The sequence below is a fragment of the Procambarus clarkii genome, chromosome 86, assembly GCF_040958095.1.
Source record: "Procambarus clarkii isolate CNS0578487 chromosome 86, FALCON_Pclarkii_2.0, whole genome shotgun sequence".
Lineage (NCBI taxonomy): Eukaryota > Metazoa > Arthropoda > Malacostraca > Decapoda > Cambaridae > Procambarus > Procambarus clarkii.
In genome coordinates this window covers 12,493,345-12,637,523 of record NC_091235.1, presented here as the reverse complement: position 1 = coordinate 12,637,523, position 144,179 = coordinate 12,493,345, and the positions used below count along the sequence as shown (strand labels likewise).

The following is a 144,179-nucleotide window of genomic DNA, read 5'->3' as shown; positions in this document are numbered from 1 at the left end:
AGAGAGGTGGGTGGTAGGAGAAAGGTGAAGGAAAGGACACACACACACATTTTTGGTTATGTATCTGATCTGTGTGTGTGTGTGTACTCATCTAGATGTGCTTGCGGGGGTTGAGCTCTGGCTCTTTGGTCAGAGCCAGAGGTTGTGAGTGTGTGTGTTTGGGAAGAAGCTTAAACTGCATTTAACAATTACATCATTAACCCCAACCTCCTCCTCCCCCCTCTTGCCCCCTTCGAAGGGCTACCCAAACCCAAACTACCACAACGGAAGATCCCTTGCTATATACCCCACTCAACCATCCACTAACACAGTATTAAATAATGCTTTCCCATTGTCGAGAACAGAAATCCGCCAGGTTTCTCCATGTCCCCTCTAAGCTGACCTTCCATATTGCGGTATTAATAAACAGTTTAGGAGCTCTAAAGCCCTACGAGTTCAACCACAGGTTATCAATTATGGCACACCTCGTAGCGCTTCGCAGCAATTCAAAGTCTCAGTAAGTACTAATTAAGATTCAGTGATGCAGTCAAGAGGTACAGAGCTCGTTAGTCGTCTAGCAAGCGCCTCGTAGAACCCTTTCCACTGGGATTTCTTCTCTGTCGAACTCTATACCAGGTAGAGAGAGAGAGAGAGAGAGAGAGAGAGAGAGAGAGAGAGAGAGAGAGAGAGAGAGAGAGAGCTCTATACTAGGTAAAGAGAGAAAGCTGAAGACGAGTGGCTGAGAGACGTAAGAAACACGTGATGAGAGACGCAAGAAACATGTGATGAGAGACGCAAGAAGCACGTGATGAGAGACGCAAGAAACATGTGATGAGAGACGCAAGAAACATGTGATGAGAGACGCAAGAAACACGTGATGAGAGACGCAAGAAAAACGTGATGAGAGACGCAAGGAACACGTAATGAGAGACGCAAGAAACATGTGATGAGTGACGTAAGGAACACGTGACGAGACACCAGTAGGTATGAGGAAATATGAATCAAGTTAATGTTTTAAATATATAATCTCTGAGAAAGAAATGTGAGAATAAAGATAACTGATGAGAGAAGAATTGAAAACTCAAACGCTAGGGGAAGAAAAGAATAAAGTGACATATTTTTCAGAGAAAGGATAAGAAAAGAAATTGAGAGAGATGAGAAGAGAAAGAAGGCAGAAAGAGAAGAGAAGTGCCAAGCAAATATATATTTAGTGATTTCTCTTGTTTAAACAGTGGAAGATTAATAGAAGGGCGATGAAAGATTGAAAGAGGGAGAGGGGAAGTTGAGTGTGGGAACTGCGAGACACCGAGAGGAGACAGAACAGCGTGTGTGCGTGTGCGTGTGTGTGTGTGTGTGTTTATGCAGGGTTGAGCTTCGGCTCTTTGGTCCCGCCTCTCAACTGTCAGTCAACTCTTGTACAGGTTCCTGAGCCGACTGGGCTCTATCATATCTACATTTGAAACTGTGTATGGAGTCAGCCTCCACCTCCTCACTGCCTAAGGCATTCCACTTCTTAACTACTATGACTACTGAAAAAGTTCTTTCTATCGCACCAGGCTGTGATCAACCAGGCTGTGACTCATACGTCAGGCTGCGAGCAGCCGCATATAACATTCTGGTTGACCAGTTCAGCAACGAGAAGGCCTGGTTGAGAACCGGGCCGCTGGGACGCTAAGCCCCGAAATCATCTCAAGGTAACCACAAGGTGAGGTATCGTCCTTGTGGCTCATTGGGAGTACTCAGTCTCCACCTGTGTCACCTTGGTTGTATACCACCCGTGCTAAATAGTTTGTCTTTCTCTACCCTGCCAATTACTCTGAGAATTTTATAGGTGGTGATCATGTCTCCCTCTTAACTCGTCTCTCTGCGTAAAAGGTTTAGCACCAGCATTAGTGTCATGCAATTCTTCTTCTTCTTCTTGGTTTTATTATCATATTTAAGTATCAGATTACAAGCTGAGTCAACTTCAACCATCGAGTTTGTTGAATCCAATCCATTTTCAATTTTTCAAATAAAGTAGCTTTTTCTACGACAGACCTGTTACCCTCAGGGTCTTTAGTTCCATCTATGCCCTCGCGTTCTGTTCTTCGTCGCCCTAGGCATTGATTCTTTATCTACTGTGTCAGTTCTGTTTCAAATCTTAGGTCCATAATCATATCCGTTCTGGTTCCTCTCTTCTCCGTTATTCAAGGTTCAATTCCCTCAGTCTTTTTCGTAGTTCAGTCTCTTCAGCTAAGGAGCAGATCGTGTTGCATATATTTCAGACATTAGCTAGTTATCTGTGCTTGTTCAGTTGTGGATTCCATGCTTTCGCTGCATACTCAAAAAGTAGGTCTTATGTAGGTTGCGTATAGTCATTGTTTGCGTATATATGTTAAACGTTCATTGGTTTGCCTGTGCTGATTATAAAAAGACGTGTTTTCTAACTTCACCCTTTCAGGAAATTTAAAAAGTTTGTCTGGCTTTGCAACACTACGTAGCTTAAATAAATAATTTATTCTGCAACAGAGGTGCAGCTTTTAGCGAGGTATGAGCACAAGCAAAACAATTAATCAAAAAGGGAACAGTTTCATGACGGTTACAAGCAAGATCAGAAATGTTAAAACGTTTAAAATATATAACACTAAGATTTATCAAATTCGTCAAATCAAGTAAAGATTTGACGTAAAGATTCTCCCAAAGACTCAAAAATATATAATAAAAGAAACAGAAATTAAAGAAATGTTCTAAAAAAAGAGGGCAATAAGAAATAAATTCACAGTAAACTTTCCGATAGATATGTAAAAAACGTTCACCAAAAAATTAGACAAGATTAATAATGTTAATTGAGAACGATTAATATAGTAGAAAAGATTGAGACAGTGAAAGAAGCTTAATAAGGTCTCAGAAAGAGAGTTTTAGCAAACGTCGGAACAGTAAATCAACACATGTAAGGACCTAAGGTTTAGGTAAGCCGGTACACAGCGAAAAGCCAACGCATTTGTTCCAAGGGCTCAGACACACACCTAGTCTGTTACCTCGGTCTTGCATAAACGAAGTCCTCACACATGTTCAGATTCCAGTTACCAAAAGCAGAACTATGTCGCTTGTGTCAGCGAGGCGAGACAGCTCCCTCCTGTTGTCGTGGGATGTAAACAAGGAACTTCGCTACATCCACAAATGCCACAGAAGAAAAAAATGGTAGTAGTACAATGCAGTTAAATATAGTTTTGTTAAACTGGCATTGTAGCTGGTTTGACTACGCACAGAAGATGTTTATGGTTTATGTAGTCGATTTGACTACACATAAGGCTTGTTTTTGCACTATATAGATGTTCTGACTATACATAAAGGTAGTCTATGCTCTTTCGTCAAACCCAGACAGGTAGGACAACTGCTACAAACTCAAATGTATCTTGAGGTTATCTTGAGATAACCATTATTCATCCATTAATCTGTTAATCCATTATATCTATTAATTCATATCCATTAATTCCAATTCAACCATTAATTCCAAAAGAAAGGGTTTGTCAGTGTTCATTGCCCCGCAAGTAATATAAACGCGACCACCGGAGTCTGTAGAGTATGCTAATGAGAAAAATGTGTGCAAGAACGGGAAAGATGTAAAGCATTTCCCGTTTGGGAGAAATAGAACATTAACATTTTACAAGAAGCAGTAGAAGAGTGCAGTTTATGTTGGGAGGGAATACAATGGTCAGGAAGCTCACCAAGTGTTGTCTATACCTTAGACAACACAACACTAAGACAACATGCAATATATATATATATATATATATATATATATATATATATATATATATATATATATATATATATATATATATATATATATATTGCTGCAAATAAGCGGCATGAAACTAGCAATAAGAATTATTGTGGGATATATTAATCAAATAATAATCTAATTCTACATTAATTTAATTTTTTTGCAGGTAACTGCGCACTTTATTTTACTGGAGACATTAAGTAAAGCGCAAAGTACACGAATTAAACCTTTTTCACTACGTATTTTTGAAGCCGGTGTTTATAATGTATTGTTGATGATCAATAAAAAAATGGTTATATAGAGGAGTCATGAAAAATTATTCTTATCTCAGGCTAGACTAGATAAACTTCATATATAAACTATTTCTTTAGGTATGATAACCAAATCACACATCAGAAGACGAGGAGACGACGACGTTTCGGTCCGTCCTGGACCGAAATCTTGCCAATAATGGTCCAGGATGACCGAAACGTCGTCGTCTTCTCATCTTTTGTTGTGTGGTTTGGTCAACATATCTTCAGCCACGTTATTGCGTCTCATCGTTTGCCTTTCTTAACGTATGTAGAAATTGGTCAATTTTCTTTGTGTCATGAATATATATTACAGCTAACTTTGATGGAATACCTGCGTGTGTACCTTTATTTGGTTCCTGGGATCAGTGTTTGATCCCATGAACTATTAGAGCAGGAACATATTGGGGCAATTGTTATCGCAAAATTAGGAAGATAAGGCAAGTGGAAGTAGAACTAATGTAAATGAATCATTCTCTCTCAAGACAAGATGAGGTAACTATCTGGGGAAAAACGCCTAGCCATTACGACTATATAGCACTTGGAAAGGGGTCAGGATAAGGATTTGGGAGGGAACGGGGAGAAGGAATGGTGCCCAACCACTTGGACGGTCGGGGATTGAACGCCAACCTGCATGAAGCGAAACCGTTGCTCTACCATCCACTCCCAGACCGTCGCTCTACCATCCAGCTCTCTCCCTCAAGAGCAAACCACCAAAAAACAACTGTGACCCAAGTGAGAGTCAGTGAAGATGTGTTTTTTTTGTGTTTTTTATCTCTAATTTCGATACTTGAACGGGTTCTTATTGTAGGGAACAAGGAACGGGTTATGTTTAGCCAGATTACCCTAAGGCAACGACTGACTTCTCCACGATGCAACCCACAACAGTCTCCTGCCTCCCTGTGTGTTCCTGCCATTCTTGACGTCCGTTGATAATGGTCCGAGGCGGACCGAAACGTCGTCCGTTCTATGTTTTCAGATGAGTACGTTTGGTGTCTTAAGTTTCTGCCCCGTTATTGTGACTTGGTGTCTGATTATCAGATGAAATGTTAGACCAGAAGTTACGAGGAAAACATATACAAAACAATGTAATTATGTCACGCAAAACAAAATGTAACATTTGTGATGTTTACAAAAAAGTAAGAATTATATTATCCAAATAATATAATTTATGTGCTAATTCTGTATGACTCACATATGACTAGTGTACTTACCTTAAATTGGGACTCCATACACTGTTTCAAATGTAGATGTGTTAAAGCCCATTAAGCTCAGGCAGTAGAGAGGCTGGAACAAGGAGCCGAAGCTCAACCCACGCAAGTACAATGCAACCCTTAACAAACTCTGCAGTCCTCTCTATTAACGTACCACACGGATGGTACCAAAAGCGAATATCAGAATTAATATTATTAACATCTTTATTGACAAAAATTAATTACAATTTTATCCTAGTGAGGATAATGCTGGTATTCACTATCACGGAGGACAGAGGATCATACAAAAAAATTACCATTGAACGAACAGAGAAATTTCCACTCTAGTATCATAAATTTTATTCATAATATCCTTTGTTTTGGCGACTAATAATATTCGGACAACAATTCACTCATCTCTCAACTGGTAACAAATGACACAAAATAGTTTCCTGGAACTATAATTTCTCACGAATTGAAGTGATATGTAGAGCAGCAACGATACCATTAATAATTATGGCTTATGGTCTTGGTATGAGAATATCATCATCCTCATCATGACTGCTTCATACACGTTTTCTCTACACAACAGCAAGTAAAGGTAATAAAGAAACCTGGATATCTCACTGGTAAACATTGAATGAAATAATATATGAATACAGTGTGGTTATGTCGTCTCATAACTAATATAGCCCCTAAGGACTTCATATACTGCATATACATGTATGCTATGTATACGTACCTCTTATACATCATAAGCTTCTTGCAGACTTCATTTAGTTTTCCACACAATCGTGTCTACGAACATGAAGAGAAGAACTGGGAAATGAAATTTTGACTCAATGACATGAATCTTAGAGTGTGTCCTTTATGCTCATTATACATGCTCCACGTGTCTCTCATGTTCTTCATGCTCCACGTGTTCCTCATGTTCTTCATGCTCCTCATGTTTCTTATATAGGCTCAGCCATTCCGTGTACTTCAAATTCGTTTTCCTTCGAGTTGTATTATTTTATTAATTACTCCACTTAACATTATGTGTATATATATATATATATATATATATATATATATATATATATATATATATATATATATATATATATATATAATATATATAATCAAACGTCTAGAGAGAGCTTTTTATTTGTTTCATTTATTAATAAATCAGTCTCTTTAAATATATATTATTTTGTAAAGAAAACAAATTACTTTATTATTCTTTCCAATTTACACCGTTTTTCAACACACCCGGGATATTGCCACGAGTCCAAATTTATATGTTAATAAAGCCAGTCGTTTTGTGGGAGTCAGAGATGGCTTTACACAGTGGGGCGCTGACCTTTCCTCCACAGTGGGGCTGAATTTCTAGATGGTGTGAGTTTACACAGTGGGGCGTTGAACCTTCCTCCACTTTGGTGCTAAATTTCTATATGGTGTGGGTTTACACATTGGGGCGCTAACCTTTCCTCCACAGTGAGTTTACACAGTGGTGCGTTGAACTTTCCTTCACAATGGAGCTGAACTACTAGCTAGTGGAATATCACAGGCTTTTCACATAGTACATATTTTTTTATGAATTTAGTTTTACCAATGTGAAGCCGAGGAGACGTAATATGAGTATCTCTAGGACAAGGACCCAGACTATTAATTACTATTTTAAAACTTGTGTTAATTTATATCTTCTTTGTCTTATCCTTGCTCAGTTCCCCCTCAACTTTGTAGTTATTGATTAATGTTTATCTCTCATCATTCGACTTATGTCCCCCTAATACCTTATTTTATCTAATCGAAAACGCTTGGAGCGCTGGTGAAAGTTTCTTATTAATATATGTCCCGACGATTAATATTTTCAATCCTCTTGCATTAGTATTGGACCTTGTTATGCAAGATTACCTTCAGTGGCAATTTACGAATTATTGTTTTCAGGTGCCAATTCTAACGTCAGTTCACAACTGAAATATACTGGGCTTGCTGCCCACTGCAGAACAGAGACGATTTGACCAATGCTCTTTCATCTGATGGGTCTATTCACCTCGCAGTAAATTGATAACCCAGAAGTTTGAGCAGTGTTTAAAGATACACGATGGAGAAGATCAGCATTGGACCTAGTGAGCCTGAAATAAGCTTATTCCCATCAAAGGGGAACTGTATGTGTACATATGTATTTATTTTCACACGTGTGTATTCACCTTATTGTACTCACCTAATTGTGCTTGCGGGGAGTTGAGCTTTGTCTGTTTGGTCCCACCTCTCAACTGTCAATCAACTGGTGTACAGATTTCTGAGCCTATTGGGCTCTATCATATCTACATTTGAAACCGTGTATGGAGTCAGCCTCCACCACATCACTGTGAAACTCTGTACTCACCTAATTGCGTGTGTGTGTGTGTGTGTGTGTGTTATGATGTTAATATAAGCACCCATATATGACGTAAATATACTAACATATTGTAAAAACTGAGAAAAAAGAAGGGAACAAAAATTTGAGAAGACAGGAGTTTAAAAAAAAATTTGAGTGGAATATGACATTATACAGTAAAGTGCGAGGAGGATCTGGGAACACAGGGTTGTTGAGACCATCTTGCCTCGGCTCCACCGAGCCTTCCACCACTTCCATAAATACTATTCCTTTTTTTATACCCATTTTGCAGTGAAGTTTTCTCAAACTGTCCTGCAAATGAAATTTACCTTAAGGCTTAAGGCAGCCTTTTGTTGAAGTTTTTGTTCGTTATTTTTTCTGATATCTTACCCTTATCTCTGTGGTTTACACACACACACACACACACACACACAGTGTGTGTGTGTGTATATATATATATATATATATATATATATATATATATATATATATATATATATATATATATATATATATATATATATATATATATATGTCGTACCTAGTAGCCAGAACGCACTTCTCAGCCTACTATGCAAGGCCCGATTTGCCTAATAAGCCCAGTTTTCATGAATTAGTATATTTTCTCTTATTTTTTTCTTATGAAATGATAAAGCTACCCATTTCATTATGTATGAGGTCAATTTTTTTATTGGAGCTAAAATTAACGTAGATATATGACCGAACCTAACCAACCCTACCTAACCTAACCTATCTTAATAGGTTAGGTTAGGTTAGGTGGCAGAAAAAGTTTGGTTAGGTTAGGTTAGGTAGGTTAGGTAGTCGAAAAACAATTAATTCATGAAAACTTGGCTTATTAGGCAAATCGGGCCTTGCTTAGTAGGCTGAGAAGTGCATTCTGGCTACTAGGTACGACGTATATATAATATATATATATATATATATATATATATATATATATATATATATATATATATATATATATATATATATATATATACAATTAAAAGATTCATTTTTATTGTGGCTTTAAAGTCCCATAGAGCCAAGGTGAATGGAATATTGTGGCTTTGCTTTTCTTGTTGAATAATAGATGAGTGAACCTATGTGTGATTGTATACAATATTTAATAACAATACTTACTGATAACATTAATTGTATACATTTTGGTTTAGGAAATACCTGGGTAAATACTGGTTTGGGAATAAGGTTGTAGATTTATGAAACAAAATGGCGGTTAATATAACAGACGTGGGGGTTGATGGATTGTTTCAAGTGCTGGCTAGACATATAAGGTTTGGGTGAATATAAATAGGAACTGCCTCGTTAGGTCCAAAAGGCCTTCTACAGTGGTCTTTTATAGTTCAGTTCTCATATTCTTTTCGTTTTGTTTCGAACGAACTCGAGTGAACTCCAGTGAACTAGAGTGAATAATGACGCGTAGATATATGGAATATTATATTTATTGGTTTATAAAAAATATGGACAAAATTATGTAAATTTCCACAAAATGGAAAATTACAGAAAATATAATTCCACAAAAGTGGAAAAAGTGAACAAATGTCCTCGACGCACACTGTAGGACGCCGGACACGTTTTTTTTCACCAGAAGCGTCTGTTCACCTAGCAGTAACTAAGAATACCACAGGAGCAAGGCAAGTGATGTTGGGTTGCATCCTGGAGAAGGTAAGTACCTTGCCGTGGGAGACTTGATATGGCTAAAAACAGACTTCCTCCCACTCGACACAAGGGGAAATTATATGAATCACACACACCCGCACGAGGCAGAAACAAATGGGCAAAGTTTCTTTCACCCTAAGTGCCCCTGTTACCTAGCAGTAAATAGGTGCCTGGGAGTTGGTCAGCTGTCGCGGGCTGCTTCCTGGTGTGTGTGTGTGTGTGTGTGTGGTGTGTGGAAAAAAAAAATAGTAGTTAGTAGGCAGTTGATTGACAGTTGAGAGGCGGGCCGAAAGAGCAAAGCTCAACCCCCGCAAAAACACAACTAGTAAACACAACTAGTAAACACACACACAACTTAGCGTAATTAACCACAGGTACACAAAAACCAGACTCATTTGTTCCCGTCTTCGTCATCAACCCGAGGTCAACGTGTGTAATTTCAGTTGTTGTGTAGTAAAAACAAAGTTTTATTGAATTGTATATAAATGTACGAGGAGAGGTGTAGCCAGCGTCTGTATATATTTCTGAAGCTGGCTGTATTTGTATCGAAACTTCCTCTTCCTGAAAACTTCCTGAGTTTACTATAGTCTTGGCTATAGTAAATATAGTAGCCTGCAAGAACTATACTATAGTTCTTGCGGGTTATTCATGCCTATGCCACCTCTTGGGTGGCTTAATCTTCATCAATCTATAGTCTTGAATTAGGATTTATTCACATTGGTTTCATAATGCACTCGCATGCCAATCCTGGAGGTGGTAGTGGACCCCTTACCTATCCTGTGAGTGGTAATGACCCTCATACCTATCCTGTGAGTGGTAATGGACCTCATACCTATCTTGTGGGTGTAACTGGAAGAGGTTACAGAGGCTCATAATGGGCCCAGGAACCAAGTCCCATAACGTGAACTTACAGGCTGGTTAGAAAGCTGTTGTTGTGGTCTTAATAACCCTTCTAAGGTTGATAAGTATTAACCCCATTAACCAAAAATCGAGCGATTAAAGACAGTCTGCCACGGAACATGTAAACTGAATTCGACCTCTGTTGTAAAAATTTAAAATAATTCCTGCTTATATATATATATTTTGTAAATATCAAGTAGCATCATAAATTTTATTTACGTATTTTCCTTGACTCGCAGAGATTTTTTTTTTTTTTGCAAGGTTAACTTTAAATAAAGTCAGCATTATTGATAAAACTTTTAAGAGCGGTAAATTAATTTTTCTGCTCAATTTCACACAGGTTAGACTTCGCTTTTGGAGTTTAAAGGCAATTAAAAGTTCTATCTTTTTCATGAGTTTTTACTTGTTTAAAGTGCAATATCCTGTTTCACAGTGTTTCACTGTGTTTCACACCACTCTGTGACCACTTTTGCTTGTGTGTGCGCGCGCGTGTGAGCGTGTGCGCGCGCGTGTGAGCGTGTGCGCGAGCGTGTGCGCTTACCTGCATATACTCACCTATATGTGCTTGCAGGGTTGAGGGTCAGCTCCTCACTCCCAATCATTTTTTTAAACCTTTTGTCTTTAATACAATGTTTTCTCGTTTCTCTTGTTAGTTTTTGTATTTATTATTCAGTAATGTGTAAGCTTTAACTGCTCCTTCATGTTATTCACGCCATCTACTTACTGAGCTTCTCAAGGTCCTCCTGAAATTTCTTACTCCCCCTCGAGTGTTCTGACATTTCTTGGATTTTCAACCGTTCAAAGACATGAATAATGAGTTGAATGCATTCACCTACAAGTCATTTACGACAATAGTACTGGGTTGAGTATTATAATTACCTTGGTACTCATGCCTTGATTTTCCTCAACTTTGATGACTATTCACAGTTTATTTTGAGTGCTCGTACTCACCTAGTTGTGCTCACATAGTTGTGCTTGCTGGGGTTGAGCTCTGGCTTTTTGATCCCGCTTCTCAACTGTTAATCAACTGGTGTACAGGTTCCTGAGTCTACTTGGCTCTATCATATCTACACTTGAAACTTTGTATGGAGTCAGCCTCCACCACATCACTTCTTAATTCATTCCACTTGTCTACTACTCCTCTGACACTGAAAAAATCTTTCTAATGAGACATTAGAAAGATTTTTTCAGTGTCAGAGTAGAAGACAAATGTAATGCATTTGTCTACTACTTATGGCTCATTTGGGCACTCAGTTTCCACCTGTGTCCCCTAGTGCGTGTGCCCCTTGTGTTAAATAGTCTGTCTTTATCTACCCTATTAATTCCTTTGAGAATCATGTATGTGGTGATCATGTACCCCCCGAACTCTTCTGTCACCCAGTGACGTGAGGTTTAATTCCTGTAGTCTCTCGTCGTAGCTCATACCCCTCAGTTCGGGTACCAGTCTGGTGTCAAACCTTTGAACTTTTTCCAGTTTAGTCTTATCCTTGACTAGATATGGACTCCGTGCTTCAAGAAGTCTGCATTTGGTTAGAGTGGGTTAGGTTAGGTTAACTAAATATGACGATTCTAACTATGAGGTGAGGCTACGTTAGGTTGCGTTTGGTTGGGTTGGGTTAGACTAGGTTAAGCTGAGTTTGGTTGGGTTAGGTAAAGTTCGGAATTTCTACATTTTTTCTTAAAGTTCCTTAAAAACGCGTTTGAGGAAGCGACGACGTATTTTAGCATAAAGTTCTGAGCAGTTAAAGAGTCTTAAAGTTATTATCAAGAACTTTCCAAAATTTTGCCACCTAAGTTCCAGTGGCACAATGAGGAAAGTGACATACAATTATACAAGGTTTATTATACAATGCTCCTAAACCATAAAATGTATTCGGTAAAAGCGTGTTTTTAATGAATCACAGTAATATGTATCTGTGATTATTCACAATGATAATTGAATCTTTATACATACGCATGTGTTTTTCTTACTTAAATTCGATAATAAAGGATATAACTTCAGGTGCACTAAGGAATATACATAAGCGCCCGAGCTTGCTTACACACATTTGGAAGCAAAGAGAAAAGAGTAGATATGATAAATGTGAATAAAATTGTATGAGTAAATAGACAGGAAATAAGATATTTGGAAACCAGTAATAAGTACAAGTGGACACAAACTCAAGTTAATTGTATACGCAATCTATCATACACTAAAATTCATTAATTCTAAATTACGCAATTTCTAACATCAGTAAACTCTGGTATTTATACACTGAAACAAGCTGGGTCCTGAAAAAGTCAAAGAACCTAACATACACTCTGAACATTATCATACACAATCTCTAACATACAAAGGCACATACAAGACTTTAACATGTTCACGATTCTTTCAGAAATGTAGCTTAACGCACATTGAAAACCAACATTGGCTCTCACGCAGTCTAATTTAATCTCTTCATCCATATAAAACACAATGAGTTATCATTCAAGGCTCGAAATGTTAAGGTAAACATTTCCAGCAATACATCTAATTACATTTGCTCCTTTGCTGAAACAATAATTTCAAGTCCACATTTCCTGCAACTGTCAGAGAGCATATGGATGAATGCCAAAGGATTAGAGAGCATTACCAAGAAAGTCAAACTAGAGATCATTAGATTCAAACTGGACTGTATGTTTACGGATAGATTGTAGTGGCAATCTAAAAGTGTAAAAAAAAGTGGATGTGTAGCTACTTTTATTCGCATCTGATCTGTTTTGTAAAGTGCACTCGGTAATATTCTGTTTTACACCACGTGGATAGCAACTCCACCCAGATGGTTAACGACAAATAATTTGTTATGCGGAAGACGTTTATCTATAATATTTAACCTGTTGTTAGACGATATATTGGCGTAGCGTTAAAGCAATATCATGATTCAATATCATAGTTCTCGTGGTGCACTTTGCTACCAAATGCGACACGAAAATTAGCATGTCTGCGATGTGTATCGAGTTGTATTCTGTCACTCGTAAATTAAAAAAATGTACTCTAGAGTGCCCGCCACTTATTTGCGATTTCTGTCCACAGTATTTTGTAAAAATGTTGAGAGCAGTGGTGAAAGCGTTAGAGTAAATTTGTAAAATGGGAGAGTTACGCAGAGAAGGAATAAGTGTAGGGAGAGGTAGGAAGTCACAGGGGATTTGGCTACTGGTAGAGGTGTTGGCTGGCCAAGCTGGTGTCTGCTGTTGTTGTTATAGATTCAGCTACTCGGAACAAGTCCAAGTAGCACGGGTTATGGTGAGCCCGCCGCTGGTGTCCTTGAGGTCACCTTCTGTAGAGCAGCAAAGGTGCGTGGGTAGTAGCGTGAATACTACCTGCTGGCCAGACCCTGGAGTGTTTGTTGAGTGTGTGTGTGTGTGCTTGGGGGGGGGGGGGTATTTGTTGTTCCATAACAACTTTTACCTAACAGAGATTGCAGGATCATTCTTCAGCCTTTTCATCTGTCGGTTGAATTTTTTTAACCTGGCTTATGTTGAACGTTCTTAGGGGTTTCCAGAGAAATGGGAAGCAAACCGAAAATAACAAGAAGAACAATCGGTAATTTAATATATATATATATATATATATATATATATATATATATATATATATATATATATATATATATATATATATATATATATATATATATATATATATACGTAATTAACATAGTTCTCACTATTATTTCATCGTTAATTTCCAGGCAAACATTTCCAGCTCCTGGTTGCCGGGGTGACGATCCTCCCCCCCCCCCTGCTATGCGACAGTGAATGAAAGCGTAATTAGATGGTTGAGGAATATGCAAATGATATTTGGCATTCATATTTGGCAATCAAAGATTCATGCTTTCAGCCGAAGTGAGTCGACCTATTTATTTTTTTTCGTGTCTGCGATGCAAAACAAAAGATATTTTCTATGTTTTTTGTTGTATCTCTTGCTTGTCTAGCTGAACGAGCTCGTTAGCGTTTAAGCTGCGGTGAAAAATGACTTATTGGTCTGTAATAATGATTGTCCTTAGTGAAGTGATGTTTTCGTGAATAACTTGGGAAAAATTCGTTCCTCTGGATGAGAGAGAAAATGGGAAAGAAACCGGATGAGACAAAGAGTAAGAGAGAGAGAGAGAGAGAGAGAGAGAGAGAGAGAGAGAGAGAGAGAGAGAGAGAGAGAGAGAGAGAGAGTAACTGGTCCACAAAGCAAGAGCGAGGGAGGAACACGGCTGATAAGCGACCCAAGAGAATGATAATGAGAGCTCCTGCCTCTCCCGGAGAAGCTGGAATATGAATATGATCTGAATAAATTAGCGAGCGATCGGTGTTCCAAGAAGGCACGCAAGGCATAAACAATAGTCGACGCAGGAGGGGAGAGAGAGAGAGAGAGAGAGAGAGAGAGAGAGAGAGAGAGAGAGAGAGAGAGAGAAAAAGAGAGGAAAAGAGAGAGAGAGAGAGAAAAAGAGAGGGAGAGAGGAAAAGAGAGAGAGAGAGGGGGTGGGGATGAACCAAGGGTCGACAGAGGCGAGTGAGACAGAGATATGGAGAACCAGTTTTGACGGAAAATATTTCTCGTTTTGTTTCGCTCTTGGCATCATCCTCGGCCATCTGTGTGCATTGCGAGCCAATCCAGAGGGGAATATTGCTCCAGAGATCCACTTTTAACGCTTGTCGCCTCGTGCGTGGATCAAACAATACATATTCCGAACAGCCAGAAAACTACGCTACCCACATAGCGCACAATGAGCCAGAGGACGCGGTGAAGATACACAAAAATCCCAAATGACTGCACAAGTGAGCACTGTGACTCGACAACTAATCCTGTTTCTTATGCAAAATGTGACGCATTAGGAAGGTCCTTCGAGGACGAGCGCTTGTGATAAGGTCTACATGCCTCGCCCTTCACCCAGCGATGTCCGACCTTACGCAACAGTATTCGCCACACCCTTAGAGATATAATCCTGAAATCCACTCCCTATACAGGGCTTCCCCTATCCTTTCTACAAGGGATTACCTATGCTTAGGTTACCCATGTTCATCAAGATCATCAATTTCTCCACCCTTCTCTATGGTTACCCTATTCTTACCATTGCCAAATTCATCCATCTTTCCCCATATCCAACCTCACCCCCCTACTTCCTAGATCCCCCCCCCCATGTCTTTACCATCATGTAATATAGATGAGATGGTGATTACACACAGAAATAACAATAGCGTGATGCATCAAATGAACAAATCCACAAGAGCCGTGACGAGGGTTCGAACCTACGTCTGAGAGGATCCCAGACGCTGGTGCTTCTTGCGTTGTTATGTTTTCAAGTATATTGCTAAGGTTTTATTAATGAGAGAGACCCTTAGACTCATACTCGCATCCCTCACTCATACTCATATACCTCACTCATACACCCTCAATCATACTCACATCCCCTCATACTTACACCCTTTATTTTCGACTGCAATCCTCATCGGTTTCTCCCTGATCCTTCATTTCTTCTTGCTCTTATCTCTCACTCTTCTCTTATCTCACCCTTCTCTTATCTCTCACCCTTCTCTTATCTCTCACCCTTCTCTTTTTCTCCTACATTACTAGTTCATCTTCCATTTCTTATCCTTCTTCCCCTCAACGTTATTCCCCCACCAATATATTTTTTCCCTAAAAATACCCCCTTTTCTCCCTTCGCCGTGAATCCCCTCTTTCTTCTCCTCGCATACTTACCCCCTTCTCTCTCTCTCTCTCTCTCTCTCTCTCTCTCTCTCTCTCTCTCTCTCTCTCTCTCTCTCTCTCTCTCTCTCTCTCTCTCCCTCTCTCTCTCTCTCTCTCTCTCTCTCTCTCTCTCTCTCTACATTCTCCCCTCCCTTTCCCCTACATTCCACTCCCTCCCTCCCCATGCCCGTCGTAATCCATGATCCAACCCCCTCATATCTCCACGCCATGTTAGACAAGTTCGACCTTCCCCTTACCTCTGTCAGACAAGCTCAACCACTTCTCCCTCAGCCACACCTCACGACAGGTGGTCCTGGGCAGCTTTGGCACGTGTTTATGGTAAGCAAGAAGGGTGTTTAGAAGGTCTGTGCTGTGTGAGTTTGTGCTGTGTGAGCGTGGGCTGTGTGAGCTTGGGCTGTGTGAGTTTGTGCTGTGTTTGTGATGTGTGAGCTTGGGCTGTGTGAGTTTGGGCTGTGTGAGTTTGGGCTGTGTGAGTTTGTGCTGTGTGAGTCTGTTCTGTGTGAGTCTGTTATTTGTGAGTTTGTGATGTGTGAGTTTGTGATGTGTGAGTTTGTGCTGTGTGAGTCTGTTCTGTGTGAGTCTGTTCTTTGTGAGTTTGTGATGTGTGAGCTTGTGCTGTGTCAGTTTGTGTTGTGTGTGTTTGTGCTGTGTGAGTTTGTGCTGTGTGAGTTTCTGCTGTGTTTGTGATGTGTGAGCTTGGGCTGTGTGAGCTTGGGCTGTGTTGGTGCTGTGTGATCTTGTGCTGTGTGAGTTTGTGCTGCGTTTCATCTCTTAAATTCATGGCTTGAAGGTTATATTGCGTCGTGTTTTGACTTACCAGATGCATCATTGAAGCTAAGCACAACTTGGAGACAGTTCCAATTAACCCACCTTGTGCTTCCTTTATCATCAGTGCGTTTTGTTACATCACAATTATCGCTTCTATTCACATACTCCACTAACATATATATAATATTAAATTAAGGAGCTGTTTCCTCGGGAAAGTAAGAGAATAAAAGGAGAGTCAAATGTTTTTTTTTTCCTAAAATTTTACTTTTGGGAAATAAACTTCTTTTTTGTCTGTTATATATAGAGCAATTTCAGGGCCTTATAAAGCAAGGGATGGGGAAGGTGAAGGGGGTGAATGGGTAGGAGGGGAGGGGGAGGGGGTAGAAGGGGGTGGGACGATAGAGTCATTTCCAGGCTCCGTGGCGTTGAGGTGGGGGTGAGTGAGCTGCTCTGATATAGAGATCTCTATTAAATTCTTGCAGCAGCAGCAGCAGCAGCAGGAGAAGCAGCAAGCAGCAGGAGACGGGCCGCGGAGGGTGTGAGGAAAATCCTATTGAATTACAGAAGCAGCGGAGAATTTCTATTCACAGTGAATAGAAGATTTAATAATGGTTATATTTTTATTATCCATAAATTGTATTATTATTATTTATTAATTTTTTTATTGCAATATTGTTATGTTGCTGGAGTTACTTTGAAGCTTGCAAGCTAGAACTGGAATTGTTTATTTAATTTATAGCAATGCGAGGATTCTTTATTATTATTATTATTATTATTATTATTATTATTATTATTATTATTAATTCATGTCATTGACATTTATTATTATATTAGTATACATCTGTATGAGAAAATTAATGCTGCGCCTCTCAGTGATTAGTATTTTTCTAAAGTGGACGAAATTATTAAGTACCACACAATGCAATAAAATAAAACACAAGGCAGCCCCTATAAGTGAAAGAGGGGGAGGTATAAGAGGGGGTTCCAGGAGTGTGGGAGTCTTGGGGGGGACCCAGGAGTGAGGGGTAGTGAAATGGGGGAGAGGGGGAGGGGAGAAGATAGACTTTCAGCACACAGCCATTTTGGAGAGTAATGAAACTGCCATTCAATTTCTCCTGGCGTCTGAAATACCCTTATATCATGAGCAAACGTGTGAAGATATTATCCCCCCCCCCCCCTCTCATCTTCGCTATTTTTGCGTTTCATCCAAATAAGCGCGTTCTTAATTAAGCGGAGTGACGCTGACTACTCGCTTAATAGAAACGTCTATCTTTTTGTAAGTGGCTCAGATTCAGATTTTTTTTGCTTTAAACTCGGTTCTATTTTTTGTTTTGTCTATCCTGAAAATTACGTGTTTAAACTTTATCTTTAATAGTTCGCTTCTCCTTCCTTCCATCCCCCTTCCTTATTTTAATATAATTTATAAAAAAAAATTGGGGGGGGAGGTGTTTTTCATATCTATTTGTATTTTCTGTTTCTGCGAGTGTTGATCAGCGCAGGTATCCGTATTCGCACTTGTTCATATGAGTGTCTAATTCTACTTGATTACCGAGCTCGTAGCCACTCAGATCGACGATGTAGCCGCTTAGATGACTGTAGCAACTTGGAAAACAAGCTAATATGAGAAAAGATTATTGCATCAGTTGGCTCCCCCGCTGGTACAAATGTTTGGGCATATAGGTCTTAAACTGTCATGGATAATTAGATCATAGATCATAACTAAAATTGATCACAGATAATAACTAAAATAGATCATAGATCATAACTAAAATAGATTACAGATAATAACTAAAATAGATCACGGATAATACCTAAAATAGATCATAGATCATAACTAAAATAGATCACAGATAATAACTAAAAAAGATCACAGATAATAACTAAAAAAGGTCACAGATAATAACTCAAATAGATCATAGGTCTGTCTTGAAGATAATCTCTTTTCGTCATGTCACCCTATTGCTGTATACAGTCATATTGGTGTGGCGTATGGTTTCTGATAATTGCGTAGCCTTACTTCATGTTGAAACTGCATTATCCGGGGTCTGCAGAGCAGAGCGGACCGGAATGTTGATTCCTGAATACTGGCTGGGAAGCTCCATCAAGGAATTTCTTTCTCGCTTCACCGTTTTGGAAATTCCAGCTGGGAGTGTGTTCTCTTGTCGAATGTGAAGCGATCATGATGTGCTTCGTTCTGATCCCTAGTCGCTGTGTATCGTGCTTTTTTGTGTTTTTTTTAGGTTGAAGTGACTGTGTTTTCTTGTTTTGTTTTAGTTCGTCGAAAATGTTATTTGCTACTGACTAGTGTAAAAAAAAATAGATATGCTTGGGTATCTTGTATAATGTAAGGTGGAATCTCCCGTATCAGGTCCTGGGGATGCTGTTCGGCCGAGATGCTGATCACAGCCTTAGGTATAAAAAAGAAACTCACATGAGGGCCCTAAAATATGAGGGAATCTGCCTGCACTATATTTTGCTCAACATGACGTGAATTTCCAGTTTATGAGCGTCGTCCGGGGTGCAAGATTTAAACTCAATTTTCTCTGGAAATGAGAAGGAAGTTGTGTGTGTGTGTAGGGATACTCAAGTGTCTAAATCCACTCAGCTCTATATTCACAAACGCCACACCGATACTGTCTGTCTGTCTGTCTGTCTGTCTCTCTCTCTCTCTCTCTCTCTCTCTCTCTCTCTCTCTCTCTCTCTCTCTCTCTCTCTCTCTCTCTCTCTCTCTCTTTCTCTCTCTCGCTGCTCGACGAAGATTCTCTTCTGATAGGATGATCTGGTGTCATTCACGCGAGATAAGAGAGAATATGAAGATTGTTCCGTGTTTACAAAACTTTATATGATTCATAATATGATTTGTTGTAAACAATTTTAGCTTGAGAAATTTTTGTATACAAAAATATTCTTTGGTTGCTACTGATATTATTTTCATTTCCTGTAAGTTATATATTATTCTAGTTATATATTATTGATTGTTTGAAGGAGAAGGAAACTATCAAAAGAAAGCGCCAAGCCATTACGACTATAAAGCACTTGGAAGGGATCAGGATAAGGATTAAGGATGGGACGGAGAGGAAGGAAAGATGCCCAACCTCTATGACGGTCGGGAGGAGAAACACCAGTTGTCATTTTTTCCTGATCTCTGCAAATGCAAGCTCTGCCAGCCAGCATTTATCCTTACAAGAGATGGTTGGAAGAGATGCAGTTAGATTGTTTAATAGAATGCTGCAACATTCCTAATGGACGGATACACGACACTGGAATTAAAATGTAACTGCATTTTCTTTGAAAAAAAGGATTATGCTCCAAATGGTGTTTAGACAATATGTGTCTACTCTTAACATCACAAATACATCTTAACTTGTTGAATTGTAACTGCTCTTTTGAACATACGGAACGATGTCTGAACTTCACCTCTCCCATTACGAAGAAACGGGAAGAACCTGACTCGAAGTAGGCAGCCAATCGTTCCTGTACGATTTTTGATGATTAAATGATGATTGATGATGACCAAACTCTCAAATCACTATCCCTTTCACACACCATAGTCACGTGGGAACACCATAGCCATCCTTACGAGCAGCTATCATTTCCAGCAGTTACCTTTCCAAGCCGTTATCCTTCCCAGGTGTTATCAGTTCCGAGACCCATGTTGACCGTGCATAACACCTCGCACAACAGTCAGGCGGCACACTACCACCAAGGAGAAAACGTCTTCCTGCGTTGCAGATTAAGCATTCTGATTTTATACTTAATATAATGTTAACAATTTGAGGGCTTTTCTTGTGTCTTAAGACAAACATAAATCAAGGAATGTTTGAAGGTCTTTGCAAACAAATAAAATTATTTGTTGAAAGTTTGTGTTTTATGCATTTGTTTGTGATTTTTTTATGTTTTATTCGTGTGCATGATTTGTGTTCCCGTTTCTTAATTTTATTCGCGAACTCCCACAACAATATTGCTGATGGTAGTATTTATATAATGAAAGCTTATTAACTATTGTGTTTACATCTGTGCAGATCAAAAGCAAACTATCGTAAGTACCATAATTACTGCACTAAAACATTTCTCAGCGGCTGACAGTTTTAATTTACTGATTATCTTGCAGTCAGATATTGTGAAAAGTTGTAACTAATGTTGGGGAGATGTTGTTTTTTTCTCTCGTTGATAAGCCCGCCCACTCTCTCTTTCTTTCTCTCTCTCTCTCTCTCTCTCTCTCTCTCTCTCTCTCTCTCTCTCTCTCTCTCTCTCTCCCTCTCTCCCTCTCCCTCTCTTTCTCCCTCGAGCCCTACGTTGACACCCTTCCTTGATCCATGTCTCAGTGAGGAGACATATATATTTGGAACTAATGAGCTAAAACTCAAAAATGAGATATTATAATGGGCAGAATTCAGCTGGGATATTGACGTATCTGGTAGCTTTCTTAAACATGTCGAATGACACGTGTGAATTCGACACATGGTGTCGAATTCACCATGTGTCAACTTTGTGAAAGAGAAAGCATGGATTCCCTTGAACATTATATTGTAGTGTCCCATACTGATTGACTTGCCCACACCTAGGTTGAGATATGGTGTTATATTGGATTTGTACCCAAGAGTAACTGTCAAGAATCATATATATATGTAATATATGTGAAACTTGAGCATGAAATCCATCTTAATCACCTTTTCTAGTAAAGGGTTTAGTAACCCACTAGTTTCTATAGATGCTCTCTTAGTCTGTCAAAGTAGGTTATATATATATATATATATATATATATATATATATATATATATATATATATATATATATATATATATATATATATATATATATATGTGTGTGTGTGTGTGTGGGTGTATGTGTGTGTTTCAATCACGAAAAATAAACACGTGATTAAAAATGTGCCAGTGTCAGACCACGGAGGCAAATTGAAACAGGAATTTCCTTAAGTACTTTCGTATATTAATACATCTTCAGAATGTATTAATATTAATAACATATTAAAAATGTATTAATTCACTCCTTCTGAAGATGTATTAATATACGAAAGTACTTAACGAAATTCCTGTGTCAATTTATATATATATATATATATATATATATATATATATATATATATATATATATATATATATATATATATATATATATATATATAATATTCTCGGGACTAGACACCAGTCCATACCTCGCTTCTAACCCCCTCTGTGGTCTTTCACCCTTTTTCTCTTTTGTGTATACTGCTCCCTTCCCCCTTTACATTTTTTCGGACACTTTTGTTCCCTTTCCCCTCTCTTTCATTCAGTTATATTTCATTTTCAATGTGTGTGTTACTCTCCTACTCTGACTTTATCATTTTATGGTTCTGTCCCTTATGAAATATTCTTGCAAAGTCTCCATATTCGTAGCTTATAAAATAATTATTTCTGATGGCGATATCACCCTTTCTTGCCCCGAATCCCCTGACCCTTGTATGAACGGTATTGTGACATATTTTGGTTTTAATTGTATTTTGTATCAGTGTTTAATATTGCTTGAATAATATAGATTTATATATAGATTTTTATATAGATTTATATAGATTTTTATATAGATTTATATAATCTTAATCTTATAAGATTTTTAATCTTATATAGATTTTTTCCTATAATTGTAAAACAGAAACATCATTTTGGTTCAGCATCAATATATGCCTCATCACTTTATATATACTCGCACTATGTGAGAGAATGTGTGACTCTGATCAAAGCTGAGGGCCAACAACTTGGATGTAACCTCAACCAAATTTGTAGAAAGAATGGTCTGAGGTATGGGACGGACATAGGATGGTCAGAGTAGGCCTGAGGTGAATGCTTTAAGAAATAAATCATGTAACTCCTCACCCCCATGTGGAGTTTTCCTAAATTCTGAAATGAAATCGGAGATGTGTTGTCCGTAGAGTGTTTAAGTTACTCCCGCCGTGTACCCGCGCATTGTTTTGATATAGTTTAAAATAGCAATGTGTACCTGTTCGAGGCTGGAAGGGGAGGAGGGTAGGGTATGTAGTGAAGGGTGAGAATTTAAAGGTGGGGAGGAGAAGAATGGGAGGAGATTGAAATGATAGAGGAGAAGAGTAAAGTGTGAGAGGGAGGAGGAGAAAAGGGGAGAAAAGGGGAGAAAAGGGGAAGAGGATGAGAGGGGGGAGTAAAGATCAGCTCATTTTCCTCATCTACTTTATATATAAATAGAATTGCATGTCTGTTCGAGGCTGGAGGAGAGGGGAGAGGGAGGTAGGGAGGTGTGGTGCAAGAGAAACCGGGGAGGGTGGGGAAAATAGGAGGGAAGAGGGGGCAAAGGGAGAATAGAGAGTGGGAGGTGGCGAGAGAGGAAAAGAAAAGGAGTGGCATAGGGAGTGGTGAGAAAGACAGACTACCCCGGGAAATACCAGGTGCCCCTCCTAGTGTGTATATATATATATATATATATATATATATATGCACAGACTACCCTATTCCAGTAGCTGAAGTTTAGAACTTTTTAGACACTCAACCCACCAGGAGACTCGAACACTGGCCAACAAGGTGGCAGTTGCATGCTGTATCCACTACGCTATACTTCAAAGCCATAAGAGAGGTAGGAATTCTGGGGTATATATATATATATATATATATATATATATATATATATATATATATATATATATATATATATATAATGTCGTACCTTGTAGCCAGAACGCACTTTTTGGCCTACTATGCAAGGCCCAATTTGCCTAATAAGCCAAGTTTTCCTGAATTAATATATTTTCTCTATTTTTTTCTTATGAAATGATAAAGCTACCCATTTCATTATGTATGAGGTCAATTTTTTTTTATTGGAGTTAAAATTAACGTAGATATATGACCGAACCTAACCAACCCTACCTAACCTAACCTAACCTATCTTTATAGGTTAGGTTAGGTTAGGTAGGTTAGGTTGCCGAAAAAGTTAGGTTAGGTTAGGTTAGGTAGGTTAGGTAGATGAAAAACAATTAATTCATGAAAACTTGGCTTATTAGGCAAATCGGGCCTTGCATAGTAGGCTGAGAAGTGCGTTCTGGCTACTAGGTATATATATATATATATATATATATATATATATATATATATATATATATATATATATATATATATATATATATATATAGGGGGGTACCACCACTGGTGCAATTATAGGGACCCACAGCCTCAGAGAAGGGAACACAGAGCACTCAGGGAAAAACTTGACATTTAACTCTGAATACGAAAGAGTGTTCACTTCTCCTACCACCCCCCTTTTTTTTTATTATGATGTACACTTTATTATGCAAGGTTATACAGTTACATATCTGATTTTATACAAAAAATGAACATTAAGAGGACACAAGAAAAAGTTCGCTTCCTAGAGGCTGAAGATTTCCTCGAACTCCTCCGACGCCGGGCAGGAACCGAGGATGCAGCGGGCATTTCCCCTCTGGATCGCGACACTGAGGCGCTGAAAGAGAAAACTTGCTGCTCTAGGGTCTCTTGTGGTGTCAATGAGCTTGGAACCAAGATCCATAAGAAACCTTCTTGCACTCTCACCCCATGGGCCTAGGGTCTCAGACCCTATTGGAACGAAGTTGTACCTTTGATCTAATTGCCTAATATCTAATTGTCTAATATATCTAATTGATCTAATTGATTAATTAAACCTATCTAATTGATCTAATATATATATATATATATATATATATATATATATATATATATATATATATATATATATATAGGTTTTCTTCATTGGGATTCATGATCCCAAATTCGCGGAAGGAGCCGGTCAGTGGGACACTCTCGTCAACTCTCATCCTCGACCGACTTTTCCAAATGACTGCAAACAGTCGAAATGGGATAGCCCCATAGTGGAGAACATCGCCACATCATTGCTGGAGGCAGCTTCCAGGAAGGACAAAGCGCGTCTTCTAGCTGTGCAAGCGCCCCATGCCGGGGACTTCCTGTTGGCAGTCCCTAATTCTGCCTTGGGCACCCGCCTGGACCATCGGACCCTAAGTATTGGTGTTGCTCTGCGCCTTGCCGCCCCTATCTCCACCGAGCATCGGTGTATTTGCGGCCATGCACGGGCAGACCAATACGGCAGCCATGGTCTCATCTGTCGTAAGACACAGGGAAAGATTGCCAGACATGAAGCAGTCAATGACATCAAGAGAAGTTTGGCTTCAGCTGGATGCCCAGCACAAAGGGAACCTCAGTTGTGCAGACCTGACAACAGCCAAAAACGCCCAGATGGAGTCACCCTGCAGCCGTGGAGGGAAGGTAAACAGGTCGTGTGGGACTACACGTGTGCATCCACATTGGCTGATACCTATCTACCTTACAGCGCAGCTGAGGGAGGCGGGGCGGCCACCTTCAGGGAGACCCAGAAAACTAACAAGTACAGGGACCTAGAACGTTGTAACAGGTTCGTGCCAATAGGCTCTGAGACTCTGGGCGCCTGGGGTAAATGTGCACTTAAGTTCCTGAAGGAGCTGGGCGAGGAACTCATTGGGAAGACTAGAGACCCAAGAGCGGCCAGTTTTATGTTTCAGCGCCTCAGTGTCGCTGTTCAGAGGGGAAATGCGTGTTGTATCTTGGGTACGCACCCGACCCCCGAGGAACTGGACGAGGTCTTCGAACACTGATTGGTATATTGTTGTATAAGTGTGTGTTTTCTGCAAACTGTAGCATTGCAATAAAATCAAATAAAAAAAAATAAAAAAAAATAATAGGGGTGGTAGGAGAGGAAAAGATTAAAGTATTCAGTGAGAATCCACAAGGTCTTCTCTGAACACTATTTTCTTCTTCGAGGATGTGGGTCCCTTTAATTAAACCAGTGGTGGTACCCCTAAATATATATATATATATATATATATATATATATATATATATATATATATATATATATATATATATATATATTTATATATTTATATATTTATATATATATATTTATATATTTATATATATATATATATATATATATATATATATATATATATATATATATATATATATATATATATATAATATTTTACAACTATGAGAGATAACTTTTAAGATATACAAATGGATTAAAGTTATTATAAAGGGATTTAAGTACCAATAATAGACAGAGAAAAGAGAATTTGAGTTATATAAATATTGATTGCTAAACAATTCATAGAAATATTTGTTTGAAAAATACTTTCATGCATTAAACTTTTTAATAAAGGAACGTAAAATGTAAATAGATTTTTTATGTCATACCGAGATTGTTCTGCAGTGCGCAAACCTATAGATGTACTGCAGACCTACTTTTTTACATCTTTATATTATGCAATGGGAACAAATTGAGCAGTAGAGTACTTGGCTTACAATGAACACCATCACTAGCAAGAAGCAATAGTATGTATTTTAGCCTCAACAGCAAGCACACCACAACAGAAATAGCTACACCACCATGCTCCCCAGAATCAACAGAAGCAAGTACAACAGTTGCAACAACAGCAGCATTAACATGGACAGTAGCAACAACTACAATACTAACAGAAGCTTCAGAAACAGTAGCAACAACAGCGTCAACAACAGGAGTCAATACCAAAAACATCATTTCAGCAACAAGGACATTAATGGCAGCAGAAGCTTCGTCTCGTATATCCTCGTATACAAAGACACCAACAATTTTTGGCCCCTAAGCATTTGTCAGCAATTAGAACTCAAACCGCACAATGCGTCCCATACCGAAGGTCGATTCCTATGCAAATGGAGAAAGAATTGAATAGGTCGGAGGAGACCATTGTTACCCAAGTCCTACTTTGGTTAAGATATTGGCTTCATTTGAATCTTGGGAGGAAAGAAAGAGGGAAAGTAAGGTAGAGAGAGAGAGAGAGAGAGAGAGAGAGAGAGAGAGAGAGAGAGAGAGAGAGAGAGAGAGAGAGAGAGCGAGAGAGAGAAAAAGAGAGAGAAACGAGTAGACAGCCAAACTATGTATGTTTGACATATATATAATATATTTATATATATATATATATATATATATATATATATATATGTCGTACCTAGTAGCCAGAACGCACTTCTCAGCCTACTATGCAAGGCCGAATTTGCCTAATAAGCCAAGTTTTCATGAATTAATTGTTTTTCGGCAACCTAACCTACCTAACCTAACCTAACTTTTTCGGCTACCTAACCTAACCTAATCTATAAAGATAGGTTAGGTTAGGTAGGGTTGGTTAGGTTCGGTCATATATCTACGTTAATTTTAACTCCAATAAAAAAAAATTGACCTCATACATAATGAAATGGGTAGCTTTATCATTTTATAAGAAAAAAATTAGAGAAAATATATTAATTCAGGAAAACTTGGCTTATTAGGCAAATTGGGCCTTGCATAGTAGGCTGAGAAGTGAGTTCTGGCTACTAGGTACGACATATATATATATATATATATATATATATATATATATATATATATATATATATATATATATATATATATAGTGTTTGCCTGTATGTCCCACATATATGTATATATTCACAGACAAAAAATGTAGACAATCAAACAAATTTTGACAATACATGTGGGTAGACAAATATAAACAAACATCATTTGACAGCTAAACATGTGACAGCTAATCTAAACACACACACACACACACACACACACACACATACACACACACACACACACACACACACAAATACTAAATACACATGCATATACATACACACACAAATACTAAATACACATGCATATACATACACACACATTCAGAAAGCAGAATGAAATTGAGAGATTGAAGTAACGCAAATATTTCTGCAACTAGTGGACGTCCCGAGAGATCGCTGTAGGGAGACTAACTTACACTTCTCGCTCCGGAAAGGCTGGGGTAGGAGTGCGACAAGTCTGAGGTAAAATAAAGGCAGGCAGAATTTTTCCCCCCCCCCAAGTCTGATCTATGCTCCAAGGCACGTGCTTACAATACGTTCACTGCAAGCAAGAAAGTTCGCTGTGCCTATGAAGTACTGGCCAGTCGAGAGAGTGAATGAGAGGGAAGGCAGAAAAGCTGTTAGAGAGCAACAGGGAAATATAGAACAAAGACTGGGTAAGCAAAACGGTAGACAAAACACTGCCACTGGGAGGGGTCACCCAGCGAGGCAGATTGAGTATGGGGAAAAAAGCTACAGAAACAGATCACTAGGGAGTATAGAAAAGTAAGAGGAAGGAATCATTTAAAAAATATAGTTCCACCTCAACTATGCCATGCAACATGTATCCAATCTTGTTGCATGTTGCATGATGCTCTCTCTCTTCATGCAGAAACAATTTATTTATATTTATATATACATCATGCATATCAATTTAATTTTTTTGTTACGTGTTTACGGCTGTAGTTTCTAACTGTTGTTCTGTCTGACCAAATAAAAGTTGACTACGGATAGAATACGTGTAAAAACAATTTTTTTGGGTGTTGTACATTGATAGTATTTCACCGTTCCTTTCGCGTGTTCCCTCTTTAGGACAGCTGTACACCAGCATTTGTACAGGTGATTAATGATTCAATAACGCCGTGGCTACGTGTGAAGCCGTTTGTCTTCCTGATCACTGTCCTGCCTCTCTTCCTCGTTCCTCTTCATCCTTCCTCCTATTTTTGTCTCGTATGCTCTTCAGCTTCATACAGGCTGAGTGTCTGCTGAAGCATCTGCTTACTCAGCTAACTCTTGTAGGCTTCCTCTCTGCTGGAGCATCTGCTTACCCATCTATCTCTTGTAGGCTTCCTCTCTGCTGGAGCATCTGCTTACTCATCTACCTTTTGTAGGCTTCCTCTCTGCTGAAGCAATGCTCTACTCATCAAAGGTATTCCATGTAGTCTCGGCTGCCAGTTCTCACGATATAACAGGAGTTACATCTGAAGTTGTTTTGCGTATAAACGTCACAAAACCTATATTTTGCGTACATATATTTTATATTCCTATATAAAATATAGATCCCCGACAGCCCAAGTAGTTGGGCTGTCGGGGATCGAACCCTGAAGAAATCGAGGCGGTCTTCTAGCTAAATTGTATGTAAATTGTCGTAGTAAAAGAATATTCTTCAATTATTCTGAGTGAAAGAAAATGATTACACCATCCCGGCCGTCTTATTTAATGCTAATTGAACGGTATTGAGGCGTTTTTGGCATAGAGATAGGAAGGAACGCTGGAAGTGTAATGAGTTTCGAGGCATTGTGGGCATGTAGAAGCTGGGGCACTGTTGGCATGAAGAGGATGGGGCATTATTGGCATATAAAGGCTGGGGCATTATGAGCACACAGCGGCTGGGGTATTATGGGGCACACAGCGGCTGGGGCATTATGGGCACACAGCGGCTGGGGCATTATGGGCATAAAGAGGTTAATGAACCCTTGGTGATCTAAATACATTTACAAACTGGTGCTAAAAACTGTATTAAACCGTTAGCACTTATAAACCAATCTTTTGGAGTAGACGTTACTCCAACAAATCAAATAACGTTGCTGATTAACGGTTTAAAGACGTTAGTGGCACATATAGTGTTGCTACGTTGTTGCAAAGATGTTATTAGGAGAGGCAGAGAAGAAGCTGGTTGGGTAGAGTTGAGGTCGCTCTGGAAATATTCAGTTGCACTGCTGCCTCTGGGGTTATGTTATGGTGGTACTCTGGCTGAAAACTTGCCACAGAGATGTGAAATTTCGACGCCTTCTTTGACGATCTCTTCCTCCCCCTCCCTCTTCGCTGCCTCGAGATCCACTTGACCCAGGAGACTTAAATCTTATTTACTTGAAGGTTTAATCTTATTAACGGGGTTGGCGAAGCGAGACGGGAGAGGGAGATGATATTTTCCAGTAGTAATTGCGTTTCTTGATATGTTGGATTTTCTTCTTCTTCTTCGTTTCACCTCTTTTTCCATTTTTCCCCCTACACCCCTTTCGCTCCTCTTCTGCAGTATTATCATTACTCTCTACACTATGTTCTATTTACTTTAGTCTCTGGTTCCTATTTTTCTTTCGTGCTTTACTTTATTATTTCATCTAAAATTTGCAGTATTTTTCTCTAGTTATTTTTTTCATGTTACATTTGCTCATTTACGTATTTCACTTCCCGTTATTATATCTTCAGTATATACTCATTAACTCTAATTTCAGTATCATTTCTCATCTCAACTCTCCGTTCTTTGTCTGTCTCTCTGTCTCTCTTGTTTTTCTGTCTGTCTGTCTGTCTGTCTGTCTCTCTCTCTCTCTCTCTCTCACACACACACTTCAGATTCACACAGCATCCTCTCTTGTCTCTCTCGTCACTCTCCACCACACCACGCCTTGCCTCATTCACTTCCTGCGACATTATTCCTCTCCTCGTCTTGCTATGCTTTGAACTCACCGGTCACACAGGCTCCAGAGGTTCTGTATGGCGACAAGGAGCCTATTTAAAGTGACAATTTATATAAAATCAATTTCATGTTTCCAGATTCCCCATGTACATTTTGTCAATGTATAAATATATATATATATATATATATATATATATATATATATATATATATATATATATATATATATATAATATATATATATATATATATATAGTGGCTATTTAACAGTTATTAATAAAATATTTGTTATGGATCATTTGCAGCTAAGATAATTTTTTTAAATGCGTGACGCTGCTTGTATGTTCGTTTCTAGTTATCTAAATGGCTTTTATTTATTTTATATATATTTTTTTGGGGTCCTCCGACCAACTCCAATGTCGAAAACAAGCTCACAGTGGAACAAAAGGTTCGGATTTGCATTTTGTTTATCCAATCAAAGCTATTTTTGCCTTTCCAACGAGCACCTGTGACCCCCTTTCCCCATTGCTTTCTTTCCCCCTTCTGGCAGTTTCATCACGTGCCAGACCATAGAAATTGCAGGGAAAAAAAAAGTTAAATGTGCAGAGAATAAGTCAATAACGTGACAGAAAACAAAATAAAACATCCAATCAGACCAAGTGAAAAGACATGAAATTGATAACGTTTCAGAACGTTCAACGTTGATAACGTTTCAGAACGTTTCAGACCGTTACTAAAACATAATTGGCTATCATGATCGAGGAAGTTTTGGAGTCAGTGATGCCAGTCTACAGGTACAAGAAGTGTTTTTTTTCGTGTTTTGTTTTGTGTTTTTTTTGCGGTTCGTGGATGAAGTGTTCCCTGAACTGGGAGATCAGGTTAAGCCGCGCAGTGTAATGAGATTTTTGGGAGCACGGGAGAGCGAATGAAACCTAACTTCCCATTTTTCGTTTGTTGGTTTTTCCAGACGGAAACGCGATCATTCTCAATCTCGCACGGTCGGTCAGGTTCTGTTAGGGCTTCTTTGGGATAGAAGAAGAACCCTTCTTTGTGTCTCAAGAAGGGTTTAGGAATCAGGTACTATGCCAGGAATTTGTTCATATTTTCTTTACCTCAGTTGAACGTTTTATTTTTTTTTATAGTAGCTGAAAAGAATATCTGGGAGCAGCAGTTTTAGGGTCAAACCCTTTTGACCTTTCTATGCATCCCCATTCCACGTAATTCTGGGAAGAGCTTCGTTCCAACCTTCGTACTTTCTCAATAAAGAAAGTTTCTTTACTCGTATATTGAGGAATGGTTTGACGAGAGGGCTGCATACTCTAAGAAAGGTCTCAAGTTTTGATATACCCCAGTAAAGAATATTCCCTTTGACGTTATGTATGTGTTCCTCGGTGGTAACGGTTAGTGTTATGTCTACTTATAGGTTTGTGTGTGTGTGTGTGTGTGTGTGTGTGTGTGTGTACAAAGACATTGTAGGAATTGCTCCCCACAAAATACACGTATACACTCTGGGTCATTTAGCGAAACGATTCATGCTCTCTCGGCCTTATCGTATGGGTCTGGATATTATGCTTGATATATATATATATATATATATATATATATATATATATATATATATATATATATATATATATATATATATATATATATATGTCGTACCTAGTAGCCGGAATCGGGCCTTGCATAGTAGGCTGAGAAGTGCGTTCTGGCTACTAGGTACGACATATATATATATATATATATATATATATATATATATATATATATATATATATATATATATATATATATATATATATATATATATATATATATATGTGTGTGTGTGTGTGTGTGTACATACAAAAGAATGGGAGTGGTAGGAGAAGATAATATTAGTGTTCAGTGAGAAACCACAAGGTCTCCTCTGAATACTTTTTATTTTCTTCTCCGAGGCTATGGGTCCCCACATTGGCACCAGAGGTGGTACCCTCACAAACTTTTATATATATATACATATATATATATATATATATATATATATATATATATATATATATATATATATATATATATATATATATATATATATATATATATATTTATATATATAATCAGTGTGTCTAATGTATACATTTATACATTTATCTCTGTGTGTTCAATTGCATCACCGAATATATCTTTCGTTTCGAGCTCTCTCATGTTCTATTTGACATTATTTCCTCCAGCAATATTTCTTGTCTATTACGTACTCGGAAACGATTTTTTTTACTACAAAAAATTAATACACCTTCCAATCATTGTGCCATCATTTCCCCTGCATGAATAAACCTCCAATAAATAAATAATAAGACAACTGCAGAGGTCCCACTGGCCCATATGAGGCAGCTCCCACTCATAACCTCCCAATCCCCCTCATATTCAATCCCCCTCAGTCCAACCCACGTTTGAAACGTTCAAGGAACCCCACCTTCACCTCTAGCCTCTTAGAAGTATCTGGTGGTTAGCTTTGGTGGACTTTTGACGTCTATTGGTGAAATAAAGGGTCATTCATTCACTTGAAGACCCCTGATCGACGGTTATGACGACTATTCATCCAATTAAAACCCAACTAGAGTGTGTCAAACTATTTTATTCACCTTAAAACTCTGGCTGGGACTCTGGAAGACCTTGTCCATCTACTTCAGAGCCTTGCAGGCAGCCCATCTTAGTTGGTGAGTGTGACAGTTTGAGACTGCCCTCGGGGGACGTACGTTTTCTATGAATCGCATCTCTTTCCCGCCACGCCCACCTCTGCGCATCTGTCACGCCAACCTCGTACCGTAAACCTTGGACAAACTTATCTATAATTCGTTTTTTGGTGGGACAGGGAGCCTTTACACACGCACACGCGCACTCACTCACACACACACACACACACACGGACACACACACACACACACCGTAAGCTTATATCAAGGCTCACCAATCCCGTGAGAGTATTCATTTAATTTTATATAACTTTAATTCCCTTGTGCTAAAAATGTAAAATATTAATATTCTAGTTTGTCATCAAGGTGTTAGGAAACAGGTGGACGTACACACGCAGTTAAAGACTGCCCCGTTGTCTCTGTTCACCCAGGGAGGGGTGGAGATATTACAACTAATTCTATAACTATTACAGTATATTAACAACAAATTTGTTGGAGAGATCTGTTGTATCTAATGTGTGCAAAGGAATTAATTTGGCCTATGTTTAAATTGATGCATATACACATTGTCACGAGTGCGTTGATGTTTAATACTGATTTTCTGCCTTGTGCTGTTTGAATACATTGATGTCGAAATCCTTCCTCGGTCAATTAGAGCAATTTACAAGACTTTATCTCGTTATAAATTTCCCAAAGACTTGGCTATATTATATGATATTACCCAAGGGAATGAATATTGAATTATATGGCTCAGATGAGGGAATGGTTTATTGCTTATTATTCACTATATTATAGATTGTAAAATATATATATATATATATATATATATATATATATATATATATATATATATATATATATATATATATATATATATATATATATATGTCGTACCTAGTAGCCAGAACGCACTTCTCAGCCTACTATGCAAGGCCCGATTTGCCTAATAAGCCAAGTTTTCATGAATTGTTTTTCGACTACCTAACCTACCTAACCTAACCTAACCTAACTTTTTTGGCTACCTAACCTAACCTAACCTATAAAGATAGGTTAGGTTAGGTTAGGTGGGGTTGGTTAGGTTCGGTCATATATCTACGTTAATTTTAATTCCAATAAAATAAAATTGACCTCATACATAATAAAATGGGTAGCTTTATCATTTCAGAAGAAATTTTGTTTAGAAAATATATTAATTCAGGAAAACTTGGCTTATTAGGCAAATTGGGCCTTGCATAGTAGGCTGAGAAGTGCGTTCTGGCTACTAGGTACGACATATATATATATATATATATATATATATATATATATATATATATATATATATATATATATATATATATAAGCTAGGGAGCGTTTGAACATTGAGAGAGATTTGCTTCAGAAGAGCAAACAAGCCGGGGAAAATAGAGTAACCATTATTCAGAATCTATTCATTAGCAAGAAGGGGACGAGTTCTTTACTTAGCCGGATGTGATGCATATATCCGGCCATCCTCGCCTCACCGGCCACGGCTCTAGTGGGGAGCGAGACCGGCAAGAGTCTTGCGATGCGAAGATGATACAACTGGAAATTAATAATATATGGAATAATGATATTCAATGAACGTTCAGGGCTAGAGCAAGACAGCATGACCGCAGGTAGAGAGCATGGCCAGGGATGGATGGCAGGGCTAGTGATGGAAGGCAGGGCTAGGGGATAGATGGCAGTCCTAAGGAGCGTGAAACATAATAGGAACAACTACAAAACACAAGTCATCAAGTCATCATGAGTTGTATACAGACTGCTTCTCAAAAATAAAACATTAAAGTAATTAGAGCTCCATTATATATATAAAAGAACTTAAATAGCTGTGTGCAGAGACGAAAAAGTTCGAGGAGAAGATGGACGCAAGATAATCAAGGTTTGTGTAACCAATGACGATACAAATTAGACAAAGTATTAAATATGAATTACGATAAATATAATTCATAAAAAAAATAGTAACAGGAACATGATGGCGATTAAGGGAACAGAGGGGAGATATATATAAATGTAAGGGGAAAAAATCCCAAAACAATGAGAGAAGAGGGGATAGCCCCCAAAAAATTATGCATAAAATATATCTGAACGTGGAATTGGGGAGTGTTGAATAGTCAGTTGGGCAGCAACAAAGGGAAGCTCTGGGGGTTCCATTAATTGATAAGGCGTCGAAGTGTGTGAACGAGGGGACGGAATATGAGCTGCGTGAACCAGGTGTGAGAGGCAGGATGGAAAGAGTGAAGACATAGAATATAATGAAGGAGATATATACTGGCGATTATACAATGAAGATGTGTATGACCCATGATGACGTCCTCATGACATTATAATCGACAGGACATGACAGTTATCTTGTTCATCCACCTGTTTATTGTGTGATTAAAGGGAATCATATTAATATCTCTTTTTCATGATATAAAACTGTGATAGGCAGGAGCGCCCTGTTCTGAAACCATGTTGTCATGGGTTATGGCGAAGCTGTGATTCCATATATTTTGTGATCTTACTTCTTAGCACTCTCTCAAAGATTTTTATGTGTGAGGTTAGTGCTATCGATCAGTCATTTTTTGCATCTGCCTTATTTCCTCCTTTATGGAATGGTGCTATCTCTGCTGCTTGTAGTATGTCAGGGATAACGCCAGTATCTAGGCTCTGTCTCCAAAGAATATGAAAAGTCTGAAAAAGTGTTATTTTTACAGTTCTTGATGAATATAGAGTTCCAAGAATCAGGTCCTGGTGCAGAGTGCATAGGCATACTGTCTATGGCTTTTTCAAAATCCACAGAGGGATAGGGTGACATTTGATATACGATTTGATGTTGGTATCACATTCATGAAAAATTCATTTCGATAATCAGCATTCTGCATTATCTTCTATGAGAATGATGCTTCGTAATTGCTTAGAGAGAAGCGCCTTTATCTTCTAAGATAATGGTGCTTCTCTCTACGAAGCATCATTCTCGAACAAGAGTTGTTTGAGAATTCATGGGTCGAGAAACTCCAATACGACTCACCGTGTTGGAGGTAAGACTGTCAAATCGCCTTAAGTCATTACAGACACCCCGGAAGTTCCGGGCCTCGAATGAAGATAAATTATAGTTGAATATGTGATTTTAAGCCCTCATCCACACACGTTTTTAAGGTCATGGCTGTAAACTCCGAGAACGCTAGTTTCCGAGTTCTGGAGTAGTTGATCGAGGCGTTCAGAGGATCCGAGGCAGTCTGACTCAACGGTCGGTATATATAAGCAGACGAGAGAGTACACGGGTTGACAAAGTTCGAAATAAGATCATTTTCCCTCTTTACTCTGACAGGATGAGAACTTTCTTTTTACATAGCTCATGATAAGTCTTTTTCCTGGCTAGATTTTCCGTGCAACAAACCCACCAATCGGCTTTCAACACGATTTCTCTCTCTCTCTCTCTCTCTCTCTCTCTCTCTCTCTCTCTCTCTCTCTCTCTCTCTCTCTCTCTCTCTCTCTCTCTCTCTCTCTCTCCCTCCCCTTGCGCACACTGAACTCCACATGAACGCAGCAAGACTACTGATCCAGCCTCCTAAGCACCACTTAAAGGTTCAAATCTCTCGTAGGGAATGGAATTGTATGTAGTAATTGCTTGCTGAACGACTCAATTACCTTACTGATAACTTCGTTCTTGGCTCTGTATACCAGCAGGTGAAATACATAGAAGGTTGTAAAGGGGAAGGAGTGCTTGCAGGGATGATAGTCAGAGTGTAATGGAGGGAAGGAGGGAGGGAGGGAGGGAGGGAAGGTAGAGAAGGGGGGAAGGAGGGAGGGAGGGAGGGAAGTGTGTGAGGGTAAGTTAGGAGGATAAGGAGGGGGATGTATCAAGTCTACTGCAACACCATCCAGGTGAAAAATAAGTTATAAAATCGGAAAAGTTTAACGCTAAGCTAATCTGTATACAAACCTTCACCTTTTTTCCTAAATTGAGCCCAAAAGGCTCTCACCTACGTTACTTATCTATACACAAAAGCCTTTTACCCACTGAATGAATTTGTGTATAAAAGGTCCGCACCCATGTAGCTTATCTCACCATAGGTCTTCACCCACTGAGCAAATATGTACGTAAAAGGTACTCATCCACTGAGCGGCTATGTAACAAAATCGCCCACATAGTGAACTAATCTCACACCTTCTTCAAATGGTAGTCAATGAACAGCATCCTTTATTTTCTGCTTCTGAGTAAGCATTCATTAACAGGTGTGATAAATAATTCCCAGTTTAAACGTACCGTTAAACATATGAATTCCCCACGTAAGCAAATTTTAAATGCGTTCACTATCTGCTTATATCTGCTGTCATAACCCGGGACGTAATGACGTCTGTCTGTCATCATTACTCCTATCAGCAGGTCTCAGAGCCCAAACGGGTTACCAAGTGTTAGTAATTAAACATTCTTAGTAAGAGCAGCTTAGTCGTTGTTTAGCTGAGTTGGCTCGTTTACTGGCTCGAGCAATGTGGCTACACTTTGGTATGTTGATCTGTAATTCAACATTGATGGAGGAATTTAATTATATAGCCCAGGGCATTTAATATCAGAAATTTGAATAGAAATGAAACAGTTGACTTATGAATAAACATTAAGGATACTTCACCAGCAATGTGCAATGGAATAATCCCAAGAAATTATTCATTTCATTGCATTAGATTTAATTTTGTGCCAGGTCTACACCTCGCGTGATGCTGTTAATTTTAGATGCACGCAAAGCGAAGGTTGGTAATGTAACAGCTGTGAAACGCAATGGATCTCCCAAGCACAATATTATCATTGTAAATATTCAAGAAAAAATACTTCATTTAACTGCAAATGCAAAGCAAATTCAATCCTCCTTACAGTCATTAATATCGCGTGACTTGAAGCTTGAGAATCAAACGAGTTATACACATAACAGTTCACTTTTAGCGTAAGAGTAATGGTAAAATGGAAATAGCTAAATGAGCAGGTTGTAGAAACGAAGTTCTGTATGTCGAAAGTAGATATGATATAAGAATTAGGGATAGGCGTCAGGGATTTATAGGCATCCAGCGGCTAGAAAGGCGGAGGCAAAGAGCTATAACTCGATCCTGCAGCTACTAGTTAGGTGTGTACAAATATATGGACGCGCGCGCGCGCACACACACACACACACACACACACACACACACACATACACACACACACACATACACACACACACACACACACACACACACGCTCACACACACACAAACACATAGAGCCCAATAGGCTCGGGAACCTGTACATCAGTTAACAGTTGAGAGGCGGGACCAAAGAGCCAGACCTCAACCCCCGCAAGCACGACTAGGCGAGTAAACACACACACACAACAAACAAGCGCGACACACATGCACACACAAATATAAAACACACGTCAACACATCCACGAAAAAAAGTACATAACTCTTTCATTTTAGACCGATTGGGGACAACATTTCAAGCATCCCGACTAGTCAAGAAACATTACCAACTTTTTGTTTTAACAAATTCACACAACAGCAACAATATTCTATAAACAAACTCATCACAACAGTGATACGGTCATAGTACCTTTAGTAACCGGAATCCTGACGAGAGTTGAAGCATGCTTGTATACTTCAATTATTCTGTGAAATCTCAGGGTGGAAAAATAAGCCTTTGTTTCAGGCCGTGATAACGCAGTCTGACTTGACATGTCCAAACGTGCCCTGTGGAACCTCTTTCTAAATGTATTTTACTTGTTTCCTAAAATTTTTAGGAAATATATATTATATTTAGGAAATAATATATATATATATATATATATATATATATATATATATATATATATATATATATATATATATATATATATCTACTTAACAAATATTTATGTATTTGCCATTTTCTTACACAGCAGACGACTGCCTTGGACACTTCACTACTTGTGAGTCAAACGCCTTCACGACATTACAAAGAGAATTAGCTTCAGTAACAGTAAAATATTAATATATATGATTCATATATCAATTGGTTTAGATTTAGGCTTAAGTCCTATCAATGAATGAATTTTAACCAGTATATTATATATATATATATATATATATATATATATATATATATATATATATATATATATATATATATATTTTGCTTAAAGGTTATGGATCTCTTGAAAAACACAACAATGGGAATATATATATATATATATATATATATATATATATATATATATATATATATATATATATATATATATATATAATTAAACCAACAATTAGCCCGTCTACTCAATTTCACCTTTTGTTTTAATTTGGATGCGGAATCATAGGGTTTAAAAATCAAACTGTCTATGGTTTAGGAACAGGGAAATAGCTCCCCTCATAATTTTTACGAAAGACTGGCGTCTTACGAATGTCAGGACGGTACCTCCATGTTGTCTTTCAGGCGACGAAATAAGCATGAGTGGCGTTAATGTGATCATATTGGCCTTCTTCATTGTCGAGAAGTCATTTGTTTATGGATCAATCACGTGAAAGTGACTCCTTGAGTCACCACACGGTCACGATGGTGTCATTTTCATATGGCTCCATCACGTAAAAGTGACTTCATCAACAGGCAAAGTATCATCCTTGAAGGAGTCTCATTAAAATGATGTATTCTTGGAACATCACAAAAAAAAATATGAAATAAAACAGAAATTCGGAAATGTAACTTTAATATTTCCATGGCAGGTTCTTCAGTGCAATGTTGAATACTGATGTGTTTTCGTGAAGGGGAACTTGGGGCAAATATTTAGCGATTATTACGGCAGAGGAAGAAATTACAGCGTTGCTTTTATGTGAAGACAATGCAAGAATATGTAGCATATTAATACGCACAATCGCGCGCGCGTGTACCCACACACACATACGCACGCACTTATATACTTGATGTAAAAACGAAAACTACATACTGCATGTTACTTAATCGGTACATCTTGAGACCTGCATTATTAAACCTAATAAGCAAGCATACTTTTTATGCCATTTGGCAAAATGTTTAGCAAGAGTTTTTTGTAAAAGTCATGCATATTTAAGCATATGTTTCCGGAGCAAGAGTAGAAAATGCCTCAAAATAGTTTTACCTTTATTTTTTTAATAAGGATCGTCGTATATAAATATATAGGTTTCTACAACATAATAAAAACTTTATTTATTATAGTTAAACGAGAAATAAATCATTTGAACTTGTTGTTGGACAGACTTGTCACTTAAAAAAAAGTTAACCATTTTCCAGAACCCATCTTGAACAACTACAACAACTTTGAACAGGTGAAGTTTGATCCGTGGTTCCAAAACTTTCCCCCCCAAGACCTGCAATTTTTTGTTGTCTCGGAAAATATTCACCGGACACAGCCACCAATAAGTTTTTCATCCGTCTTTTTGTTTTGGCCGACTCGTGCTCACATCCACCTTTTTCAGAGATGCGGATATAAAATTGTGTTGAGTTACTTTTTTCTAAGAGTTTATGTCAACGTGTTGGTGGCTACTGAATGTGTTTAATGAGACAAATATATAAGATATTTCGTTGGATGATTATTTTGGATCCACTAATAATTATATAAGGTTAATTCAGGAACTACTACCTATAATTAAGTGTATGAAAGTACGGTAGTAAATGATGGAACACTTATAAGTACATTGCTCATCAAGGAAGCATGCCTACATACTATAAACTACTGCTTATCTTAAAATATTGTTCAATCTTACGATTTATTTGTAATCCCCCAAACTTCAACAATTATAGTACTAATAGCAACTTTAGTCAGATGTATACAATTGACTGCTGGACCCCAAAAACTTTTGGTTTTGTGCAATTCAGTTACCCCAAATAGCATACTAAAGAGATGGAAGAATAAAGCCTAACCTAACCTGCCTAAAGCCAAAATAAGCCATCCAAGTCTTAAATTCACTACAGTGAGTCTAATTTAATACATATATGCACTATACTAGTCCTAGGAAATTAGTTTTTTGTCGAGCACTCTAAAACTGATAGTACATAACTTTGAATTTGATTGGGTCAGCCATTTTTGTACGCTTCACCAAATAGTTATTATAAATAATATCATTTGGAGAATGGGTCGTGTTGTTGTATACGCTGGGCACACTGTTCGAAATAATTACTGCCGGTGAATACCTCTCAGCACCCCCTCGAGACCATAGCCACGATGGTACCTTGATCAGAAGAAAATAAACGCTTGAATAAAGACTCCCTGACTTAAAGAGATCTGGAAGCCCTCCGCTTCAAAGACCTTCTGCGAGAACTTGTTGCCGTAGAGGGCCGTGGCCGAGTCGGTGACCTGGAGGGTGAAGACATAGGGCACGGCTTCGCGGAGATGGACCGGATTCTTGAAGGAAATGTTAGCTCCGCGGCCCTCGGCACTCGCTAAGACCGCAGACTTGGCGTCCTCCTTCCGTATCTCCAGCTGGAATTATTTTCTGTTGTTAGACGCGCTACGAAAGAAACTTTTAGAAGATGCGTGATTAAGCGATAGAGATTAAGAACAGTTGAGGATTTCAATTGTTTACTCTCTGTGAACTTACAACTTTAAGTCATTTTACCAGCAAATAAAATTATATAATGAAGCATGGTTCACCTGGGATTTTGAAGATAAAGATGCCACTATATCCAATAGACTAATCTTGAGAATTTATATTTAGCCCATCTTTATCGCTCAAGTTAATTAGCAGCATAATACAACGAGAACAATAGCAGTTGCAAATGTTTTCTCTAATTAGCCAACAAAAATATCGTGTTTGTGATATATTGAGCATCAAGTTTTATGAAAACTTAATGTGTGTTGCATGTTGCAACGGGAAAAATTGTAAGTAATTCATCACTTAAAGCACACTTAAAGACCTGAGTCTCATGTACACCGAAGGGAATTTAAGTAAAGACCCGAATGCGAGTGAATTCCTCACTTACCATCACTTCAACTGGTTTTAAGTGATTGTAAGTAAGGGACTGACATACAACTACATTAGATACCTACTTACTTGGGCAATGGTGCATACCTACATAACGTATAATGCTTACCTACACCTAGGTATTTACTTGCATCTACGCCCTCTTGATACATTTAGATCCATACCTGTACTATATTCACCCCTTACACCATATATACATTTCCCTACCATATATACAAACTATATAAACCCAACGCAATATGCAGCTCCACACCAAGCATGCCCCCAAAATATGAATACACCCTACATCATATGCACAATCTCCTACATCATATACACACACATCCCCACACCATACACCCATCCCATACTACATACCCCCACACCCCACTCCATCCCCTACATCATACGCCCTCTCCACCCACCCCAACACACACCCAGAACCTCCCAGACCTGCACGTCCTCCGCTCCACCATCCAGCTGCACCTTCACAGCCAATAGGACGATGTTATCGGAGGAGACGAGGTGGAACTGGTAGCTGGGCTCTCTTAGCCACGTCCGGCTCACACCCTCACACAAACACGTCCTCATCCGGTCCTGGTGGGAGGGAGACAACACCTTAATGAAGGGTGAAGTGAGATTAAGAGTACGAGAGAGAGAGAGAGAGAGAGAGAGAGAGAGAGAGAGAGAGAGAGAGAGAGAGAGAGAGAGAGAGAATCATGGATAAATAAAACACGAGTGACATAAAACGTTGACTTGCTGTGAGAGGCTGGCTTGATATCCCATCACCCTTACCTTGGTGATGGGAGAGGCTCTGCTCTCCCTGCTGGTGTTGATATGAAGCGATTTGCCCAGAGGGGTGGACGAAACCGGTTCGGCGTGTGGTTTGGCAATGTGTTTCAGCATGTAGACGCTCTCGTCAGGCATCAAGACGTCTGTGGTGAGGACGTGCTGTACGAACTCGTCTGAGGTCATGGTGTAGAATCGTATTAGAGGTAGGAACTGGATGATTTCCTTGCGGAGATCCGACGGAGTGGAAGGCTTTCCCTGGAGCTTTAGTTGTGCTTGGCCCCTGAAAAACGAAGGAATGTTCTTGCAAATGTTCGAACGTCATCCGTTTTGGAGTCGTGTGTAAAGCGTTTTTCATTCATAAACGAAGGGTTTGACGACTGAATTAACGAGCATTTGGCCATTGTTTATGAGGACAGGTCGCAGAATATTGGGAAATGCCCGTTAACCATTTGAATGCTAACTGTCATTAGTGACATCTCCCATGTGCTCAAGACAAAAAAAATTTTGAAAAATAATTTTTTTTCGTACTACATTGCTAATTAACCTTCAGGAAGCACACAAATCCAACTAAAACGACTCTAGCTCCTGTAGTTTAGCTGTTATGGCCTGGATTAGGTCGTTAATCTAATAACGGCTCAGTTCGAGAATGAAAGACATTTGTATGTCTTATACATTTATACATCAATGTATAACTCACAACTGATAATGTTCGAGCCCTCCTTGAACAATGCTTCGTTCATTTCCTATATTCAAAACGCATCTCTATAAGCCTAATTATGCACAAAGCTGCAATATATATTAATTTATGGAATGATATTGTAAATTTATATGTAATATAGTTTTTATTACAGTAAATGAAACCTTGATGAATCCACATTTGTGGACAGTCACACTATAGATGATATTGCCTGAGTAAAAGCCAATTCATCAATTAGTACACTACGACTCACACGTGAGTAAGAGCCATTCATCAATTCGTACACTAACCAGTCACGCCTGAGTAAAGGATAACTGATCCATTCGTACCCAGCCACTTGGGCTGGACGGTAGAGCGACAGTCTCGCTTCATGGAGGTCGGCGTTCAATTCCCGACCGTCCAAGTGGTTGGGCACCATTCCTTTCCCCCGTCCTATCCCAAATCCTTATCCTGACCCCTTCCCAGTGCTATAAAGTCCTAATGGCTTTGCGCTTTCCCTTGATAAAAAATTAAAAATTGATCCATTCGTACACTACGAATCATCTAAGGACCAATTCATCATTTTGTACACTACTAGTCACGTCATCAAACATCCGTAAACATGTTGATAAATCTCTCCACATCAACAATTTCGTGTCGTCTTTCCCTACACGTTTCTGAAAAATGGAAATAGGGTTGCACGAGTCAATTTTCGTAATGAAGGTTTCTAATACCCTTGATTATTTTACTTATTTTTCTCAATATATATTCAAGATAACTTGCTTCCATTCTTCAATACGATATTTGGAAGTGGGCTGCACACTAAAATAACCCCTTACATGAGCCACACATTACAGTAGCTCTGAAAACTTTGCTTAAACAGTAAAATAGGAACAAAGATTTAAATAGATGCAGATAGACAGTCATAAAATGAGCAGGGATGTTCAATAGCAGATACAAAGACATTTAAACAGTGTAAACAGCAAAAATTCACCACTCATCCCTGACTGGGTTCCCACTCATCCCTGACTCATCCCACTCATCCACACCCGAGTGTATTTACCACTTGACAAGAGCATTGAAGATGACGGTCTCTGAAGTAATGGTCAGAGGTTCCTTGAGGAGCTGAGACATAGCCTCCGGCGTGAGGTCCATCAGGGCTGGAGACACCAGCACCGCGTTCCCATTGTCCAGAAACACCTGCCGGAGCACCAGAGAGCAGTTTTGTTGTGCTTTTCTTAAGAGTTTCTACGGAGGAGCTGAAAGATCTTGAGATTAGGGGAGGATTGGGTGAGTTTGTTTACATTCTCACTATGGCATAATCCTGTGTGAGGGTGAAAGTGGGCGTTGTGTGTGTTTTGTAGGAGAACACTTCCATGCAAACTCTTAAAAACACAAGTGGGTGTTTGCGTGGACGTGTGTGTGTGTGTGTGTGTGTGTGTGTGTGTGTGTATGTCTGTCTGTGACTGTGTACTCACCTAGTTGTGTTTGCGGGGGTTGAGCTCTGGCTCTTTGGTCCCGCCTCTCAACTGTGTGGGGGAGCTCCGTTTTTTTTTTTTTTTAGCTAGGTCCGCATACTAGCCAAGAGGAGTTTACAGGGTTCAACACTAGCTCCCAAGCCCCGGATGTCCATGGCCTGGTCAGTTAATACAATGACTATCATGCCTCATATTTATCATCGTAATTCCTTTTAAAATAAATATTTTAATTTATTTTAATTATTTGGATTTATCTTGACTTGTAGCTCTTTTCATTTACTTGCAGCACTATAGCTTAAGAAGCTTTCCTGAGCGTTTCTCCAGCACACCTGGGCCTGAAGCTTTCACCCATGTCCCGTAGGTCTCTTTTCCTTTTCTCATTTTGATCGGATTCAGTCATTTTGATCGCTCTTAAATCGAATTTGTCGACTCGATTTAATTATTTTGTACCATGTCGTATCTTCTCTGAGTCTATTTTCCTCCAAGGTGATGCGTTTGAGCGAGCCTTTCACTGTGAGAGCGGGGCTGGGACTGTTTTTGAGTCTTTACTTGCCTTTCATTTTCATTCACCTTATCAATGTTCACCGGGGCCTTCCACTCGTTAACTATAAGTGTCTTGTATCTCCTTTATCTTTAGCATTTTGATGTGACTACTGAATCAGCTTTCTAGTAATTCACTTAGTTTTTACCTGTAGCATATCCAGGGAGGGAGGCAATGCTTGTCGAAGAGTCCTCACTATCGGAGACTATACTTTTAATAAGTTCATTATTTTTTTAAGTGTGTGGGTTGGGTAGGGAGCGGAAGTGCAATGGGATCTTCCTCTCACAGAACTGTTAACTGCTCAGCCAGTCGTCCCTTGGCACCGGTCTTACACTCAGAAATGTATAGCAGTTATATGTGACTGTATCCAGTCTTTTACACCCAGTTTTCTTGAGGCTGCCACTTACTAGAACCCGCAACTGCTTCTGGGATTTATCAAGTAGGTTTCTTGCTGAAACGTTGCAGCTGCTGTTGCATTGTGGCTCGTGTGTGTGTGTGTACTCACCTAGTTGTACTCACCTAGTTGTGTTTGCGGGGGTTGAGCTCTGGCTCTTTGGTCCCGCCTCTCAACCGTCAATCAACAGGTGTACAGATTCCTGAGCCTATCGGGCTCTGTCATATCTACACTTGAAACTGTGTATGGAGTCAGCCTCCACCACATCACCCCCTAATGCATTCCATTTGTCAACCACTCTGACACTAAAAAAGTTCTTTCTAATATCTCTGTGGCTCATTTGGGCACTCAGCTTCCACCTGTGTCCCCTTGTGCGTGTTCCCCTTGTGTTAAATAGACTGTCTTTATCTACCCTATCAATTCCCTTCAGAATCTTGAATGTGGTGATCATGTCCCCCCTAACTCTTCTGTCTTCCAGCGAAGTGAGGTTTAATTCCCGTAGTCTCTCCTCGTAGCTCATACCTCTCAGCTCGGGTACTAGTCTGGTGGCAAACCTTTGAACCTTTTCCAGTTTAGCCTTATCCTTGACTAGATATGGACTCCATGCTGTGGCTGCATACTCCAGGATTGGCCTGACATATGTGGTATACAAAGTTCTGAATGATTCTTTACACAAATTTCTGAATGCCGTTCGTATGTTGGCCAGCCTGGCATATGCCGCTGATGTTATCCGCTTGATATGTGCTGCAGGAGACAGGTCTGGCGTGATATCAACCCCCAAGTCTTTTTCCTTCTCTGACTCCTGAAGAATTTCCTCTCCCAGATGATACCTTGTATCTGGCCTCCTGCTCCCTACACCTATCTTCATTACATTACATTTGGTTGGGTTAAACTCTAACAACCATTTGTTCGACCATTCCTTCAGCTTGTCTAGGTCTTCTTGAAACCTCAAACAGTCCTCTTCTGTTTTAATCCTTCTCATAATTTTAGCATCGTCCGCAAACATTGAGAGAAATGAATCGACACCCTCCGGGAGATCATTTACATATATCAGAAACAAGATAGGACCGAGTACAGAGCCCTGTGGGACTCCACTGGTGACTTCACGCCAATCGGAGGTCTCACCCCTCACCGTAACTCTCTGCTTCCTATTGCTTAGATACTCCCTTATCCACTGGAACACCTTACCAGCTACACCTGCCTGTCTCTCCAGCTTATGTACCAGCCTCTTATGCGGTACTGTGTCAAAGGCTTTCCGACAATCCAAGAAAATGCAGTCCGCCCAGCCCTCTCTTTCTTGCTTAATCTGTGTCACCTGATCGTAGAATTCTATCAAGCCTGTAAGGCAAGATTTACCCTCCCTGAATCCATGTTGGCGATTTGTCACGAAGTCCCTTCTCTCCAGATGTGTTACCAGGTTTTTTCTCACGATCTTCTCCATCACCTTGCATGGTATACAAGTCAAGGACACTGGCCTGTAGTTCAGTGCCTCTTGTCTGTCGCCCTTTTTGTATATTGGGACCACATTCGCCGTCTTCCATATTTCTGGTAGGTCTCCCGTCTCTAGTGACTTACTATACACTATGGAGAGTGGCAAGCAAAGTGCCTCTGCACACTCTTTCAGTACCCATGGTGAGATCCCATCTGGACCAACAGCCTTTCTAACATCCAGATCCAGCAGGTGTCTCTTGACCTCCTCTCTCGTAATTTCGAACTGTGTGTGTGTGTGTGTGTGTGCGTGTGTGTGTGCGTGTGTGTGTGTGTGTGTGTGTGTGTGTGTGTGTGTCAATGTGCATGTTTATGTGTATGTGTGTAAATGTGCGTGTGAGTGAGTTGTTGAATATAAACACATTTGATATATGATGATGGGAAGGGAAAGCGAGTCGTAGAGTGAGAAAGATGTGGTGGATAAAATACTAACAGCGAATAAAATAATAATCTTGGTATTCTATAATTAGCTGGTGAGGAAGTGAAGCCCTGTTCTTACCTGCGCTCTTCACGATCATTACGCATGTACGCATCGTCGTGTGGATTTGTTTAATACGCTTGTTTTGCTATTCTCAAATGGGGCAATTTTGATTACATAATTATTTTTATTATTATTATTATTATTATTATTATTTTACACGTTAATTGGGCTGAACGGTTGAGAGCACCTTGAGTGGGTTGGGAGGAAGATCACGTCAACCAGTTTCAGGATGACACGAACGACCTGTGCACGAAAGGAAAACAAAGAGAGAAGGGCAGACTCACGAAGTCGATACACAACCGACGCAGGAAAGAGGATTTTGCAGTGCTTTGCACAGGATTACGGTGATCACAAGGTCTGTAAGCTCCTGTATTTGATCCACCCAGTTGTTAGTGACTGTCGTGTCTGTTCCTAAAGGTGTTGTTTGGCGGGGGCTTTCACCTTCTTTCCCCTCCCCAGTTTCTTTCACATGTTCACTTTCCTCAATATTTATGAGCACTTTCTTTCAATTCTCTGATGCATTTCAATAAATTATTTTGTTTATGTCTGTTGTGTACATTTATAGTTTGGTTAGTTTACATAAATTTACAGTGAATTATTTACCTAAGAGATAAGTCACAATATCATGAAATATCTGACGATGAGAATACAATTTAAGTGGGAATGGCCAGTGAAAATAACTTTTTTTAACTTCGCAAGTTTAAAAATATGTAAGATAAAGAGAACATTAGTGCAAGAATAATTGATCTTACCCTCTCTGTCGCATTCAATAATATGTTTTATAACACAGAAAACAAATACTGTAACTATCTTTCCCTGTAACACACTCCCTACCGTCCTGCGTTTCTCGGTATATATATACATCTCCAAAGTTTTATCCCCAGAACCATTAAAGCGTCTATCATATTACCTCCTTAATCCCCCTTCAGCCATTAGTCACATAAAAACTCATATATGAAGCTCCTCCTTTAGACTTGAAACATATTGCTCCGCCACTAACCTTAGTGCCAGCCTCGGTATTCATTGCATTTTTAATCGCCCCCTCTCTTTATTTTTCTGTGGACTCTCCCCTTCAATTGAAACCTTCTTGCCCATTCCCAGCTGACGCCCTCCCTACCTAAATGGTCCTTACCCCTTTGCAAAGACTCCGTAGAGAGTCATTATCAGCAAACAGATGAACCAGGAACTTGTATATTTTGAGGACGTTGTTGCGTTTTACGACTGTTTGCAGGTACTGGAAAGAATCAGAAATAATGGAGATTACTTTAACGAAATGCACAGTTCAATATATGTTGTTATATATATATATATATATATATATATATATATATATATATATATATATATATATATATATATATATATATATATATATATATATAATTTTTTAGTACCTAATTGCCGCATCCATGTTCAGATGCTGAATTTAAGTTAAGAACTGCAGATATAAATATATGGAAGATATCATATCCATTCATCCATATACAGAATATCACCCATTTTGTAAATGAAATTCTACATATCATACTACTATGATTTTGTTATTTTTTTAATTTACACTTTTGTTAATGCACACTTCACGAGCAGACTTCAGAGTCTTCAGTAATGGTTTCGTGTTTCCTGGTGTAATTAAGGGAGCTCGCGCGAGGCCTGAAACGGCGATTGTGCCTTACTAAGAGTTTGTACAGGGTAATATGTGGGGGTTCTTACTCAGGCTAATTGAGCTACGTACTTGAACTTACCTTGAGCGTGCTCTTAACTCAGCCATGATGGAGTTGTGGGCGTTTACTCACCCTGATGGAGGTGTCGTACGCGCTCGCGACCATGTACTTGTCCGCTAAGCTGTGGAAAGAAGTTATGTGATTAAAAGTTGCTTTTCATTGTAATTACTGTGGCAAAGGTGAATGACACTGTATAGTGTTATGATCAATGAAAGATGACCACATACTAACATAAACAACAACTGCAACAGCAACACACACACACACACACACACACACACACACACACACACACACACACACACACACACACACACACACACACACACATACCCAAATGAGCCACAGGGCTCCCACACACACAAATGAGCCATATGAGCCACCCACACACATAAGTACCCGAATGAGCCACAGGGACGTTAGAAAGAACTTTTTCAGTGTCAGAGTAGTTAACAGGTGGAATACATCAGGCAGAGATGTGGTGGAGGCGGATTCCATACACAGCTTTAAATGTAGATATGATAAAGCCCAGTAGGCTCAGGAATCTGTACACCAGTTGATTGACAGTTGAGAGGCGGGACCAAAGATCCAAAGCTCAACCCCCGTAAGCACAAATAGATGAGTACAAATAGGTGAGTACACAATAGCAATCATTAACAACACACACACACAACGAACTCCAATGGTTCTTACAGGATTCAATATTCTATATTTTAGTTCTGTCTCTCTCTTTATAAAAAGTTATAATTGCACTCTAACTTCAAAGGAAGTGGAATTAGCATAAAACACGTCCACACCCGCTGCACCGACAAACTCCTCACAAACTTTTCAAGCGTTTAATTAAAGGACGTGAGTTAAATGTCTCATTTCTTAGCCATGTGTCCTGATCGTCCACACGTCTTAGAGATTCCTTAGGAGGAAGATCCAAGATATCTTTTGTTTAGCTTTATTTGGCTCTTGTGTTATTAGTCATAAAGGCATTTTAGCCAAACTGGAGTGGGAATGATCCCATAATTGGTCGTTTAGGTCACTTTCAAACTGCATATATATATATATGCATATATATATATATATATATATATATATATATATATATATATATATATATATATATATATATATATATATATATATATATATATATATATATTTTTTTTTTTTTTTTTTTTGACCTGAGATTATTAATTGTTTTGAACAAGACGTTTGATAGCGGCCAGTTTTGAATTTCCCGTTAATTTCGTGAGGGGTTGCCTCCTTTTCCTAAAAATTGGTTAAGAAGAAGATTATGATAACTTTAGTCTTTAACCCCTGTACTGCGCAGCTGTTTAAAAGTACTGCAGCATCACGGTCCGCATGGACTGAATGGGAGGAAGTAAGATGCAGATGGCTATTACTCTTTTTTTTAAATATTCTTTGTAAATATCTATGTAAAATAAGTTTTTTAACACTCTAGAAAGAGGGTAACTGTATGATTAATTAAATATTATGTTATTTTTTCCCTAACTATATTGTTTAATGTTTTTTATTGATTTTTAGGAACATTTTCTTTTAAATTATTTAGTTATCTCTACTGCTTGAAAATTTAATATAGCTTATGTGTGTGATTTTTGTTTAATGTTCGGCTCTTTTAATTTAAGTTTTGAAAATAGTAAAAATTTTCTGCTGGCCATACAATCTATGGACAAAAGATTTTTTTTTTCCTGCTGTCGACCCCTCCACCTACCCAATGACGTGGAGGGCGAGCTATCAGTCCTTCACCTACCCAAGGATCTGGAGGGCGAGCTCCATGTTGTCAATCTCCCTCTTGTCAGTGTAGATATGGTCGAGGAGCCAGTAGAATGCCCAGGGCGAGTCGTCTCTCAGTGGTAAGACGCCGCTCTTACTAACGGGGTTAAGCACCAATAGATCCTCAAACACCGGACTCCTCATAGCCAAGATTAAGCGGTGTACCTGTGGACATGAGAGGCAGGTGAGGTGAAGTTGGTGAGGTGAGGTTTAGTGAGGTTTGGTGAGGTGAGGTTTAGTGAGGTTTGGTGAGGTGAGGTTTGGCCTGGTTAGATTTGGTTAGTTAGGTTTGGTCTATTTAGGTTAGGTTTGGTTAGTTAAGTTAGGATAGGTTACGTAAGGTTAGTTATGGTTGGTTAGATGAGGTGTTGTTTCGTTTGATTTGGTTAGGTTTTGTAAGGTTCGATTAGGTTTGGTTCATTTTATTTAGGATTGGTTATGCTAGGATTAGTTAGGTGGGTGAGCTTAAAAATGAGTAAGCACACCAGCCAGCACTCACGTGTACACACACACACACACACACACACACACACACACACACAAACAGTATGTGTATATATATCTTTACTCATTCATGAACATATCCCCGATTTTTCGAATTTTGATCTTTTGATCTTGAATACATCCTTTTCCGAAAAGCGCAAGTTTAATATTAACATCTCGGGGTTAAGCGCCTTTCACGGCGGAAAAAATATTTGGGTTAATAAGTATATTTTGAACCAAGTATATTAGACGAGGCAAACATTGTGGGAGATTAAGCTTGCTTAATCTCTAATGTTGCCTTATGTTTTTCAGCCCAGGTTAGCTGGTGACTGTGTCATGGTAACTGTGTCATGGTAACTGTGTCATGGTGACTGTGTCATGGTGACTGTGTCATGGTGACCATGATCATGGGGGAATATTTCGTAATTTTGAAAAGAGTGAGATATTTGCTGGATTTAAATCTTGCTTTGATTCTTCAAGGTACTACTGAATGGTGGTACCCCCTGAAGGTCTCTCCTGTAGATAACCTATAGGTACCCCGGTGGTACCCATGGAGAGATACCCCGGGAGGTACGCCAGCTTACCTATCCAAAACTAAGAGGTATGAGCTACGAGAACAGGCTCCAAGGTGGGTTATTAACTGTGGAGAGGGAATCCATTCTCCTTGGAGGAATTTGAATCAAATAATGGGGAAGGGGGGTTCTCATCGTTCGCCGCTTATCTAAAATCATGCAAAATACTCCCTAATGGGACGGAGTAAACGGTGTAGACAGCTTGCTAGGCATGTATGGACAGGACAGGTGGGACAGGAACAAGGGGTAAACACAGTTGGATCAGACAGGTAGATTTTTTATTATTTTCTACCACAGACGTGGCCACACATTTACAATGCTAACCAGCATATATACATTTTCTTCTGTCTTCCATGGACAGGGTTACAGATTTGTTAAACATATACGGTAGTAGTAGAATGAAGAAAGCAAGAGCGGAGAGGGAATGAAGAAGTGAAGGAAGACTTCGTTCATGGACTAACGAGAAAGTGAAGAAGGAATCCCCTGGGTTGATGTTAAGAGCCACAGGCTCTTAACCAGGCTCTTAAGAGCCACAGGCTCTTAACCTGGAACTTAATACCTGCAAACATAAGTCATGTACAAGATCTTCAACTAAAAAAATTTAGTATTGTTAAATTATAAACATAAACTATCAGAGACATGATATAAAAAACGAGAAAAAATTAATAAAACGAAAGAAAACAAATCGAAAAAAATTGCCTGATGAATAGCACCAAAGGTTGGAAAAGGTACAAAATAACTTGATCTGTATGAACAAAGCGCGAGTCAAAAGGACGCACGACCTTTGGTCTGGGAGAAACTACCAAAAGTCCAACTTGGAGTGAGGACGAGCGTCTTGGGTCTCGTGTTTCTGGAGTAATGATGTCTCGTGTGTCGTTCTCTCTCTCTCTCTCTCTCTCTCTCTCTCTCTCTCTCTCTCTCTCTCTCTCTCTCTCTCTCTCTCTCTCTCTCTCTCTCTCTCTCTCTCTCTCTCTCTTTGTCTGTCTGTCTGTCTGTCTGTCTGTCTCTCTCTCTCTCTCTCTCTCTCTCTCTCTCTCTCTCTCTCTCTCTCTTTGTCTGTCTGTCTGTCTGTCTCTCTCTCTCTCTTTGTCTGTCTGTCTGTCTGTCTCTGTCTCTCTCTCTCTCTCTCTCTCTCTCTCTCTCTCTCTCTCTCTCTCTCTCTCTCTCTCGCTCTCTTTCACCTTTTGTGGTAGAATAGGGTGTAAATATTGGCAAAGTAATAGTCGTATAGTGTGAACTAATCAGTTGAACACATAGTTTGTATTAACCAATAACCACTAATTGACAATTATGCCTGATAATGACGAAGCACATTATTAGTGAACAATAAAATTATTAATTATAAAGCAACACCATCTCTCTAAGAATTATATTTGCTATCAGCTCGGAGTTCTTCTTTACTCATTTTCCAACTTATTTAATATCTTCATTTTCGTATAATTTTTGTTCTTTAAAACAAGCGTAGTAAATTGTATCACAGGATGCATTGTTTCTGGCAGCAAAAGGCTCGTGGATCAAGAGTTAAAGTCGAGATGAATGTTTAGGATAAAGTTGACTGTCTGACTCGGCTAGTAGCCAGTTACCACTCTGTCTGTTCTACCTTATGGTAGACTGTCTCTTCTACCTTGTATTAGAATGCCTCTTCTACTTAGTAGTAGACTGCCTCTTCTTCCTTGTGGTAGATTGCCTCTTCTACCTTGTGGTAGACTGTCTCTTCTACCTTGTGGTAGACTGTCTCTTCTACCTTGTGGTAGACTGCCTCTTTTACCTTGCGGTAGACTGCCTCTTCTACCTTGTGGTAGACTGACTCTTCTACCTTGCGGTAGACTGTCTCTTCTACCTTGTGGTAGACTGACTCTTCTACCTTGTGGTAGACTGCCTCTTCTACCCGCACCTCTTCGTCAGCTGCTCCTTTTCTCAATCATGCTGCATTTATTATCTACGTCTACGACACTCCTTCTCCCCCTCCCTCTCTCTTCACCATCTCTCTCTCCTGGTTCTTTTTCCTTACCCTCTCCCTTCTTCTCTAATCCCATTTTCACCTTCCTCCCCTTTCGCTTTCCGCGTTCCCACTTATCTTTAGTGCAAAATTCACATTAATTTCTTTTCAAGAGCCTTCAGCTAAATCTCTCATCCATCATTCTCTCGTCTCTCTCTCTCCTTTCTTGCTTCCCTTTCCTTGAGCCAACACCATCAAACTTTTTGTCTTTACCAGTTAATCGCTCAAATGTCCCTCAGTTAAGGACCTGTCGTACAGTCTTCGCTCTGGATGTGCGTGTGTGTGTGTGTGTTTGTGTGTGTGTGTGTGTGTGTGTGTGTGTGTGTGTGTGTGTGTGTGTGTGTGTGTGTGTGTGTGTGTGAGTGTGTGTGTGCGAGTGTTTGTGTGTGTGTGTGTGTGTGTGTGTGTGTGTGTGTGTGTGTGTGTGTGTGTGTGTTTGTGTGTGTGTGTGTGTGTGTGTGTGTGTGTGTGTGTGTGTTTGTGTGTGTTTGTGTGTGTGTGTGTGTGTGTGTGTGTGTGTGTGTGTACTCACCTAGTGGAGCTTGCGGAGGTTGCCAATCATTGTTGATGATGTATATTGTTACGTGAGTCTTCCCCAGCTTGGGGCTTTCTTTTGATTACTACTTTTTGATGCTGCAAATTTTTGCGGATGCTGCACGTACTCTGTGGAGGAAACACATGCCCTGCGCAAGCAACACATGCCCTGTGCAGACAACACATGCCCTGCGGAGGCAACACATGCCCTGCGGAGGCAACACATGCCCTGCGGAGGCAACACATGCCCTGCGGAGGCAACACATGCCCTGTGGAGGCAACACATGCCCTGCGGAGGCAACACATGCCCTGCGGAGGCAACACATGCCCTGTGGAGGCAACACATGCCCTGTGGAGGCAACACATGCCCTGTGGAAGCAACACATGCCCTGTGGAGGGAACACATGCCCTGCGCAGGGAACACATGCCCTGCGCAAGCAACACATGCCCTGCGCAAGCCACACATGCCCTGCGCAGGCAACACATGCCCTGCGCAGGCAACACATGCCCTGTGGAGACAACACATGCCCTGCGCAGGCAACACATGCCCTGTGGAGACAACACATGCCCTGCGCAGGCAACACATGTCCTGCGCAAGCAACACATGCCCTGCACAAGCCACACATGCCCTGCGCAGGCAACACATGCCCTGCGCAGGCAACACATGCCCTGCGCAGACAACACATGCCCTGCGCAGGCAACACATGCCCTGTGGAGGGAACACATTAAACAAGCACGATAGGTAGAGAGCTTTAGCATACCATAGAACTGGTGCTGCAAAATTCACGGTGTGGCGATTGATAGATATCACGTTTTGAGCCCGAAATTTATATATATAACAAATGCGTGAACGAGGCTTTTAGACGGGGATGAGAGGAGAGGTTTCAGCCACCCCCCCCCAAAAAAAAAAAATACCCCATTACCTCGAATATATAAAAACAGGAAGGGACCCCCATTACTTAGATCTTTTTTTGCCTTTTTACACATCATCTATTATATAGACAGAGCAGTCACACACAATTACGCACAAATAAATACACATATGTAACTCATGTACCACATATTTAACCTGTTTGATAGGCTCAGGAATGATTCATTTCAAAAGGTGAATAATTTATGTCAACATTATGATATCTCTCCTAATCTGGTAATCTTTTACATGTACAAATATACGTTCAAAAAAGCTCGAGGATTTACCACAAACTGACCTTGAACTGTTTACCCTCGCGGCCCACCACCAAAGTAACGTCGGAATGGGTTCCACTGGCCAGCAGGAACTCCAGTGCCTGTCCGGCCGAGCGAAGCGAATCCTGCCATGGGCGTAGGGGCGTCGGGGAGGTTCCGGATTGACCGGACATCCTGTCAGGGGAGGCAGGATATAAGGGAAAACGTACAATATAATATGGGTATTATGGGGGGGGGGGGATTTACAGATGTTAGATCAATAGTGGGGGTCGGGGCATCATGGCATATGATGGGGTGATGTGTCCGATGGTGTTTTTTTTTATTTTTTTCACTATTTCGTAAATAGGGAGTTTTTGACTAGTTGTGGATTGGCAGGAGCGGGTGTTATGTTTGTTCTGTGTGATGGAAGATTGATACTCACCTAGTTGTGCTTGTGGGGGTTGAGCTCTGGCTCTTTGATCCCGCCTCTCAACTGTCAATCACTCGGTGAACAGATTGCTGAGCTTACTGGGCTCTATTGGGCTAGCTCTACTAGGGTGTGTGTGTGTGTGTGTGTGTGTGTATGTGTGTGTGTGTGTGTGTGTGTGTGTGTGTGTGTGTGTGTGTGTGTGTGTGTGTGTGTGTGTGTGCGTGCGTGCGTGTGTATGTGTATGTGTGTTGGAAGAGATGGGAAGGGAGAGAAAAGTGGACTCTAGGAGACAAAAGAAACACTGTCAGCGTGCAACAATGGGGAGGTTGTGACAGGTTTCTGTAACAATGAGAGGTTCAGGTGTGTCTGGTGTTGCTGCCAGAGGGGTTGGCTGATTGAGTGAGCTGTTGCAACACGCTAACTGTATTCTTATTGACCCTTCTCTGAGGGTCAATATTTGGAGGACTGGTTTAAGCGGATGGGCCAAGAAAATGTTTAACTATCTGATCTAGGATTCACGAGCAAGCACTTAAGTGGCCACTTCAGAAACTAATTCATTTTCTAGTTTTAAGACATGGAGGCTTAGGTTGTATTTATTAAACATTTATTTATGAGTATTTATGAGTATTTATTTATTCATTTAAAATATTTATGAGTTCCGAAGCCAATGAGACGTCTATAGCCATAATAACCTTGGTTTGTAAATTTTTGAATCTGGTAAACTGTTCAATAAATTCAAACTAAGCCGATATGATCGAGGAAAGATGTACAGGTTTCGTAAGAGAACACATAAATACTTGATGAATTCTGGACTTGGTCTAATAAATGCTTAGCTGACTATCAAGGGGGAAATGTTTCATGAACTATATCTCTGATAACTTGACTCAAAAGATAACTGCAAATTTTGAGTGAACTGGCCTGTTGAATCACTGACTGACCAGCTTGTTGAATGCTTGTTTGAGTGGACTGGTAACTGGTTGAGGTTAGGCTAAGTAGTCAACATTGCCTATTGATGTGTTCTTTCTTCAGAGACAGACGGACACACGACCAGACTTAACGGTATTGGTTCGAGTGCTGACTGCAGTGTTTGGTTCAAGTTCCGAGGAGAACCTGGAAAAAATAATATATTGTGAACGTGCATACATCATATGTATTGAACATTTTTGCCAATATAATAAAAGTTTTAATTGAATTCAGTTATTATGCACTCCATACCCATCCCGTGGACGGTGGTGAACACCATACCCATCACGTGGGGCGGTGGTGAACACCATACCCATCACGTGGGCGGTGGTGAACACCATACCCATTCCGTGGGGAGTGGTGAACACCATACCCATCCCGTGGGCGGTGGTGAACACCATACCCATCCCGTGGGGAGTGGTGAACACCATACCCATCCCGTGGGCGGTGGTGAACACCATACCCATCCCGTGGGCGGTGGTGAACACCATACCCATCCCGTGGGCAGTGGTGAACACCATACCCATCCCGTGGGCGGTGGTGAACACGATACCCATTCATCCTTATAATTGTCTTCGATAACAGCTTACGAAGATCTCCTTTTGTTACTTCTGTTATTGCTCATTTCATAGGCTTGCTTCTGGCTCCCGTCTTCAGTGTTCAGTAACAAGAGGTTGAAGCTGCGCATGCGCTCACTCTTACCTGTAGGCTTCTTGTTACGGTCTTATGAATTGATGTGTTCGGCCAAAACATGTCTAGAACCTGACACACACACACACACACACACACACACACACACACACACACACACACACACACACACACACACACACACGATCGGTAAACTTTAATTCTCCATTTACCAACTTTAAAGTCATTTAGCTTTGCATATCACTTTCTGCTCTTAATTAGTGCAAGAGACACCCGAGAGAATGACATAGTTAGCTGCAGGTTTTAATCGTTGTTTACGAAGCTATTCTGCAGTTTCGAACGATAATTAGTGCATGATCTTTCGACAGAGAATTACTTCTTGATAGTTGTCATCAGACTGAAACTTTATTCGTTACAACTTACACAAATTACTCCAGTAATGACTGGACTCACCGTCCCACTCCTTCACCGTCCCACTCCCGTCCCACTTCCTCTCCCGTCCCACTCCCTGTCCCACTTCCTCACCTATCTTAAATTAGAGTTTTAAATTAACTCTTAGCGTCTCACTTCTAGAGCAGTACGGCCTACAGTAACTTCCTGCTGCGACGGATAATTATATATCAGAGTGAAAGCACGAGTCTACGGTAATTAGTATCCAGCTGTGTCTGCAGGTCGATCTGTCTGTCGTACGGGCTGTGTCTGCAGGTCAATCTGTCTGTCGTACGGGCTGTGTCTGCAGGTCAATCTGTCTGTCGTACGGGCTGTGTCTGCAGGTCGATCTGAGTGTCGTACGGTCTGGGTCTGCAGGTCGATCTGTCTGTCGTACGGGCTGTGTCTGCAGGTCAATCTGTCTGTCGTACGGGCTGTGTCTGCAGGTCAATCTGTCTGTCGTACGGGCTGTGTCTGCAGGTCAATCTGTCTGTCGTACGGTCTGGGTCTGCAGGTCGATCTGTCTGTCGTACGGGCTGTGTCTGCAGGTCGATCTGAGTGTCTGCCATACGAGGTGTATCTGCAGGTCGATCTGAGTGTCTGTCATACGGGCTGGGTCTGCAGGTCGATCTGAGTGTCTGCCATACGGGCTGGGTCTGCAGGTCGACCTTCGCGAGTTAACCCGTTGTTCATGTGCAGAAAACAGCTCCTATTAACTGCATGTGTAACTATTTTAAATAAACTTTTTATTTTGTTAATCGCTCGGCTAAGTTAAAATAGAGAAAACGTATCACAGAAATTTGATAGTTGTTGCATCACTATTCCATATGCTAACCAGTAAATAGTAACTTTATTTCATCTCTGTTCAGCAAGTTTAAGGAACAATCAACTGCTGATTACCAGACTCGTTACAGCAATTTGGATGGAAAGTGATTCACTTGTTTTTTAATCACCTCCGAATCTGGTGTGACCCAACGCCGCCTTGTTTAAAACTTTTATTTTCAGTTTAATAGTATGTCATTAGTCTCGTAGCGAGCCGGACTGTCTTTTAAAACGAGCATTAGAGCTGTCTCACTCTCCAGCCCCAATATTACACCCTTTAAGGAAGAAATTGCATCTAAGGGTCCAGGATGGGCCAAAACGTCCTTACATTTCTTCGTTTCAAATGTGAGAATTGGTTATTTTTTTTCTTCGCGGGGGGGGGGGGGGGGTCCAACACTGCTTAAACTGCGTCTTTTATGTTTGAAACGCTTCCAGTCTTTGCAAATAATGGGGTAATTAGTAATATTTGGTTAAGTTTATAATTTCTTACGAATTTAGGTTCCTAATCATATATATTTTTTTTGAAAATAAACACCCCCAGGGAAGCACATCAACATAAACACACCCAGGGAAGCACATCAACGTAAACACACCCAGGGAAGCACATCATCATAAACACCCCCAGGGAAGCACATCAACATAAACACCCCCAGGGAAGCACATCAACGTAAACACCCCCATGGAGCACATCAACATAAACACCCCCAGGGAAGCACATCAACGTAAACACCCCCATGGAGCACATCAACATAAACACCCCCAGGGAAGCACATCAACGTAAACACCCCCAGGGAAGCACATCAACATAAACACCCCCAGGGAAGCACATCAACGTAAACACCCCCAGGGAAGCACATCAACGTAAACACCCCAGGGAAGCACATCAACGTAAACACCCCAGGGAAGTACATCAACGTAAACACCCCAGGGAAGCACATCAACGTAAACACCCCCAGGGAAGCACATCAACGTAAACACACCCAGGGAGCACATCAACATAAACACACCCAGGGAAGCACATCAACGTAAACACCCCCAGGGAAGCACATCAACGTAAACACCCCCAGGGAAGCACATCAACGTAAACACCCCCAGGGAGCACATCAACATAAACACACCCAGGGAAGCACATCAACGTAAACACCCCCAGGGAAGCACATCAACGTAAACACCCCAGGGAAGCACATCAACGTAAACACCCCCAGGGAAGCACATCAACGTAAACACCCCAGGGAAGCACATCAACGTAAACACCCCAGGGAAGCACATCAACGTAAACACCCCCAGGGAAGCACATCAACGTAAACACACCCAGGGAAGCACATCAACGTAAACACACCCAGGGAAGCACATCAACGTAAACACACCCAGGGAAGCACATCAACGTAAACACACCCAGAGAAGCACATCAACGTAAACACACCCAGGGAAGCACATCAACGTAAACGCACCCAGGGAAGCACATCAACGTAAACACACCCAGGGAAGCACATCAACGTAAACACAGCCAGAGAGGCACAGACCGAGGGGCAGGCTTGAAGCCTCGCTGTATAATCCAGGCTGAATAGCTCCTGCTTTTTCTATGATTACATCTGAGCGCTTCAGAGAGCATACTGAAGAGATTTTCTTGTGTGCGTCGAGAAAGAGGTGGAGAAAAAGCACACGCATTCGCTTCACGGTATAATTCAGTATCGTAGCAAAACAAGAGGCTGTTAGATTCTCTACTAACATTTAAATAGTGATAATTGATCATAGTGTGAGTCTTCATTTCATAGGAGTAGAGAGTGGATAATTTTTATGTTGTTAAATCTGCGGATTTGCTTGCACTCAAGCAAATGCCAAAATGTATGATATGGCAGTATGACTGATAAACATTTACGTTTATGAAATGAGACACGCAAAATCTACACATTTGTTAAGAAACTGAAGCAGCGTTTTTCTGACTGTTCCCTCAATCCGCCGCAAAAAGCTCCTTACAGTATGTGGCTCAGTTGTTGTGCCTATAAACTTCTGAAACTGAATGTCTCTTAATCCTGATAGAACTCTTCACTATATTTCCCCTTGGAAACACGAATGTGTAGTTTGTCGCTGTTTGAATACCACTATCCACTATATCATTATTCTGCCTTGTGTGAGTCAAACTCACCCACACCCAGCATGAGGGACTGCCAGGGGGAATATTTTATTTACATTAGGGTGCATGAACGCATTAAATATGTTTGATATTAAGCTGTATCTATATTTTAATTAAATATTTTGATCAATCTACAAGCTGCCTATTAGAGATATCACTTCACATCCATCGACAATCGATTTAAATACCACGTAAGCCAACAGGAAGTATAATCTTTGACGTCAGTGACCGCCAGTGATTGGGCAGCTGATCGTCACTTTCCGTGTATGGAATTGGAGGGAGAGGTTCTTGATTAGGTTGCATGTCTACAATTTGGTCGTGAGTGTCCATTCCAGACCTGGGGCCAGATTCACGAAGCAGTTACACATGCTCTTACGAACCTGTCCATCTTTACTCAATCTTTGGCGGCTTTGTTTACAATTATTAAACAGTTAATGAGCTCCGAAGCACCAGGAAGCTGTTTATAACAATACCAACAGTTGATTGGAAAGTTTTTATGCTTATAATCTGTTTAATAAATGTAACCAAAGCCGTCAAGGATTGAGGAAAGATGTACACGTTCGTAAGTACTTGCGTAACTGCTTCGTGAATCTGGCCCCTGACCATTGCTTGTGTTTTTTTTTGTTTTGCATAAAAATATAATTTACCCACGACTGTAGGAGAAGTTACCATATCTTATTCAAAGTTTCATATCCAGTTTTTAATTAAGGAAAAGTGTACTAAGAGAAACTCTTAGAAAACTAAGAGAAAAAAAACTAGCTACTTTGTGTCAAGGAAAATGTGGAAGTTTATTTTTCAGCTGGACACAGTAAGCTGTTGTGTTTGGTAAGTTATGAGGGAATGAGACTTACCAAGGCATTGTGACGTCACTAAGTGAGGTAATCTTACCCATGGATAAACTACCACTTTGTGTCAGGATAAAGGACTTCCATAAATGATCTTCCATAATTATTGGTTTTCCCTTATACAGTCATTTTTTTCATGTTAGTGCAAAATACACCATAAATGCAAACGTGAAAATATTAAGTAAATATTTCTTCAGACGTTGAAGCTAATAAGGTTCAAGACGACGAAAGTTATAGCAGCTTCGCCATTCCTCAAGATATTAAAATCTCGTTTTCAAAAGTTTTGCTTTAGAGGCAAGACTGGGTAGCGGTGAAAAATTATCACGGCCCCATGAACCGTTTCCGCGTATTCCAATACTCTACACCAAGGCTTCCAGCGATCTCTCGAGAACTACAATATTGCAGTGAGAACTTTTATAGGGGCTAAGACTTGGAGAAGAACCTATAATCACGAAAACTCAAGGAGAACTCTTGGTCTTCAATACTTTCGCGAGAATCTATTGTTTTAATGCATTAGAGATTTTAGCTACCTTAAGCAAAGCTTGTACTCTTTTCTTCGTGGTGAAACACTCTTTGTCGCCAACCTTCCAGTTAAGAACCTTCAGAAACGATGGTCTTGAAGAACGTGTTTCATATGCAGGCGATGAGTCACAATGACGTGGCTGAAGTATGTTGACCAGACCACACACTAGAAGATGAAGGGACGACGACGTTTCGGTCCGTCCTGGACCATTCTCAAATCGATTGTCATAATCGACTTGAGAATGGTCCAGGACGGACCGAAACATCGTCGTCTCTTCACCTTCTAGTGTATGGTTTGGTCAACAACGTTTTTTCATCCTTAAGTTTTCTTTCAGCACTGAGTGCCTCCAAATATTCTTGGCGAACTTATAATTCCAAGTTTCAGATAAAACTTATATAGTCGACAAACTTTCAGATGAAACTCTCTATCTTCAAAATGTTAAGAAAAACTTAAAATTTTCAAAAGTTCAGAGCAAACGTAAATGGTTTCACACTACACTACACTACACACAGAAATCACAATAAAGTGATGCATCAAATGAACATTTGAAGCTCGTGTTCGTTCTACTGAACATAAGTTCAGTAGAACTTCGATTTCAACTCTTTTACCATGTCGTAGCTCAGTCAATTTAGGCAGCGTCTGGGATGCTCTCGGACGCAGGTTCGAATCCTCGTCACGGCCCTTGTGGATTTGTTTGATTTGTTCGTAAATGATTTCTGTATGTACCCTACATGATGTTGAGCACTATTAGGTTAAACTCTAAGACAACAAGACTCAAAAGTCATCTGAATATTGGTGCAGAAGTGAGGCTGAAAATGAGTTGTCATTGAGAATATCCATTAGATTGATGGTTGAGAGGCGGGACCAAAGAGCAAAAGCTCAACCCCCGCAAGCACAACTAGGTGAGTAAACCAAACAGGTCAGGAGTTGACTAATTTCCAAGAGAGGAACTAAACATTAAGTTCTGATGAATGTTAGATTCAGTTTTTAACACCAAAAAATATGAAAAACAGTAACCTTATAATTACTAAGGAATGTATTGCGGACGCTATCTTAAAAAGGAATGTGAATCCTATTAAGCATTATAAAACACTTTCTGCGTAAGCTCTATAATATTCTTTCCTGGTAAGTCTTATTTTCTAGAAGAGTTTCATAATGTTTTTTCCTCATGAGTTTCATGATGGTTTTTCCTATTATTTAATAATAACACAATAACTTTCTCCCCGCGAACATAGTGAGCCCTATGACCCTTTATTTATAATTGTCTATCACAAAAATACCAAATTATGTTTAAGGTACTTTGTGTCCCCTGCCTCTTAATTTTCCCCCTCCTGCTTTCTATTTTTTTTCTTTTTTTAATGTGCAATGTTATCTTGCTTCTTAAAAGTAGGTTATCTTGTGGCCCCGTAACTTAAAGGTATCTTCATCAATGCTTCTTAGAATTCTCGTACAATTCTGCTTTTTAAATTTCTCCTCGCATCCTTGAAATTTAAAAAATTCCTGATATCCCTGCAGCCTAAAAATTAAACCTCTGCATCTTAAAATTTCTCTGCACTATTGCATCTATAAAAATTACTGCATCTTGATAGAATTATCCATCTTAAAGGAACTCCAAATCTTACCACAAATAACTATATATACTATGAGACTAACGAATCATAAAACCCGTTTTATATTGACGAACCTCATCACCTTAAGACTCCTTAACCTCCTTAACAAGTATTACCTATCATGTGTCGGAAGACCAATTATATTCAATTTCAGTTGAATTTCCATACAATCATTTACGTTTTCCGTTTCAGGTCATAATATATAATAAAATTGTCTTGGGTAAAAGATGATACAGCCACTATCATTGAGGAGCGGAAACAAAAGGGTCTTCCCTTTGTTGTCTGAAACCGCTGCTTCCTGAGAAAATTCACCTCTCGAACAGGTGTACATCCCTAGGAAGTTCACACCTCACACAGATGTTGACCAAACCACACACTAGAAAGTGAAGGGACGACGACGTTTCGGTCCGGCCTGGACTATTGGACTTGAGAATAGTCCAGGACGGACCGAAACGTCGTCGTCCCTTCACTTTCTAATGTGTGGTTTGATCAACATATTTCAGCCACGTTATTGTGACTCCTCGTCTGCACCTGACACAGATTCTCGTCTCGTGTAGATTCACATCTCAGGAACACTTCAGAATGATCGAACCACCAGCAGTTACATTTCCAGTAGGGATCACACACCTCTCCCCAGTACACACATCTCCATCACGTCCACACACCTCTCTCTCGTGCACATCATAAAAAAGTTTCACAGCTCTAAGGCGCGTCCCATCACCAGCAGATTCCTGTTACCAGAGTTACATCATCATCTTGTTACTTTGGGACTAGAGAGACTTTTGATGCATTAGCCTCGACAATCCCCTCTAACAAGGAGGAACCTCTTTGAACTGGGGCCGCTATTCTAGCAGCAAGTGGATTACACTGCTCTCCACAAAAGACTCGGCTGCCTCTTTAATACTGTTATTTTGCCGTATTATAAAAATATTTTTCAGGTCATCGCTGCAAAATGTACAAGTATTTTTGCATTGTTGGCGCGCGCACACACAAACGCGCGTTTCTGTGTGTGTGTGTACACACACACTCACACACACACACACACACACACACGCACACACACACGCACACACACACACACACACACACACACACACACACACACACACACACACACACACACACACACATACACGCATACACACACACACACACACACACACACACATACACACATACACACACACATGAAATTTTAAGGCTCGATGAAGGTAAGAGAACAATCAAGAGAAAGCGCCAAGCCATTACAACTATTATAGCACTGGGAAGGGGTCAGGATAAGGATTTGGGATGGGACAGGGGGAAAGGAATGGTGCCCAACCACTTGGACGGCCGAGGATTGATCGCTGACGTGCATGAAGTAATACCCTCTCTACCGTCCGTCCCAAGTGGTTGGGCACCCTTACTCCCCCCACCCTTTCCCCCCGTTACATCCCAAATCCATATCCTGATCCCTTCCAAGTGCTAGATAGTTGCAATGGCTTAACGCTTTCTCCTAATATAAAGGAGAAAGTTCTTCTTTCTCCTTTCTCCCGTCCCTTCAACGAGCCTTTCAATATTGTTCAGTTCCCGTTGAACTGAATCTCATTTCAATGGATGAGAGATCAGACATTGTCAAATAAAGAATACATTATCAAACACAGAAATCACTGGCAGACAAAGCACTACTTGACAGACAAAAAGACACTGTCAGAGAAACAGGACACACAGAAAAACAGTCACTGTTAGAAGGAGAATTCACTCGAACCTCTTATTCCCATCTTTCGCGACCTGCGCCAACTTCTCACAGGCAAAGTTGAAATTCCCTTTACTGTAAAATCTAATTAGAGTGAAGAATTGGCCCATCCGTTTCCTTGGGAAGCGTCGATCGTGACCAGCTGCGGTCCGTAAATCTTGGTATATATTTGACGAACCATTTCACACCCAGGACCAGCCTGTTTCTTGCCCTCTTCCAACCTCCGGATCCTAGAACCACCAGTTTTCAACTGCGCTGCCTTGCTTACCACTTGACCGCAGGGCCTCGAGTTCCTTGCCAGCCTTATACCTCCCACGTCTCGAGTCTTGACACCTGCAGGTACGCTAATTATCCACCTGTCAAACTTCAATCAAAAGCGTTCATGACGAACACTGGGATGAATATAAGTAACATACTCACAACATATTTATCCTCAGATACGCAAATAATGTTGGCAAGGAAATACAAATTTAGCTGAAAAAAGTAATGGTCATACTTCAGGTGTTTATATGTTCCGTTGCAAAGATTGCAACTAAGTGCACTCGGACAGACAGAGGTGCCAATGAAGTTCAGCTTTATGCGAACACTAAATTCGACTCACCGTCAAATTTTATGGCAGAATTCGACTATAATTTACCCTCAAAACTGCGGCTGGAAAAGGAAAATAATTGAATTTGCTTCTAAAAACAATAATCACTATTTTAATTACAACAGAAACGTGGATCCCTGATTTTACGAGGAGATTACTATTTCATTGTAATCCTTGATCACCAGTTGTCTTTGTAAGAAATGAAGGAATAGAGTACTGAAATATCTGTAGGTTCACTTAATTTGTTTTGATTAAAGGAAAAATATCATATACTGCAACCCATCCTCCTGGTTTAGATAGTACCTATTGTGACTATCGTCAATTGACTCGAATTCGTATAGACTTAGCTTTTAGATAGTAGTATACTGACTAGTAAGGAATTCTTTAAAGAAGATGAAGCTAAAAACCAACTTCAATATTTCTAGGCCTAGTATTGCACACATATGTAGTATATTAGGCCTCAGATATCGTTTATTAGGCCTAGGAAGGTTAGATTAAGTTTAGTTTGTCTGTGCAATACAAAAATAGTTTTCTGGTTTGTCCAACTCAATAGTGTAGATTTCTTTCTATTTTCGATGTATGTCGGTATATATACTATGGTCCCCATCGTTACTATAAGTACTACCAAAACAGGAAGATGACCTGTATATGACACGTGACACTTAAGTAAACAATTTTAATTTATGGAAGAATTTATGACTAAGAATACCACCATATAACAAACTTCAGTACTGTTGACCAAACCACACACTAGAAAGTGAAGAGACGACGACGTTCGTCGACGACGTTCGACGTTCGTCGACGACGTTCGACGTACACAATCGACTTGAGAATGGTCCAGGACCGAAACGTCGTCTCATCACTTTTTAGTGTGTGGTCTGATCATCATACTTCAGCCACGTTATTGTGACTCCTCGTCTACACACTTTAGTTCTCAATCATTCAATAAGGAAATTATAAGTTTAAATACATTATTCCTTTCAATTACTCATTATGCAGAGAAGACGTCGCAATAATGTGGATAAAGAGGAACACCTCCACACACACATATGGCGAGAAAGTGACCAATATAACACACAGAGATCACACTAACGTGATGCACGAAATGAACAAATCCACAAGGGCCGTGACGAGGAATCGAACCTGCGTCTAGGAGCATCCCAGACACTGCCCTTATCGACTTAGCTACGAAACCTCGTCGTCTTTTCATCTTCTTGTGTGAGTAGTTTGTTCAACATTCTTCACGTTATTGTGACTCATCATATGAAAACAATGGGATGGCGAGAATTCATTAGTGATATTTTTACATTCTTGCAAAACCACTAACACGCATAACGTTTCGGGAAATATTTACCCATGAGGCAGTATCCTGAAAAAGGCGCTACCGGCCGTTGCAGGAGACAATAGATGCAACAAAGCACTTTGATCTATTATGCTTCCAAGTGAAATTACCGCTTGGTCACTGTAGAAGGCCTATGTTGACCCCTTGCCGATGCAGCTCTTATTTATATCCACTTTAACTCATTCTAATACATGTCTATCCTACGCTCGAAACAATGCAGCTATCCTACGTCTATTATTTCAACCCGAAACAAGGAAATGTAGTGAATCACAAGTATATAACCCACTTTTCCATGCGTATGTTGGTTAGGTTGGGCAGTTCGCTTGGTGGGTTTTAGTACCCCTGTATTCTGTGCGTTGAGGCATACCTAAAGAACAGACAGCAAGGGATAGAGCAACCCACGAACCCATGTACGAAGTGTACGAGCCAGTGACATTGAGCGTTATCGTGTCGTTTGCAGGATCGATGTCGAGTAATTATCGCAGAATATAACTCACACTTGCGTGTGTATATATATCGGGAGTACCATGGTTTGATATACGAGTGCATTCAGCACAGTTCATTAAGTTTAACTACAGCAATGGATACATGGGGATGTAGGCGGGTTTCCAGTCATTAAGCCAACCCGCTCACTCGGCTCAGAAGTCGTATATATTACACTGCCTCAGTGGAGAAATATATTACCCTGCCTCAGTGGTGAAATATATTACCCTGCCTCAGTGGTGAAATATATTACCCCTGCCTCAGTGGAGTAATATATTTCCCTGCCTCAGTGGAGAAATATATTACCCTGCCTCAGTGGAGAAATATATTTCCCTGCCTCAGTGGAGAAATATATTGCCCTGCCTCAGTGGAGTAATATATTACCCTGCCTCAGTGGAGAAATATATTACTCTGCCTCAGTGTTGAAATATATTACCCTGCCTCAGTGGAGAAATATTTTACCCTGCCTCAGTGGAGAAATATATTTCCCTGCCTCAGTGGAGAAATATATTACCCTGCCTCAGTGGAGAAATATATTTCCCTGCCTCAGTGGAGAAATATATTACCCTGCCTCAGTGGAGAAATATATTTCCCTGCCTCAGTGTAACTATAATAAGGAAGAACTGAATTTGCCGAAGTATATGATGCACTTATTAGACAAGAATACTTTGTGATTTTTTTAGTTTATTTCATCATACATTTATTAAAGGTGATGCTCATGTAGTTTTTGTATACTAATATGTATATATATATATATATATATATATATATATATATATATATATATATATATATATATATATATGTCGTACCTAATAGCCAGAACGCACTTCTCAGCCTATTATTCAAGGCCCGATTTGCCTAATAAGCCAAGTTTTCATGAATTAATGTTTTTTCGTCTACCTAAGCTACCTAACCTAACCTAACCTAGCTTTTTTTGGCTACCTAACCTAACCTTACCTATAAATATAGGTTAGGTTAGGTTAGGTAGGGTTGGTTAGGTTCGGTCATATATCTACGTTAATTTGAACTCCAATAAAAAAAAATTGACCTCATACATAGAGAAAAGGGTTGCTTTATCATTTCATAAGAAAAAAATTATAGTAAATATATTAATTCAGGAAAACTTGGCTTATTAGGCAAATCGGGCCTTGAATAGTAGGCTGAGAAGTGAGTTCTGGCTACTAGGTACGACATATATATATATATATATATATATATATATATATATATATATGTGTGTGTGTGTGTATATAATATATATGTAATGTAATTCGGAAGGGTAAGGTCTGAGCTCTCTCCGATATTAGTTTAAACAGTTTCACGGTAAATTGGTTGTTACATTTAGCACAAAAGAACACTTAAATATCGCATTCACACACACACACCTCATCAACACCAAGCCCTGATAAATGACAATGTATAAATCAGACACCAGGCAGCCACCTGAAAACCCCCTTTGTAGTTGCCATCCGGGTAAAATGACACGACATCTGCGTTCATATTCAACAGGGTTCTGGGTGATATTGCTTCTTTGTCTTGGTCATTGATATTCCTCCCCCACCCCTAACGCTGATTGATATAACTTTCATTGACGCATCGCTATGAAATATTGTCAGACCTTGCAGCCAACCAGTCAAACCTTAATTAAGAAAGTGATGATAGCAGAAGTACACTGTTTGGGCGTTCAAGCTTGTGGCAATATGAAATTGATTCCTGACTGACGGAAGAGTCTATTGCGTTTTATTTCGATATATATATATATATATATATATATATATATATATATATATATATATATATATATATAGATATATATATATATACATATATATATTGCCCGTATTAGGATACCTTGAGGCAGGTATTGCAGTAGTGTGGATTAATTTTATAGATTGGTGTATATTGCATAGTTTTGCTTACAAGTCATTTTTCATGCACAAAATGCATAGGCACGCTATAGAAGTGCCAGAAGCGAGCAATATGTAGAAGAAACATTGATACGAGTTTAGATACACTGTACAAAATGTTGATACACTACAAAATGTAGATTTTGTAGATAGGAGTTGAAGCGATGGCTGAGAGGATAGCGTTCGGGATTCGTAGTCCTAAGGTTTAGGGTTCGATCCCCGGCAGTGGGGGAAACAAATGCGCAGAGTTCATTTCACCTTGATGCCCCTGTTCACCTAGCAGTAAAATAGGTACCTGGAAGTTGGACAGCTGCTACGGGCTGCTTCCTAAGGTTGTGTAACCCACATAGTACATGAAAAGGTATTATCTTCTTTATGGTGGATAGCAAATTTTACCAGTCGTTAATATACATATTTTGGTAGATAATGTACCAAAGAAAATTAATGCGTAGATAAAACAATTGCAACGAGATAGATACTATATAGACACAGATAGTGAGCTGTTGCAAGGCAATGTGTTATATATGCTTCGGCTTATCCAGGTTCTCTTAGGCCTACTACTAATCTTGTTCAGAATGCATCCCACAACAGCTTCCTAACTCTCGGGAGCCTATTTACTGTTAGGTGAAAAGTAGTATCATGAGAAATGAAACTTGTCAAACCTTTTCTGTTCCGTCAGGGGATCGAACCCAAGATCGTAGATTTGGAGTCGAGGACGTAGACTACTACTCGACTACAGAACCCATTGAAATACATGTTCTCGTAGAAATATTTACCACTGTCTGTCTGTCTGTCTGTCTGTCTGTCTGTCTGTCTGTCTGTCTCTCTCTCTCTCTCTCTCTCTCTCTCTCTCTCTCTCTCTCTCTCTCTCTTTCTCTCTTTCTCTCTCTTCCCCCAGTGTTGCTGCACTCATCCCTCTCTGCTGATTCAACCGTCTAAGCTATCTGTTCCTTCAATCTCAGTATACTCATCAATCTGAAGTGATTCATCGTCATCACATGACTCAACCTTCCCCTACCCCCATCCTCAGCAGACTATTCCCCCCCCCCCCCCTCAGCAGACTGCCCCTCTTCAACAGACTGGGTTTTACTTATGTCAAAGCTGACCTCTCATAACAATTGTACGATTAAAACAGAGACGACGTTATACTTGAAGCCTCACTCCCAGGTGACCCCTTTCACCTGTGCCCCCCCCCCTCCCCCTATGAGATGACTCTCACCGGTATTTTTCACGTCTCAAGCCACAAGCCACATCAAGCCACATCAATAGATACATCAATAGATACCACATCAATAGATACTCGGTAAGTAGCCACATCAATAGATACTCGGTAAATCCGACAGGAAATATATTCCAGTGGAAATTGAGATGGCGGTCCCACGAATTGAATTTAGTTGTTAAAAGGGAATTTCAGTTTGAGTTTGGACATTAGTCGTACAATGTTTGCAAACTGGTTTATAGTGTAAATGTTATTCGTGAAGCACATGGTAGATATATGTATCCTGTTGTATTTTGTGGAATGTCAGAGAGGGAATTTAATTTATTTGGTGTTTGAGTGGGCGTGATGGGAGTGGGTGTGGTGGGGACAGAAGAGTGGGTGGCTGAGTAAGTGCTGAGGTAATAAAGGAGTTGAAGTGGTGTGTTGTGGGTGTATTCCCGCCCTAAAATGTTATCCAACAATAGCGTTACATCCACCCTCAGGTGTCTTAACACGAGGCTATACTAGCAGGATCAGTATCCACTCAGTTTCTTCTCTCTTGCAGAGCTGTGAAATCTAATTCCCTTAACTTATCCTCATAGCTTGGTCCTCGTAGCTAAGGCGCTAATCTTTATCAAACCTTTGTACTTTTCCAATTGGGTTATATGCTTCACGAAGTGCGGGTTTGAAGTTGTTTAAGATTCAGCTACTGGGAACAAAACGTTCCACGTAGCACGGGCTATGGTGAGCCCGTAGTGGACTTACCTGGCACAGGAGCGGGGCAAGTAGCACGGGCTATGGTGAGCCCGTAGTGGACTTACCTGGCACAGGAGCGGGGCTGTGGAAGTGCGGGTTGTTGTTGTTGTTATAGATTCAGCTACTCGGGACAAGTTCCAAGTAGCACAGGCTATGGTGAGCCCGTAAAAGCGGGTGCCAGGCCGATGCTTTATACTCCAACATTGGTTAGGTGAAGGACTGGTAAAGGTGGGTGAGGCTGGGGAGTGTGTGTGCGCTGTAGAGTGCGTTTGCGTGTCCGTGGCGTGTTTACGTGCTCGTGTGTGTACGTGCACGTGTGTGTGCGTGCGTGATGTTCTTTTTCCTGACTTCCTGATACACGGCGTGTTTGTCTGACTGTAGAGTTTAAAACAAATATTAACATATTGTAGAAGCGACCCCCGGAACGTATTAACTAATTAAATGTTTTTATTGCGATAATGCTAATTAAATGTCGAGATCAAATGTCATGGCCAGATTTTGTTTGTTGTCCTGATTTTGTTTTGCTGCGAGCAACTTTCCTTTGATAAACAAATGTATAGAGAAAATTACATGAAAACACGGTTTGGAACATTTGAAAATTTTCCTGATTCACAGATTGGTCTTAAACATTAGTATGTATTCAGCTGTTGATAGCTATTTGGTTCAATTGTTTCGAAAATTTTATATATTGCATCTTTTATCAGAACTTCATAATTCGTGCTGACTATTTGATGGCAATTCAATTTTTTGGGGGGTAATTATAGTTGTAATTAGCACTACAGTGCATGGGTATAATGATGAGTAACACTTATGAGATGTGAGTGGATTGTATTCACCTCCAACACTGTGAACGGTGACACACTCACACCGTAACTGTGAATGGACATTGTAATCACAGCACATCGGTACAAGCCTGTGGTGAGCTTACAATCAACACCATGTGTCTCATTGTATGGCCTGTCATCACTCACTTGATTGTTATCACTATTGTAATACACAATACAATTAATCATAACGGTTCAAGATATCTGTGTTATGTGCATCGGTAAAGCAATATGGAATTGTTATTACATATTTGTTCTGGCATTACAGTTCGTGGGGAATGCCAGATAACACATACTATCCTTTACTACTACCACCACCACAACGACCATTAACTCTACTACTTGCACCATTACCACCATCACCACTACCGTCGTCTCTGCTACCTCCACTACCACCACCATCCTTCCTGCTACCTCCACTACCACCAGTTAATAATCAAAATTCTCCCTGTGAGAACTAAAGATATAAGTAACGACGTGTTTCAGTGCTAACGGCTCTGTAGAAGTAAATGAAAAATGAACCGGATGCAAATGTAATATTTTTACATTTGCAATAATTCCGTGGCAATAATTCCATAATTATTGCCACGGAATTAATATATGTATATATATATATATATATATATATATATATATATATATATATATATATATATATATATATATATATATATATATATATATATATATATAATATGAATAAACTACACACCAGATGATGAGGAGACGACGACGTTTCGGTCCGTCCTGGACAATTACCCAGTCGATCTTTAAGAGGATCTTCTCTCGCTCATACAGCAGTGAAATGTGTCAATAACTGAGCAAGAGCGACTCAAGCTAAACTTGCGTGTTCGCCACTGAATTTTGAAAAGACATGGAATTATATACTGTGACTCTCAGAGTGCATTCTTACATTGAACATATATAGTTGTAACCCCCATAAAATTGTCAGAGATATTCGAATGAATGTTTTAGCTGATAAATAAAATGTATTCGAGATTAAATTCCTTTGGATAACATCGTACGATGGCATTCCAAAGCATGATACTGTTGAAAAGCTGGCAAAGACAGCGTGTATTAGACCAGTAGTATAAATTAATATAAGCTTTTAATTAGCAGTGACAAGGGAATTATTTGTAGTAAAATGAAAGTAAAAGCTTTATAATTTTATATAAAATTATTGGTTTTTGCGATGTTTTATTGGTAGAATACGCCTTGGTCATAGACATATCTGACACACACGTCGAATGTACCATATGTCAACTTTGTGAGAAAAACAGATACATTTCCTTGAATATTATATTGTAAAATGTTGAAAATTTACTAACTTGCGACTCCAATGTATCAAGATATACTGAACTCTGTAAACTCTATTTTAATACTGAAACACTTGATGCATTACTATGTAATTTACATAATACATTTGATGTAATTATAACTTGAGCTTGTAAAAGCACCGTAATCACCTTATGTAGTTGTTTGAATGCTCTGTAACTAACTACATTTTGTGATGTCTACCGTGTCCATGCAGGACTGGAGAATATGTATATATATACTGGTTAGCATTGTTTAAATGTGTATAGTCACGTCTGTGGTAGAAAATAAATGTTAAAAAAGTACCATCAATTCCGCCACCAGCATCTTTACTAGATCAACAATCACCCACTACAACCACAATCGCCACCACCACTACTACCACACCTACCACCACCACCACCAGCACCATCACCGACTTAGCTGATCCCCCGCAAAGTGCTCATTTCACAATTGGGGTCGTGACTTTGCATCCAGTTCTCTCTATCCTGGCTGAGGTGGGTAGGGGGGAGGGAGGGGGGAGGGAGTAAGATCGGAGGACGAAGGGGGGGGCGGAGTGGGATGAGTCCCTGCCCTGGGGTAATAGGGGGGGGAGGGATGAGAGATGAGAGATTCTGTGGTCCGCAGGAGATGAGACGCAATTTCTTATTACCGGATTTGACGTTTTAATGAGAACGATCAGAGCGAGTATTTGCCCTAACAAAATGGAGAGCTAACGTTCCTGTCAGCGTTAGCACACAATCTAATCAACTTTTATTCCTCTTCCGTTGGCAGGAGTATCGGATTTATTTGCCTCTCGACGTTGCTGCCCAATAGCTTTCACACGGTGGCCGGAATAAATTCAATTTTTCACTCCATTATGCACGCTAGCTCTGGTAATCAGCGGGAGATAAGACCTATCAATAGCGCTTTCACTTCTCTCACATTACCTCAAACCCCACAAAAGGTTTTGTGGGCGCCTTTGGCGATCAGTAGTAAGTAATTCCTGAAGCCGGGAGCTGTAAGCCCTTCCTTCCTTAGCCCACACACCAGCCACACTGACACACACCACTACACACACACACATGCACACACACACACACACGCACTGCGTTATCGTGGAGAAGCATAATCTTATCGAGAAGTATTGCCAAATGCATATAGAAGCCAAGATAAATAATTAAATAATTGCATTATACCTCTCACATGTAGAGATATATTCTTTAAATAGAGCCGTGTAATTATTGCCACGGAATTAACAGGCGAATTATTGGAACTTCAATCTTAGTGTGAGAGTAACTGCGAATAAAATAACGGATCACAGATGGCGTCAATGGAGCCCTCGGCTAACGAATGATGTTTTCATGTTCTGTATAATCCACAGAGCTCGCGTGAAGGATCATCCTGCCTGTGACTGCACTTGTCACGCGGGTCTGTGACAGGATGTGTGTGTGTGTTACCTCGTTGTCATGTCACGGACAACTGGCATGAATGTTGTTTACCTTTCAGGCTGAACAAAAATTAGCTTCCGTTAGGGAAGTTTTATTTATTTTTACCGTGATATTATAACTGGTAATTACAGATTTTGTGTGTATTTGTTATTTTTGCCTGTAGACACGAGCTGTTAGCTCTTGGACTCCGCCTTTCTAACCGTCTTTTTTTCTAATGTAAGGACTCCCGACATATTTTTCTCTAACATATTTACTATAGATTATTTTTTCTTGCCAATTTTTTTTTTTTTTGCCTCAGCCGGGATTCGAACGCCTATGGCTGATAACGGGAACCCTTCAAACGAAATTCCATACCAATAACGGTACTTTCAAGTGCTTTCCTGAGTGGAATATTGTTGCACAATAATAGCTCTATTCGAAGTGCCGAAGTTGCTCACCTGGAGGATGTGCAGAGATCTTTGACTGTCAGAATCCATTCAATAAATTATCTAAATTATTGGGAACGTTTCAAATTTCTCAATCTGTATTCTATGTAGCGCAGGCGACGAAAGATATATAATAATTTGCACGTTGAAAATATTGTTTATACTGTTTACAAATATATGTACACGGCAGGCACGGCAGAAAGTGCAAAAAAGGCTCGTTGAAAAATAAATGTAAAATAGATTTGTCTCCTTGTACAAATCACCATCAGTGGTCCAACACTTTTTAACACACCCTCTAAACATCAGGGGACAAACGTAACCGACTAACACGATGTTTAAAAGAGAACTTGGAAAACACCGAACCCGTCTAACAACTACTACCTGATGGTGGTAGCGGTGGTGGTGGAGGTCAGGTCAACCTGGTTGACCTGACCTCCAACCACGAGGCCTGGTCAGAGACATGCCCGTGGAGACAATGATTCCAGGAATCAGGTTCATGTACTGACTCCCGATTTTTCTCGTATCTACATTCTCTCTCTCTCTCTCTCTCTCTCTCTCTCTCTCTCTCTCTCTCTCTCTCTCTCTCTCTCTCTCTCTCTCTCTCTCTCTCTCTCTCTCTCTCAAGTACACACATCCCCAGGATGCAATCTGCAACATCTGTCTAACAGCATAAGTTGTCTTACCAAGTTGTGGTGTCTAGGGAGAGCGAGACCTTGAACTGGAGCCCGCCTCTTATTGAACCTGGTGCGTTTATCTGTGCTCATGAAGGTATACAACTGTATGTCTATATATTTCTGTGGCACATCTGTTTTTCCAACTTCCAGGTGCGCCGCCCCCGCCCCTCTTTTTGTTGTCTCTTTCCTGGAAAACAAAAACTTTTTCCCATTCCTCTGAGTATCTTGTACGTCGTAATCATATCACCCCTGGATCTTATCTCTGATGATGTTATTAGATCATTTAGCCTGTCCTCGTAGCTCGGTTCCCTTAGCTCTGGTGTTTGTCTTGTTGTATATATTTGGAGTTTCTCACTGTTCTTGTGCTTTAGTAGGTGAGTGTTCTAAGGAGGAGCTGCATTTTCTAGGACTGGCTTAACGTTGTCTGTGTAGTTGTCAAATTTTCGTAATTAGATTTTTTGTTTTTATTTCATATTTGCCTTTTGTGTATATTCTGTTTTGGGAATTTGTAGAGCTTTTGTGTGTTTTTCCTGTACTCACCTACTTGTACTCACCTGATTGTGCTGGCGGGGGTTGAGCTCTGGCTCTTTGGTCCCGCCTCTCAACCGTCAATCAACAGTTGTACAGGTCCCTGAGCCTATTTGGCTCTTTCATATCTACACTTGAATAATCTACACTATTTGGCTCTATCATATCTACACTTGAATATCTACACTATTAGGCTCTATCATATCTAAACTTCAATATCTACACTATTGGGCTCTATCATATTTACACGTGCCTGTGTGTTTGCACGCACGTTAGTGTACGTACTAGGATAAGATGCACTCACACTCGAATTCGAAACATTGCCAAATTAAACGAGAAACGAAACAAATAGAAAACGCTTCCTCACAGACACACACTTTTCTTTGAAATGTCAAAGTTATTCGGACAAAAGTGGAGGAAAATTACACCTCTCAAATATTTTCCGAGGAAACTTTGATGTAGACTTTACGTGTGAGAATTAACGTCGCTCGGAGGACGGGAAGAAAGATCCGAGAGAGAGATTTTCTACATTTTTATCTGTTCAGGTGAGCTCCTGGTAATTTATCTTTCATATATATATATATATATATATATATATATATATATATATATATATATATATGTCGTACCTAGTAGCCAGAACGCACTTATCAGCCTACTATGCAAGGCCCGATTGCCTAATAAGCAAAGTTTTCCTGAATTAATATATTTTCTCAAATTTTTTTCTTATGAAATGATAAAGCTACCCATTTCATTATGTATGAGGTCAATTTTTTTTTATTGGAGTTAAAATTAACGTAGATATATGATCGAACCTAACCAACCCTACCTAACCTAACCTAACCTATCTTCATAGGTTAGGTTAGGTTAGGTAGCGGAAAAAGTTAGGTTAGGTTAGGTTAGGTAGGTTAGGTTGTCGAAAAAACATTAATTCATGAAAACTTGGCTTATTAGGCAAATCGGGCATTGCATAATAGGCTGAGAAGTGCGTTCTGGCTACTAGGTACGACATATATATATATATATATATATATATATATATATATATATATATATATATATATATATATATATATATATATATATATATTCAAAGGAACGTTGGTAATATGAGCTGTTACAAACTCATGTTTTTTTGTTGTTGTTTTTTTCGTTGCTAAATGTCTTCTTGGAAGCAGTAAGATTTTTAGGGAAACAAGGCATACACGTGCTTGTACACGTACGTACGTGTACGTACGTGCTTGTACAAGTACGTACACACACACACATAAATCCTGGGGAGGGGTCAGCAGTTTCACCCAGCAAGGACATGATATGAACCCAACATATATACACAGGCTGCTTGTCCCCAAGAAATGGAATGAATTGTTAAATCATTATATAGACACGAAAGCAGATAAATGTGCATAATACCACGAGAGGGAAATGCAAAAGGGATTCCCATATACATTGCAACAAATGGCGGTGCCCCAGTGCCAAACCGCTTCGGCAATGGTCATATAATAACGAATCTATGTGGTTCCACCGGAGGGAGTAGTTTCGGACGCAATAGTCCACTAATGATGCCAACTATTACGACAGCCGATGCCCATTATGTTGATGAGTTAGGCAAACGATCGCCATTTCTTTTTTTTAGGCTGAGGGGGGGGGGGAGATGGGAGGGGGGGGGGGGAAGGCGTGTCCTAACAACTCCCAAATAAATTATGAGACCATTAAAGAGTTTCCGGTCAGGACTGAAGCGTCTGAGTAAGCACGCTGTCTGTGTATGTATGTGTGTGTGCGTGCGCGTGCGTGCGTGTGTTTACATGTTCATGCATTTTTCTTTGTATATTTAAGCATGTGTTACTACTAGTGTGTGTGTATGTGTGTGTGTGTATGTGACTGTGTGTGTGTGTGTGTGTGTGTGTGTGTGTGTGTGTGTGTGTGTGTGTGTGTGTGTGTGTGTGTGTGTGTGTCGTGCATAATTTGTATGTATACCAGAGAGTATGAAGTTGTTTACATATGAAAACACTTATCGCATTTTATGTAGAAATTAGGAAGAGAAATTAAGAACGTGAATGAGTGCTCATTGAGGCAGAAATTGTTATTCATTGATGTTTTACATTCTATATCTCCAGTTTCCAAATTAGATAATATTCTAGTTGAGGTGATATCACTTATGTCATGTGTACGAGTACAGTAAAGATATAGCAAACAAGTACAGAGAGAGAGAGAGAGAGAGAGAGAGAGAGAGAGAGAGAGAGAGAGAGAGAGAGAGAGCAATGTGAGGAGTGAGAGTAACTTTAACCAGCAACGAAATATTGTTACTATTATATTTAATGAACGAATAAAGTGCCATAAATATTATAATAATTATAATTATTATATTTTAATTTTACTAATGGTAGCAATAATATTAACAGTAATAACCAAAATAACAAAAATAATGACAATAATAAAGATAATAGAAAGAATAGGACTAAAAAACAAATCCCAGTTTCAATAATATACATTATTTTATCCTAAAAAAAATAAAAATGATATATGGACGTCAGAGGAACATAAAGACCTTCCCTAATTCTGCCCATCTCAAAGCAGCCTATTGACTGTACTTAATGATTACATTTCCAACGTGTATTATGAGGGGTTAAAACGGTCTTTTTTCAGAGGTCTCACGACGCGTGATAGAGCCAGGCGCTAATGAGGCCTTTCAGAGAACTCTGCTGCCTCAGCAGTGGCAACGAGAGGTGAGGTGACATGATTAGGTCATGTCAGGTGGGGGATTAGGTCAGGTCAGATGAGGGAGGGGGGATGTTTAGGTCAGGTTAGGTGAGTGATTAGATGAGGTGAGCGTTGTTTAGGTTAGATCACCTGGTTTACGATGCAAATATATTAAAAAATAGCTTTACAAAGCTCATATTACAGTTTTATTATACCTGGTGTGTGGCGCTAAAGAATACAATTAATATGAGCTCTCTTGAAACTGTATTGAGTCAGAGGGAAACTGAATACAAATTTGCAGGGTTTTGCATTATATTCATCATGTAGGAAGGATGTGATATGTTACTCATTCGTGGGTCACTGGCTTAGTTCACGATCGAAGATTACATTCGTGGCAAATATTCCACTTATTTTCTACTCTTAACTCTTACTATCTACTCTTACTATCTACTTTAAATCTACCACATTCATGCTCGTGCCACCTGTTGGGTGGCTTAATCTTTATCAATCGATTGGCTTAGTGTTCTGCATTCTTATTGGTCAGTTAGGGAACTAGGTGTTTGGGAACAATTAAGCTGGCTGATGATCATTGAATGAGATTTTACTTTCCCAGTCACCTGAGCTCAATAGGAGACTCGAACCATGGTCCCACACGTGTGTGAACCCGAAACTCTATCGACCGAGTTTCTGATGTTTTATTTGGGAGTTTACTGTTTAATGCTTCAGCTATGTCTAATCTCCAGTTGACGTTGGACCTGTTGATTATTTCAGTGCTGTTGGCGAGGATATATCTGGTGATGGTCTATGTGTGGTTTGATTGTGCATAGATATGATTCCAACTACAATCATTGATGTAACTCTTTCGCTCATTCTTCAATCAAACGTGTTAATAAGACCACAGGCAAGTTTTTAATTTTAATTTTAATTTAATTTTCGTCCCAAATAGCAACATTATCTTCAGTGACTACTAAAATTAATGAAAATAATTTTAATAATTTGCTATCTTTGTGTTATTTTACCTCAATACTTCGTATTTTTCCATTATAGTTCATGCTTGGTGTAAAGAAAACAACAATGAAAGCACTCATTCCGACCTTCATTAATATTAAATTTCGCCATCCTGGATTTGAATAACGAACACGTAATTGCTTTGCGACTCCCTCTTGCGTTATTACCGGTCGAGAATAATTTGTGAGATACTGTTATTAACGTCAGTCTGTCATTAGGTAAATAATTATGAATGCTGAATCCAATTAATATGTATAATCGTTTATGACGTGGACTGAGAGCAGAGGACAGGGGGTTGTTAGTGAGCTATTCACTGTCACTTGGGTTGACATTGTTACCTATATAGGGCTTGAGGGGGAGGTTAGTGATGTGTGTGTATATATATATATATATATATATATATATATATATATATATATATATATATATATATATATATATATATATATATATATATATATATATATATAATGTATGCATATGATTAAACCTACGAAAAATACCTACAAATATATGTATCAACCTAAGAAAATCCTCTTGACACCTAAAATCGTGTAGTTCGGTCGTGTTTGGTTGAAAATAGTCTCCAATTTTTACGCGAATTCCTTTTCTAAATCCATTAAGATTTGTATAATTCCTTCCCCCTGTGTACAGATTTATTTATTGTAAGGACGGGTTATATGTGATTCAGGAGCTGCTGCTCCGACGCATGAGCTCCTCTCTGAGGCAAAATCTGCTTCTCTGACGCATGAGCTCCTCTCTGAAGCAAAATCTGCTTCTCTGACGCAGAAGCTGCTACTGTGCTTGCAGTTTGGCTCTCTGGTTTAGTCGAAAAAAGCTACAAAATTTGAAGCCTCCGTGAACTCGTGGTTCAACATTTCCTAAATGCTAGAAAAACTGGACGCAATTTGAAACATATTTGTGACTTGTGAAGACATGTGTTGACCATTCACATGTGTTTTTGTTTTTTACACCTCTTTAGCTATATATAGTGAAACTCGGAAGTCTTGAAGTGCTGTTCTTAAGTATTCTTAATTTTAGTACAAGTTCATCGCACTGAATGATCCTCACGAAAAGGAATGACGGTACATGTTAGTTATATCAATAGTATAATGCCCACTGTGATCACCAGAACGTGGTTTAATCTGAGAAAATGTTAATGCATTACGATAGGATCGAACCCCCGTGTGGCTGAGGAATTTAGTGATACAGTCAGAAGTAAGTGTCCTGAGGAATTCACGGACTTTAATATTTTTTAAATAATACAATGTTACAGCAGGAAAGATATTTATGGGAGTTTAGTACGTCAATAAGAAGAGTACTGTTAGAAAGAGTACATTCTGGAAGGGAAGCGATGTATGTAATGAAACATCTTTAGAAGGATAGAAAAAAAAAGTATATGATGGGGGGAAGAGACCATTGTGCGTAAAATTAGGAGTACTTGTTGTAACAGATATAAAAAATGTGGAGTGCATGCAGGGTAGGAGGAGCTAGAGAAAACAGGTCAAGAGGTACCAGAGTACATGCAGTGAAGAGGTGGCAGAGTACATACGGTGTAAGAGGTGACACGTAGGATTACAATATGCATACTCCCACTACACTAACAGCAGTTCTGAAAATAGTTTCTTGCAGAAGGCGCAAAATGTTTAAATTCCTTTTTTCCATCAGGCAGACACCCCCCCCCCCCCCCCAAAAAAAAAAATAGTCCTTACAAACACTCGAATTATCTAGTAAATCTGAGGTTCTTGAACTTTTTTTGGGCGATTACAGTTTACCATAGTGGATTACCGAACGTGTAATCTTGCCCCCTTCACCTGACTATTGAAATCCTCCTAGTTGGTATCGATTTGACTTCAAAGAGTGTCAATAACTTTTAATTTCCATATAACCACGAACAGAACAGTTGAACGAAAATCATTGATAACGGTGAGAGTTACTTGTAAACTAAAAAAATTGAGTTTAATTCTTCAGAAGTCGAGTTCCATATCCACAAGGGGAATGAATACCCTAGTTGTCGTAAAAGATTTATTGTTTACATAAAACTATATCAGATTTACTTAAATCATTCTCTCAACTGCTACACAAAACTAATACAGTTTTAGCTTTCAGCAAGCATAGTAACTAACGAGTCACGTGAAAAAATAGTAACGATAATAATAATTATTTTGTATTAACTATATTAATAATAACACCAGTAAATGATAATCCTAAAATCTATTAAAGGAAAAAGGATGATACACACTACAATTATTTGAAAACAGGATGACAGTGTAAATGGAAAGACTCATGACGAACAAACGAGAAAAGTGAAAAATAAAAGAAAGGAAAATTGTGAAAGAACATAATGAATAGCCAAGTATAAAATGACAAAACGAAATAAGAATAAAAACACTACACAAAAATTAGAGAAAAATCATTCAGGTTTTGACAGAAAATATGTTTGGATTCTGTAGCAGGGAAAATCGTGTCAGGTGTTGAAGCCTCTTCGATGTGTGAGCTTGAGAGAGGAATGTCTCTCTGGCATTGCATAACAACTAAGGTATTCGTATGTGTTGCTCACCTAGTTGAGCAACACATACAACACACACACAACCTAGTTATGTGTGTGAGTGTGTGTGTGTGTGTGTGTGTGTGTGTGTGTGTGTGTGTGTGTGTGTGTGTAGATGGTTGAGTGTGTGAGTGATTGTGTGTGTTTGTGCGTGTTCTTGTGTGTTTGTGTGTTTCCGTGTACTCACCTAGTTGTGATCACCTAGTTGTGGTTGCGGGGAATGAGCTTTGGCTCTTTGGAAACTGTGCATGGGGTATAACTCAACCACATAATTTCCTAGTTCATTCCATTTGTTAACAACTCTGACACTTAACAAATTGCTTCTAATGTCTCATTTAATGTGGCTCATTTAGATGTACCTTGTGGTACGTGCTAAATAAACTGGCTTATCTAACGTATCATCTTCCCTGGTAATTTTGAAAGTGGTAATCATGTCTCACCAAACCCTTCTGTTTTCCAGCGATTTGAGGTTTAATTCCTGTTGCCTTTCCTCATAACGCAGAACTTCCCAATCCCAAAACTTCTCTATTCTAGTCTGGGACACTAGATTAGCCCCAGAACTTCTCAGTTCTGGGACTAATCTGGTGGCATACAACTGATCTTTTTCTAGCTTCGTCATGGGTTTAGTTAGCAATGTACTATGGGAATACTCAAGGAGGTGGTCATGTATCAGATGTACCTGTTGCCCTTAATAATACTTAGAGCTGCAAAATGCTGTAGAGTCCACAACTTTTCTGCATATAGTAAACGTGGTAAGAGTCGGTCTTCTGTTTACGAACGATGGCGTTGGTGAACGAGAAACATCGTCTGCTTCAAGAACACGTGATCCCACATCACGATCTCCCTTAATATTCTCTTAGTGCCACCTCGATAATGTTCTCGCATGGCTCAAATCCTGGAATTTGATCATTAATATCCTTGAGTGAATACTAAGACCATAAAAAGAGGATCCCTGAACTCCCTATAGGCGTGTGGGGGTTCGATCTCATTGCATGATGTTGATATTTTTCATTGACATCTCAATATTTTCCTAATTTCATTGTTTCATTTTATCATTTATTCTTTATTTTTTTGTTTTAAATATATATCTCTCCGAACATCTTAATTTTCGATTTTCTCCCGTTGTTTCTTTCAAATAATAATCAATAAAGCTCCAAATACCAAGTATACATTCCATGTATACTTAAAATACATGCCATGATCAGCAGACATAAAGTTCCAATGAACACAGAGCTCCCGAGACCATTTTAGACATATTCTAATAAAAATACAGTAAATAGTTGAGTCTATAAGACAGTGCAGTGAGAGACATATTCCACATTTCAACATTTCAGGAAGAGATATAAGTTTAATAATGAGATCTGGTGGGAGCTCAGAGGCAGGAGAGCTGCCACGGGGCTCTCTGAGGTCTTTATGAACCCAGCGTGGTATTATTTGTGGCAAGATCCGGAGTGGTGATATTAATATTTTTATCGTTCTGTTTGTACGTATGATTACTCTTCACTATATCGCTTGTATTGAAATTCTTTCTCTCTCTCTCTCTCTCTCTCTCTCTCTCTCTCTCTCTCTCTCTCTCTCTCTCTCTCTCTCTCTCTCTCTCTCTCTCTCTCTCTCTCTCTCGTAGCACCAGTTTAATATATTATGTTCCATAAAGAGTCAGAGATATGCGAGAGAGGCACAAAGCCTGAATTTTCAGGCTCACTGATATTGTATAGCCGTCCATTGTCATCCACTCCTGCCCTCTGTTTCTCCATCACAGTACTCCATCTCCCTATTGCTGTCACTCCACCGCACCTCTCTTCACCTCTTTAAGCACACCATTAGCCTTTATTTTCCCAACGTCGCACCCCCCTTCATCTCTTATACTTCCCCATGTCACTCCATCCCCATTACTTCCCCTTTATCGCGTTACTCCATCTCTCTCTTTCTCCATTATCACACCATTCCATCCCTCCTCCTTCTTCCCATGTATCCTACCACCCCTTCCCCCCTTTCTCCTTTCCCTCCATCTTCCTGTCCCATCAATCCAAACACCGTTTCATCCCCCCCTCCACCCCATTATCCTCCCCCCATCCCTTCAGGGTCTTCTATCACCTTCATTCCAGCACCCCATTTATTCTCTTTCCCCCTTCCCCCCCCCCCCCTCCGATCAAACCCCCCACTCGCCCCACTCTCCAGAGATCCATCACCCTTTTCAGCCTACCAAACTGCCCTGTTATGCTCGTGGATGACGCCAAAGTGGTCCATCGCGGTCCTTGTATTTTGGACAGGAAGAGAATGGGGAGGAAAAATGTCTCCGCGAGTTACATAATGTTACCGGCTATTGCAGCAGCAAAGAAAATGCCGGGTATACTAAAATAAGGTGGCAGGATGCACTTATATAAGTAGACGTTTTGTGTGTGTGTGTGTGTGTGTGTGTGTGTGTGTGTGTGTGTGTGTGTGTGTGTGTGTGTGTGTGTGTGTGTGTGTGTGTGAAGAGGGTGTGCTCGTTTGTGTTTTCCTGTGGGATGTGTGTTGATTTGCTCGTGTGTGGGTGTGTACTTTCGTGTATGTGTGTGTTTGTGTACATGCCTGCGTGTGTGCGTGCGCGCGTGCTTACCTGTAAGTGTCTTTTCAAACATATGTACGCTGTCTTTCATTGGTTACGCCCCTCAGGCTTACACAGCAAGCATTATCCAGCGTGCTTGTACTCGGGGATATGGATTTAATATGATGCATCATACACCAAGGACATTGTCTCTATAACGCCCTGAATACTTGTTTAGTGTATTAGTATGATGTGTCCATCCTCATGTACCCTGAACCTATTTTGATGACCTTGTATCTCCTTCCATTGAACTAGACCTCCTGGACATTTTCAAAATCCACCGCTATATTCATCTCAATAATATACCTGTTATCTGAAAACGCCAATAAGATCCATCTCCTCAGGGATATCAGGCCTGTAAATCAGATTCCAAGTAGGAACTCAGTAAGATAACAGCGGGACCCGCTGTGGGCCCCCTGTGATTACCCCCCTTGATGGGTAATCCTCAACACTCTGATGACTATTGTTAGGAGTTCATTAATCCATTGTTAGACGCTAGTTGCGACTCCGTCCGGATGCTTCAGTGTTCAGTTTAATAGCTGTCAACCGAAGTAGTATTATTAACGTCTTTACTGACAAAAATTAATTGCAATTAGCCTAATCTGAGGATTTCAGTTAGGTCTTGTCGGAGTGAGGATAATGCTGGTATTGACTGTCACACAGGACAGAGGATCATACACAAGACAATAGGTTTAAACTGTAGGCTGAAGCACATATATATTACGGTTACAATCAACTATATTAGACTGTATACACGTTTCCCGAGTGAGGAATACCGAGGCTACATCAATACTTTACAGATCAACGAAGGGAGAATGATGTAAGTTCAAACCACTGAAGGGAAAAAAATTATATTTGGGAGCGTAAAGCAGACCAAATAATTGTTATAAATGCGAGCTATTTAGACGTAATAATAATTTGTGTCCACTATTTAAGATAAATATTACCGCAAACGGCAATGAAAGAGCACCAAGTTTTAGTTCATTTGACGGAGTGAATTATTATTTGTGTGTGTGTTTTCTTTACCTTACCAAAATGGAAGGAATAAATCACGTGATATAAAAGGTTAAATATACGAAGTTGTGAAGGCTTTCAGCTCCAGCTATTGAGAAGGAACGATACATGTCATTCGTCTTTTGCTCACAGATGGAGTCATTTCTGGTGACAGGATTCACTTCCGCGGAAGCTGGAAGGATTTAGAGTGCTAAAATATTTATATAATTTTCGTTTTATATAATATATTGTTAGGAATAATATATATATATATATATATATATATATATATATATATATATATATATATATATATATATATATATATATATATATATATATAATATATATATATATATAACTGAGAACTCACACCCCAGAAGTGACTCGAACCCATACTCCCAGAAGCAACGCAACTGGTATGTACAAGACGCCTTAATCCACTTGACCATCACGACCGGACATAATGAGGTGATAGCCGAGGCTATTTGAACCACCCCACCGCCGGCACTCGGATAGTAATCTTGGGCATAGCATTTTACCAAATCACCTCATTCTTTGGGGCACACGTGAGGAACACAAATGCGAACAAGCCTGAATGGTCCCCAGGACAATATGCAACTGAAAACTCACACCCCAGAAGTGACTCGAACCCATACTCCCAGAAGCAACGCAACTGGTATGTACAAGACGCCTTAATCCACTTGACCATCACGACCGGACATAATGAGGTGATAGCCGAGGCTATTTGAACCACCCCACCGCCGGCACTCGGATAGTAATCTTGGGCATAGCATTTTACCAAATCACCTCATTCTTTGGGGCACGCGTGAGGAATACAAATGCGAACAAGCCTGAATGGTCCCCAGGACAATATGCAACTGAAAACTCACACCCCAGAAGTGACTCGAACCCATACTCCCAGAAGCAACGCAACTGGTATGTACAAGACGCCTTAATCCACTTGACCATCACGACCGGACATAATGAGGTGATAGCCGAGGCTATTTGAACCACCCCACCGCCGGCACTCGGATAGTAATCTTGGGCATAGCATTTTACCAAATCACCTCATTCCTCACGTGTTCCTCACGTGTGCCCCAAAGAATTCTTCTTGGGACATTACTTCTTGGGACACACTTCCCTACACCTCAACCCCGTCATTCCACACTCTCCATCAACTCTCTCTCCCCCAACGGTTCACTATTCACCCCCATCATCCCCCCTCCCCCTCACCCCAATGTCAATCCCAATTAAGACAATGAATGATGTGACTTCATTGTAATTTCAACACTCCCAATCACCTTCCAGTTTACCAAACTCTTGACGGGAGGTGCTCAAGACGGTCGAGGGTGACTTAGAGACACTTGTGGTGGCTTTTCCGGCAAGTAAACACAACATTGTATTCATTTTCTGCTCAAGTTTTCATCCTGTTTAAAACATTAAGAAAATATCACGTTATTTCAACGTCGTTCTTATTCTCTGAAGATAATTTTAGTAATTTGGTTTTGGTTATTAATCAGCATTGGTATTATAATTGTTGTTATTGTTATTGTCTTTGAGTATTTTTCTTTTTGTAAATTTGCATCTCATTCGTGATATAATTGAATTTGCTGACTGAAACACCCCACTCGCACCGCACGTTCGCATCTCACACTCACTCCCCAAGTTCTTATCCCACACCCGCTTCGCATGTTCGTGTCCCACACTTACACCCTCACAATTGCAATCTACACTCGGTGGGTGTATGGAATTGGCTCAAGATTCAAGAATATTAAAAACAGGAAGATATATATATATATATATATCCCCAAAATGTATGACCTCAGAATCTGACTTCAAAATATATAACCTTAGAATATATGAACCCAGACTCTGACCCCTGAATCTGACTCCAAAGTGTATTATCTAAGAATGTATGAAACCCAGAATCTGACCCCAGAATGTATGACCCCAGAATCTGATCCCAGAACGAATTACCCCAGAATGAATGACCCAGTTATCGAACACGGTACGTACCTCTTGAACTAACCTTCGTGTTTCAGTTTTGTGACTCTAAGTTTTTTTTACTATATTTATGTACCTGATATGATTACCAACAGGTTGGAAAGTGTTCTTAGAATCCAAAGTGCGAATAAAGGTCTACTTTGAGATAAAATTGGCTCTCGCTCTCACACAGTCCTTTTGAGTGTCTATTGATCTATGGTATTGTTAAACTCCAGGGATTCATATATACTAGACAAAATATACAGCTTAGAAATAGTCGCACGTCTGGTCAGGGACCGGAATGCGGTGACATTGATTGTTTGAACCACTTCGAGGGAAGGCCAAGGTTGGTTTAATCGAGCGAAATGTATATTTAGAGTTTTGCTCTAAGTGTTTTGAAGAAAACATGAGAAACTTTATTTGAATCGTCCAGCATGATGTGCGGTATGTGATGTCCTTTATAGTGCATTATGATGTCCTCTATAGTGTGTTATGATTATGACAGCATGTCCTCCACAACCGTGTTGTAGAATGGTCTGTATAGTGAAGGGTAAAGATCTGTCCGAGGCAATTGTAACCACGTCTTGGAAAGGTATAAAAAAATTTTGTGCTTATTTACTGTAGGGTCGAGCCCTCAGACCTAGAGTTAACTGTGGTGAGATGATGTGTAAGTGGGACGATTTGAATGTCCGAAGCCCATAGAAAGAAACTGTTGCCTGCATTTTGAAGCAAGTCCTGATGAACAGTTGATGGACAAACTGAACAATAAAAGAACACACAATGCGACAGGTCCGTCGAGACCAACATGTAGAGGCAAGGCCTTCAAACCGCAACTCGGACGTGGAATGCTTACGAAAAGGCTGCGAAAGTTCTCCGCAGAATAGTAAATATATAATCAACAGTGGCCCCGCTAAATACAGAATCACATACAAAAAAATACTAGTTAAAAACGACTATTGTGATTTACAAGGTAAAATGCAACTCAAGGAACTCTGTAGCCTGATCGAAGAGATATTGTATTGATGGCTAAACCACACATCAGAAAATGAAAAAACGACGACGTTTCGATCCGTCCTGGATTATTATTGACCAAAACGTCGTTGTTTCTTTATTTTCTTACGTGTGGTTCTCTCGAGAAAGCCATTACTGGTGTATTTCTTGGCAGGAGGTTGAAAGAGTTGTGGCTCTCTGGTAGTTACCATGTGTTGCAGGCGATGAGTCACAATAACGTGACTGAAGTATGTTGACCAAACCACACACCTCAAAGTGAAGGTCCGTCCTGGACCATTCTCAAGTCGATTGTGAGAATGTTACCATGTGTTCTCTACTCGTGCTAATGGCCGCTAGACATTCCTCTGATACACTTTACACTTCCTGCATTCTCTCTCTCACTCTAACGTATTACAATTTGATTGTGTGGCTTCGGCACCCGACCTTGCAGTATTTTCCATGTGATATCAAATATATTGTTTCCGTTCCAAATAATACAATTTGTGTGCTTTAAATCGGCTTCGCTGATTGAATGCGGACGTTAAAGACGTTCTCTATGCTTTCTAGTTTTGCTATCTCGCCTCTCTTGAAAAGGGATGTGTAGACTGAGCAATATTACATTCGATATAGCACTAGTGTCTTAATCACCAGCTAGTGATATCAGAGCTAGTGATGTGAATTGGAAATATTGTCTCTCGATTTTCCTAGCAACTAAGAGGACGTTAATCAGAATACTATACATAATTCATGAGACAATAAAGATCTCTAAATTTGTTGCATTACTAAGGCTAGGTTAATAAATAGATGAGCAAAAATAATCCTGAACAGTCAGTATAATCAGCCAACTCAGTGTTTCACTCCGCCTACCTACGCTGAAGCAGCATAATGTCCTCCATGTGTCTCAATATACATTAGGCTCTCCCTCGTAGTGTAATCAGAGGCAAGAGCACCTGGCAGTACATCATACGAACTCGTTAATCTCGGCTCGCTCACTTTGCCAGTCTCAGAGAGTAAACTCTCACAGTATGGAAATCGAAAGCTGTCGCGTGTCAGGAGAAATTTCCACTTCAGTTGAGGACTTTTGCAACCTGTCATGAAAGAATGGCTTTGAAAAACTCGCTGCTTTTCTTGTTCATTATTTGAGATTCAGAGTTTTTTTTTTAGTGTAAAAGGGAACGTGTTTTTCTACGATTTAAGAATGCACTCATGAAATTTCAATAGTAAGGAAATCATAAAAGATTTTGTCAACAAAGTTCTTTGATGGCTGTTAGAAATGCTTAACGAAAGGACCATAAAACTCTCTAAGAAGAAGAAATAACTTTAAGAAACAAAAGTTATTCATGAACTGGAGATATAACAAGGGTAATAATTAGCATGGAGTATCAGTACTCCAATCCTGGAATATTCGAGTCCATCATGGAGATCAAATCTATTCAAGCACAAGACGAAGTTAGAGAAAGTTCAAACATATGCCACCAGATTAGTCTTAGAACTATGGTGTATGACATATGAGGAAAGGCTATATGAATTGAACCTCTCGTCGTTTAAAGACAAAAGCGTTATGGAAGCCTTGATAACTACATACAAAATTCTTAGGGGATTTTATAGGATATAAAATTATAGACTATCTAACACTGATGATACTTGCACTGAGAGACTCAGGTTGAGACGCAGGGTACCCAAATTAGTCTCAGAAATATCAGAAAAACCTTTTTGGTTGTCAGAGTAGTTAACAAATAGAATTCACTACTCAGTAATGGTGAAGGCAAACTCCTTACAGTATCAAATTTAGATAAGATAGACCACAATAGACTCAGGAACTTATACACCAGCTAATTGATAGTTGAGAGGCGGGACCAAAGAGGCGAAACTCAACCCCCTCGCAAGCACAGTTAGGTGATTAGGCGAGTGCAATCACAACACACCAGACAAACACAGGAAGCCCCCCCCCCCTCGCCTCTCCAGGATGTATTTACAACTCAAATGAAACAAATAAACAGAGTGACGCAAGCGAACAAAGGTCCATCACAAGACAAACACGATACACGAACATGACACACAAACATCTTGCCTCTCAGGAAGGCCGTCGTACAGTGTTTGGACCTTCGACTACTCGTGCACTAATGCACGACGAAGTTGCAAGTCCTTTGTTATGCAAGCTTCCTCGAGCGTCACTTTTACTTTCTTTAGTGAAACTTGACACATTACTGATAATGAGAAAATATGGGGAAGTTATCTTCTCTGAGGATGTGAGGAAATTAGACATTAATAAATAGAAATAAAAAACTGATGAAAAATTCATTTCTTCAACTCTCTTAAAGTTAATTTTACAGTTTCATTTGTCCTAATGCATGTCACTGATGGACGTGTTTCGCTTAAGCTCCCTTCAGCATCTTCGGAAGCTGTGGATGCATAGTGGCTGGTAGAACATTATATTCACCAAGTAGGATAAGATTGTTGTTGTTGTTATATGTTCAGCTACTCGGAACAAGTTCCAAGTAGCACGGGCTACGGTGAGCCCGTAGTGGACTTACCTGGCACAGGAGCGGTGTAGGATGGGGTGAAGTGAGGTATTACATAGTCGATGTGGACTAGGCCACTAGGTGTGGTGTAAGGAGGAACTCTCTGATAGTCTTTATTCTCTGTTGGTCAGTAGGTAGGTATGATTTGTACTGGGAAGTAGACTGGCTATTATGGGCTCACTATAGCCGGTGCTACATGGATATTTTGTTCTGAGAAGCTAAATCTAAAACAACATTGACTGGCTATTAAATGTTGGATGAGTGTTTGATATGTAGTAACGTAGCTGTGCCTAATCTCCTATTGTCGTTTTGTCGTTTATCTCGGCAATGTTGGTTGCGATATCTTTGGTGCTGGTCTGGTTGTATGGAGAAAAGATATGATCTTCGATAGATAACATCATTTGACCACACCACGGAGATAGCCAAATTAAACAACAGAAATGCCAATTCTATTAAGATAAGACTCGCGATAAGAAACATTCTGGATCTTTGAGAAAACGCTGTAGAAGAAAGTTAACCTAGGGAAGATAACAGTTTCCCCTCACCGAGCATAACATCACCGGCCGAAATCCTCGAGATTGAATTGTTCTTGTTAATTTCAAGCAATTAGTAATATCTTCTGATGAGCAACGATTACCTTAACACTAACCACAGTTGGAGGCTTACCAAGCCGAGCCGAAATTGGTTTTGCTTGTGTTCTAATTGCTGACTAACTGAGTACAACATTGTGTTGTAGACTGAATGATGAGTGTTTATAGATGATTCAAAATTTATTTAAGTTGAACGCCTATCTATCGTAGATCTGAGTTTATCGCAATATATAGCAATCTGATTATATTCCTCTTAATTTCTACGTTAATATTCTTGATTAAACGCCATTAGCTGGCAGTATTGAGGGGCTCGGACGATTGGGGAGTTCGTACGATTAGGTTCATACGATAGGATTGGTCGCACGATTGGATTGCTTCCAAGATTAGGCTCCTCTCAACAATGAGTAGTCTTTATTAACATACAGGTGATATAATTATCAAACAGAACACTGAATTGCAAATGCTATCAACCAATAAATCAATACAGACATAAAGATCAACAGAGTTTATGAAGCGGATATATATACGAAATAATTATGGAATCAGCAGCCTGTTGGTGGCGAGATACGGTACCAAGAGTACCAATCATGACCAAATAATAATAAAGATCGGGTAATATAATGAATAAAAGTATACTCGATGTAATAAAATATGAATCTCAAGAAACAAGAAGGTAAATTTAGGAGATAAACTTAACAGCTGTGAGAAACAGGAATTTAAACCGAGTGGTAAACTATAAGTTCTCCGTAAACTATATATTAAACTATAAGTTTACCAAGAGTGGAGAGAAGGACATAACACTGCAAACCTAGATTTATTCGTAGAAGGATAAGGAGTAATGAAAGTGGACATTCTGCCGTACAAAGAATTTAGATCAAATAATCTAAAGATATGAACCATATAGTTGCAACAAACTTGATAAAGGAATTTGGAAAGTGTACAGGAAAAACAAGTAACAATAAAAAAGTGGCGAAAGAAAGGTGAAGACTATATGGAATAGTGAGAGGGAGGAAGGTTATGCTACAATGGAAAAGTGTGGGAAAAAGGCCATGTTGCTATGGAGGAATAGGGGGGGGGGGATATGTATACGGAAAGTTCCCTAATAAGAATTATTTGAAAGAGTGACTATTAATATCAGAAGAAAGCGCCAAGCCATTACGACTTTATGGCACTGGGAAGGGAGCAGGTTAAGGATTTGGGATGGGACGGGAGGAAAGAATGATGCCCAACCACTTGTGGACGGTCGGGGATTGAACACCAATCCCCGACACCAACCTTGCATGAAGCGAGACCGTCGCTCTACCGTCCAGCCCAAGTAGTTGGGCAACTACTGCTAATAATGGAAATAAACCTGCGTATAACTTTCTCCTATATTTAGTCACCAGGATTTATTTAAATTTATATACATAAAACGTAGACTTAAATAACCAATTTTCAGTGTTGTCAAAGATATGAGACAACACTCCCAATACTCACCAAGCGAGGCTGTAGCCAGGGTCACACTACAAGACACGAACACAGTTCACATCACCTTCACTTCCAAGATAACAATTCACCTCCACACACAAACACACACGCTCATACACTTCACTGGCGTAAATGAACGCTACAGATATCGCGGATTTCCCCGACACACGAGTCACGATAAATGATCGTGCAGGGAGCGCAGGAACAAATACCTGGCCATGGGGCCGCGATGCTTGTACTAAACCTCTCTCTCTCTCCCTGCCAACTCTCACTCCTCCACCGTCGCAGTGTTAATGATGTGAATACGAATGGAGGTCGCGACTGCTCCAGCTCACGCTGGTTCAGTGCGGTATTCCCTCATATATTTGCCCGAGACGCAATGCGTGAGTTACCGCTCTTATCAAACCTATCGCAGTAATGTACATAATGCAGAGAATGTCACAATAATGTGGCTGTGACAACTAACTCGAATGATTTCATAAACGTGAGTTGGTTGTTTTTATCTCTGCCACATATGCCCAACCACTTGGAGTGGACGATAGAGCGACGGTTTCGCGTCATGCAGGTCGGCGTTCAATCCCCGACCGTCTAAGTGATTGGGCATCATTCTTTCCTCCCGTCCCATCCCAAATCCTTTTCCTGGTCCCTTCCAAGTGCTATATAGACGTAATGACTTGATGCTTCCTCCCGATAATTCAATTCTGCCACATATATATTGAAATTTATATCGTTTGTTACTAAAACTTCCTGCTAAGTTGTAATATTCTGAGGGCTTTCAGGTACAGGTTTCTGAAGCTATATACTTTAGAAACCACCCCTCTGGAGGTATTTCGCTAGAGATAAACGTTGTTGAAGCTATAATCATAGTGATCTGGTGTTATATGAAGGGAAAGGAACTGTCAGGAGAAAGCAGTTTAAAACTGCTTTAAAAGCCATTATGACTATATAGGACTGGGAAGGGGTAAGGATAAGGATTTGGGATGGGACGAGGGGGGGGGGAAGGAATGGTGCCCAACCCCTTGGATAGTCGGGGATTGAACGCCGACCTGCATGAAGCGAGACCGTCACTCTATCTAATCCGTTCTCGCACTTGCTTATAGTCAATATTGGCTTATTAGTGAGTGCATATGTGACATACTAATTTATTGTGAATATTTAGTTTACCTTGAAAAGCTTAATAGAAAACACCGACCTAACATAACCTCCTTAATATGTTTAGATAAGCATCTTATTGCTTCTTAACTACTCTATCGTCCAGCCCAAATGGTTGGGCAATCATCATAGTGAACCATTGGGTAAAGTACGTTTGATGTGATGTCTACACCATATGTTCATTACCTTCTCTTGCTTCTGCAGCTGTCTCCTTTGTCGAGACAGTGCCAGGTGGAGCCAAGGTTTGTTTGCTTGCCCGATACTTAGATTTAGTCAGTGATTCAGTACAAATATTAGTCAATAAAACCCCAGATAAAACGCAGGTTTAGTTCCATTATTAGCAGTAGTTGTCCAATCACTTAGACTGGACGGTAGGGTGACGGTCTCGCTTCATGCAGGTCGGCGTTCAATCCCTGACCATCCAAGGGGTTGGACACCATTCCCCCCACCCTCATCCCCGTCCCATCCCAAATCCTTATCCTGACCCCTTCCCAGTGCAAAATATACTGGTAATAGCTTGGCGCTTTCCCCTGATAACTCCCGTTATTAGTAGTGTACAGAGTGATAAATTTTAACATGAATAAGAAGACGACGGCAGGATAAATGTAGGTAGGAGCAGCTGTACTACAAGAGCAGCTGCACTACAAGAGCAGCTGCACTACAAGAGCAGCTGCACTACAAGAGCAGCTGTACTACAAGAGCAGCTGCACTACAAGAGCAGCTGCACTACAAGAGCAGCTGTACTACAAGAGCAGCTGCACTACAAGAGCAGCTGTATTACAAGAGCAGCTGTATTACAAGAGCAGCTGCACTACAAGAGCAGCTGCACTACAAGAGCAGCTGTACTACAAGAGCAGCTGTACTACAAGAGCAGCTGCACTACAAGAGCAGCTGTACTACAAGAGCAGCTGTATTACAAGATCAGCTGCACTACAAGATCAGCTGTACTACAAGATCAGCTGCACTACAAGAGCAGCTGCACTACAAGAGCAGCTGTACTACAAGAGCAGCTGTACTACAAGAGCAGCTGTACTACAAGAGCAGCTGTACTACAAGATCAGCTGTATTACAAGAGCAGCTGTACTACAAGAGCAGCTGCACTACAAGAGCAGCTGCACTACAAGAGCAGCTGTATTACAAGAGCAGCTGCACTACAAGAGCAGCTGCACTACAAGAGCAGCTGCACTACAAGAGCAGCTGTACTACAAGATCAGCTGCACTACAAGATCAGCTGCACTACAAGAGCAGCTGTATTACAAGAGTAGCTGTACTACAAGATCAGCTGTACTACAAGAGCAGCTGCACTACAAGAGCAGCTGTACTACAAGAGCAGCTGTATTACAAGAGCAGCTGCACTACAAGAGCAGCTGTACTACAAGAGCAGCTGTATTACAAGAGTAGCTGTACTACAAGATCAGCTGTACTACAAGAGCAGCTGCACTACAAGAGCAGCTGTACTACAAGAGCAGCTGTATTACAAGAGCAGCTGTACTACAAGAGCAGCTGTACTACAAGAGCAGCTGCACTACAAGAGCAGCTGTACTACAAGAGCAGCTGTATTACAAGAGCAGCTGCACTACAAGAGCAGCTGTACTACAAGAGCAGCTGTATTACAAGATCAGCTGCACTACAAGAGCAGCTGCACTACAAGAGCAGCTGTATTACAAGAGCAGCTGCACTACAAGAGCAGCTGTATTACAAGAGTAGCTGTACTACAAGAGCAGCTGTACTACAAGAGCAGCTGTACTACAAGATCAGCTGCACTACAAGAGCAGCTGCACTACAAGAGCAGCTGTATTACAAGAGCAGCTGCACTACAAGAGCAGCTGTATTACAAGAGCAGCTGCACTACAAGAGCAGCTGTATTACAAGAGTAGCTGTACTACAAGAGCAGCTGTACTACAAGAGCAGCTGTACTACAAGAGCAGCTGTACTACAAGAGTAGCTGTACTACAAGAGCAGCTGCACTACAAGAGCAGCTGCACTACAAGAGCAGCTGTACTACAAGAGCAGCTGCACTACAAGAGCAGCTGTACTACAAGAGCAGCTGTATTACAAGAGTAGCTGTATTACAGGAGCAGCTGTATTACAGGAGCAGCTGTATTACAGGAGCAGCTGTATTACAAGAGTAGCTGTATTACAGGAGCAGCTGGTTCTCTCGATTTGTAACTCCGTAAAACTGCAACTGTTTACATAACTGGAAGCGTACGAACCCAAACAACCCACCTAACCCTTCGAACACCGATGCATAGGAAAGGTAAACATTACGATGCTTCATTTGTTAGTAATTCGTCGTTTTTTGAGTGGTTGATTCGTTGTCAAAATGCAATGTATTAGGTGAGAGGATGCTGCCAGTCGAGAGATGGCAAGCAGCATCCAGCCTGCATCTGGTACAGGTGGGTACCTGCAGGTGGGTACCTACAGGTGGGTACCTGCAGGTGGGTACCTACAGGTGGGTACCTACGATAAGAGCCGCACCTAATTGTGCTTGCGGGGGTTGAGCTCTGGGTCTTTGGTTGAGTCTACTAGCTACATATATCAAGAATACCAATTCATTTAGTGTAAAGATTAGTTAACTGGAGAAACCAGCTTATTATTGAGGAATTTCTGTAAGCTGCAGAGCTTAGCAGGACGAGAAAACAGCTGTAGCCCCTGGAGGACTTTATGGGCGGCCACTGTTGCACGACGCAACAGTGCTTGGTGTATGCACTGTCTATTAAATGTTCCTGTGTTGCCATGAAGTCTTTCCTTCCCTCACCTGTGCGTGTCTGGTGAATGGAGAAGCTCGTTCTGATGTAGAAGCCTCAGGAGGTGTAGAAGCCTCTGTAATGAAGATTCCAAACCTCAAATTTGATGGAAGTATAGGGGAGTCAGAGGTCAACAAACATCCCATTGACTGAGGTCAAGATAAACACACATCCATTGCTTCGTTCCCATCCGTGGCATGTTGCTGACCAACGGTGCTCGTCATTGGCTTATTGAATGGTTCTACAGACCCCTCACATGTCGCCTACCTATACCACTGCTCTGTGTGAGACCCCTCACTACCGCCCCTCACACAAACGACCCTCACACTGTAACGGGGGTGGGGGAAATAGCTCTATCTTGTCCATTATTCCACCCCCCAGTTAACTAACGAGGCCGGGGGAAACAGCTCTCTCTAGTCCGTTATCCCGTCCTCAGTTAGCTAACTATTCTAGAGCACTCCCAGAGATCCTAAGGCAACCTCTCTCGTTCAACACCTTGTAACCTAGGTATTTGACTACCTAGGTGCTAAGACTACAAGGCGCCGTAACTGGATCAGCTACCCGAAACTCTAGAGAGAACTCTAGAATACAGAATCATAAAACAAACGTATAAGAGAAAACGAAAGGAAAGAAATGAATAGTGAAGTAATTAGTGAGGGTTTGGGGTAAGAGGTAGGGAGGTGGGAGGAGCGAGGAGGGTCATTAGTTGAAAGTGAGAGTTTAGAGAGGGGGTGGAGGGAGAGGTGTAGATAGGTAGAAGGAGAAGAGTAGATAGGTAGAAGTAGAAGAGTAGATAGTAGAAGACGAAATGCTGCCACCATCCATTCATGATCATTACATACCAGACAAGGAATGGAACTTGCCTGTATCAAAATATTCACCAAAAGATGTTATCATGAGTTCATTATTAGTATGTTCCCTCTGTATCATGTATCAACTCCAAACATGTATTCATTAATATCATGAAACCAGTAACCACAGAGGCTTTCTCACCTCAACTCAAAATCTCTAGGGAACAAAGTTAAACACAATTTAAATAATAAATTCATAATTATATTTCACATGAAGTATCATAATTTAGCAATTCAATTAAAATGTTCCAGTTTAATATGCAAAGTGAGTCATCATCCAAGAATTCGAGAACCCTACAACTTGACTGCCCCTGATCATCACACAACATATGTAAACACGACCAAGTCACCTAAATGTTCACTCACCGAGGACTGAGTCTAAGTTGAATAGAGAGGGGGGGGGGGGTCTGCAATTTTCAGGCAGCGTCACCCCCCGTCTGGTGACGGCCTATCTCGACGGCTGGCCTCTGCTCTGCTCCGCTGGCCGGTCTCCTATTGCTTCATGCTCGATAGCTCTCCGAGTTTATATTGGGGAACCTAGTAGCTAACTCCGCCCATAAGTAGATAGCCTCCGGCACTCTACCAAGCCACTCCTTAAACGTCGGCATGTTTGAAGGCTACCCGGCTCCAATTAAGAGCTTAGCGGAAGCAAGGTGAAATTATCATGATCTGACCTCAGGTCACTTGGGGTCATTAACGGTTAGAGGTGTGAGATCTCAGGCAGACAACTGGCGCCTCTCCGATCCTTGTCTGTGACTCATGTACTCTATGTATGTATTAACCTAAACCAAACACTTTTACAGTGTTACATCTCCCCTTCTCCCCGAAATAAAGTTTTTGCAACACTGCTAAAGCAAGCTAGCTGTGTGCAACAACTTTATTAACGAAAAAAAAAAAATACATCCTAGCTAAACAAATATACATCATCCTACTCTAAAAAAAATGAAATATATAGACAGACGTCCATTGTCTCTGGCTGGGCGACGTCACTGCTTGGTCTTGTAGATAATCCTGTACCACATTTCTTCAACACAACTGCCTCCGTCGCTTCTCCGTCGTTAACGCACAACAACCCTTGGTCAACCCGAAAGCCGTTACTACTTGAACTGCGCACAGGACCGTGGAATTCGGTTGTCCCAGCTGATCTGTAATTGGCCCTACGTCAGTCACCATGAGAGACGTATATTGGGGTTCTTCACAGCTATAGGGACTACAAGTTTCGAGACCTTCATATAGTTGCCAACAGTAGAAATCCCATCCTACTCTTCTTCCTCCCTGTTGCTCCAGCACGCCTCCTTCAGAGAGCTACTTCTGACAGCCACATCAAGTCTGCATGACACAGGAAGAATCACTCAACAGAGCTACCTGCTTGCAGGAGGGGCGGCCAGTCAAGGCAAACGATCCTGTCTTGCAATTACGCTCCATGCAATGATGCTGACACCAGCAAGGGACACTAGGTATCATGTCTCACTCAGCTTGTCTTATCTTCTCTTCTTTCTTCTCTCTTCCTCCTCCCATGGGTCTTAGACAAGCGACCTGGGGTCCATTGGGGGTCTGTCCGTCCTGGGGTCCATCCTGGGTAGACCGATGTTGGTGGGACAGACTGGAGTCGTTGTTGCTCCTCTTCCATCATTACTGGGTCGTCTGGGGTCGTCTGCAGAACGACCTGGGGTCCACTGGGTAGACCAATGTTGACTGACCGAGAGGGCTGCATCTTGGGGTCCCCTGGGGTGGTGATGGTGGTGGAGCCGTGACCTCCAGGTAGTGGGCTGGTCGTGGTGGTGGTGATTAACGCCCGTGAGTGTGGTACACAGCAGCCGTCTCCCTCTTTTGTATGTGCGTCTCTCCTCTCTTCTGGCTCCCACCTGTGGGTGAACAGAAAGGCGACAATATCGTGCTCCCAAGATATGTTATGTGACCCTGTAGTTTGTATAGGGTTACACAGTCCAGTCATACCGCTCTCCTCCTGGCAACAACTACACTTAAATTTTTAAAATAATCCAATTAACACTGAATGATATTGACTTGGTGGAACATAAGACAGTAACAGAGGAAAGTTTAGAGAAGAGAGAATAAGGGTATCACTACTTTTAACTTGTCACACAAAAAAAAATCAAAACTAATAGACCAAACACTAGCCTAAACTTAACTATACCTTTCCTAATCTTAAGTACATAATGAACCGTTACTCCCACCCTTAACCTACAGCCACCTACGTGACCCAGAGTGTCTCCCTAGCATCTCCGCCGGTCAACAACTCCAAACTGTTGCCACCCCTGTGACCAGACTTCAAACGTCAGGCGTCCCTAGACGTGAGTCAACTGACACACTAGTCCACACTAGCATGCTGTACAATACCAGTACACCTCGGGTTATTGCGTTCAAATGGAGTAAAACAGTCGATCGCAATAATCTGAGCAGAACCACTATTTAAAAACTACACCTGCCACTACCCACTGACCTGGAGACCAGCGGTGGCTGGGTGTCCCCGTGGGACATGCGAGGTCACCTGTCACACTCAGGTGAGCCCCACTACCAACACCGCTAAGTTCCCAAATCACCAAATCTTATCACTAACATAAAACACTACACACGCAAGTTCTGGTGAACATTCCCTGAACTACACAAAACTCACAAAATCACTAAACACAACACCAGAGAATCACTATCTCCTAACCTGAAAAAAAGTTCGCTAACTCGCGAATAATAAACACCTGTCAAGATCTCCCTGATAGCGCCTGAGCGGCAAAAAGACACGTGGGACTGAACAATGTTAAAAGAACACCAACTACCTACAACATTGTTCAACACCGCTGCCATTATTGTAACGGGGGTGGGGGAAATAGCTCTATCTTGTCCATTATTCCACCCCCCAGTTAACTAACGAGGCCGGGGGAAACAGCTCTCTCTAGTCCGTTATCCCGTCCTCAGTTAGCTAACTATTCTAGAGCACTCCCAGAGATCCTAAGGCAACCTCTCTCGTTCAACACCTTGTAACCTAGGTATTTGACTACCTAGGTGCTAAGACTACAAGGCGCCGTAACTGGATCAGCTACCCGAAACTCTAGAGAGAACTCTAGAATACAGAATCATAAAACAAACGTATAAGAGAAAACGAAAGGAAAGAAATGAATAGTGAAGTAATTAGTGAGGGTTTGGGGTAAGAGGTAGGGAGGTGGGAGGAGCGAGGAGGGTCATTAGTTGAAAGTGAGAGTTTAGAGAGGGGGTGGAGGGAGAGGTGTAGATAGGTAGAAGGAGAAGAGTAGATAGGTAGAAGTAGAAGAGTAGATAGTAGAAGACGAAATGCTGCCACCATCCATTCATGATCATTACATACCAGACAAGGAATGGAACTTGCCTGTATCAAAATATTCACCAAAAGATGTTATCATGAGTTCATTATTAGTATGTTCCCTCTGTATCATGTATCAACTCCAAACATGTATTCATTAATATCATGAAACCAGTAACCACAGAGGCTTTCTCACCTCAACTCAAAATCTCTAGGGAACAAAGTTAAACACAATTTAAATAATAAATTCATAATTATATTTCACATGAAGTATCATAATTTAGCAATTCAATTAAAATGTTCCAGTTTAATATGCAAAGTGAGTCATCATCCAAGAATTCGAGAACCCTACAACTTGACTGCCCCTGATCATCACACAACATATGTAAACACGACCAAGTCACCTAAATGTTCACTCACCGAGGACTGAGTCTAAGTTGAATAGAGAGGGGGGGGGGGGTCTGCAATTTTCAGGCAGCGTCACCCCCCGTCTGGTGACGGCCTATCTCGACGGCTGGCCTCTGCTCTGCTCCGCTGGCCGGTCTCCTATTGCTTCATGCTCGATAGCTCTCCGAGTTTATATTGGGGAACCTAGTAGCTAACTCCGCCCATAAGTAGATAGCCTCCGGCACTCTACCAAGCCACTCCTTAAACGTCGGCATGTTTGAAGGCTACCCGGCTCCAATTAAGAGCTTAGCGGAAGCAAGGTGAAATTATCATGATCTGACCTCAGGTCACTTGGGGTCATTAACGGTTAGAGGTGTGAGATCTCAGGCAGACAACTGGCGCCTCTCCGATCCTTGTCTGTGACTCATGTACTCTATGTATGTATTAACCTAAACCAAACACTTTTACAGTGTTACAACACTAACGACCCTGCTCAGGCAATGACCGACTGTCACAGTCCATCTTGGCTTCCCAACAGAGACTTGCTCTACCTGGCCCTCCCTTGTGCTCTGATTTTCAACCAGGGGAAGCTCAGGGTGTTCTGCCCCTGATGGCTGAGCGTGATATACTTCTGATAACTAAAAGCATATTCTGACTGTCCTCGCGCAGGCCATTAAAGCCATCAACTCGGTATAGCGCGACAATCAGCCAATCAGAGTGCAGGTTAAATGCCTCACATCACAACAGATGTTGCTCTGCCACTTCCTTGCAAAGGGGAAAATACGTTCCCGCATTCGGGGCATTTTTCCCGGGTGCATACAGAGCGTAAGATTGCAGATTGCAGAACGTAAGACTGAGTATAACTGCGGAAGGCTTATTTACGAGTCAGCTTCTATTTACGTCCAAACAAACTCATTGCCTTGAATGTAATATGGGAGTTCTCCATTTACCATTTTTCCTTGAACCGTGAATATTTCCGCATTCATATTTTTTTTTTAATTTAAACCATATTTCTTTTCGAAATATTGATGCTTTATCGGTGTACTCATTGTTTATGCAAACATCCTTTTGTATACTCATCTGTTCCTTCAGCATAGTAAATTTTGCACACATCACCAGGGAAAATTTTATACAATATATAGACAGTGAGTCATAAAAATTCATGGCTTAAAATTAAACACTGAAACCACAGATATCTAAAAATAAAAGAATTGATGTTTCGGTCCGTCCAGGACCATTTTCCCGTCGTGAGTGGAAATGGTCCAGAACGGACCGAAACGTCGTCGTTTTCTTTAGTTCCAGATGTGTTTGTTGGGTGTCTACTTCTCTATGTAAGTTTCTATTTATGACTCTTTTTCTCATCATATTCAAGTCTAACAAGTTCATAATTTTTTACACAAAATATCAGACACTCAAAGTCTAACGATCATGACTCAGATCAGTCTCTTTAATAACTTGCCTGGAATTCTTGTTACCGATCCTGGTCTCTTGTTTAGCCGTTCTTGTCATCTCTCTTACTTGCATATTGGCTCACAGTAACCATTTTCCAATGGTCTGGAAGCTTGAAAAACTATAGCAAGGGGTCTACCCAACGCAAGGGGTCCTCTCAAGGCAAGGGGTCCTCTCAAGGCAAGGGGTCCTCTCAATGCAAGGGGTCCTCTCAAGGCAAGGGGTCCACTCAAGGCAAGGGGTCCTCTCAAGGCAAGGGGTCCTCTCAACGCAAGGGATCCTCTCAACGTATGGGGGGACTCTCAACGCAAGGGGTCCTCTCAAGGCAAGGGGTCCTCTCAAGGCAAGGGGTCCTCTCAAGGCAAGGGGTCCTCTCAACGCAAGGGGTCCTCTCAACGCAAGGGGTCCTCTCAACGCAAGGGGTCCTCTCAAAGCAAGGGGTCCTCTCAAAGCAAGGGGTCCTCTCAAAGCAAGGGGTCCTCTCAACGCAAGGGGTCCTCTCAAAGCAAGGGGTCCTCTCAAAGCAAGGGGTCCTCTCAACGCAAGGGGTCCTCTCAAGGCAAGGGGTCCTCTCAAGGCAAGGGGTCCTCTCAAGGCAAGGGGTCCTCTCAAGGCAAGGGGTCCTCTCAAGGCAAGGGGTCCTCTCAAAGCAAGGGGTCCTCTCAACGCAAGGGGTCCTCTCAAAGCAAGGGGTCCTCTCAAAGCAAGGGGTCCTCTCAAAGCAAGGGGTCCTCTCAACGCAAGGGGTCCTCTCAACGCAAGGGGTCCTCTCAACGCAAGGGGTCCTCTCAAAGCAAGGGGTCCTCTCAAAGCAAGGGGTCCTCTCAACGCATGGGGTCCTCTCAACGCAGGGGGTCCTCTCAACTCAAGGTGGGTTCTCTCAACGCAGGGGGTCCTCTCAACGCAAGGGGTCCTCTCAACGCAACGGGTCCTCTCAAAGCAAGGGGTCCTCTCAAGGCAAGGGGTCCTCTCAAGGCAAGGGGTCCTCTCAACGCAAGGGGTCCTCTCAAGGCAAGGGGTCCTCTCAACACAAGGGGTCCACTCAACTCAAGGGGGTTCTCTCAACGCAGGGGGTCCTCTCAACGCAGGGGGTCCTCTCAACGCAGGGGGTCCTCTCAACGCAGGGGGTCCTCTCAACGCATGGGGTCCTCTCAACGCAGGGGGTCCTCTCAACGCATGGGGTCCTCTCAACGCATGGGGTCCTCTCAACGCAGGGGGTCCTCTCAACGCTACAGCTGCCTCTTTGTGTACCCATGGTGAGATCTTGTCTGGCCCTGTGGCCGGTATTATTCAGCTTCACTTGTTTCCTTATTACTGAAGTCTCTTCTATTTCTGTGTGTGTGTGTTTGTATGTGTGTGTGTGCCTGTGCATGTGTATGCGTACATGTGTGGACATTGCAAACAGCTGTGCGACCGCACAAAGTACCCATCACACACACTAATTTCAGCAGCAGTGTAAGTGGGTAACAAGTTTGGGACGTTTCCTTAACTTTGTCCACAGCGATATTGGTAACGTACATTTCCGCTTGGCATATACGCCTGTGCCACAATACCGGGCGAGGTCCGCTCACTGAACACTCTCCCAACTTTTCCTGGTACGACGTTGTTCGTTGTCATTCCTGTCTATTTGGGATTCGCTCAATTGCCTCCTCATTCCATAGGCGAGACGTCCTGTCGCATCTGTCAGTACAAACCTGTCCGGAGAGTACAACCCGGCAGGAAGAAAAGCTGGCTGTTTATTTCCGTTCTTTCGCTTTTTCTCCCATTTTCTATCTCACTCTTCCTTTGCAGACTCGCTTGCTCTCTCTCATTTTCTCACTCATTTGATATCTTCTTGTCTGGCTAACTCATGTCTCGCTCCTCCCACTCACAAAGCCAATCTAAAACCTTAGAAAATGTAAAATCAGCAAAATTGTTATGCATTAGTATGAATCTCTGGGTCTCGCTAACACGACTTTTGGAGCGGCGAAGTTACCCAAGAGTCTGGCTGGGGGCCACTGGTGATCGCCCGGCCAGGAGGAAGGTTCTTGTTTCTGTAATACCAGCAGCGCCTGGATGCGACCGTCTCGCTGATGGCTGCTGCTGTTGAGATTATACTCGCCGGCGGCGTAACTGCTGCCGATGCTAATGCAATCTGGACGATGCTGTTCCCATTAGCCTTGAGCTGGCGATTATGCTTCATGGTGGCGTTCGTTGTGGCAACTGGAAGATGTACCGTGTTGTTTCTGTAAGTGTTTGCTTAATAGTCGTTTATCTTGCTAAGATTCTGTTTGATTTTTTATTGTTATTAAAATGTGAATAGTAGCTGCATCCATGTTCCATGTATAAAATCATTCACGTGATGCTGAAATGCTAATGAGAAAGCTAGAAAATACACATTCAAGTACTACCGCAGGTGTCATTTTAATAACAGCTGGCTATACGAAGTAAACGACTCTTTTGCGAGGCATTCAACGTCTAATGCCTCAACTTCGGTCTCTCGTTTAAGCTGCTGCCGCTACCTACCAGTGACATTGACGGACAGCAGAGACTGTCAAACGTTACAGTTGCCACTTTCATCCTAAGAATGACTACCTAATGACATATCCTCTGTAATCTTCGGGTAAAAGTTCAGAATGCAGTTAACATGTAATTAGGGTTTATTGTTTCCTCCAGTTCTTATTTTATTTTTTTTTTTTATTATTATTTTCTATCACAGACGTGGCCACACATTTACAATGCTAACCAGCACATATACATTTTCTTCTGTCCTCCATGGACAGGGTTAGAGAAGTGTTAAACATACAGTTCAAGGGTTTATTGAACACTCAACCACAGAAGGTGATTCGGTGCTTTTAAAATGCTAAGCTAACCTACATATGCCAGTAGCAGGCAGCTGTATTACCCCCTGACACGGCTTTAAGCCAATGGATCTCTTCACCATAACTGCCCCCTTACCCAGTTAACAAATATTTCGTATGCATCATATCAAAAGGCCTTATTCATAAATGGCTGTACATTTATAACTAGAGAGGTTAACGTAATAATTATAGTACATCAATTAAATAAGATTATATATCAATAACAATATAGCACAAGATATTTAAGCAAGACGAAAACGTTGTCAGTGGTTTGAATATCCTAGAGTGACGTTATTTCAACGTTAATTCAACGTTGATCATGTTCATTCAGCGTTACTCTTAAGTGATCTGAATTTGACCCGTACAAAACAAAAACAAAAAACAGCTGATCAAACTACAGTGGAGACTTCATTCTAAAAAAAAGAAAAAGAAGAGACCATATTAATCTGTTGATGAAAGAGAAACTGCTGACCTATTTTGTTTTTCTCCTCGTTACTGAAAGAGCAACAAAAACCCAGCTGGGTGCCCGGGGCGAGACGAGCAAAGTTGTGATCGTGACATATAGCAGCCCATCAGAGGGGTCTGTGTGGCAGCTGTGTCTCTCACCACCATTTGTTTGGAAGACTGTAGTCAATCAGACGACGGGCCAATGGGAAGACTAGTCAATCAGATAACTAGTCAGTTACTGGAAAATCCAGTATGACGACCTGCTATGGGGAAGCGCAGTTAATCACTCGACCAGTAGTGGTGGTCCTGAAGTGACTATGGTGTTACTGTAGTGTCCATATTGGTGCTTCAGCGTCCACGGTGTTACTGTAGTGTCCATATTGGTGCTTCAGCGTCCATGGTGTTACTGTAGTGACCATATTGGTGCTTCATCGTCCATGGTGTTACTGTAGTGACCATATTGGTGCTTCAGCGTCCATGGTGTTACTGTAGTGACCATATTGGTGCTTCAGCGTCCATGGTGTTACTGTAGTGACCATATTGGTGCTTCAGCGTCCATGGAAGAAGCAACTACACCCTCCACTAGCATGTCCCAAGCAGGCACACTGAAGCATTCTTCTTTACTACTGCAGCATATTTAAATGTTGCTCTCTGCCCCAGCATACCAGCAGCAGCATTGCCTAATGCAGCCGAGTTTATATAAGCACAATCTGGAGCAGATTATTCCCATGAATATCGGGGTGTATAACCAGGAACATACCTGAAGAGGGTTTCGGGAGTTGTTCTTCAATTTTCCGAGAGTGTGTTCCAGGCTCGACTTGTGATAACTTGGTCCAATGGCCAGTTTGTTTGGTTATCATTCCCTGATTGTAAGAGTTTCGGCCAGATTGTTTCATGACCTCAGCGAGGTGTATAGGCCGCAGCTTCCATTGTATCCAGACTCGTTTGCGTCTGTATGGGAGATGTGTCAGTCGTGGCAGGCATCTTCCAGAGAATCATATCGGTCTTTAATTGAAGATGTTGCTATCTCTCCAGGAGCATCATGGGGTAACTTGCCCACATCCATTATATGTGGAAGTAGTTTGTATATCATGAACAGGTGCAGATTGGGTACGATTGGACATAAGATCATGCACAGGTTCGATTGGGCTTGGCAAATATTACCAGACGTTTATCCTCTTTCGTTAGTTGAGATAAATCTCGTCTTTTGCTAAAAGCCTCGAGTATTCCAGCCAGTAACGTATCAACATATCTCTACGACATTGATTTAGCAGCCAGAAGTTCATTAGTGCTCTGAAAGTGCCTTGCAATACTTTAGTCAAGATGGTTTGTTAGGATTTTTATGGATGTCAGTATTATGACCTCAGACTAGTACAAAATATCTCTCAATCTTGCACAAAAGTATTTCTCAGTGCAAGCATAACTCTCACTTCCTCGCAGACACAAAACACACACCTCAACACGAAATATATATATCACTTCTCCCCCTCCCACCTCCTCCACAACACATACACATGGGACACATGTTTTCACCCAGTCATAACAGGTACTTTCCTGTTCACAAACCCAACGCAAACACACACATACACTCCCACAAATTCACCACATACACACACACACACACACACACACACACACACACACACACACACACACACATACACACACACACACACACACACACACACACACACACACACACACACACACACACACACACACACACACATACACACATACACACACACACACACACACACACACACACACACACACACACACACACACGTCCCCCACACACCCAAAACACAACATCAGCCCCTTCACTTAGCCCTCAGCCAGACACGTTCTGCAAGTTGTGCACTTGAAGCTCCGGGAACTACCTCGCCCGCTGCAACATGGGTCATTTAGAGAAAATGTTTCAACTTTTTTTTTGTTGTTTTAACCCTTCAATTTCCTTTTATGAACGCATATAGCGCCTCAGTCGACCGGTATTTTATGCACGACATGACATCTTGGATGTGAACTCCGGAACTCAGTGATACAGGCATTGGGCAGCTCTGGGTTATCCACCTGCCTGATTTAACCTGATTTAACCTGCCTATATTTAACCTATATAAGTTAAATATTGGGATGGCTTCATTTTCTCGCCCCTTGTTGTGCAAGGGGGAGATTTATGTCAGCAGAATCAAGCTATTAGCTCTTGGACCCCAGCTCTCTAACCTATTTTTTTGATCTTAATAAAGCTGCCACATATGTTTCTCTCTAACACATACACACTCATCCACAGGAAGCAGCCCGTAGCAGCTGTGTAACTCCCAGGTATCTATTTACTGCTAGGTGAACAGGTGCATCAGGGTGAAAGACACTCATTCACCCTGATGCTTCGTTTGTTTCGGATTCCCACGGGAATCGAACCCGAGTCATTAGGACTACGACCACCCGAGCGCTGTCCACTCAGCCGCTAGGCCCTCTGTTCCCTAATTGGCCCTGTGTGTGTGTGTGTGTGTGTGTGTGTGTGTGTGTGTGTGTGTGTGTGTGTGTGTGTGCATGTGTGTGTGTGTGTGTGTGTGTGTGTGTGTGTGTGTGTGTGTGTGTGTGTGTGTGTGTGTGTGTGTGCACAGCTTGAATGGCCCCCATGTCAATATTACAGTTGTCAACACTAAACACTAAGAACCCCTCAAGGAATCGAACCTAGGTCTCGTGGCCTTCTAACACTTTTAGGCAATCGATGGGGAAGTGGTATAGTACTGGGCAGCCAGTGGGATGCTACCCTGGCGACGTACGTTCGAACCTCTGAGGAATCATTAGAGTTTACAGTTGATAAAAAATATACAATGAAAATAGTTTAAATGAAAATGCAAAACATTTTAGGGGTTGTACAGTTTCTCAAAATACAATTAGACATATACCCAAAATTTTCTTCCATCACTGTTCTTTCTCCAGCGAAAACATTAAAGTTTGTCAAATCCACTCCAAACTTCTTTCTTTGACGATTAAAACTTTTGACGTAGTTGCATCTCGGGCGGCTGCAACAACGACGGAAGTAAAACACTCCAACACATTTGTTGCCGTGACGAATTGCAGTCCAGAATCCCTCACGGCGAAACTAAGGAAAGTCATAACTTGATGGAGATTCCAGGCCTTCTTGAAGGCAAAGCGCTCCGTGCAATAGCACCAGAAATAAGAGTGAACTAAGCAGGCGATGAGTCACAATAACGTGGCTAAAGTATGTTGACCAGACCACACACTAGAAGGTGAAGGGACGACGACGTCTCGGTCCGTCCTGGACCATTCTCAAGTCGATTGTGTCAAGTCACAATCGACTTGAGAATTCAGCAAGAGTGAATTAAAGATAATATCGCATCACCGAATGAAGAAATGATCCGTGCAGATGGTGGAACGTGGGTGCTATGAAAGAAAATGTTTCTTGGTGTAGTCTGCATAGTAAAGGAGACTGGGACTCGTCAACACTTGGAATCTTTTGTGAGTTCTCTTTATACCTTCTAGACTCTAGAATCGAGAGAGAGTACCTGATTCTCTAAAGGCCATTTCTGGGAGACCATTCCTCCTGTACGTTTCTTTAATCACGGATCGAAATGACCCTGGACTTGCTAAGTTTTCTAAGTGAGCTTCATTCTCTATAGAATCTAAAAAGATGCCACGAGCGGAGAGATGCCTCTAGGGAGATCGTCACTGAAGCATGGACTTCAGTCACTGATGTATCACGATGTGCTCCTGTTCGCTTCATTAGGAATTGTTTTGTTATGTGTTTTTCACGGTCGTTTTAATCTTCCAATATACTGTATACGCTTTTGTTTTTCCTGTTCGCGTGAGTAAACAGAGAACATCTGAGGCAACACGTTGACAAACGTTATCTTGAGGTTATCTTGAGATGATTTCGGGGCTTTTTAGTGTCCCCGCGGCCCGGTCCTCGACCAGGCCTCCACCCCCAGGAAGCAGCCCGTGACAGCTGACTAACACCCAGGTACCTATTTTACTGCTAGGTAACAGGGGCATAGGGTGAAAGAAACTCTGTCCATTGTTTCTCGCCGGCGCCTGGGATCGAACCCAGGACCACAGGATCACAAATCCAGCGTGCTGTCCGCTCGGCCGACCGGCTCCCCGTGTTGATAACAAAAATACTTCTCTCGGCACCTACGTGAGCCCGGAACAATGTTTCGCTAATTCGAAATATTAAGAGGAAATACTGATACGTGAAAATGTATAAGGCCTTTTGGTCCATACGAGGCTGCTGCTATTGGTCCGTATGAGGCTCCTCCTATTGGTCTATTTTCGAGACTGCTCCTATTGGTCCATATACGAGGCAACTCCTATTACTCCACACGAGACTGTTCCTTTTTTATTTCCACTGCTGTCGTCATTTGAGACGCATCGCTATGCGTCATGGAGGAACGACTTACATCACTTTTAAAGAAAACTCCACTGGACGTCGCAAGAATAATACCCATTGCAGTCTTGACCTTTTCTTTGTGAGTGGTCCCCACTATCTGCCCCACCATCATGGAGACTCTCGGGACCTCTGTCTCATCCTCCCTTTACCTCTGGCGCGAATCTTCGGACGCCATCAATCCACACCAAACACCGGAGAGTTCTTTTATTTTTTTACCCTATCGTCCTTGGGCCTTCGGGGGACGTGAGGCAGACCCTTGGCTGCTATCCATCGTCGCTCTGACGGGAAATTGAACGTTCTGTTAGCCGTCTCAGAGTGTAAGATGCAGCAGCAGCGTCTTGGCTGTGAGGACCTTTGGCTATCTCGCATTTTTTCCTCAAAACTCTAGTTAACATTTGCCAGTATATCTTGTCTGCTGCCGTCCTTAGCAACGTGATGCTGAATTACTTGCCCCTTTTTAATTTTTTTTAGAATAAAATTGCTTTTATGTTAATATATAATATGTGTGTGTGAAAGAATAATCACAAAAATCATGTGATCAGTTAATGCGTAAGTGTCCACTAGGAAAATTAAACGAAAATTCAGAATGTTTTTTGTGTTTCAGTTTATTAACCTGGAATACAGCCCAATTAAGCAATACAGGAATAGCCATATTTCTTGATAATGGGATGAAACACGAAAACGTTCGGAATTTTCTTTTCCTTCTCCTAGTGGATACTAGGATAGGATACAAGGATATAACAGAATCACTTGTCTTTGTGTGTTTATGATTACATATATATAAATAAAATATCGGGAATAGATGTCTGTAGGGGCGAGGTTTACCCGAGCAATTTCTGAATAATGTATTTTCTGAGAGAAGGCGAAGAAGAGGGAAGCAGAGATGGAGTGGGAGAAGAGACTCTCTCTCTCTCTCTCTCTCTCTCTCTCTCTCTCTCTCTCTCTCTCTCTCTCTCTCTCTCTCTCTCTCTCTCTCTCTCTCTCTCTCTCTCTCTCTTTGTGTGGAGCGTGGTGTGGGTGTGTGTGGAGCGTGGTGCGGGAACGTGTGAAGCGTGCCTTTGGGAGTATGAAGCGCAGCAAAACCCAATGTGTTTTGGGTTGTAAGGCGGAAGGAGCATGCCTGACACTCCGCCCCTCCATCACAAAGCCAAGCCTCCTCCCACCACCATCTTATATGAAATTAAAACTTTATTGCTCGAGAAATTGCCTCGTACTGCTGCATTTCAAGGTTAATTTTATTTAATTATAAAAAAGGGGCCATTACCCGAGGCTCGGTCTTCAAGTTTAGACAGACAAAAACCCACGAGAAGTCTTTCCAAGTCTGATGATATTCTGGGAATTTTCCCGAAGAAGAAAGGTACTTAGACGGTATAATGCTTCAGTGAGGAATAAGCAGCATCCGCATAGTCTTATCCAACCCTCGCCATTCCGTCGTGTCAGTAATATAAGTCTAAAATAGATAGAAGTACGCGAAGACTTGATATATGGAAATCTAATTTTAGCTACAGAGGGTGGCGGCGGCGGTGGTGGTGTCAGCGAGAGGAGAGAGAGATCGCCATAAGATTGATCTTCTGCGGCAGTCTTTCGTCTGCCTTTTTGCGATGTCTTTTCTCGGCTTGCGTATTATGTGAAAGGCTTGCAGGAGCTATCCAATAACTTCGTCGACGAGAGAGAGAGAGAGAGACACACACACACACGTTTCTGGTTGATCTTCAAAGCCGCGGCGGAGAAACCGACACACATCAATGGAATACTGTCGAGTTTATTAGAGATGTGTTGCCCCGTCTCTGTTCTCCAGATAACTCCACATGGAAGGGTAACAGGGGACACATCTCTCGGATGTCAACAAAGGGATGCAGCCGAGGCTGATTTCATGGGAGATGAGCTGGGTGTGTGGGTGTGTGTGGGTGTGTGGGTTTGTGTGTGTGTGTGGGTGTGTTTGTGTCATAATAGTAATGTACTCTCCTGGTTCCGTGAACCAGGCGAGCGGAAGGGTATTGTTGAATGGGGGGAACATATGCTCTTAGCAGATGACACAAGAGAATGGACAGCTACAGATTTTTTGACCCGTTATCCCTCTCCTCCTCCTCCCTCTCCTACAACTCCCTTCTCATCTCCCTTTCTCGGGTTCTCTCATCTCTTTTGTTCTTTCCCTCCCTTACTCCCCTCTTACCCTCCCTCACTTTTACCCTCCTTTCTTCTCGCAATATTAGCCTGTCCAATTACCTAAAACATTATAGCGATAACAAAAGGAAGTCCTGCATTATCTTAAATAATACTAGACAATCAATCTAGGAACCAGTTTCAAAAAGTCAATGCAGGAATATATATGGTATGAATTTATTTTAAAGGCTGTATTAGAAACCCATCTTGGGGACGTATACTAGAAACCAATGTTTGAAACGTATATGTCACTAGGAAGTACAACTGATGGCTGTAAACCCGCCAGTCGGCTTCAGTACGGATAGGTTAAATAAATTTAGATTTAGGAAAGACCTGGGTAAATACTGGTTCGGTAACAGGGTTGTTGATTTGTGGAATCAATTACCCCGTAAGGTAATGGAAGTTGGATCCTTTGAGTGTTTCAAGCGTAAGTTAGACATATATATGAATGGGATTAGGTGGTTTTAAATATATATATATATATATATATATATATATATATATATATATATATATATATATATATATATATATATATATATATATATATATATATATATATAAAATATACACACACATGAAGGTTTCCTGTTTTCGTCATAACGATAAATAAATCATTATCTCGTAGAGTACTTTTCAATATCAATAGTAATAATTTCACATATTTTACTTTCTAACACACAGCCCTTGAGCAAGAGACATGAATTTATAAGCCAGTGAGAGACAAGCCCTAATACAGCTTCTGGACTCACAGCAACTAAAAAAACGACCTCAAGCACAACGACTAAGAAGCCCGAACACAAACCGACTAAAAGAGCAGCCCGAACACCCAGCAACTGAACCCAAGAATAAAACGCCAAAAAAACGCATTAATTATTGACCACTTGGCGCCACTGTCAGCATTATATTTGGCGTTCCCACCTGTTTCCATCTGTGAATACATTCTCTGCTTAAAATTAGATTCATCCATTTAATAGCTTTTCAAATAAGGAAATGAACGCGGAAAGTAATATCGAGCAGCTATCAGCCTTCAATAATTCGTATGCGGGAGAGTAAAAAGGACGGGATGTCAAATCCGTCTCATTATATATCAATCACTCTGACTAATGGCCTGTGCAAAGTCCTCGAATTTATGCCACTGAGTAGGTTTGGACAGATTTGGAACGGGCCTTTCAGTGACGGAAGAATGTTGGCAATATGTTGTTATGATTTTTTTTTTTAGGAAACGATAGCTAGGGACGGTAACCAGCGGTTGTAACTGTTGTTGGTAGATAACAATGGTAGATAACGACGGTAGATATTTATCACAGATAAGCCCTTCAGCATTACTGTCGGAACTGTTAATGAAACCTTACCTCAACAAGCCCTGGAAGTGCCTGTTAACAATGGTTCTGTAATGTTAAATAGTGATGATAATTAACTCAATACAGGAAACGTTGTCATTTTTATTCTATTTTTACGTGTGACTCCTGTGAGAAACATTATTTGTGCTGAAGTCAATAATCTGTATTTTATAAACGAAGGGAATTTCAGAGCAGAAAACAAAATAAGATCAATGCTACGACAGCCAGCGCCCCAAGGACAGACCGTCCTCCTAAGGTTTCCCAACGTCAAGAAAACGGTCAATGTAAAGTGTCCTCTCCTAACCTGCCAGAGGACCCAAAACAGAAAACGGTACGGAACTCTACTTTCACTAGCAGTGCCCATTTTCTAGTACGACAATTTTTGGCCTTGTGTAACGCATACGGTCGAAATACGACGTTCCTTGTAAGAGGAGAGGTTGTGCCAGCGAGAGATGGACTGCGGGCGCCAAGGACTACGGGCGCCAAGGATTACAAACGCCAGTAGCAAAATTCTCAAAATAATAGCCATTTTCTGAAAAAGAAAACAATTCTCTGCAGCATAGAAAGGTACAAGGGAACACTCATCACAGCGATGTACGATAAAAAGAATCTAGTTGGCAAATGTTGCAATTACATGCAAATCTCGGTTGCTCTCAGCGGCACGTAAAACATTTTATGGTTTAGAGTTTCGAATTGGATGTCAAACTCATCCCAAAAATGCTTGATTTGCATGCGCCAATGGATTACCAATTCAACCGGTAATTCTCTTTGTGTGAAAGATTTTAGTGCGCTTTCAAAATAACTTCCTCTGGTATTTAGTTCGAATATATATATAAATATATATTTGTAAAAATATAATTTATATTTGCTTCATTATGGTTTAGACTTAAGGTGTAATATAATTAAGCTTCTTGAGGCTAGGTTCCTGCTGTTCATCAGCTACGAATGAGCAGTTCATTCATCCATTTTGAACTGTAGTTCCATCATCAAAGATTTACTTTTTGAGTGATTCAATGATACTGGAGTTTTCATTAACTTAGGATTACATAGCACTATAAGAATTCACAAATAGAATCCTTTATAGCTTGAATTATTATGTATTTAATTCCTCTTTTCGATGTTTTGGTATTTTAATGTTCTCAATCACTAGATTTCAGATGACTAGTTTAATTGAAGTTTTTTGTATTATCCATATGGAATGTATAGTAATGCGCTTATTGCAATGTTGAAGCATTGTTCAGTTTGCATAATAGCCCAAGTTTATTTTAAGATTTAGCTCTAATTTCTGGAGTGGGTTAATATGGCCACTACAATAGCTTACTTGAACATATGCTGATGTCTTCAACAAATGTCACTATTATTTTAACTTTAATCCTTAATTCTGTTATTATATATGTAACCAAAATAAGTTAGATATATCATTGCTTATTTTATATCAATAAAACGCACAGACTTTTCACACAAACCTACAGACCTCGATATATATATATATATATATATATATATATATATATATATATATATATATATATATATATATATATATATATATATATATATATATATATATATATCGAAGTTCCCATAGGCCATCACCAGGATGCAACCGCAGAAAAACTGCCTATCTCCCGGCTACCTATTTACTGCTAGGTGAACAGCCGCATCAGGTAATAGAAAACGTACCAAAACCACATGTCTCCCGTCAGGGAATCAAACCCAGGACCCACGACTGTGTGTCGAGAACGTAGCCAACTGCGCTACTACTACTACCAAGCCAAAAAAAAATTACAATATGCACATTCCGCGAGATGGGAGCAGAAACAACGAACACATTAAGAGCCTCGTTGTTAATTACATGCTAACGAGACTCCCCCCAGTAAGTCGTGTGTGGGTAGCAGGAGGCCATAAATACTTTGCAGGGTGATGAATGGCCGCCGCTTACAATACCCCCACACACCGTATTTTGGCCGTACATCATGTCATTACACGGCTCCCTTCATATGATGTACGACCATTATTAAACTCTGGGGCAGAGTTGCGGCCTGTGAATGGAATTTTTGTTGCCCAATTTGTTTATGGTTGATGCTACCTACATATATATATATATATATATATATATATATATATATATATATATATATATATATATATATATATATATATATATATATTATTAAATATGACCGAAAAAGTAAGATTAATAATTCTAACACGAATTTTCTCAATCTTTCGTACATTTCTTTTCACTGTTGGTGGTAATTCAAAAATCAATTCTCCAAAATTCATTTTTATTTTGGAGAATTGATTTTTGAATTACCGCCAACAGTGAAAAGAAATGTACGAAAGATTGAGAAAATTCGTGTTAGAATTATTAATCTTACTTTTTCGGTCATATTTAATAACATATGTCTACAGGAAAGACTGCTACCAAAATATACTTATATATATATATATATATATATATATATATATATATATATATATATATATATATATATATATATATAGTTGAATATGACCGAAAGGGTAAGATTAATCATTTTAACGCGAATCTTCTCTCTATATTTCTAATGTTTTACTTCACTGTCGAGGGTAATAGAAAAATTAACTCTCCAAAATTAATTTTTTACATTTTTATTTTTGGTCTAACGCCTAGAAATGTGTCGGTAATAGTTAACAACATATGTTTACAAGAAAGAGTGCTACCAAAATATACTTTGGTAGCAGAAAGATATATATATAATACGTACGGGGTACGTGGATAAGTTAAATATATCTATGCAATAATTAAGTCATTTTGCCGCAGTTTCTAGCAAAGTTAAATTTTGCTATTGAATTATTTGAATACCGTATATTCCCTTCTTTTTACGATTATATAAACGTTTTGTTTTCAATCTCATAATTTTTATATTTTTTATATTTTCGATCTTATATGATTTTATCTCACAGGGTAATGGAAATCATAACAATAATTCCATAACAATTATTGTATTATCGTTGTAGCTAATAAATTAGTTATTGTATTTGCCAGATTTTACTCTTCTATGTTTTTAGGGGTCGAGTTTTGAGTTTTTGGTAACGATTCTCAACATTCAATTTGCTCGTGTAAATGTTCCCTGTTCTAATGGGCTCTATTACATCGGCATTTGAAACTGTGAATGTGCTTCCACCACCGCACTTCTTACTGCATTCCCTTTGTTCACTTCTCACATTAAAGAAATTATTTCATGTCTCTGTGGCAAATTTGAGTATATAGTTTCCACCTGGTGTCCCCTGATGAAAGTACCACCCATTTTAAGATGCCTGTCCGTGCCTAATCTATCAAGTCGTGTGAAGATAAAAAAAAATGCGTGGAAATCATGTCTCCCGTAACACTTTTTGTCTTCCAGTGACGAGAGGTTTAATTCGTTTTGCATTTCCTCGCTACTCATACCTCTCACAGTTCTGGGACTAGTCTGGCGGCATTATTTCTTATCTTGCTCCAGCTTCGATTTACCGGAGGGTTCACCATCTCTCTTGTCAATGGTCCCCCATTTTTCCTGTCGATTTTCTGCAGTTGCTTTTTTTGGAATTGAAGTAATGTTTAGCCATTTACAGTTGCGGCGGGTAGGCGGTTCCATCGTTTATAACTGTATGGGTGAATAAGCTCCTGTTTTCTGTCTTACATTGGAGGTTGTTGGGCTTGAGGCTGTTACCCCTTTGTATGTCTTATATCTGACTCAATGCTGGCTGAATTTCAGGATTGGTCTAAAATATGGGATATGAACTCTGTAATGATTCCTTACCCAGATTTTTAAAAAGCATTTCTTATGTTTTCTAACTTAGCATAGCCGCTCATGATCTCTGTAAATAATGTGGGTTTCAGAAAACAGGTTCAGTGTGATTGTCAACCCTAACATTCTCCTCTCATATTCTTACATTTAAATCCAATATTCTTCTATTTTACACGAACCACGTTCGTATACTGAATCATCCAATATGTTTTTGTTGTAGTTATGTCCCTTTATTGTTATTTCTTTACGTTGTTGATGCATCCACTCAATGCTTGAGTGCTTCAGCCAGACTGCCAGAGTTTGGCCTCTTAGACCCCACCACATCTCTCTCTCAGTCAAGACAGGAGAAGCAGCTTGACGTCTCCTACAGCACCTACAGGCCGCACGCGGATGAGTCTATGTTTCCGCACAGATTCGGAAGTTTGGGAGTAAATGGAACAGCAGAATGAATCGATGATGCCCGATGCGTCTCGCAGTAAAAGTTGGCCCAGTAAGGCTTAGAACGTGTCCGTCACGATGAGTCTAGTGATTTGTTGTGCTTCTATAAATGTGTGTGTGTGTTTTTACATAATTTCCAAAATATTTTTAATGATTTTTTTCCTTACAGCTTGCAAAAAAAAAGCAAAAAACAAAGAACAAATCTGTAATTTTTCCATGTCAGACGAGCTGTGTGAGAGGCTGGAACCGCCAGCTGGACATACCAGTGTTGTCAGGGGGAAATAAAATATCACTTCCCAGCGCAATATGTCCCAAAAGCTGAAGCAATAAACTTTGCTTCGGTGAAGTCCTTAATCGTCTGGACTTGGAGAGTATGGGAGGAAGACTTTTTGTATACTGATGTTTGGAATCCCTTTGGGGTGTGAAGCCTTCTTGATGGGGGTGGGGAGGGGTTGAGGAGTCTAGTGTGAGGACTTATGGGAGTTAGTATGAGATGATCTGATTGACTGGTGTCAGATGAGTTAGTGTGATGTGCTCTGGTGGGTTAATGTGAGGTGTTTGAGTGGGTTTGTTTCAGGCCTCCTGGTGGGTAGTGTTAGGACTTCTGGTGAGCAAGTATGGAGTGTGGTGGTGGGCTAGTGTGAGGTCTTACGATGGACTAGTGTGAGACCTTCTAATAGAATAGTGTGAGGTATTTTGCTGGACGACAGTCCTGAATGCGGACTAACTCTGCATCAGAATGAGGCCCAATGGTGATACAATTATCAGAATGATGTCTCGTGCTGGTCAACTGGTGGGACATTGTGAATTCTTTTTTGAAGAGTAGAGGAATGTCTCGTGTGTGGACTAGTTTCAGCCTGGTAAACTAATGTCTGGTTCTCTCGTTAGTGGCTGGAAAGTCTCCCGGTTAATATGCGTTAGTCTTTATGGCCATACAAAGTGAGTTAGCATAGTGAGCTAGGAAGTGGATTCGAAGTGGGTTTCTGAGAGGTTTTCTGGTGCTCTAGTGTGTGTGTGTGTGTGTGTGTGTGTGTGTGTGTGTGTGTGTGTGTGTGTGTGTGTGTGTGTGTGTGTGTGTGTGTGTGTGTATGTGTTTGAGTGTGTGTGTGTGTAATTACAATATTTCACTGCCGGAGGTAGACCTAACCTAACCTATCCCTCCGCCAGTCTTAAGAGTCTTATAACCACTTTTCCAAAGAGAGAGAGAGAGAGAGATTGTCGGCAGCGGATAAACTTTAAAAACGTTGGGCTGAGGTATCGTCCAATCTCACTACCCAATTCAATGGGTTTTTGAGCGGGTTTTATCTTGATTGCTGACGGGGCGCTGGAGTTACGGCTCTTGGGGATTACCAGGTCGATGACTGTGATCTGGCGGCACAATGTTGATGGATGAACCCCACACCTACACACCACACACGCGCGTGCGGACACACACACACACACACACACACACACACACACACACACACACACACACACACACACACACACACACACACACACACACACGCACACACACACATACACACACATACACATATATATATATATATATATATATATATATATATATATATATATATATATATATATATATATATATATATATATATATATAATGAAAATTTCTATCGGCCTCAAGTTGGAGGCCAGATAGTTGGCATTAGCTCCACCCATTTTTCTCGGTAATTGCTGATGGGTACGTGCCCAACATTGGCAGGTCATAATTTGCATCAAATCAAAAAAAAAATAGTGGCAAATAACTATGTGTCACAATGACATTACTGAAAAATCTCTCTATACCTTTATGGCTTGACTTTGAATTACTATTATTTTGTTTCCAAACCGTAAAACTTTTAGCACGTCCTCCTGAGACAGTCGCAATAACATGTCTTGAACGCGTGTAGGTGGTCAATATTCGTGTTGGTAGTGATTCATATTGACATGATACACACTTGAGACATACTGTTAAGTGATGCAGTGTAATACAGGTTATCCTCCTGTTTTGGTAGTACTTATAGTAACGACGAGAACCATAGAATATATACCGACGTACAACGACATTAGAAAGTACAAATCGGCACTTTTGAGTTGGACAAACCGGAAAATTATTTTTTACTTGTGTTGCAAAGACAAACTAAACCTTCCTAGGCCTAAATACACGAAATCTGATGCCTAATATAGAACATTTGTGTGCTATACTAGGCCTAGGAATATAAAAAAAATTTAGCTTAATTTTTTTATAAAAGAATTCCTTACTAGTCAGTATACTACTATCTAAAAGCTAAGTATGTATGAATTCGTGACTATTGACGAACATGATAATAGGTACTATCTAAACAAGAGGATGAGTTGTGTCATATGATACATACTGATACACATGATTCAGTGACATGTAGGTCATGCTGACACATGATACTGACACGCGTGGTGGCCCATAAGAGAGAGAGAGATTTTCCTTTCGTGCTATAACGTCTGTTTTTGCCCCTAGTTTACTATTTGAAGAATACTTTTGTATTTAGTTATCTTCACAACACTTATCATTTATTTCTTAGTTATCATACTATCTATTCTTAGGTGTTTTAATAAAGCTTTGAATATGATAACTCTCAACAAAAACGACAAAAAACATAATATCTCACTATGGTTATCACAATTTAGAAGCACTCCCGCTTTTTGTACCATCACCCTGGAACACTGTAGGAAGTTCGGACAATATTTCTTTCTAGGCGACTAGGCTTGTAATTATAGTACTTAGGCGGGTATTCTAGCGTGATTGCTGGCGCCTGCTTGTGTCTGGCTGGACATTTACCCGCTCCTGCAGCTTGTCGTGTGGCTTGATGGAACTGTACACACTCCAGCTGCTTGTTTAGTTTCTGAGAGATTCTAAACACATTCCAGCTGCTTGTCTAGTGTCTGAGAGATTCTAAACACACTCCAGCTGCTTGTCTAGTGTCTGAGAGATTCTAAACACATTCCAGCTGCTTGTCTAGTGTCTGGAAGATTCTAAACACACTCCAGCTGCATGTATAGTGTCTGGAAGATTCTAAACCCACTGCAGCTGCTTGTCTAGTGTTTTAGAGGTTCTGTACAGCCTCTAGTAGTTTTCTTTGCATTTGTTATTAATCATATATTATTATTCATCAATAGTTTGGTACTAAGTAATGGAAAGATATCCATTGTGTGCTTTAGAGTGTCTTTAAATATATATAATTACAAGCAAAAAGTATTACATGTTATGATTTTCTGTTAGATAATTGACTATAAATTTATGTATAATAACCCAATTATAAATGTACGAAACAGACATTTACGAATAAATTATTTCAAATATTTATCCTCTAAAGATGCATTCAGATACGTCTACGTTGTGAGCGCCTTAACGTCCCAACAGTTCCTTTTGACGTACGTTTATGCGTCTATGAGGCAAGGAAGAGGGTCGGACGACGCTGTGCCCGTATCATGTTAGCAGCTACAGCAACGACCGGAATCTTTTACAGCATTACAGGCGTTCTGATTGTTGGCTTCACCAACACAACTAATTAGTCACATCTGACGCTGGAAAAAATAATTCTATCAGAGTATTGTTTGACTCCAGGTTTGATGTCAGTGGTGGATTATACAATAAAATACATCCAAAGCGACTGAATCATATTCAGACATAACTGCCTAATGTATTTTACGTCCGAATACATATATATTATTTCGTATATTTTTGGCCTTTAAAATTGAATCTTTCGGACTTAAAATTGAAACTTGAAAAATCCCATTCTTTGTTAAACTTGGCGTTAAGTATCGTGGGTAAGTTTTGTGGGGAGGGAAAAGGAGATTGTAGATGTAGAACCTAATATTTTACATTATGATATTGTAGCACATGAAAATTAGGTAATGAAACAAGGTAGATTACACCATTTGTTCTTATCACGAAACAAATTTAAAACAAGTGTTGAGTGATTCTACAATCTATTTACGCGAAAATCGATTTTTTGTGTGTGTGTGTTTCCTAATACGGTACGTTTTCAATTCAATAACTTCTTTTCTACACACTGCACCACAGTGAGTGAAGTCACAGTAAAATACAGTGCTCGTCACAGCAAGTGAAGTCTCGGTAAAATATATTAGGAGTTACAGCAAGTGGAGTCATAATACAAGCTACAGTAAGTAATCTGACACAAAGAGTAGCACTACCAGTTAAATTTACCTGAGGGGCCACTATCTCTCAAGTGGATGAGGACATGGATGTTCTCATGGTCCTCTGGCGGCTTGTCCAAGGTCCCCACATCCCCCCATTTGTCCTGATGATAATGTGTCCCTTGGGCTAAAAATCATGTATCATCGCAGATACGAGAAAGTGCACAGAGACACGTAATCGTACCAAAGATATAAATATGTTTGTGTAGCAGACATTTGTTGTAATTTTGTGCCTTCCCCCCCACAATTTGAATTTCTTCTCCATATGCGTGTCGCCCCTTTTTATATTCGCAGGTGTGCCTTCGGGGTGCACACCTGCACCTATAATATGGGGCTACTGAGCCCCATATTATAGGTGCAAATCATCCACTGCAAAACCAGTGAAGGATGTTATCAACATTAATGAACGTTTCCTTTTTTTTTTAAAGTTAGCAAAAGTGTCTGAATGGCTTTATACTTATTCAAGTGACGCGGTGAGCTTAGATTAGTAACAGCTTTGTCCTTTGAAACAAAATGTCCTTGAAAGACTGGTGAGAGAGAGAGAGAGAGAGAGAGAGAGAGAGAGAGAGAGAGAGAGAGAGAGAGAGGTTCTGGAATAAAGAGAGCCCTGTCGAGAGATTTGCCAGTGCCAGTAATTTGTCCTCTGCCAGCGTGCAGTGACGCAGGGCACATTAGACAGGGAATATTGCGCAGAGGGAAAGGAAGCAGAGTGTTGGATGGAAAACATCTCAGAGGAGTCAGTGGGTTCTCTTGGTAAAGAGAGCGGGCTGGGGTGAGAGCAGGAAGGGGGAAGAGAGGTTCGTTTATATTATCGAGGTTTACCTTAGACAACGTCTGTCTTACCTTGGGAGGTAACCCAAGAGAGTTGGCTCAATCCAGGGAATTATATTTTTTGCTTGGTGAGCGGTGGCATCAGGTGTAAGGAAACTTGCCAAAACGTCTCCGGAAGGTGTAGGACATCAATCAGGTAAATTTCTGCTGTGTGTGTGTGTGTGTGTGTGTGTGTGTGTGTGTGTGTGTGTGTGTTTGGAGTGAATATGGTCCTTATCATATTCACTCTGAATTCTAGTCATGTGCTTTCATATTCCCACAGTATACACCACATCAACCACAATTACCACCACATCCAGTAGTGCTGTACGCCCCCATCACAACCACCACCAGTACCACCACTCCAAACACAACCACCACTACTAATTTGGTATATAGTGGTTATCACCAACGAAACCACCATTATGAGCAATCCAACCACCACCACACCATCACCACGATCACCATAAGCCACACAGCTATCACCATCACCACCACTCACATTCCCACTACCATCACGACCAATACCATCACTCTACACCATCAACGTTCCCACCTCATCAACACCAAAATCCCCCCCCCCCACCTCAATCCCACAGTCCTGTTCACCACCCCCCCCCTCCGTCGCCCCACTCCACCACCCCCCTCTCAACCACCCACTCTCCCCCATCCCCCACTCCACCATCCCCCACTCCACAACCCCCCTTCTCCTCCGCCGGCCCCCAATACCACCTCCCCTAGGGAACATGGTGTTGGCAGGTAGTGGTGGTTGCATGAGAGTTATGTATAAACTTGGTGGGTAGCGGCAAGGAAGCTGGCCATGTAACTCACCTGGGGGACCAGGCTACCCTACCGTGAGGGGGCTACCCTAATGTGAGGGGGGGCTACCTTAACGTGAGGGCTACCCTAATGTGAGGGGCTACCCTTCCGTAAGGACTGATCAACCTGGCTATAGTGCTACAACACCTGTAGTTGGTGATTGGAGAGAGAGAGAGAGAGAGAGAGAGAGAGAGAGAGAGAGAGAGAGAGAGAGAGAGAGAGAGAGAATAAAAGTAATGAGTGAAGGAACACCCTTTCATATTTTTTCTCGTAGATATATTGATGTCCTAAAAAGAAAATAAGACGTCGTTTCATAACGCTTCGTTATTGTGGGTTTACGAGCTAAGTAAAGAGAAAAAGTGACGTTTCGGCTTTCACCTCACATTCTTACCTTATATATTGACCGTCTTTATGATTTGTTAATGGTTCACGGAGGACCGAAACATCGCCATTTTATTTATTTTTACACGTGTGTGAATTGAGTGTTCGAAAAGTACCAGTGGGCACAGCAGTTTATCTGAAATGGAAGCTATTGTGGATAATCAGGCAATTTTGGGACCGAATATTCGTGTTTTTTATATATATGCTTTCCTGTTATCATGGACAGAAAGATCGTTAAGTTTATGGAGGTCTTTCTCTAGCCAACAATTGAGCAATTAACAAGATGTAAGGTACAACAATTTAGTATTTCCCGCGTTCATATTTACTGCTTGGAGAGGAGAAGTGGAAGTGTAATTATATCATACTGCATTTATTCATTATTAGTCAACAGAATGAATTAATAATTGTTTAAAGTACAAAAATGGGCGATTTCAGTTCAAACATTTCTTTTATAGATGCGCTGTTTATAACCATTCATGTTACCCTTGTCAAGTGGTATTAATTAATCCAGATCACACTCATTCCCACACGCTAGGAAACAGATGCACTCACGCAAGGAAACAGAACCCCGCACGCAAAAAGCTTGGACATAAATGGGTTATGTCTGCAGCATACGTAGCGGGTGTATTCACGTTGGCTAGACAGGCCACTGCTGTGACAAAAGGAAGAATCAAACGCTGAAATAGACTGTATTTCAAGGAAATCTCAGATTACATTGAACGGAATGGGAAAAAAGCTTAGTAACTAGAAACACCGACGAAGGAAAAGAGGGTTAGTCGGACCGATATGAACACGAAGATACACCTCGACTAAGGAGCGTCTGGGATCACCCCGGATGTAAGTTCGAACCCTCATCACGACCCTTATGGATTTGTAACACGAGGATATTCAGTGTCTGTTCAGTGTCTGAGTCTTTAGAAGAGTATGTGGAAAACCTTTATCCACCAGTGAACATATTAAGAAACATTAAAGAGAGCTAGAATTCCATAATTCAATTTAACCTTAAAACTGCCCTTCGGAGCGTGTTCCTGGAAAGTCACGGGCAGCTGTAGGGAGTATCAGGAATCCAGGGAACATTCTGACAAAAATCATTTCTCCCCTCTGACCTTTTGCCGGTGCGAGGGTCTGAACTTGGGGTGAGGCAGTGGTGGTGAGCGGTGTCAATAGTTGTCAGCGGCCCAACTCAACCAAGAGACACCCGACTTCCCTGAGGACCTGCCTGAAGGAGGGCAGAAAGAGGAGGAGGAGGAGGCACTGAAGCCTCCTGCCTGAGATCCCGCACGAGTTTCTTGAAAGGGAAAAGTCGAGGAGTGTAGGAGTGGAAGACTGTGATATTTGCTTGAAGATTTTGGTATAAGCTGTAAAACGAGACGAAGGGTTGCTTTTGGGGGAGCTGTTGTGTGTGATCTTTGGTGCAGCTGGATCCTTGACGCAATCTGTCATTTAACTCTTTGAAAAGTTTGTCTGTCTGTCTGCCTGTCTCTCTCTCTCTCTCTCTCTCTCTCTCTCTCTCTCTCTCTCTCTCTCTCTCTCTCTCTCTCTCTCTCTCTCTCTCTCTCTCTCTCTCTTTCTCATTCAAACAAAAGATCGTTTGGTCTGAATTTTCTAGGTATCGCTAGGCAAATAACTTTTTAATACAATTTAACCTCCTTTGCATTTTCTTTATCTCGGTGATGCATTTTGCAGCTTTAAATTAAAATAAAGTATTAAGGAGATACAATTACAAAAATAATTTAGAGTTGAGAGTAGAAAGACAGTGAGCGAGCAACACAAACCTTCAATCGCCCAATCTTTTCTCTCTCTCTCTTTGTCATGTAGAAGTGTAGTATAGTGTATTCCCTGAGAGAATGTACCAGTGTGCTGTCCTCACCAACTCCCTCGTAATAAAATAAAAGATTTCACGCAACGTTTCCAGCTAATTTTTTTGTTCTCACTCAGATTATGCCTTGACCCAAGTTTATCTATTATTTATTTGTTTATTTTTTGTTAGCGTGTCACTTTTAAATTAATTTCAAATATCCAATGTCGCTGTAGTTATTAAAGGTATTATTATTTAATTTGTTTTTTCCTGCGAGTTATTTATATTTTTGTTAACTAGAAAAACGCTTTTTCTGTGCAAACTTCTAAATGTGGATCTGATATACAAATGTAGACAATTTTGTATTTATTTATTAAATATATCTTAGCCACCGAAGTAATCAATTTGATATATTTGACTTGCCGTATTGGCTGTGTTTTGAATTCACCATTTTCAAGTCAAAATGAGTTCCACGACTCTGTTTTTTAGGATGACACACATGGCTATATTACTCTCCTCCTCCAAAGGAGCAGGTTACAGTTGAGACTCAAGCTCTATTACTCCACTGAGAGTCCTTTCATGAGCGATTGTGTTGTTATGGTTTGATTTCATTCCATTCTAAATGTTAGGAACAAGAAGATTGTTAAGGCATATCGAAGTTTCTCCAGGATGCTCGCCTCTCGTTCACTTCGTTAAACAAACACAGAAGCATAAACAAAACTGCGGTGACGGTGATAGTGACTCAGGAATCACTATCAGGATAGTGACTCAGGAGTAACTATCACATTTATTAAGAGTTTGCTTTTTATGACAAAATGATGAGAATAGGGTTATAACCCCGAATTTAAAGGTAATAATTATCCTTTCTCAGCACAGATTACATCAAAGGATAATAACTAGACCACAATATGGATAATGTTCCAGGACGGACCGAAACGTCGTCAATTCTTCATTTTATGCTCTCTGGTTTGGTCGTCATATCTTAAGCCACGTTATTGTGACTCCTCGTCTCTACATCAAATGATCGCAGCTCCTAAAATACTCTTTAGAATACTTCTCAGCTTGAGTACTGTTGTCTGGTGGCATATCTTGGAACGTTCCCTTAACTTTGTCTTGTATCTGTCAAGTTTCAGACCTCGTCCTAGAACCACATAGTCCAGGATGGGTCTTACACACACACATGTTATATAAAAGGTTCTGAATCGACTTGAGAATAGTCCAGGACGGACCGAAACGTCGTCGTCCCTTCACTTTCTAGTGTGTGGTCTGGTCAACATACTTCAGCCACGTTATTGTGACTCCTCGACTGCGTTCTGAATAACTCACTGTATATGCTTCTTAAGGCAAATGCTATGTTGGGCCAAACTAGCATATGTTGCTGGTTATATTATCCTTTGGCTTTAGGCATCAAGGGGACACGTTCCCTCTGCTATGTCAAGCCTCTTTAGATCTTTCTTTTTATTCTTGATTCTTGAAGAATTTCATCTCCCAAATGGAACCTTTTGTCCGGCGTCCTTCTCCCGATTTATATTTTCATTATTTTACACTTCCTTCAGTGCGAACATCTGCGTAAACACCTGTGTAAACATTTGTGTAAACATCTGTGTTAACACCTCATTAGGCTCAGAGACAAGTTACTTGGTAAAAGGGACTAGTAGTTTCGTCGTCCATAAAATCCTTAGGATACGACGATCGTAAGTTTCGCAACGCACTAAACCAGATTAAATGAGGATAACTTCAGATAAAACCGATGTTCGCTCTAAAATTAATGGAATTAAGCGGTGGTAATTTTGATCCATTGGGGGAGGATTGACTGAATTACCGGATCTATGGGGAGGAAAAAGGTACCATACCACTCGAATTTTAGGGTCCTGTTGTTTGACAGGGGGTGGAGTGAGACACGGAACGGGAGCTGCATACACACTGGGTTAATGGAGAAAGTTTTGGGAAGTGGAATAGGGGGCAGGAAGCTGTGTATGTGTCTGTCTGTGTGTGTATGTGTGTGTGTCTGTGTGTAGGTGTGGGTGTTGGTGTGTGTGTATATTTACTATTTGTGTCTGCAGACTCGAGCCCTAAGTGTATTGTTATTTTGAGGCCCTTCTAGTTCCCTGATCATTTTTGCCAATTTATTTCTCCCACAAATACATACATTTATTACTTCCTTTCTCCATAACACACCTCTCTCCTCTCTCCACACACACACACACACACACACACACACACACACACACACTCACAAGAAGCAGCCCATAGCAGCCGTCAAACTCCCGGGAACCTATTTACTGCTAGGTTAACAGGGGCATCAAAGAGAAAGAAACTCTGGCCATTTGTTTCCGCATCCGCCAGGAATCGAACCCGGACCATTAAGACTACGACTCTTAAGCGCTGTCCACCCAGCCGCGAGGGCCTAGATGTATGTGTGTGTGTTTGTGTATATCTGTGTAGGTGTTGGTGTGTATGGATGTGTTATTTGATCGTCGGTATGGCTTTACGAATTCTTGTTTTCGAATTCAAAAGCCTTGTATTTTTATTCTGAATGTGAATTTTCCTGAAAACATCGCAGAGAACTGTACGTAGCCCGGAAAGCAAATCGAATCTGTTGCTCTTCTAAGGGATGCTGGTCGATCATGGCTGGGGTGATAGGCTGGTCGACCGTGGCTGGGGTTAGATGCTGGTCGACCGTGGCTGGGGTTAGATGCTGGTCGACCACGGCTGGGATGATATGCTGGTCGACCGTGGCTGAGATGATGTGCTGGTCGACCGTGGCTGAGATGATGTGCTGGTCGACCGTGGCTGGGGTGAAATGTAGGTCGAACGTGGCTGGGGTTAGATGCTGGTCGACCGTGGCTGGGATGAGATGCTGGTCGACCGTGGCTGAGATGAGATGCTGGTCGACCGTGGCTGAGATGAGATGCTGGTCGACCGTGGCTGGGGTGAAATGTAGGTCGAACGTGGCTGGGGTTAGATGCTGGTCGACCGTGGCTGGGATGAAATGCTGGTCGACCGTGGCTGGGATGAGATGCTGGTCGACCGTGGCTGGGATGAGATGCTGGTCGACCGTGAGTTGGATAAGACTCCCCAAGAATAGATTTTTTCCTGTTTTTCTTTAACATTTTTAAGTGAAATAGGCATCGGTAAACTACGCAACCCTGTTCCTTAAGTAAAGATTATCTAAACACTTGTGAATAACGGTAAAAAGTGGATTTAATTGCCAGATACAATGGGACGAGGTCGGCGCCAGAAGCAGTGAGCAGGTGTGTGGTGGCGCACATGATCTTCTTCAGACTGTCAACAAAAAAGAATAGACATATTCAGTTTGTGTGTATGCGAGGGAAGGGGAGGTGGGGCATAGTTGTGCTGAGTTTGGTGAGGGTTCTATGAAAATATTGAAGAATGGGTTTCCAGATGTGTTCGTGCTCGCTTTAAACACAATCTGAGCACACTCTTGAGTGTCCGAGTAATGGGCATGCTTAATTTTATATCATTTATTGTTATTTTCTCAGTTTCTCTCCCTCCCAACCCTCTTCGCTTCACCTTTATCTCTCTCTCTCTCTCTCTCTCTCTCTCTCTCTCTCTCTCTCTCTCTCTCTCTCTCTCTCTCTCTCTCTCTCTCTCTCTCTCTTTCGTTGTTTCTCGCCCTTATTCTGGCTCTGTCACTTACTATTTGTCGTTCTACCAATTGTTTTGCCTCTTGCAATATCGTTAACTCCAATTCTCAACGTGTCATCAGTACTATCTTAAATTCACTAATTTTCTGTTACTTGGGGCTGATAATATTGATTTTTACACATATTTAATATATGTCTATCTTTCTCTTCTTATTATTATCCTGTGAATTATAATTCGTCTTACTTGGTCTGTGTTTCGGTCTCTCCGTCGTCAATCCTTTCTAAGCATCATTTCGGTGCTCATCATCTTCATTTGGTGCGTCATCCATTATTCTCTCTCTCTCTCTCTCTCTCTCTCTCTCTCTCTCTCTCTCTCTCTCTCTCTCTCTCTCTCTCTCTCTCTCTCTCTCTCTCTCTCTCTCTCTCTCTACCCCAATTTCCTTGTCTCTTCATATCTTCAAAAATGTTGTGTAGCAGACAAGTGTACTGAGACTGAATCCTCCATAAATGGTTGCTAGAATGCTAATGATGCAATACTCAGCATGTTTGGGCCATTAGCGTGCTCGTACTCGACGCCGTTACAGGCTCTGCTAGTCAGTACTAACACTCGAAGCTCGAGTTACAGCCCGCCACAGGCCCCCGTCCACTTAACCCGACGAAAGGAGAGAGGGCCTCCGACGCTTTCATGGCGTTCTCTGAAACACATTTATTAGGATAAATTTCAAGATGGTCGGCGAGAATTTACGGAGAGTGGGAAGAGTTTTGAGAGCGTGGGAAGAGTTTTGAGAGCGTGGGAACAGTTTTAAGAGCGTGGGAACAGTTTTAAGAGCGTGGGAACAGATTTGAGAGCGTGGGAACAGTTTTGAGAGCGTGGGAACAGTTTTGAGAGCGTGGGAACAGTTTTGAGAGCGTGGGAACAGTTTTGAGAGCGTGGGAACAGTTTTAAGAGCGTGGGAACAGTTTTGAGAGCGTGGGAACAGTTTTGAGAGTGGAAACAGTTTTGAGAGCATGAGAAATGTTTTGAGAGCGTGGGGAAAATCTAGAGAGTGCTGAGAAAGTTTAAAGAGCGTGAGGGAAGGTTCTGAGAATGTTGGACACGCTGAAGAAAACGTGAGCCAAACAATAAAGTCTTAAAGAAAGAGTTATCACATCAAATTAGTTTGAAGATCTGTTTACGTATTTACAGAGACGGAGGTTATTACATTAGCGCCCAGTGGGGGAAACATTTTGCTGAAAGCGCTCTTCCTGTTTATTTCGAAGAGGAAAGGGAAAACGATGGAAAGAGAAGGAAGAGGGTATGAAGGACGAGGAAATATGGGAAGGAAGAAAATATTAATGGAAGGGGAGAGAGGGAGAGAGAGAGAGAGAGAGAGAGAGAGAGAGAGAGAGAGAGAGAGAGAGAGAGAGAGAGAGGGAGAGAGAGAGAGAGATAAAAGAACAATGGATGCCGTACCAAATGGAAAAAGATTTTTGGGAGGATACTCTCTAATTTGATAAACATTCACTTAGTTTCCTTATTTTCTGAGGGAGAAATAGCTGATGTCTTCATACACCAAAATATTAAAGTCGTCAACATATACTACATAACAGACTAAGAGGACATAATAGTGATAATGAATTGAAAAGTGCTTAAAGCACCTACCCTTGCAACAGAGGCATAAGTCACTGCAATTAGGGAATTTATAATTCCTGTATGACTGAAAGTTTTCAAGGAAGGTGCTCTTGGTAGTGGTATGTTAGAGGGAGGTAGATTTTGAGGGTATTCATGGTAGGGATATGTTAGAGAGTGAGGGGTATATATATATGGTAAGGGGTATGATAGAGGGAAGTGGTGTTTGAAGGCTCTCACATGACGGTGTTTTAACTATAAATTCTTCCAGTGCTTGAATCATAGCGGACGTGGTTCAGGTATCTGCTGTAAGTAGAGTTTTTACCCTCTGTTGAAGAAGTGGAAGTGGAATCAGATTCCTGTTATTTCTGTAAAAGCAATTATTTTCAAAGGGTTTGTGGTTTGAAGGTATTGGGGTTATTTCATCTATATTCACTGTTATTATTGCTTAGGAAAGTTGAAGCGGAATTTTCCGTCGCTGTCGTTGATGGGTTTGAAAATAATGGGCATTTTTTTTCGGTATTTTGAATGGTGGCTACTACTGACGAGATTTATATTAGTTTTATTGTTGTAATGCTATATAGCGAATTGTGAGTGGGTTGGTGATAGCGATGTGTGAGTGGTAATGGGGAAAAATGGATTTATGGGTGTTAATGGAGAGTACAGATTTATGGGTGGTAATGGGGCGTATCGATTTACTGGTGGTAATAGTGGATATCGATTTATTGTTGGCAATGGTTGATATCGATTTATGGGTGGTAATGGGGCATAGCGATTTGTGAGTGGTAATGGGATAGAGAAATTTCCAATAGAATAAATGGATGCTAATGAAATGATTTCTCTTCATTTTAGTTGACGTGATGATTATAGTCTTTCATAGTACCCCAGAGCACTTGCAACTCTTCTCCACAACTTGTGCAATGGATTTTTTGGTCTTAACATTTCGTTTTGAAGAAAAAGAAAAGGAGTGACTGTGAGGAAATTAGATTGTAGACAGAAGCTAAGATTTAGTGTTGCTGTTGGCAGTTCTCAAACTTTTTCTCCGGCTGCTGTGGAAAAACATTTTCAATGTATTCAGAGTATGTTGCCGCCTGCGGAAATTTCTCCCCACCAACGTTATCAGAGGATGAATTTGGACTTTGGTGGGTCCTTTATCCCCCCTCAGTGAATTATTGGACTTTCTCTCCCGTAGGGGAGATGAAGGGTAGGGAGGGGAGGATGTGCTGGTTCTTTGTAGATGGCCAGAGAGAGCTCAGAAGTTTCTGTTTCAAAAAATACGAAAGCTAATTGAATCATAATCAAATTATGGTGCCTTCTGCCGGACTTTTTTTTTTCCTTTTTTTTTTTTTTTTTTTTTTTTTTGTGTCATGCTTTATTCTTAACGCGTGTCTCTCTCTCTCTCTCTCTCTCTCTCTCTCTCTCTCTCTCTCTCTCTCTCTCTCTCTCTCTCTCTCTCTCTCTCTCTCTCTCTCTCTCTCTCTCTCTCTCTGTTTAATACTCTAATAGTCTCCTTACCACTTATTCTATCATCCCACCATCTCTTCCTCCTCCACTTCCATACCCTTCCATCCTATCTTCTCAACTGTTTATCTTCTCCCTTTCTTACCCTTCCTTTTTGCACGCTCTCTCTTTGTTTACCCTTCCCATCCTTTCCAATCACACTCCCGTCTTTCTTCGACTGAAAAGGGAAGAACCCTTAACAGTGAAATGTTTTCCATTTCACTGTTAAGTGGGTTGAGCTCTGGCTCTTTGGTCTCGCCTCTCAACTGTCAATCAGCTGGTGTACAGATTCCTAAGATTCACACACACACATTGCAAATGTGTGTGTGTATGTGTGTGTGTGTGTGTGTGCGCGCGCGCACACACATGTAAGCGTGTATGTGGGTATGTGTGTTTGCTGCCCCTGCAAACACTATTTAGCTTCAAAATTAACCTTTCCCTCTCACATTGCACACCTTCATACCTATTTTGTCTCTTCTATTCCACCCCATTCCTCTCTTCCCCTCTCTCTCTCCATTTATACTCCTCCATCTCTTTTCTTCTCCCTCCCCCCCCCCCCACACACCCCGCGCTTCCCCTCCTTCAACAACCTCCCCTCCCCCTCTCCTCCATCCCCCCCTCTGTGGGAACTTAGGGAACCCTCTTCAACTGGCCTCAGCGACTGAAGCCTCCTTACCTTTCTCATAATTAGAATATCAAACTACAGACACGCACGTGGGTAACTACTGGTTGTTTCTTGTATAGTTACTGGCTTTCCTCCGTTCCTGTTGTTGTTGTTATAGATTCAGCTACTTGGAATAATTTCCAAGTAGCACGGGCTATGGTGAGCCCGTAACTTACCTGGCACAGGAGCGGGGCAAGTAGCACGGGCTATGGTGAGCCCGTAACTTACCTGGCACAGGAGCGGGGCAAGAAGCACGGGCTATGGTGAGGTCGTAGTGGACTTACCTGGCACAGGAGTGGTGCTGTGGCGGGCCGTTCCTGTTGTGGGTTACTTTCATCCATCTGAGATGAGATGGAAGTGGTGATGTCTGAGGACGGGTCGGGAGGTTGACGGGTGGTGACCTTGACATGGTAGTGAGGTTGACAGAAAAGTTTGACGGCCAGAAAGGACGGCACCCCGGTGTATTTCCTAACGAAGCTGGCTTTATTGTGCCTCTGTTATCGAACCACCGATAAAAGTCGCCACCTTTACTATTTTTATTAACTTATGAAACGGATTTATCAGAACGTTGATGTTTTCCTTCACCAAATAACGTCGCATTTATTGCTAAACCGACCAATCCGTTAAACCCGACCACCAAAGAATTGGTACAATCTAATTACTGTAATATTGAGGTTGTCTACGCATCAACCTCGATAGATTAGGTGGATTGCGTGAGGTTTGTACGTTTCTCGCTAGGTAAATAGGTTGTAATTTTGTTTATGGACTGGCAAATCGAGAGAACATATACAAACCTAACTGGTTCACATATATTGAGCGTAATATATGAGATATATTTTCCTGTCTTGGCCTGACTGGAGAGCCTTAGCCCGGGCGAATGACTTCAGTAAAGCACCTCATTCCTTCCCCTTCACACTGAGTGGGTCATTTTGCCTAGTCAATGAAAGGAGTGTAAAATGGACGTTTGCAATAATAAAGTAAATGGGCTGAATAGGGTTGATGTTGTGAGAGGCGGGATGAAGGGAGGAATTGAACGTTCAATTCTAATATAAAAAACAGGATACTTGTATCCTAGTAGAGAAACACGCGAATTGAATTGGTATGGAGAGACGAGACACGTGCTAAACTGGAACTAAGTTGAAGATTCCGTGAAACTGAAGGGATGCCGTGGAGGAAAAAGTTTCTGAAGATAATTCTGTTAGAATATCATGAGATGAACGGATATTTATATTGAAGAGAATAAGAAAGAACATCTTGATAAAGAATCGATGTTCCGGAAGACGGAAGAGCAAAAATGTGGAAAACGTAAGAAAATCGAATTTTTTTTTTACTTGAATTTACCTGAGGGGTCACCATCTCTAGTGGCCTCAACAGGGACAGGAAGGCAGTGGCTTGTCAAAGGCCCCAGAATTTGAATTTGTGATATTAGGAGACGTAACTTAAGGGGACTTTGTCCTCTGACAACTTGGTGTAATAAAACTTTTTTTCACTATTGTCAGACAGACTTAGAAAGCTCTAATCAAAGCTCCCTCCACCTCAAGATCTAAGTTCATCTCTATCTCAACTTCACCCTACTCTCCTTTTTCTTCTTGTTCTTCTGCTTCTCCATCTTCATCAAAACCCCAGAATAGAGAGAAAATCAGTTGAAGCCATGAGAAGGATTCGAACCAATGCTAGGAACAGCGCTCAATTGTGGACATTCAAAGTTAGAAGAAGGGAGAGAGGGGAAGGAGAAATGAGTTTCCAACGTGAGAACGGAGAAGGAGAAGAAGTAGGAAGAGGGAAATGGAGTGAAGGAAATAAGGAATAGGGAACCGACAAACAGCAGGCATGAGAGTGAGGAGGAGACAGGAAAGGAGGCAAAGAAAGTCCCATCACCTCTCGTGGATGAGAAGTTGGCGCACCGTTCTGCGAGATGTGATACAAACTTAGCCGTCTTGCTCCTTGTGGGTTTATGAATTAATTTAGCATGCGGGAGGCTAATGACACGAACGCTGTGAACCGAGGCTTTCTTCAGGGATTTCAAAAGATGTAATATGTAGATTTGACTTTAAAAATTTAACTGGAAGAGTATAAGAGAAAAAGACTTGAGGTGCAAATGAATTTTACAACGGAAAGCTTCGTGGATGAGTTTTTTATCCATTAACCGATCATGAGACGAAGACGTTGGTCTTTCTTGCGATAGAAAAGGAGCCAAGAGGAGCCAAATTTTCTGTTTTTGGACTTGCGAGGCAAGAAGGCTCGAAAGTCAACAAAGGTCGCCCCCGCAACGTTGAGAGTTGTGCCGAAGGTGAGGAGGGCCAACGGACGTGGTTGAGGGGCCAGGGGGACGTAGAGGGGGGCCAGGGGGATATACAGGAAGCCAGAGGGACGTGGAGGGGCCAGGGGGGAATGTACGGGAGGTGAGAGGGACGTGGAGGAGCCAGGGGTCATGCAGGAAGCCGGTAGGACGTAGAGGAGGCCAGGGGGACGTGGAAAAGGCCACTGGAGAGGTAAAGGGAATGCATCTAGTGTGACGTTTGGGGGCCAGTGTGACGTCAGGAAAGCCAGTGTCACGTCTAGAGGGCATGGGGGACGTCTGGGGGTCAGGGCGACGTCTGGGAGGCCAGGTGAACGAGGAAAAGGCCAAGATGATGTCCGAAAAAACCTGGGTAGATATGGAAGAAGCAGGGAACACACAGGGAAATTTCTGAGCCGTTTTATGACCCCAAAATCTCGCCTCATTCTATTAGTGCGTCTCACATTGTTGATTCTCACGGACCCAAACCAAGGGAGATGTGTCAGCTCCGTCGATAAGACCGATCGGTGCACTAATGTGACCTTCAAGATGCTCCAAAAATCTCACCTGGTGTCTTAATTACCTTGGAGAGTTGTACCTGCGATTCTTCTCTTGGCCCGCCCCTTGCTTCGAACACGTCCTCGCGGCCTGGACTCGTAAACACACGCATCGCAATTATGACCCAGTTGACCATTTGGTTAATACTCCAATTATTTAATCGATAAAAAGAAAATTTATAGTTGGTGCTTCCTAGGTCTGAAAAGCTTCGGCCTCGATAGGTAGGTGGATTCCGTAACTTCATAAGAAGGCGTGAATTAATGATTGAGTGGGTTAAATGATAAGAATGATGACTAAGAGGAATAGGGAATTAGAGAGAGAAAAAAAAAGATCCGTTGGAGGTCGAGGAAAAAATATGAAAGGACCACATGAAGAAGGAGGAAAAGTGAAAGCCAGAGAAGAGGAAACACTGAAGGCGAAAAAGATTCAGCATTAAACGAAAACCGGAAGTGAAGAAATACTAGGAGGGGAAAGAGAAGCAGGGGGGAAGATGAATGGATGATGACGGAGAAGCGGAGGAAGGGAACGAGAAGCTCGGTAAGGAAGAGGATTAAGAGGAGGGAAACAGTGGCAAAAGAGAAGTAAGGAAAGAGAGAGATAGCGAAGGGGGAAAGGAAGCAGAGAAGCAAACATAGAGAACGGAGGCTGAGGAATAAAGTGAGAGGGATACTAAATAAGACGAATGAACGGAAAAACGAGGGACGTTCGAGGCAATTTCTGCGACTCGTACTCGAGGGAGAGTGGGTGAGGATGAGTGTAAACAGAGAGTGGAGGAGGAGGAGGAGGAGTGTAAACAGAGTGTGGAGGGGGAGGAGAAGTGCAAACACACGACGAAGTTAAAGATTTAAAAGTTGTGAGATTAAGGATCTGAGAGCTTCGACGGACTCAACATTTGAAAGCATTTGGCAAGTGGATCAGGAGGAGGAGCTTTAGTAATTGGAATATCTATTTCTATAAAAGACGATGTCTATCCAAGGCTGGAACCCAGACACTTGTTGCTAGCCTTTAGTTTCATTTTTTTCCGGACTCCATAAAATTAATAGTACATACAATGGTGTACTAGTGGGCCATCACTCCATATTGGTACTTCGGACCAAACAGTCAATATAAGTACTATTATTTCGGGTAGATGGGTTGGTACATAATGCCGACACTCTCTACACCAACATCCCACAGAGCATCGCTGGCCAGCAGACCTGATTATCTGCCCGAATAGTATTAATAGTTTGGGCGAATAGTATTGATTATTCGGTCAAATTTTACTAATTTGTCAGGTGAAAAGTTCTGTATTATTGTTTGGTGGTGAAGTGGATACTGTTATATTGGCAATATTGACTAATCTAAATATATTGGTCTCATTTGACCAATACTAGAACAGTAAATTCAAAAAGTATTTAATACCCGTACAAATGAGCAAGAGTTAGTTTGGATATATCGTTAATTCCATGATAAACGTTGAGGAAATGTATTATGTAATGAATGTTATCGAACAGGGAAAATACAATTCATATTTATTTCCGTCAGAAAACATCCATTTGGCACTATCGACACGTGTCGAAACATTCCAAAACTCGTCTTATTGGACGAATCCATCACTTTCATCCTAATAAAATGTACCTAAGAATTGCATCAAATAAGCTACGAGCAATATAAGCTTTATTGAAATGCCACAGAAGCAATCAAGAACTTATTTTTTTGGAAAGACAGAGTTTCCTCCCCCCCCCCCACCCCACCCCCACACCCACCTCCCTTCCACAAAAGATTATTGTGATCTCAGATTAAAAGATTCCTTCGGAGGAAGATATGAAGAAGTTTGGTGATAAGATACAGAAAGTTTTGCTAAGAATTGTCTCAATGTAAACATTGTTTTCGTCTGTTGTACGTCTAGTGATTAGTTAATACTTTCATGCGGATATTTAAATAATCATTTACTTCTGACTTGTTGTGAAAATAGACTAGTTTATAGTGAGTAAACTTTCACACACAAATTGGTACAGTAGTTACCGTCCTCGACAGTTGAGGCGGAAACAATTGGGCAACGTTTCCTTCCACCTTATTTCTCTCTTTACGTAACAGAAAATAGATGCCTGGGAGATCGACCGCTGTTGTAAGATGCATCCTTTGCACCTTGATAAAACGCATCAGAGCCGGTAAAGTTAAAAATTGTCTTTGGAGACACCATTTTTTTTCAAGTTCCTTAAGTTCCTTAAATGAAGATGATCATCAAAAATAGAATGAATATTCGTTCTAATATCACTGATTTAACACCTTCGGTCATATTCAAAATATTAATTACATACGTGATATTTTCTCGAGACTTCCCCTTCCAACAGTCCTCTGTGCCTGCAAGATCTTCCCCATCATAACACCTCCATAACAATAGCATTCATATATAACATGGGGCTAAGGAGCTGCAGCTCGACCCTTCTGACACATCTAGGCAAGAACATCTAGGCAAGCACATAATATAAATATAACTAACCATACCGTACTCTTCTCTTTAAGCATATTGTTCTAAATTAAAGAGGTAAGACAATATTTCCTGAGATAGAGGAGGAGAAGGAACACAAGATCCACAATTAAGTGGATTCTCAGCAGCAGAAGTAACATCTTAAGACACCACGATATTGGGGATACTGAAGACGGTAGTGGCTGGTCTCCTTATTGCTGGAGTTGAGGAGAGTTTGACCCCGAGGTGGATTATATCTTGCTCTTGTTGGCTGCAGTTATGGTAGTTGCATCTTGGGATTTCTTAACATTGAGATATTGCATTCTAAGAAAACTTCTGCTCCATACTCTTTTTTTTTTTTCTTGGAAAAATTGTGTGTTAATTCTTTTGGTGTGTGCCCTGGGTCTAGCTCCAGTAAACGGGACAATTCTGAGAATTTTATCTCATTTCACCAACAACATAAAAACACCTCCCTTCCACCGTGGCCTAAAATACTCATTTGAGAATTTACAAAGAACACCACCAATACGAAACAAGAAATGCTATTATTACCACCACCATCGAGTCAGGGACTGGAGTAAGACCTTATACATATCACAGCTTGTCGGAAAATCCGACACCATTTAATATCATACAGACAGATAATAAGTGCTGCTGTATTACCAACAAGTTACCCATAGAAAACGTAACTTGTAGTGGAATTACCGTCTAAAGAAAACGGGATATCATCACCACATACTATTATAATTCACCAGCTATTCTGCTGGGAATTGTTCTTAAATACATTAGTCTTTGGACTTTACCATCATAAAAACATCTTATATAAATTAACTTAATTATCAATATTAAAGTAGAGTAAATGTGACCCTTCTATCACTTTCTGAAATGTGGACAATGTAAGCCAGGCGTCAGAGTGAGGAGGAGGGCAGATGTTGTTATTGAGACCAGAGGCTCACACGGGAGCAAATTCGGCTCCTGTTAAATTTACTTGGACGTAGTGTTATGGAACCCAAAGGTGTACCATTGTCAACACGCTGTCTTCAAATACAAGTTAAGTGTCTATCCGAAACCCGTTTATCATTCATTTATGGCCATTAATGTCAGGATATAGGGTTAGCCGGTTAGAACGCGAAATCGCCTCATACTAAAGGTAATTAAGCCAGGTCTTTAATGTTCCATGTACTGTATAGTGTTTTCTCTGATATAGCTTGTCATATATAGGATTCTGGCTTCACAGCTAGCGCACTTTTGACAGGTCAAGACGAGGATGCAAGATTATGTGCACCAGTTACTGGGTGATAGAAGCTACCTCAAAGAGGATAATTTGGTGTCTACACCCTAGTTATACCTGGTGGACTAACCTGCTGTACTATAAGATAAGGAACCTCTTCAATGTATGTAGTTACTGTAGTTTGATTGGCTGCATACATATAAATATAAACCCCCCTAATGTGTAGAGGATCGATTTGTGAGATTGAGATTATTGCAGAAATACAGTCCACTTAACATTATACAAATTGCTATCGAAGTATATAAATTAACGTAAATATAAATTCATATAAATTAAATAAATATAAATCTCACAGGTCGGTTCCCACATTAATTGGTCATCTTCGAACCGGATGACGGATTATTTGATCCTTTGAACCCACATTTGGTCATCTTAGTACCGGATGAACCAGTTATCCAGTGGATTCATTAAATATACTAGTGCAGTGTTATTTAAACAAAGGCCAGCAGTCAAGACGGCAGCGTAGCCTCGAGGGAGCTCAGGAGCCTCCCTCAGCCCAGTTCAGCTTCGTCAGCGGTTTCATGCACACCCACAGATATTTGGTGGCGTGTTATTTCGTGAAATGACAGCGCTAATATAGAATCCAGCCAAATTAGTGACTGTGTCTTCGCGATATTGTTCACGGATTTCGTGGTGTTACATTTCGCGAGAGATTATCTACGAATTTTGTGGACTTTATTTCGCGAGGTCACTAATAATATTTAATACTTCTAGATAATAATAGAAGTTTCATAGAGGCTAATTAAGAGGCTATTATCAATAATTGTGTATATTATTTCTCCAAAATAGAGAATCATTTAATATATATTGCACTAGTGATCACAGTATAATATTTACTAATTGCCAACCCACAACAGGGTAGGATATTAACCATTGACTAGTTGAACTATTATCGTTCATCCTTGTCCCATTATTACCATAGTCAGTTGTACTATATTGAACAACCTAACACCATTAATGAATGGTCCAGACCCTATTTTGGGTGTAATTTTTATCAACTCGAGTTGAGTTGTATATATAATAAATTACTTATGATCATTACACCTTTGAGTGATTAATTAGTGTCTCTACCATCCTAGGGTGATATAGAAGAGCTAACCTAAAGGTACTTCCAGTGACACTGGTTTATCACTCAAATCATTAGTGTGTATGATTGTATATATATAATGTGTATTAATTTTAAGTGCTAACCTCTAGTAGAGGTAGGATTATTGCCTAGTGAGTGCAGAATTTTACCCTAGGCTACCATTAGTGTTTGTTCAGTATTATGAGCAGCCCAAGTACAAGCCCCACAAGGCTTCACCAACGAGCCAGTATGGATAATGCAGGGAGAATGAAAAGAACCCTTGCAGGTCTTAAAGGCCACTTAACAAGACAGATCAAGAAATGTGAAGATTTGTCACAACAATCTCAAGTTGATTATGCTGACCTGGAAAGCTATTATCAAGCAGCTGCAGGTAAATTTGAGCAAATCAAATGTCAAATAGCAACATATGTGGCTGAACTTGCCAACACCAATTTATCAGAAACAGAAATAGACGACATTATGGTTGATCTTGCGAATTATGAAGATCACACTCAGGCCACGTTACAGCCTTATGTCAAATTAATTGCCCAGAACAAGGCAACAGCAACAACAATAACAGTTGCATCTAATACGAGTCAAGCAGAAGCTCGACTCCCTCCAATTAATTTACCCACTTTCTCAGGAAAAGATGAGGAAGATTGGGACGAATTTTGGAACAAATTCGTTGACCTTGTAGACTCAAAACAATCTTTACCAAAGAGTAGTAAATTCTCTTATTTGCAAGGCCAATTATCAGGTGAGGCTAAAACAGTAGTATCCCATCTGAGATTAACTAATGACGGCTATGATCTGGCAGTAAAACTCCTCAAGGATAATTATGCTGATCCAGAAGTAAGAACATCACATTTAGTTCATGAGCTGTTGCATTTACCCCCACCGGAGGCTTCAGCTGATTCACTCCAAGTCTTCAAGCTGGAGGTAGAATCATTGATCAATGCCCTCAGCCTGACAGCAGATACAAACGGGGCTGAGTGGGTCTTGAAAATAATTGTCCAGGAGAAAATACCTAGGGACATATTGAGACAAATAAGTGCTCATTACAATAAAAGCATCTTATCCATGAATGAAATATCTGAAGGTTTAAAGTCAGTAGTTCATCAATTACGAACA

General features: G+C 40.7%; 1 protein-coding gene across 5 annotated transcripts; it reads right to left on the bottom strand.

Moving 5' to 3' along the window:
• Window positions 1–39,783: 39,783 nt before the first annotated feature.
• Window positions 39,784–95,065, bottom strand: LOC123768636 (BTB/POZ domain-containing protein 2). Of its 5 annotated transcripts, none has more exons than XM_045759292.2 (10): window positions 94,943–95,065; window positions 57,093–57,264; window positions 55,769–55,919; window positions 50,950–51,137; window positions 49,260–49,308; window positions 48,599–48,700; window positions 44,148–44,284; window positions 42,412–42,688; window positions 42,070–42,213; window positions 39,784–41,135 (listed from the first exon to the last, which is right to left on the bottom strand). In XM_045759292.2, the coding sequence occupies exons 3-10, from the start codon at window positions 55,916–55,918 to the stop codon at window positions 40,890–40,892; spliced, it is 1,293 nt and encodes a 430-aa protein (XP_045615248.1). In that variant the 5' UTR covers window position 55,919; window positions 57,093–57,264; window positions 94,943–95,065; the 3' UTR covers window positions 39,784–40,889. The 5 variants fall into 5 exon arrangements, with proteins under 5 accessions (XP_045615248.1, XP_045615231.1, XP_045615240.1 ...); XM_045759275.2 differs by lacking the exon at window positions 94,943–95,065 and adding an exon at window positions 94,740–94,910; XM_045759284.2 differs by lacking the exon at window positions 94,943–95,065 and adding an exon at window positions 75,212–75,335 and having other exon boundaries at window positions 57,073–57,264.
• Between the last annotated feature and the right edge of the window lie 49,114 nt (window positions 95,066–144,179).

Bases quoted from the DNA above. Each gene is read 5' to 3' on its own strand.
- LOC123768636 (XM_045759292.2), bottom strand. From the start codon at position 55,918: ATGTCCGGTCAATCCGGAACCTCCCCGACGCCCCTACGCCCATGGCAG. The intron at 51,138-55,768 runs GTCAGTTTGTGG...TCATGTCCACAG, and splicing joins GCGAGGGTAAACAGTTCAAG to GTACACCGCTTAATCTTGGC. The intron at 44,285-48,598 runs GTAAGGACCATT...GTGCTCCGGCAG, and splicing joins TACGGAGTCTTTGCAAAGGG to GTGTTTCTGGACAATGGGAA.